Source organism: Phragmites australis, chromosome 3, assembly GCF_958298935.1.
Source record: "Phragmites australis chromosome 3, lpPhrAust1.1, whole genome shotgun sequence".
NCBI lineage: Eukaryota > Viridiplantae > Streptophyta > Magnoliopsida > Poales > Poaceae > Phragmites > Phragmites australis.
The window spans coordinates 47,483,373-47,622,639 of NC_084923.1; the positions used below are offsets into that span (position 1 = coordinate 47,483,373).

General features: G+C 43.3%; 15 protein-coding genes, 1 long non-coding RNA gene and 1 pseudogene across 23 annotated transcripts; 8 read left to right on the top strand and 9 right to left on the bottom strand.

Moving 5' to 3' along the window:
* The first annotated feature begins 4,498 nt into the window (after positions 1-4,498).
* On the top strand, positions 4,499-11,085 carry LOC133913546 (splicing factor Cactin-like). The gene is made up of 13 exons (XM_062356722.1): positions 4,499-4,844; positions 4,952-5,043; positions 6,516-6,612; positions 6,881-6,952; positions 7,074-7,136; positions 7,231-7,371; positions 7,654-7,749; positions 8,233-8,517; positions 8,757-8,895; positions 8,977-9,119; positions 9,605-9,778; positions 10,277-10,543; positions 10,622-11,085. Exons 1-13 carry the CDS (start codon positions 4,527-4,529, stop codon positions 10,739-10,741), a joined length of 2,007 nt encoding a protein of 668 aa, XP_062212706.1. The 5' UTR covers positions 4,499-4,526; the 3' UTR covers positions 10,742-11,085.
* Positions 11,086-24,788: 13,703 nt separating this feature from the next.
* Positions 24,789-25,925, top strand: LOC133910802 (uncharacterized). The gene has a single exon (XM_062353065.1). It carries the CDS (start codon positions 25,011-25,013, stop codon positions 25,923-25,925), a length of 915 nt encoding a protein of 304 aa, XP_062209049.1. The 5' UTR covers positions 24,789-25,010.
* Positions 25,926-26,526: 601 nt separating this feature from the next.
* On the bottom strand, positions 26,527-35,344 carry LOC133913547 (protein argonaute MEL1). Of its 2 annotated transcripts, none has more exons than XM_062356723.1 (22): positions 35,230-35,344; positions 32,168-32,373; positions 31,929-32,078; positions 31,696-31,829; positions 31,488-31,597; positions 31,297-31,403; positions 30,791-30,929; positions 30,596-30,712; positions 30,326-30,433; positions 30,146-30,217; positions 29,791-29,910; positions 29,537-29,705; positions 29,331-29,452; positions 29,106-29,249; positions 28,831-28,976; positions 28,690-28,752; positions 28,546-28,609; positions 28,326-28,461; positions 28,165-28,238; positions 27,980-28,074; positions 27,848-27,879; positions 26,527-27,301 (listed from the first exon to the last, which is right to left on the bottom strand). In XM_062356723.1, exons 1-22 carry the CDS (start codon positions 35,287-35,289, stop codon positions 27,117-27,119), a joined length of 2,553 nt encoding a protein of 850 aa, XP_062212707.1. In that variant the 5' UTR covers positions 35,290-35,344; the 3' UTR covers positions 26,527-27,116. The 2 variants fall into 2 exon arrangements, with proteins under 2 accessions (XP_062212707.1, XP_062212708.1); XM_062356724.1 differs by lacking the exon at positions 35,230-35,344 and adding an exon at positions 32,954-33,428 and having other exon boundaries at positions 26,533-27,301.
* On the bottom strand, positions 35,289-35,952 carry LOC133910804 (protein argonaute MEL1-like). The gene is made up of 2 exons (XM_062353066.1): positions 35,375-35,952; positions 35,289-35,292 (listed from the first exon to the last, which is right to left on the bottom strand). Exons 1-2 carry the CDS (start codon positions 35,950-35,952, stop codon positions 35,289-35,291), a joined length of 582 nt encoding a protein of 193 aa, XP_062209050.1.
* A 5,515-nt stretch (positions 35,953-41,467) lies between these two features.
* LOC133913548 (uncharacterized) lies at positions 41,468-44,277 on the bottom strand. Of its 3 annotated transcripts, XR_009909053.1 has the most exons (3): positions 43,270-44,004; positions 41,852-42,266; positions 41,468-41,722 (listed from the first exon to the last, which is right to left on the bottom strand). XR_009909053.1 is itself a non-coding variant. In XM_062356726.1 (2 exons), exons 1-2 carry the CDS (start codon positions 43,755-43,757, stop codon positions 42,110-42,112), a joined length of 594 nt encoding a protein of 197 aa, XP_062212710.1. In that variant the 5' UTR covers positions 43,758-44,277; the 3' UTR covers positions 41,468-42,109. The 3 variants fall into 3 exon arrangements, 2 of the variants coding, with proteins under 2 accessions (XP_062212710.1, XP_062212709.1); XM_062356726.1 differs by having other exon boundaries at positions 41,468-42,266; positions 43,321-44,277; XM_062356725.1 differs by having other exon boundaries at positions 41,468-42,266.
* Positions 44,278-44,416: 139 nt separating this feature from the next.
* LOC133913549 (thioredoxin H2-2-like) lies at positions 44,417-46,473 on the bottom strand. The gene is made up of 3 exons (XM_062356727.1): positions 46,172-46,473; positions 45,946-46,068; positions 44,417-44,735 (listed from the first exon to the last, which is right to left on the bottom strand). The coding sequence occupies exons 1-3, from the start codon at positions 46,298-46,300 to the stop codon at positions 44,589-44,591; spliced, it is 399 nt and encodes a 132-aa protein (XP_062212711.1). The 5' UTR covers positions 46,301-46,473; the 3' UTR covers positions 44,417-44,588.
* Positions 46,474-48,937: 2,464 nt separating this feature from the next.
* Positions 48,938-54,830, bottom strand: LOC133913550 (uncharacterized). Its single transcript, XM_062356728.1, has 7 exons — positions 54,644-54,830; positions 51,781-53,772; positions 51,645-51,702; positions 50,992-51,140; positions 50,809-50,895; positions 49,803-49,931; positions 48,938-49,295 (listed from the first exon to the last, which is right to left on the bottom strand). The coding sequence occupies exons 1-7, from the start codon at positions 54,719-54,721 to the stop codon at positions 49,212-49,214; spliced, it is 2,577 nt and encodes an 858-aa protein (XP_062212712.1). The 5' UTR covers positions 54,722-54,830; the 3' UTR covers positions 48,938-49,211.
* An 11,370-nt stretch (positions 54,831-66,200) lies between these two features.
* Positions 66,201-74,209, top strand: LOC133913552 (vacuolar protein sorting-associated protein 35B-like). The gene is made up of 22 exons (XM_062356729.1): positions 66,201-66,485; positions 66,569-66,665; positions 66,755-66,881; positions 68,137-68,322; positions 69,112-69,199; positions 69,354-69,410; positions 69,489-69,578; positions 69,660-69,782; positions 70,036-70,110; positions 70,178-70,237; positions 70,435-70,551; positions 70,715-70,954; positions 71,041-71,106; positions 71,260-71,349; positions 71,454-71,543; positions 71,969-72,058; positions 72,321-72,389; positions 72,459-72,539; positions 72,734-72,841; positions 72,939-73,042; positions 73,388-73,501; positions 73,588-74,209. Exons 1-22 carry the CDS (start codon positions 66,363-66,365, stop codon positions 73,799-73,801), a joined length of 2,409 nt encoding a protein of 802 aa, XP_062212713.1. The 5' UTR covers positions 66,201-66,362; the 3' UTR covers positions 73,802-74,209.
* Positions 74,210-74,840: 631 nt separating this feature from the next.
* On the bottom strand, positions 74,841-79,130 carry LOC133913553 (FAD synthetase, chloroplastic-like). 3 transcript variants are annotated; one of them, XM_062356732.1, is made up of 5 exons: positions 78,714-79,130; positions 77,915-78,042; positions 76,228-76,363; positions 75,951-76,114; positions 74,841-75,848 (listed from the first exon to the last, which is right to left on the bottom strand). In XM_062356732.1, exons 1-5 carry the CDS (start codon positions 78,875-78,877, stop codon positions 75,352-75,354), a joined length of 1,089 nt encoding a protein of 362 aa, XP_062212716.1. In that variant the 5' UTR covers positions 78,878-79,130; the 3' UTR covers positions 74,841-75,351. The 3 variants fall into 3 exon arrangements, with proteins under 3 accessions (XP_062212716.1, XP_062212714.1, XP_062212715.1); XM_062356730.1 differs by having other exon boundaries at positions 75,939-76,114; positions 78,714-79,125; XM_062356731.1 differs by having other exon boundaries at positions 75,939-76,114; positions 77,915-78,030; positions 78,714-79,122.
* Positions 79,131-80,005: 875 nt separating this feature from the next.
* On the top strand, positions 80,006-89,492 carry LOC133910805 (uncharacterized; annotated as a pseudogene).
* Positions 89,493-92,829: 3,337 nt separating this feature from the next.
* LOC133913554 (uncharacterized) lies at positions 92,830-95,989 on the top strand. Its single transcript, XM_062356733.1, has 3 exons — positions 92,830-93,690; positions 94,338-94,626; positions 95,597-95,989. The coding sequence occupies exons 1-3, from the start codon at positions 93,055-93,057 to the stop codon at positions 95,629-95,631; spliced, it is 960 nt and encodes a 319-aa protein (XP_062212717.1). The 5' UTR covers positions 92,830-93,054; the 3' UTR covers positions 95,632-95,989.
* Positions 95,990-101,753: 5,764 nt separating this feature from the next.
* Positions 101,754-103,792, top strand: LOC133913556 (LEAF RUST 10 DISEASE-RESISTANCE LOCUS RECEPTOR-LIKE PROTEIN KINASE-like 1.5). The gene has a single exon (XM_062356736.1). It carries the CDS (start codon positions 101,851-101,853, stop codon positions 103,180-103,182), a length of 1,332 nt encoding a protein of 443 aa, XP_062212720.1. The 5' UTR covers positions 101,754-101,850; the 3' UTR covers positions 103,183-103,792.
* Positions 103,793-103,973: 181 nt separating this feature from the next.
* On the top strand, positions 103,974-107,359 carry LOC133913555 (pentatricopeptide repeat-containing protein At3g29230-like). 2 transcript variants are annotated; one of them, XM_062356735.1, is made up of 3 exons: positions 103,974-105,817; positions 105,967-106,350; positions 107,123-107,359. In XM_062356735.1, the coding sequence occupies exons 1-2, from the start codon at positions 104,321-104,323 to the stop codon at positions 106,000-106,002; spliced, it is 1,533 nt and encodes a 510-aa protein (XP_062212719.1). In that variant the 5' UTR covers positions 103,974-104,320; the 3' UTR covers positions 106,003-106,350; positions 107,123-107,359. The 2 variants fall into 2 exon arrangements, with proteins under 2 accessions (XP_062212719.1, XP_062212718.1); XM_062356734.1 differs by having other exon boundaries at positions 103,974-106,350.
* A 1,020-nt stretch (positions 107,360-108,379) lies between these two features.
* On the top strand, positions 108,380-109,290 carry LOC133913557 (leucine-rich repeat extensin-like protein 5). Its single transcript, XM_062356737.1, has 3 exons — positions 108,380-108,793; positions 108,880-108,976; positions 109,112-109,290. Exons 1-3 carry the CDS (start codon positions 108,415-108,417, stop codon positions 109,182-109,184), a joined length of 549 nt encoding a protein of 182 aa, XP_062212721.1. The 5' UTR covers positions 108,380-108,414; the 3' UTR covers positions 109,185-109,290.
* Positions 109,291-113,342: 4,052 nt separating this feature from the next.
* Positions 113,343-115,046, bottom strand: LOC133913558 (uncharacterized). Its single transcript, XR_009909056.1, has 3 exons — positions 114,992-115,046; positions 114,122-114,811; positions 113,343-114,008 (listed from the first exon to the last, which is right to left on the bottom strand). It is a non-coding gene; the product is annotated as an uncharacterized LOC133913558 (long non-coding RNA).
* A 1,481-nt stretch (positions 115,047-116,527) lies between these two features.
* On the bottom strand, positions 116,528-118,782 carry LOC133910806 (uncharacterized). The gene is made up of 3 exons (XM_062353067.1): positions 117,992-118,782; positions 117,037-117,132; positions 116,528-116,799 (listed from the first exon to the last, which is right to left on the bottom strand). The coding sequence occupies exons 1-3, from the start codon at positions 118,780-118,782 to the stop codon at positions 116,703-116,705; spliced, it is 984 nt and encodes a 327-aa protein (XP_062209051.1). The 3' UTR covers positions 116,528-116,702.
* A 12,256-nt stretch (positions 118,783-131,038) lies between these two features.
* On the bottom strand, positions 131,039-137,619 carry LOC133913559 (uncharacterized). Of its 2 annotated transcripts, none has more exons than XM_062356738.1 (6): positions 137,176-137,619; positions 135,627-135,697; positions 134,138-134,919; positions 133,001-133,121; positions 131,465-131,979; positions 131,039-131,376 (listed from the first exon to the last, which is right to left on the bottom strand). In XM_062356738.1, exons 1-6 carry the CDS (start codon positions 137,483-137,485, stop codon positions 131,259-131,261), a joined length of 1,917 nt encoding a protein of 638 aa, XP_062212722.1. In that variant the 5' UTR covers positions 137,486-137,619; the 3' UTR covers positions 131,039-131,258. The 2 variants fall into 2 exon arrangements, with proteins under 2 accessions (XP_062212722.1, XP_062212723.1); XM_062356739.1 differs by lacking the exon at positions 137,176-137,619 and adding an exon at positions 135,991-136,039.
* Positions 137,620-139,267: the final 1,648 nt, after the last annotated feature.

The following is a 139,267-nucleotide window of genomic DNA, read 5'->3' on the forward strand; positions in this document are numbered from 1 at the left end:
CTCAATTCATCCTTTCGGTCTACGCGCTTCCAGTAACAAGGTCTAGGGTATATCCTCCAGGGTCGATCGTCTATGTCTGGGTCGACCGTTTCGTTTTCTATTAGAGTTTTCTTTTTATTAATTATTTGTCAATCAATATTCTAATGGCTCCCGTGGTTCGCGAGAAGGATAAAGGACTAATCTTTTGTTCCATCTGGCACGAGATGAAAAAGAGAGAGCTTCATCTGCTATTGAGAGTAAAAGGATTAAACCCTTTATAAGACCTCTCTTTTCAGAGTTATCGTCCCAATAAAAAAAATATTTTTGTAATAGGTCATGTTCCCGGTAAGAAATATAGTGCACGCTCTTCATATACCCATATGGTTGGGTATTAATTTTCAGTGAGGAGGACGAACCCTTTGTGATTGTCCACGTATTCGACAGATCCTGAAAGCTATACTTGATCCTCTTACCCTCTGGCTCCCCAATTGATTGACCCGCAATAATACCTACAGCTTTCCCCAATTCGATGCTTCATAATTGGAAAAACGGGCACCGTGGAAGTACATGCCACTCAACCAAAGAAAGGAGCTCTACCAACTGAGCTATATCCCCCCCGAGCCAAGTGGAGTATGCATGAAAGATATTGGCTAGTAATTGTGAAGCCCCAATTCTTAACTGTCGATGGCTATTCACAGCTACTACCTTAACACCAAAGAAGAGTTTGACCCAAAACCACTCCACAGAACCGCCGTTAACCATTGGTCGTTGAGGAGGCGTATTCTCAAATAAAAGCACGTCTTTCTTATTAACTGATGGCTCAAGATAAGTTGGAGACATACTTGAGATAGAGAATTTATGTATTTTGCTATTTTGTTTATTAGTTTTTCAAACCCCAACCAAAGTTGATTCGAAGATAGTTTCTACCTCTACCTATCTATTATCATTTCAACGATCAACTTCCCCCATAATGATATCTATACTACCTAATATTGTCATGATATCAGCCAATTTCATTTTTTTAACTAGCTGAGGAAGAATTTGCAAATTAATAAAACCAGGTGGCGGTGGTTTACCCTGTGGCGGATGTCAGCGGTTCGAGTCCGCTTATCTCCAGCCCGTGAACTTAGCGGATACTATGCTTTATCCTTGGAAGCTCAGGCGGAAGCCCGTTTACTTATGTTTTCTCATATGAATCTCCTGTCTCCTGCTATTGGAGATCCTATTTACGTGCCAACCCAAGACATGCTTATAATCGTAATGGAACTCTGTGCAAAGTTTTCCCCTGTGAGTCCATATAAATGGACTATTCTATTTGTATAGATATGGTAGAGGGCTATATCCAACCCTTTTTTTTATACGGAGCAATGCCGCGTGGAGGTGGAAGGCCTACGGGTCGTCAACTTCTTTTCTCGGAGAAGGTTCTTTTCTAGTTGTAGCGAAATAACCCTATTAGGTCATGATTATAATTTTTATGATTAATGACAATATAGTCAATGAGACTAACATATTTGTCAAGAATATATGTTACTAGGTCTTATGGATGTAATACATGAAGAAGCCACCGCAGCCGGGACAAAGTTAGACTGAATTGGAGAAGTCACATGAAGATTTGCCTCATCAGATGATCCGATGCTCTAGGTGTTGAATTCACCGAAGCATATTTGACAAATGGTGAGAGAGGCCTGAAGACCTCACCGGAAGGTCCGGTGATTAGCAAGTGTGCTCATCGGAGCAATTCTTCCAGAGAAGGGTGTTGTGCCGAACAATAAAGGTTGTTAGCCTCACCGGATAGTCTCGTGATCAAAGGATGGTAACACTGGAGTGTTTTTCCCATAAGGTAGAATGGAACACTCCATCGGATAGTCCGGTGATCGGAGGAGGATACACACCGGAGCATTTTGTCTAGAGAAGATTGCAGTTATTGAAGTTGAAGATCAATGCACCAAATGGTCCGGTGATACATGTGTTACACACACCGGACAATGAACAGTGTAAAGGAACAGAAGGAGTTCAATACATCAGAAGGTCCGATGTATGTATTGTACACACCGGAGGCTTAACACCGAACTAATTTACACAGAGAGGGTGCCAAGTGTTAAAGAACGAAGTTCATAACACCGGATGGTCTGGTGATGGATAATGTGTACACTGGAGTATTATTTTCAGAGAGGGTTGCATTGGTTCGGTTGGCTGAAGTTAACTCACTGGATAGTCCAGTGATGAAGTGATGTGCCCCGGATGTTTACACCGGAGTAATTTACACAAAGAAGAAGAAAATGCTCGGATTGCTCAGGATAACTCACCGGATAGTCCAGTGATGGAGAAGAAGTATACACTGGAGTATCTGGTGTTCACAAAGGCTTGAGTAAGAATTCCAATGGCTGATTTGCGAGAGTGTACTCACCGGATGATCCGATGTTAGTACTTTTGTTCTCACCAGATCATCCGGTGTTAATAACTTTTTTGAGTCGTTGGGTTAACGACTAGTGCGTATGTTTGAGGCTATAAAAACCCCTTTACTCAGTCATTTGAGGTTGTTGGAGTCCTGAGAAGTTCATGTACACTTGAGAAGATATTTAAGCCATCAAAGTGCTTAAAGTGATCATCCAAGGCGATTAAGCATACCATTAGATAGTGATTAGTGCTTATAGGTCTAGAGAGTGCGTTGCTAGGTGATTGTTGCTGTCTAAAGAGTGGATCAATGAGTGATCCAAGCTTATATCTCTTAGTATGCCAGCACCTTGGAGTCTTGGTGACTCTTCGGCAAATTGGTTGATCCTTCGACTTGATGTGGAGCTAAGGCAAGACACGTGTACGGGGACATGAAGACCCTTGCTTTGGTGGCTCAAGCTCTAAAGTGATCACGGCGGTAAGATACTGGAAGAGAGGCTTACGGTGAGGTCTTAGCTTGGTGGTTTGGTGGCTCATCCGGGTTGAGACCTTATCTTTGTGACTTGGTGGCTCAATAGCCATGACTGGGTTCCATGGGGAACATATCCTTGGTGGAGCTCCAATGTGGACTAGCAGTAACATTTGTGTCATCGATACCACGAAAAAAATTATTGTGCCGAGTTTGATCTATCTACCTTATTTATGTTTCTATATTTACTTACTTATAATTTACCTTATTAGATAGGTTGCAAGCGTTTTGATTGTTAGAGTAGACACACTAGATAAATCTATAACACATTTGGATAGAAATTGATATAGATTTATCTTGTATTATTTTTTGAGCCGAATAAATTCTAAGTGTCCTAATTCACCCCTCTTAGAATATCACCGATCCTCACACCAGTGGCCACCTTTGAGCAAGGGGCACAATCGTCAAAACACATGGCCTTTTAGGTGGAGAAAAACAGAAATAGAGAAAAAGGAGAGGATAGTGGCATAACATGAACTCATTGCTCCCTTTGAGTGACATTTCATGGAGACCACCCTTAGGGGTGACTCATTGCTCCCTTAGAGGACAGGAACCACTCAAAACTCATAAGGAATGCCATCCTTATGAGTGGCATGTCCTGAATTTTCCCTTTTCCTTTTCCAGGAGGTCCATCAACAATGGCGACAGCGATGTGTGAACCATGACACAGAGTAGGCTTCAACGCTTGGCTACTGCTATTACGAGAAGTAGGCTATGGCCCTTTGTTGTGCCCTTGGTGGAATACTGATCACGAGGAGTTCAGGATAGGCTCTCTCCCTTATGTTCTTCATAGTCTTCAGAGTTTTCGGTCGTCTCTTCTGCATTTTAATGCGACTTGGGCAGGCTCGACCAACCTTTTTCCTGTGTAATTCCTTATTCATATCGAAGTCCAATGTTCCAAACGGAACCAACATTTCATCACGGCTGAAATTAGATGTTACAAGAACCGTGGATCAGAGAAAAAATATACACAAAATTTGGTTGATGTTTCCAGCTATTTTGGGTCCCAAATTTCGCTGTCAACAAGCTGTATGCAAAAGTGATACTGAAATTGGGACAAGAAAAGATCCGGCTGCCGGGAGGTCACATTCTTAACCTGCAATTACTCCACAAGATGGACACCGTTGGGGGCGCTAATGGTGATGGCACCTTCCAATCAGCCGTTGCATCCAAGGACACTTTTCCTCTTTTCACAAGCTCATACCATGTGGCACGCACCTGCGCTTGCGACCCCTAGTACAAGCCTAGAATTCCCTTCTCTCATCGTGAGCATGATCATCTTCTCCGACGACGGTGACTAGGGTCGAGGGTTGATCAGGCGCTGTTAGTGTGTAAGCCTCTCTTCCAGTATTATTTGATATATGTGTCTATTTTTTTTACCAAATTAAATATCTTAAATTCGAGTTGAATTCTAATACCCGTGTCCGTATCTAAGGCAAACAAAGACCGGAGTGGTGAGTTGGGCCGGTTGTGAAGAGTGGAGCCCATAAGAGTCCAATTTGGGCCTGAGGTGCCTTGCAAAACTATTGGGCCTTCCGTCTGGACTCCGTATGGCCCAGCCCAACAAACATGAACACCTTGCCCTCATCAACGAATCTGCGCCGGCTTCCCTCCCATCGCCGACATGCCGAAGCGCGAGCGCGACAGCAAGGGCCGGCGCCGCTCCTCGTCGTCGTCGCGGCGGCAGCGCAGTCCGTCCCCGTCCGACTCGGACGCCGCCTCCGAATCCAGCGGCTCGCCCCGCCGGAGCCGCCACCGCCGCAGGAGCCGCCGCCGGAGGGACACCCCGTCCTCGTCCAGCGACGCTAGCGGGAGCGGGAGCGGAGATTCCGGGTCGGACTCTGAAGGGCGCCGACGCAAGGGAAGGAGCGGAAGCCGGAGGCGCCGGGACGTCACCGAGGAGCAGATCGTGGAGTACATGGCGAAGAAGGCGCAGAAGAAGGTATTGAGATTGAGCGGTGGAGGTGGGGGTTTCTGTTTAGTTGGGCTGGAATTAGGGTTGCGGTTAGGGATTTGGTTGCTGACTGTTCGGTGCTGGTTATCGTGTAGGCCGAGAAGGTGGCGAAGAAGCTGAAGACGAATGCGGTTTCGGGGTACTCCAACGATTCGAACCCCTTTGGCGATCCCAACCTGACAGAGAAGTATGCAAATTCGTTTTCCTTTTCTGCGAAATTAAGCAATGCATTAGTGATACTGATTATCTAGGGAAGAGATTTGGGCTCAAATTTGGCAAGAGTGTCGCTGGTGAAGGAAAAAGACGCCAAAATTTGTCAACAACTTTCAGAGGAGAGGGGGAATCCAGAGAAAGAAGGGCAACGGAGGGTTTTGCTTGTGGATCGTTCTTCCTTCAGATATGCTAGAATTGAGAAAATGGTGCGCTATGGTGTATTGAGGGGTTTTAAGCTTGTGGAACGTTCTTCCTTCAGATTTGCTAGAGTTGAGAAAATGGTGTGCCATGGTGTATTGAGATGGTTTTAGCTTGTGAAACGTTCTTTCATCTGATATGCTAGAATTGAGAAAATGGTGCTCTATGGTGTATTGACTTAACTAGCTCAACTATTGGCACCTATAACAACATGGGAAACATCTTGTAGCCAAATAAAAACTACCTCAACTATTGGCACCTATAAGGCTCTAACAACATAACAAACATCTTGTAGCAACTATTGGCAAGCGCTAGAGAACGCTGCTGGTTAAAATCTGCTGTGCAATCAGATTTTCCAAATGCCTGGGCTTCTAGGACGATGATTAGGGCATATATCGGGGTGGTTTACTTGTACATCAATACTGTATAAGCACTTTTTTTCTCGAACACGCAGGAGAGCTGCGTATTTTTGTATTTAAGAAGAAGAAGGGTAAAAAACCCTGGGTACACCGATAGTATAAGCACTTGCATGTGTGATAAATTTGTAATGGTATTTACCAGGAGGAAAGTTGATTTAGGTTGCCTAATGCAGCTAATAGCTCAAGGAAAATAATTGCCTTACTGGTTAAGTAGGCTATTATGTGGAGCAATTCATGAAGAGTTGAACATCAATTTAGGCTGTAGTAAAATATATAAAAAAGTGCAGCTTAGTGATGCACCAGTTAGTATATGTTATCATTATTGCCGCCATGAAAACTTTTCTTTTACTGCTAATTTGACCAAATTTATGTTATGAGAATTTCCCGACAATCCGACGTGACCATGGGGATTCTTTTTGTTCACATGGCTTTAATGTGGTTGCTTAAAGACATTTACGATAATTTTAGACACAGCTTTTGATTAATGGCATTGTTCATTCAAGCTTACGTTGTTATTGTCGGCTTGTGTGCAGTTGTGTGTTAAGACCTTACTGTTCTATGATATATATGTTTTGCTTTATAATTTGGCATACTACTGCACTTAACTTTTACATTGTTTCCGGTAGTAAGTCTACACTCAGGTTAAGATTTCTCATGTTCATCAGTATTGCCATGTGATATGAAATGTTGGGGGCTTCATTAGAGACCTAGACTAGATTATTTGCTACACTATTTGTTGCATTACCACTATGAGATTCCTTGAAGAGTTGCTTTCATCTGTGACAAAACAATACTGAAGAAGGATGCCCTCTATCTTGTTTCTTTACAGTTTTGTGTGGCGAAAGAAGATAGAGCGTGATGTATCTCAAGGACAAAAGGTGGACATTTCTGTCAAAGCTGAAAAGAAGAAACAGCTAGAAAGAATGGTATTATAAACTATGAATTTCGCTACTAATAATATATCTGTTTCCATAGAAACTTTAAAGCATGTCATAGTTGTAACTCCTGAACTTGGAGATGTACCTTTGTAGAATTAACAGGGTTCATATATCCCTTTCTTTTTAGACAAGCTTTGTCACGTACTTGTGCACTTACACCCAGCAAAATTATTGTTTATTTTTTTTTCCAAAAGAAAGTTGAAGATTATGTTTTTCTGGAAGTGCCTAATCCTCATACTCGCTCTGTCAAATATAGGCTGAAATAGAGAAGGTTAAGAAAAGAAGGGAAGAAAGAGCAATTGAAAAGGCGCAGCATGAAGAGGAAATGGTTTGTATTTGATGATAATAAACCGCTTTCACAGTTTCACTATAATTTCACAGGTTTATCATATCTTTGTTTCAAGTAGTTTTTGCATGTGAAAATAAATACATGTATTTGCATTTTGAAGGCGTTGCTAGCTAGAGAAAGAGCACGTGCCGAGTTTCAAGACTGGGAGAAGAAAGAGGAAGAGGTTACTATGTTAAAACCTGACAAATAACATGCAATTCTTGTTAGAGTTAATATGTATTAATTATTTATCTAACAGTTCTCATTTTGGAATGCAGTTTCATTTTGATCAAAGCAAAGTCAGGTCTGAAATCAGGTTGCGGGAGGGGCGTACAAAACCTATTGATGTTCTTCTGAAGAATCTTAATTTCTCAGATGAATTCGATGTTGAGTTAAATGAGCCCTATCTGGTGTTCAAGGTAAGCAACACTTCTTTATCCCTTTTAGATTGCAATTTTCATTATGTAGTTATATATTTGTACCCACAAAGATTCATGCTAATTCCAGCGTCTACCTTAAGAATTACTAACTGTTCTCAATTGAAATAGAGAAAGAGGGCTACACTGTGCAATTCTCCGAACGGGTTTATAACTAGCCATTCCATCTGTTCTCGCTGCCACCGTACAACTAGCTACATTTGAAAGAGATTGTTTCTTTTTACTTAACACTTCCTGAATGATAAATATTTTGCAAAATATCAGGGATTAACAGTGAAAGAAATGGAAGAGCTACGTGATGACATTAAGATGCATCTTGATCTGGACAGGGAAAGCCAAACTAATGTGAAGTACTGGGAGGTACATGTCTTTTTCTTTCACCGTTTTGCTTTTCCTGAATATTTGTGGCATTAAGAAGCACCACTATATTACCTTTTTCCTGAATAATTGTGAACTAGATAGATGTTTAAGATATATAGTTTTGATGTTTAATAAGCTAAATACCGATATGGACCAGTGTAGTCCTAAATAGGGATTGGTAGGATACAAAATAGAATTTTGCATTTTCCTATCATAGATTCTATTTGGCAAGGGGGAAAATGGTATAGTATGTCAGGATAAAATCTCTAGCTTGTTATATACGATTTGTCCTTAGTTCCTTACAGAAGCTGTGTCAAATTTGAGGTTTAGTGCTTAATATGACAGGAAGAACTTGTAATGTCCATGTTAACCTAATGTCCACGTTGATGCTAGCCTAGAATGCTAACCTGTTGAGGTTTAGTGCTTAGCCTAGAATGCTACTTACCTGTTAACCTAATGTCCACGTTGATTTGGATCCATCAGGCACTCATGGTGGTATGCGACTGGGAGCTAGGTGAGGCTCGGAAAAGAGATGCCTTAGATCGGGCTAGGGTGCGTGGTGAGGAACCACCTTCTGAGGTTCTTGCAGAAGAGAGAGGTTTGCATGCAAGTATTGAAGGGGATGTAAAAAGTCTCCTGGATGGTAAGACTTCCACAGAGCTAGAAGATATGCAAAGTCAAATTGAGTCCCAAATGCGCTCTGGAACAGCGAAAGTTGTTGAATACTGGGAGGCCATTCTGAAACGGCTTCATATTTACAAAGCAAAGGTATGCCAATTTGCCAAAAGGTTTTGCAAATGCCATCCCATTCATCCCAATGTACATTCTCTCATTTGTAGACGCTCTACTTTGCCACCACTGGTTGGTTACCTATGGTGCAGCTGCATGATCTGAACTTCTTTAAAGACTTAAAATCTGGAGTCCAGTTCAAACTGGGAGCATGCGTGTGGAGCTGCTCTATTAAATTTCTGAATTATGATGTTGCAATTTATACTTTTGCACTGTAGGCTTGCCTGAGGGAAATCCATGCTTCTATCCTAAGGAAGCATCTACATCGTTTGGAGCATCCTGGCGCTGCTGAACAGGATGTGGAATCCGAGAAAGAAGTTGACAATAAAGTGGAGAATAATATGCACTCTGATGAAGGTTTATCTTCATTTCTGATCATTCTATCAACCCTTTTTTTTATATAACTTCAGCAATTTCTGATATGTGTTATATATGTAGATGATAAACAATATTCGCCTGAACCGATCCCTGAGCAAACAGATAATCATTTGGAAGAAGAAGATGGATCCTTTTCTCCACAGCTAATGCATGGCAATGAAGATGAAGATGCAATTGATCCTGAAGAGGACAAGGCTGAGCTGGTAGAGTCCAGTTTCCTGCTGTCTTTTGCTTTTCTAATAATATAAATAGAAATGTGATCAAAACAGTAATAGATATTTTCTGCGCTACAATTAGCTTAGTAGTTTAATTGTCAGATACAGATTGATAGCAATTGGACTCCAAATTATGCAACAAAAAAAAGCTATGAACCACAGTGAGATTTCTCTTAGGACGATCTTTCAAATTTCTGCAGGCCTTCGTGCATGTTTAGTGTTTACCCTGAAAGGCGCATTTATTTCATTTAGATCTTACTTTTGATGGCAATGCTCTTAAGTCCTAAGGCATTATTCCTTGTGTGAGGTGATTTTCATTTGAGGGCTCCTATGCGAGCAAAGTGGGATTTTTTTTTTCTTGTTAATTTTGTGTTATGTCACTTTGGTTCATTGGTTCATTTTATGAGTTGATTAGACATTTGGAATGAGGTTGGCAACTCAGACATGTACTTCGTGCTTTGAATTATCTCCAGGACCGAAAACGTGAAGCTGTAGTTATGGAGCATCAAAGGAAAGCTCAGGAAGCCATTAAAGCAAAGGCAAGAGTACCTGATGAGATGGAGACGAAAGCCGTAAAAACGATGGGAGCTATGGAGGAAGGTGATGCAGTTTTTGGTGCGGGTGCTGAAGTGAACCTCGATTCACAGGTTTGTGTCATTTGCCTTCTGGGTGTACTATGGATTCCATTGCATTACTAGGGTCGTAAACATGACATAAGCTGTGTACTCGCATGGTCCAATATTCTGTTTTTGTACTGGATTCACCTGTGGCCAGGGTTCTCGGAATCCAGCTGGGACCGCATACCTGTGACCATTTTTTAGCGCTGCTCCAGAAATCTCTGGAACCACCCAACTTCTGAGCTTATGGTTGTACTGTTGTATTCTGAACCGTACAGAACATTGAGCTTTATCAATATTCTCAAATAATCTGACCAATAATCATCCATTGAACTGCAAATTCATTTGATTCGTAACTGAGTATATTTGGCACTTAAATATAGGACTAATGCTATATTTGAGTTTGATACTGTGGGTGGTAACCAGCTTTACACACTAGAAGCTTAATTTAGCAACTTTGGTGAATTGACCTACTACAAGTGAACATTCACTCAGCTGATGGCATATGCTTGTTGAATATACTCGCAGGTGTACTGGTGGCATGACAAGTATCGACCAAGAAAGCCCAAGTACTTCAATCGGGTGCATACTGGATATGAATGGAACAAATACAACCAGACTCATTATGATCATGACAATCCACCACCTAAAATTGTCCAAGGCTACAAGTTCAATATATTTTACCCTGATCTTGTGGATAAATCAAAGGCACCAACATACAGTATAGAGAAAGACGGAAGTAGTGGTGAGACTTGCCATATCAGATTTCACGCCGGCCCTCCATATGAGGACATTGTAAGCCTTGTGCCTCCTAATGTTCCTTTTTTGGTAGCTTTTTCATGGGCAGCTTATTCACTCTGTTTTCCTCCACAGGCTTTCCGTATTGTCAACAAGGAGTGGGAATACTCACACAAGAAGGGGTTCAAGTGTACATTTGAGCGTGGGATTCTCCATCTCTATTTTAACTTCAAGCGTCACCGCTACAGGCGTTGAAATACCTCAGAGGAAAGAATTGGATCAACTGGACTTCCCTGCATGGTGGTTCTGCAGTCATTGCTTACGAGCCTATGCAAACAGGCTCGCACGGATATCAAACCTCTGTCTGTCTTAAATTTAGATCCTATGCCAAGTGAGAACACACTTTCCTTGTAGTGATTCTTTTTCCCGTTGGAGAGGTTGTACAATACTACAGCATAGCAAGCTGGTAGTTTTCTATCAATTTTTTTCATGCTTGCTAGTTGCCACATTCAGTAGAATGGAGATCTTTATTAGATTGCAAAAACAATAGCAATCGCGGATCTGTACAGGTTTGCTACCGCTATACATCCTGACAACTATATCCATCCTGACTGTAGCATAACACTGAAGAAGCTTGCGTTTTAGCAATAACAGTTAAAAGACTAAAGTTGCTATCAGCAGACATCCATTTAGTTCTGAGAACTCATCTGGTAGTCAAGGTCCAAGACACGAACTAATTGATGAAGTTGGTGGCTTTTACAAGGACATGACGAACCAATGCCCAGAACAAAGTAGATCAAAATCGATGCCGTCCGCTGCTGCCAGGGGTTGAGCCACCGTCTGAGCTTTCTCCTTCCACATACTAGCGTGCACGGAATGCAGCAAGGTGGGACTGGAAAGAAAAGAGCACCACATTAAGTGATGATTGGTTAACCAATTATTTAGCATCTGGAACATAAAATGAAGACAAGGAAATGATGCATGGTGCAAGAAAATAGTTGTCCATATGATAGTTCCAGGGCAGACAGTACCATGAAACATAACAAAGAAATGATAGTCACGAATCCAGCAGATAAAAATGATTGCGTAGGGCTGAAGACAATATGTTTATTTGTTCAATTCATTGAACATTCAGACCACACAGAGCAGAGGCGCCTAAGAATGTGTTGTGTGTGTGTGTGAATCAAATAATTGAGGTGGATTCCAATAAATGAAGGACAATCTTGAAACGAGATGCTACCAAGTTTGTGTTGTCCACTACACTTCACAGTTATTAAATCATATCAAAGAACTTGCTACTGTGTCATGTTCCATGTTCACAGATAAAGATGTTTATATAAATAAATCAAGCCTCAAGGTAAATTAAGACAGGAAACAGAGGAAACAAGGTAAAATAAAAGGAAACTCACCCACTGACACTGCACGGGTGCAACGAGCATAGCTGCATTTCACCAATTGACGTTGTTCAGAGGTAAACCAAGAGTCATAAACGACTATCACGTGTGCGCGCGCATGTGAGGGAGAGCTGAACTTACGTGTAGCAAAGATTGTTGGTCAGTGACCGGAGTGCATCAGCTGTAAAATGATTCTCGTCGTAAAGCACATGGTAATGGGTGGGCCTGCTAGTCCCCTGAAAGAAACATATTCAAAAGCACTCAATAACAGAAAAAAAATGTTCTGGAAAAAGAACTGCACATAGGTAACACCATGTGGTTACTACTCCCTCTGTCTCTAAGGAATGAGAGGGCACATTCTCTAATCTGCCCTGGTCTTGGTGCTGTTAGTCTAGTCCTGGAGTAACTACCGATAGTGTGAGAAAGGACATGTTGGCATTGATCATGTCAGGCACATCTCGGAATATGAAACATAGAGACCATCTGTCATTCTATGGGTACAATAATGCATCTCTGGCCAGATTCTAGAATGTGACTACTACTCACTGCTTCTGTGTTAGAAATCTATGTTCGCGGCAGGAAAGGGAACCGTTATCCGATTATATCATGTGGTGCCTGGACCAGTAGAGTTTTGGAGTTAAAACTTGACTCTTTCTTAATCATACTCTTTTGAAAACCTGCATTCATGTTATCCTTAGATAATTCCTGACAATACAGTGGTACCACTGTACAACCTCCTTGACTCATTCTGAGTATGTGCTTTCTCTTAGAGATAATTGCATGTGTACCACTGAATGTTATCAAAATTCTCAATTTGTCACTGAACAAATCATGACCCTTTCCATGCCATCAGTTCTCTGAGAAGGACATAGGGAGCATATCTAAAGACTTAGTCGAACCTTGGTTTTCTACTTAATGGTACTTCCTGAAGTTATCTTAAGTAATGGGTTTTATCATGTATAGATCCACTGTCTTCTCCTATGCTACTCTGGTGTGTTCATGCTTTAGTAAATTCACTTACCAAGATATAGACCATAGACTGATATGCTACCTCAGAAGTAGAATGTCAGATTGCCACATAGGCCTTTTTTGAGAAGAAGAATATGACAATATCAATAATCGGTAAGAGATTAGGTTAACCAGTACCTGATATTCAATAAGGTTTTTTTTCGAGCAATATCCAGTGGCCTTGGATACCAAAGCATTGTTTTTCTCACTTGTCAAATGTGTTGTGGAGTGTTTCCTAAAATTCATTTACCCAGAGATTGGATGGACGAAATAGCTAGAAACATGTTAAAGATGATGGGCATGATCTTGTTGAAACATTGTAAATCAATCGTCTCTGTAACTCAAATCCCATATACTTGAAGCTAGTGTACAAATCTAACCAAGTATACACCATATAGAGTACAAAGAAGGGTTAATTGTCGAGTTTGTTAAGCAATCTAGATTGAGTTGGCTATATCGATCCTCTCTGTGGTCCGATCATAAATTCTTACTTTGGACAAATGCATGACTAACAAAATATATTCGAGGCCAAACCAAGTAATTCATGCATCACAATTTGCATACCTATTCCAAGCACTACTTTGAAACCAAAGTGAAATTTCGGAATGGTGTGCACACATCGGTTATCTAGACCGTTAGTATATTTTATGCACCAATCTTAAGCAAACTAAAGAAAAGTGTTGAAATGTCGGTGCAACCATATTCCGGTGGGATACGATAGTTTTACGGTTTTATCAGCCACACTTTTCCGATTTTTTATATAATGTGTAAATATTCTGGTTTTCTATACATTTATTCTGGTGGGATGACCACACTTTTCAGTTTTTTAATGTTCCGGTTTTAATGTATTTTTCCGATGAGATGGCCACACTTTTCAGTTATTTTGTATGATGTGTAAATATTTTAGTTTTATATACATTTGCATGGCCTTTTTTAAAAGTTTTACAGTTTTTGCGAATCTCAAAGCATACAAACGGTATAGATAACCGATGTGTACATTACGAGGAGCGTAGTTGCATTTTCCTTTTGAAACTATCACTATACGTACACCAGGCAATAATGCAGAGGAGACAGGCACATGTCGCGTGCGTGCTGGTACATGGCGTTTGCAGAGCTAGCGGTGGTGAGGTTACATCTCTCCTTCTACCTACCTAATGCCTCTCACGCGCTCCTGATCGCTTCTCGCCGCCTGTCGATCGCTTCTCGTCAGTCCATGGTCCCGGAGAGGCTCGTGAAAGCATGCTTCTGCTGCGAGTAATTAAAGCCAAAACAGGGGAAGATTCTGCAGGAGGCGCCTGTCTCGCTGAGTTGCCGTTTGAGTGCTACGGCCAGAGACAGAGAGCATCCATGACCCATGCGTGCATGACTCCATGGGCATGCGTGCATGTTGGTCGCATACTCACTCACGCGCGCGCCGGCCGGAGCCGTCTAGCTCGTGTGTTCTTGGCCACGACCGGGTCTCTCTCGTGTGAGCGTATGGGTCCACTTGACATAGATAGAACTGCACCCCAGAGACAGAGATACGTATTTCTTGAGCAGGAATTTGACTCTTAACATTACTAGCTACGGAGCAAGAAGAAATTTGCTGAACTCGCATATGAGACTGGCTGGATCTATAAATAAAGCGTACGTTAATCAGGTTTAGAAAAAAGCGCCTGTAAGATATCCTAGCTATGGTGTAAGCGGAAGTACGTACAGCCATGCATCCGTTTTAGACAAATCAACCGATCCAAGGGCTGTGGTGAGACCAAACTTCGATCAGCCGCTCCACTCCTTGGGCAAAAGTTGGGCATGCACAAACGGTGCAGCGCGGCTCGTTTTGAACCAACCACCCTGTGTTCTCAGTTGCTCACACAGACTGATCGAATCGACGAGATCGCGAGGGCAACAAGGTCCCATGGGCGGCCAACCGTGCAGGCACGCGGCAGCGGGGTGCAGTGGCAGGCAGCAGCTGGTCGATCGGGGTGTCCGGCCGGTCAGGCGAGCGTCGTGCCAAGGGCGAACAGACGAGAAACCTCTTTCTGCCGGGGCGCTAGCGTGGTCCGTGGCCAGGGCACCTTGCCGTTTCCGTGAAAGCCTCGCGGGGTTGGTGGTGGAGAAAAGCACAGGCGCGCGCCGCCGTGCACCGAGATGGGTCGACTGGCGCGGCAGGGAGGAGGGCGTACGCCTACCACGTCGCTGCAAGGCACAGGCACACAGCCCAGCGCGCGCCTTCGAGTCGCGAACGGCGAGAGCGGATGCGATGCGACATGCGTACGACGTCCGCGCGAGGTCGACTCTCGCTGGTGCATGCACTCCTAGTCGTAGCTAGCTGGGGGCAAGTTTTGGAAGCGATCTGACATCGAACTCTAGTGGTAAAAGGCAGCAAGGTAACAGTAAAAATACCCCTTTCGTTGTAGGCAAGTTCACGGTTGAATTAACAGGATTAGATCATATTTACTGCAAAACGGTAATGTAAAACGTAACTAGCAAGAGACAGCGCATTAGACGCCTAGCAATGTGTGCGTGCATCCTGCATCGCTTGGCTTCTCCGCTGGCCGGTGCGTGGGCCCGGCCTGGGCAGTGACCATGACGCGACAAAAGGCTTGACGCCCAAGAAAGCAAATTACCGCAGCCAGGGCGAGCACCCGGCCAGAGGCCATCTCCAGCAGATTTGTTTTCCGGTGATACAGTGCCACACAAAACACTCTGCCGCTCGAATTTGCCTAACCGGAAAAGCTCTCGTATTGTATCGAGCGTTACAGTGTTGGATAGAGAAGCTAGTACTCTAAATTTACTGTTACACTATAACATCTACAATACTGTATATAGAGAATAATTATGAATTTAGAAAGAGGAGAAAAATACTAAAAGTTAGAAAATAGGTAACTGTTAGAGATAAAAATAAAAAATATTATAATAGTATTATAGAAGATAAATTTTATATTATAGAAGATAAATTTTTAAAGTATCGACGCGCGTGGTGCAAACGCGTGCAAATTAAGACCCATGAAGCCTGAGCCACCTGGTCAGGGACGACAGGTGCAACCCATGTGTGGTGTGCTGTTGTGGGTGCCTCACGCTGAACGCTCTGCCCTCCGTTTGGGCCCCACTTGGCGTTGTACTCTCAGTTCTGCAGCTCTGCTGCTCTTTTTACCCCTGTGGGTCATGCCCGAGCGCACCCTGTCCTCTACCTGGTTCGACTCGACCATGTCCTTCGTTTAAAGTTGGTTTAAATCTGCAGATGAGTCTGGAGCAAAGAAACAACATAGGTGTAAGAAATGTGGTGAATATGGACATCATGAAGCAAGCTGCATTCCAAAGAAAAGGTGATTTCTAAGCCTTACAAACACATATCCTTATATCCTTACCATATTACACATTAATCTTCATTTGCTTTTAGGAAAAGAACTTACAAGAAAAAGGCACCTTTTCAAGCAAGAACGGTTCCTATAGAGGCCATTAGTACTGGAGCAATGATAAGGAGGATGCTTGCTCTTACACAGGCAAGGCAAAACAACTCTGTAGAAGGTACTTCTGGTGTAAGAAGGTTGTTGGTGTTGTCCCAGCAAACATCAGCTCCTCCGGCCACAAGGAAGTCTCAAAGGAAGAAAAATGATGTGTTGCTTTGAGCTATGTGTGTATTGTGATGTTTAGACTTTATGTAATGTGATGCACTCTTGAGACATCTTAAGTAATTTTGGCTGCTACATTGCATCCTGTAGGATACAATTTAAAGTCCGCTCTTTTATTTACTTATGTATTGTCGTACCTTAAAAAAAATTATGTAATGTGATGCTTTGAATTAACTATATATGTGGTCAATCATGTGACATGGTTAAATGGTTGTTTCATGCATGAGATGGTTGTTGGTGGGGTTAGCGGTTCCGTTGCAGGCTGGAGCATATCTGGCTCAGATAGGGGTAAAATGGTCTATTCTAGTGGTGAAAAATAGGGAAAAGAAGGAAAATTCAGGAAACCTGTAAAAGGGGGAGAAAATGGTATTTGGTGGACATGACAATAGATATAATGGTATTTTTTGAATTGCAATGAATAGAATGGTATTATATAAACCATCACTCTTTAGAGTAGTATTTCTTGAAATTTCCTGGGTTTTTGGGTGGTAGTGCTTTGTGAAGCGCGGGGATTGAGAAAAAGGGAGGTAATTATAGTTTAGAACATCTCCAAGAACCTCTCTATTCAACTTCATATAGCTAAATTTAAAAAATTATAGACCAAAATTATTCTCCAACAGACCCCTATCCTACTCCTAATCTTTACCAATCATCTATCCCACCCCTTCCGCTATGTACTTTTGAGGAGGCAGAGTCACTCCCTATCTCGTCCCGCGCTCAGCCTCCCTCCCACACCCGTCTTTCCGCCCTCGCCCTCCTGCCAGCCCTGCCATCCCGCGCTCGGCCGCCCACCATCCAGCGCTGCCCTCGTTGTTCGCCGCCATCGTGCGAAGTGGGACTGGTCCATCTGCTCGGATCTGGCGAGTCGAAGGCGGTGGCCGAACTCGCGTGGTCCGCGGACCTGTGCTGCGACGAGGACAAGTCAGCGCCCCCGCTCGACCTCTTCAAGTGCACGTTCCGGGCCCTAGAGGGCGCGTCGTCCAGCGAGATCCACCGCCCCCGACGCGAGGAGGCGCTGGATTGGCTCGGTTCCGGTGCCGGAGTTCTTCTACTGCCCCGTCTCCAAGAAGAACATGGAGCAACCAATAGTCATCTCCTCTGGAAAGACAATTGATCTTTCAACACTAAAGAAATGGTGGAAGGAGAACGAAAGCATGTCTCGTAACCGGTGAGATTTTGCTTTGTTGGGTGGTAGGGTCTATTAGTCGATGATATATAAGAGGAGATATAGGAAATGACGTATTGGGAGTCTGTTGGAGATGAGGATGATTTAGAGAGAAAATATTGTTAGAAGGCTCCATATATGAGGATTTAGGAGGTGAGTTTTAGAGTCTCTTGTAGATGCACTTAGATATTTTCTGTGGTGTGGGTCACAGAAAAATTGGAAATTAAATTGAACAGAAAATGGTCGCTTGGCTTTGGGTTTGATTGGAATTTTTGGAACCTTACAACTGTTTTCTTTTTTAATTTTGACGGGGCCAGTTAGATTTTGAACCTTGAGTACGCCTTTTACATATAAAAAAGCGCACCCCGCTGTTCACTTAATGTGTACAACAAAAATTGCACACGCTCAGACTCCGTTTAGAATGCAGGAATCAGTTCAATTTCCGCAAAAATAGAGGGGAAAAACTCCAATATAAACGGGCCCATAATATTGAGTAAATTTCACAAATCTATAACTATTTGCATCAAAGTATCATAAAACTACAACTTTTGAGTCATATTTTATAAAACTGCAACTATTTGTGCCCTGAGTAACGCAAAATTACAACTTTTCGCTTTGGGCCCACCTTTTAGCCACACGAGTTGAAAATATTGTAGTTTTGCGAACATGTGTAGCTGACGGGTGAACCCGAAGCGAAAAGTTATAGTTTTGTGTTACTCAGATTATAAATAGTTACAATTTTATAAAATATGATTCAAAATTATAGTTTTACGATACTTTAATATAAATAGTTGTAGATTTATAAAATTTACTCCCTAATATTCCAACCAAGCATCCCTCTCTCTAAAAAAAGAAGAAGACAGAAACCGAGTCGAGCTACCGCTCGGTTGCGACAAAGGAAACGGCAGATCACTTCTTCTCTGCTTTGGGCCCTGGTGGCCCCCGCCAATCAGGGACGCAGCTTCATGGTGTGGAAGAACTCCATGACATGTCACCTCATCGATTTTGACGAGCAGCCCAATCGTTGCTCATGCAGCCACATTGCTTGTCCTCTCTGGACGAGTGGATGGCTTGGGAGAGCTACAACAGGTACAGTATTTTGCATTCCCCTGCCATCTTTCCTGTTGTCGTCCAACCATTGCAAATTGCTCGTGCTTTGTTCTTCTTGCTCTGTGTACGTTTTGTTGACATTATGACGCAGTACTTACAGATTAGCAAAAGGACCTTCAACGCTCATTTCTACAAAGCACTGAAATCACTGAATGAACAGCTGCAAAGACTATATAACTTGAGACTTTTATCTACACAGACAAGAAGGAAAAAAAAAAGAAACAAAGGAGTGTCTTTTACAACTGCTCTTCCCACACAAGTGATCTCTTGGAACTGATATACTAAATGCATCAGAAACAAATGATGAGGGAGTCATTACATTATTTGGCATCCACCGACTTCTTGAGGGACCGAAGGACACTCCACATGACTTCTGGTACAAAGAACAGAACTACTCCTGCGATAATGGCATATTTCAGACTAAGATTCATGAACAAGTTTACCGCAGTTCTGCTAGGACGACTCCCACAAAATTCATCGATAAACCTGACCAGAACGGCATGCCTAAGAACCTGTCCATGCTCGCAGGTGCGAAGCTAAGTTATGGGGGATGGATGCACATGCACCTCCTTTTATTTAAAAATAATATTAATATTAGTTTGAATAAACAGTAAATTACTGTAGCTTCGATGAACAATAAAGAATCATACATACTTCTCTCCGACGCTGGCTTCGCCCCTGCATGCTCGTGTGCCTGGAAACGGAACGGAATCAAACAGCATCAAACCAAGCCACTGGAATTCCTCAACAGGAGCAGCCTTCCATCGCGCCCGCTCAAAGTCACGAGAATTTTTAGCCAGAGGGTGATGAATGGCGCAGGCACCAAGTTCATGGAGAAAAGCATAACAGAAGCCAACTTCTGTGTGTAACAGCCCAAATTTGAAACCTTTGAAAATTTATTTTATACAAAGGAAATCAAATAATTACAATATATAAGAATATATAAATATAAAAAATGTTCCTAATTGATTGCCAAATTGATTGTTTCTATGCTTGTTTGATTTGTGATAATATATATAATAATCCAAGAAATAAATAAATGAGAAATAGAAAAGATAAAAAAAAGAAATAAAATCCCAAAGTCTAATAGGCAGAAACCCATCTCCCTCTTCCTTTCTTTCTCTCTTTCAGCCAGCCTTCCTTTTCCCCTTCGGCCAGCTTGGCCCAGCCGCCCTCCCTTCCTCTCTCTGTGGTCAGCACACGTGAGAGGAATTGCAAAGAGTGAAACGTTGCAGGACACCAGTGCAAGCTATTCTCCCCCTATAATTATCCTTAATACTGATTTCCATGACAATATCACAGGTGCTTCATTGGATCATCTTGAAGCTGTGAGTGAGTTTCCTTATCTCTAATTTTTCTGTGAGTTTCAATAATTTTTCTGTGAGTTTCAATGAACTCATGAAGTTCAGGCGTATCTTCATGGGAAGGGTCCACCTGTTCTCCTAATTGATCATAATTGAACTTTTGCGGTCATTCCTCCCGCTCATCTTCAATGATCATGTTATGCATAATTACACATGCTCTCATAATTTGTCTGAGCGTGTCTTGATCCTAAAATCGCGCTGGTTCTCGAACAATGGCAAAACGAGATTGTAGAACCCCAAATGCTCGCTCCACGTCTTTCCTAACTGATTCTTGAGCTTTGACGAAATATTTCTTCTTATTGCCTAGTTGAGATGATATTGTCTTTACAAATATGACCCATGTAGGATATATGCTATATGCAAGGTAATATTCTATTGTATAATTGTGACCATTGATGATATAATTCACTTTTGAAGCATGACCTTTAGCTAGCTTCGCAAAGAGTGGAGAGCGTTGAAGAACATTGATATCATTGTGAGACCCAAGTAAACCAAAAAAAAACATGTCAAATTCAGAGATCTTGTGAAACAATAGCTTCTAGTATTATTGTAGGCTAGTGAATATGTCCGTTGTACATACCTTTCCATGTAGCCAGATAATTCTTCCACTTCCGATGCATACAATCAATGGATAATGCTCGTCCCCAAAAACTTCAATAATAGATTTGATAAGCCTTGTCAGACTATCTATAGAGATACTATCGGAGAGTGAACTCCTATCGCAAGAATCCTGAAAGACCCCTTTTTAGAGATTCGGCAGGGAGGATGATTCTGAATATGTTTGCTGGAGAAATAAATGGGTGTAAATGCGATAGCAGGTGGGGTGGAATGATCGAATGCAGGATGCAGTAAATGCACTGGAGGGATTTTAGACAGGTTCGGGCCGCACTGAGCGTAATACCCTACTCATATGTGGATGCTATAAATGCCCTGAGAATGTCTCTCAGGAATGTGCTGGTTACAAGAATATCTGTCTATCCTAGAGCTTCGTGCTCCTCGTTTTTAGGCTTCTATGCTTGTACGAAGATGTTCTTCGTTCTCTGAGCAAAATGCCTGAGAGTTCGAGCGTCCTCTGCTCTAGGTTCTTCTGTTAGCTTCAACTTGTCTCTCTCTGTCTGGGATTGCTCCGACCTCTCCTTCGTCCGTGCCTGCCGACTGCCTTAAATACCCGTCGACGGTAGCGTGTCTCGAAAGGGAGGGCACGAGTTTCAAGGCATCATAAATGGGAAAGGCAGTCATCATGGCCTCTGCGCGAAGTGACGGGGGTTGAAAACGCGCCCTACGCCCGATCTTCAGTCGTCATGATGGCGCTGGCAACGGGCGTGGTGGGGAGGGCCCACCGGGCAGCCGGAGAATGGCCCGGCATGCCCGCCCGGTCTTATCCACCTGCCACAGCAGGGCGGCATACGGAGCGCCTCGGGCCTCGCGACGTTGGCCGGATGACGCGGGATGGGACCCGTGCATTAAATGTCCCCACGCCTTTTTGCCAGAATATGGCAGAGACTGACACCGAGTGTGGCGGGAGCAGTTGGAGGTGACAAGCCACGCGCGCTCTTAAATGCGGCATCGGACCTTTTACTAGCTGACACCTCATCGTTGGACCCCGGTGGGGGCCATTGACGAAGGAATTCTTGGGCCATCGGGGAATTGGGTGCTCGGGGATCACTGTTCACCTCCCCGAGCACTCTCTCTCGGAATCGACTGTTCGGGTCCTCGGGGTACTCGGTTGCTCGGGGGCCGCTGCTCGCAGCCCCGAGCACATCCTTCCCGGTACCACCTTCCTTGGGTCCTCGGGGTACTCGGTTGCTCAGGGGCCGCTGCTCGCAGCCCCGAGCATATCCTTCCTGGTACTACTTTCCTTGGGTCCTCGGGGTACTCGGGTGCTCGGGGGCCACTACTCGTGACCCCGAGCACTCTCTTCCCGGTCACTTGGCTTTCGCAAATCATCGGGGAACCGGGGTACCCAGGGGCCACTAATCGTGGCCCCCGAGCACCCTCTCTCGGGACTTAGTCTTTTTTATCTCGCGGAGATGATCCCCTTGGGAGGGCGTCACGTGGTGGATTGCTGGCCTGGCCTCGGGATTCAGGGACCCCTGGTTCCTGTTTCACCGACAGATACTTTCTCCAATACGAATATAATCATCTGTAGTATCCGCTGCTACTTCATAAGTTAGCATACGGAATGATACGGTAACTGTCGGCGTATCAGGAACCGGGGGTCCTTGAAACTCGAGGCCGAGCGCCACATGGTGCCATCCGCGGGATCTCTCCTGCAAGATGAGAAAAGATTAAGTCCTGGGAGAAGACGCTCGGGGCAACAGTCAGTGGTCCCCGAGCACCCCAGTTTTCCGATGATCCACGGAATCCAAGTACCGGGAAGAAAGTGCTCGGGGAGGTGTACGGTCACCCCCGAGCACCCTAGTACCCCGACGACCAGAAGAGATAAGTTCCTGGAGAGAGTGCTCGGGGCTGCGTGCGGCAGCCCCCGAGCACTCGGATCCCCGAGGGTCTGTACAAGAGTGTTCGGGAGAGAGTGCTCGGGGCTGCGTGCGGCAGCCCCCGAGCACTCGGTTCCCCGAAGTTCCGTACAAGAGTGCTCGGGAGAGAGCGCTCGGGGAGGTGAACAGTGCCCCCGAGCACTCGGTCCCCCGCATTCTCGAGAGAGAGTGCTCGGGGAGGTGAACAGTACCCCCGAGCACTTGGTACCCCGACGACCCCCGAGGGGCCCGCCGATGAGGTGTCCACCAGTCAAAGGCCTGAGGCCGTATTTAATGAGTGTGCGTGGCCTGACACCCCCAACTGCTCCCGCCGCGCTCAGCGTCAGTTCGTGCCACGTTCTGACAGAGAGGCGTGGGGTTATTAATTGCCCGGGTCCCGTCCTGTGCTATCCGGCTTACTCGGGATAACGTCGTAAGGACCAAGGCGTTTCGTCTGCCGCGCTGCTGTGGCAGGGGAATAAGACAGGGCGGGCACGCCGGTTGCTCTGTGGCTGCCCGATGGGCCCTCTCCACGGCGCCCGTTACCAGGGCATTTATGGTGACGGATGACCGGGCGTGTGACGTATTTTCCACCCCCGGTCACTTCGTTCAGAGGAAATGATGACACCCTTTCCATTTATGGCGACTCGGAACTCGGGCCCCCTCCTTCCGTTCGGGGCATATCGCGGCCGGCGAATACTTAAGGCAGCCGGCGGCCCAGAAACAAGGGGGCGGAAAAAGAATAGAGAAAGGGAGCTAGATAGAGAAAAAGACGGACGAAGAACACAGCACAAGAGAAACACGGCTGAGAAATGAGTAGCACGAGACGGGCCAAAGAACCAGGAGCCCCAGTCTCTTAGATAGATCAAGATTCTTGTAACCAGCAACATCCTTGAGGGACTTCCTCGGGACAGTTATAGAATCCATACAGGAGTAGGGTATTGCGTCCCCGTGCGGCCCGAACCTGTCTAAATTCCGATGCATTTACTTCTTCTTGCACTAGGTCACCACACCACCACCGGCCGTTACATTCATTCCCATTTATTTCTCCGACGAGCTTATTCAGGATCATCCCCCCGCTGAATCTCTAAAAAGGGGTCTCTCGGGATCCCTGCGACTAGAGTTAATCCTCCAACAGTAACCTTTGCAAACAACTTAACCTAAGTTTACCGGCTGCATTTCTTTTCTGCACAAAATAATCATTATGTTCTTCTACAGCACACATTATGCGTACAAACAGAGAACACCCCATTCTAAACCTACGCGGGTATGGTAAGATTGAGGCATACATATAACGATCTACAACAAATACTAATGAAATGTGTTGATTACAAATCTACGCCTGAACAAAGTAGGACCGTACATAGGATCATCCGAGAAGTAGTCTTGATAAAGTCTCAAATATCCTGCTTTTTTTTCTGATGAACTACTTGATGCCAAGGACAAATCCACCATGGTGCTTTTCATTGTCCAGCTGATATTTATTTTGTGCTACGTGTGTTGCAACAATAATGAATTCATTGTCATCATCCGATGACAAGGAATTCAAAACCTCTTGCATGAGGAAGCTGCGACGACTCATCGCAAAACAGATCAATTCCTCCTTCCTGCGAAGTGGATCAACTTTGTTACAAATACACAAAAATCATTAAAAACTTCAAGTGCATCTACTAAACATCAACCACAGAGAAACCAAGTTCGTATGGCTACACATGTACAACAAAAAGATGCTTACCAGTGGATCTCTGGCACACGCAGTTGTCACAAACGACGGCGCACGCAGGGCCGTCCGACGCCGCGGGACCGGCCACGGGACGAATGCCCGTCCGACGCCATGCACGCAGGAGCGGCGACCGTGCCCGTCCGACGCCACGCACGGAGGAGTGGCCACGCGTCGCAATTGGCTCCGACGCCCGTGCAGGAGACGCACGCCAACGCGTCGCGAGTGCCTCCTCCGACGCCCGCGCAGGAGCGTCGCCCGTGCAGGAGTCGCGTACGAGGGGCGGTTGGTAGTTGCCTACGTGATCAATTTTAGAATATAATAAATTGGAAATCTGCTAATCTGCTGGAGGAAGAAAGATTTTAGGAAGGTAAATTTTTTGGATGCCTCCCTATACGAGAATATAAGGAACTAAATTTAGGGTTTCTCATCTATATATTCTCACCTCACCGGCTCCGTGCCGATCTGTTGGAGCCCCTGCCCCCCTCCTCCTCCTCCGCACCAGCACCGCGCGTCAGCCATGGATGAGGCCCGATCTTCGTCTGCCTTCATGGTGCTGCAGGGCCGCCTGGTTGTCCACAAACTCGCCGTCACGCCGGGGAAGGGGTGGGCAAGCGTCACGCCGGGGAAAGAGTGGGCAAGCGTCAAGTGCGTTAGCAAGAAGGCCTATGGATGCGGGAAGCACGACCAGAAGGTTGTGGAAGGCCTCGCGATGTACGTGCGGCGCCTCGTCGACTACCCGGATCTCACCTCTTCCCTGTCCATCGGCCTGAGCGACGAGGCGGTTCGAAGCATCGAAGCGGAGCTCGGCGTCACCAGCGGCAAGCTGGAGGTCCAGGGTCCATACAGATCGCGAGCCGGCAACTCCTCGTCCTCCTCGTGATCTTCCGCTGCCGACTGCATAGCGAGCGCGCCTACTACCTCGTCTACGACTCCATCGACGCGTCGCTCTACATGATCCCGTACATACCGGATGACCTCGAGGCCATTTACACGCTGACGCCCGTCCCCGTGCACACCGACGACGGCGGGGATCACAAGCTGACCCTCATGGCGCGTAAGTTCTGGCCCGAACCCGTCGACCGGGATCGTCTCTGCGTGTGCACTCCGGCGACGAGGGCAAATCCTGCGTCTGACAGTACCGGCCCGTGGCAGATAAAGGTGCTGCGGCGCTTCCCGGAGCTTTCTGAGGCCTTCTCGGCGGACGTGATGTTCTCGTTGGATGGCAAGGTCTTCTGGGCTGATCTCTCGCAAGGCCTCGCGTTCAGCGACCTGCGCAACGGGGGCTCCGTCGTGGATGTCGACTTCATCAAATTGCCCGATAGGGTGTGTGGGCGGACGGAGCCGACCACGATGAGTCGGACCATGGGCTGCGTTGGGGGCTCCATCAAGTTCGTCTGCATCGACCGCCGCCGGGCCCGTCCTGGCAATGAGATGGTGAAGGTGTGGACTCTGGACCTGGGTCACCGGCTGTGGAAGGAAGAAAAGGGGTTGTCTTGCCCTTGGAAAGAGTTCTTGGAGCAGGTCGGCTTCATGAATGCTGAGTTGAGGAACGTGGAGCCCCAGTACGGCAGTACCCCATCCTGATGCCGGACGGTGCCCTCTGCCTCCTGCTGCGTAACATGCGCCAGAGGAGGAGGCCTCTCGTGGAGGCTGATTACATCTGCAGCTTTGACATGTGCAGCAAGAGCCCCCAGTGATTCGGACTTGTTCGCAACTATGATACCACTGAGCCTGTTATCTTGCCTTGCAATTTCTTCGCCAAGTGCTACCCTCCTCCTCCACGCGAGAGGAAGCTGCCAACACGCAAGAGGAAGCTGCCAAGCATCTCGGGCAGTGGCGGATCCAGCCGGACAAAGTAGCTAGGACGAACTTTAAAATAAGATTAAAGAAAAGTAACTTAATTAAGACAATAATTAAGCGAAACGAACAAATTCCTAATAATTAAGCGAAGCTAACAAAATACTTAATACATTTGTATTCTATACGAGTAGTTGCAGGAGCAGGAGTGACCGAGTGGGGATTACTGTTTTATTTTCTGCATCACGTCTATCACCAACGCCACTCTCTCGTACTTCGGGTATCCAAAAAGTTACCCAAATAGGGACAACGCAAAGGAATGCATATCTCTCATACAAATAAGCGCACCTGACCGAAACAGCACGGAGCTTCAGCGCAGCAATCAAACTGCTTTGAAGCTGTGTGTTGCACCAACAAGAGATCTGACAAAGAACCAAATGAAAAAGTTCAACAAGTACGTTCCAAATCAAAGCGATCAGTGAAGAAGACCCAAAGATTCCCAAAAAAAAAATAATGAAAGGAGCGTAAAATGCCAAATGTGGACCAAGCAGTTGCACAAGGACATGACCACCCAATGCCCAGAACCAAATAGATCAATATTGATGCAGTCAAAATGAAGCCTAAACATTCATGGGATTTCTCCAGAAAAACATGTCAAGCAGAACAAAGCAACAAGACAGACATACAACAAAAGAGGAAATAGCAAACTACCACGAACATAACCTTAAACTGTACCTGCATTGGTTCCATTCAAACAGAGTTTCAAGACCTTAAAGACCAAAAAGCTCAGTCATAACCTGGCTACTACGAATAACGGAAGAAACTATGAGCAAACAGCTCCAAATTCGAGACAAGACAATATCAAAAAACTACCAGAACCATCAACCAGCTCTCACCAACATCTCATTACCCCTACCAAAAAAGAGAACACCTCATCGTCCAGCAAAAAGAAAGCTTGTATGCCAAACATGGAGCAGCTCAGCAGTAGAACATAACGTCCTTGACATTGTCCTTGATCTTTGGAAGTTGGCGCACCTCCACAGGCCCCTCGCGGGCTACCGCCTGCCCGCTGCTGCCAGGGGTTGAGCCACCGTCTGAGCTTTCTCCTTCCACATAGTAGCGTGCACGGAATGCAGCAAGGTGAGCATAGTAGGCTGGTGGGACTGGAAAGAAAAGAGCACCACATTAGTGATGACTGGTTAACCAATTATTTAGCATCTAGAACATAAAAAACAATAAAATGATGCCTGGTTCAAAAAAAATATTTAACATCTAGAACAAAAAATGAAAACAAGGAAATGATGGATGGTGCAAGAAAATAGTTGTCCATATGATAGTTCCAGGGCAGACAGTACCAATGAAACATAACAAAGAAATGATAATAATGAATCTAGCAGATAAAGATGATTGTATAGGGCTGAAGAAAATATGCTTATTTGTTCAATTCATTGAACATTCAGACCACACAAAACAGAGATGTGTAAGAATATATTCTATGTATGTTCATCAAAAATTGAAGTGGATTGCAAAAAATGAAGGCCAATCTTGAAACGAGATGCTACCAAGGTTTACAGTAAAATCATATCAAAGAACTTGCGATTGTGTCATGTTCCACGTTCATAGATAAAGATGTTTATAAAATGAATCAAGCTTCAAGGCAAATTAAGACAGGAAACAAAGGAAACAAGGTACAAGAAAAGGAAACTCACCCACTGACACTGCACGGGTGCAACGAGCATAGCTGCATTTCACCAATTAACGTTGATCAGAGGTAAACCAAGAGTCAGAGGACTGTCATGTGTGTGCACGTGTGTGTGAGTGAGAGGGAGAGCTGAACTTACGTGTAGCAAAGATTGTTGGTCAGTGACTGGAGTGCATCAGCTGTGAAATGATTCTCATCGTAAAGGACATGGTAATGGGTGGGCCTGCTCGTTCCCTGAAAAAAAAAAACATATGCAAATGCACTCAATAACAGAAAAAATTGTTCTAGAAAAAGAACTGCACATAGGTAACAGCATTTAGTTACCTGGATGCCAGCATGACTACACAGGTAGAAATCAAACTCAGTAGGATGGCAAATTTTTTGATCAACCACAGTTCCTACATCACCAACAAAGCAAAAAAATACACCCAATCAGCAAATGATTCCAGAAGCCACAGAAACGGTGTGCCACCAAAAACACTAACCAGGAAGAATGTTTCCACTTTTGTCAGTCATATCACGTCTTCCATGAACCTCAGTAAAAAGCCTTGTATGATGCCTTTTCTGGACAACAACAAACGTGACTGGAGGTAGATATCCCTCCTCCAAAGAGGCACAAGCCTGGAAACATAAAGGGCAAAACCATCAAAATGGGAAAGGAGAAGCAAACCAGATTTAGACAAGCAAATCATGATGTGGGAATACCTTTCTGATGGCATCCATTTCATGAAGCAGAACGTGGCTGAATTGACCCTCACTTACACCATCCCTATACAGGACTGATCAGTAAAATGGTTTTATTCAACAGGAAAAGGAGATGAAGAGAACAAGAGAATCTAGCACACATACCTATAGAATATTATCCTCTCAGGCCTTCGGTTTGTCTTCCTACGGAAAGCAATCAGTAGCTCCCTGTAAACAAGAGCATGTCAATTCCCCAGTTAAACCATGTGAAAACTGACAGTCATCTCAGATAAAACACAAACTTACCTGATCATGCCACTATTTACATTATGTCCCTTCTGTGGATCTTTACTGACAGTAAAGAGATCTTCTATTATCTCTTGTCGGTGTGGTTGAGCAGAAACAAGACCTCTGTACTTGGTGATTTCTGGCCAATCCATTGATGCCACCACCTACATGAATTCAATGAAAAGAATGCAACTAAATGATGAGCAGGAATATCCACGATGAACACATCTGTAAGAGGACATCATACGATTGAATCATGATATAGAAATTGACAGTTATTAGAAGAAACTAACAGCAGCAATGGATGATGCAGAGTCCTCTCCCGGTGGGGGGTGTGTGACATCAGCACCAAAGATGATTGTTGGGACTTCTGACACAAATGGTATACCATTGCGTACAAAGGCTTGCTCAAGAACAGTGTTGCGCCCTCCAACCTGCTTAAGGCAAAGAATTGTTACTTTCCTGTAAGAAAGAACCAAAAATTAAACATAGAATGTAAAATTTTATAATATAGAGACCTTGACATTGATTTTGAGTGCAACATTTTCCAGATACTGCTTGTTTGGCCTGCTAGCATGCTTTGGCAAGCAACATTGAGATATGATTCCAATGTCTGTCTCACAAATTCTTTTAATCTTCCCTGCAAAAGTAGGCACATCATGTATATAACAAAAATCCCAAGAAATTTCAAAGTTCTGTATGACCCAACCAGCAGAATGCATACCGTAAGAACCACTAACGTCAGGCAGAATTACAATTAGAAGCTGTAGTTGGTTTCCCATTCCCTGTTTGGCAAGCATTTGTGCTGCCCTCCTGTGTACATCCCTCAAAGCATTCTCTATATGGTTAGGAGCAGCTGACTTGACTTCAACAAATGGAATTGGATTGACAGCCTACAGGTTGATAACAAGTCAACTGTAACATATATCAAACTATCTGGAAGGCCCTAATAACACATGAATATTGTGCAGAACTTACCATTCCAGTGGCATTGCACATATGGATAAGATCCATACAGAATCTCTGTACCTCCTCAGGGCGCATACGTGAAAAATTCAAACAAGTCCAGTTATCCACAGTTCCTCCATTAATCATTTTCTGGAAAAAAAAATGTACAAAAAATACACAGTAGTAAGAAAGATTTCTTCCATCTAAAGCCTACTCTAAAAAGCTGGTATTGATAGCATCAACATCAAACAAAATGACACATACTCTAAAAGGCTTGACAAGCAGTGGACAAAAACTCTTGACAAGTTTGCCATGAATTTACCACCACAAAGGCAATGCTCAATTAACTTCAAACATAAATTTGTAACTAGAAACATGGCATCACCTTATTAATCATGTTCCATTGTCCAACACTTGGCGCACAAATTTTCTCCCTACCAGAGTCATGGTATTTCAACTGAAATATAACAAAAAAAAGTAATTATTCAGCTAAAAACAAAAACTGAGTGACTCAATGAACCCTCAACGTTTAGCAAAATAAACAAAAAGCATTAATCAAAGTTACCAAGGGTGGAGGCAGCACACGGGCTGGAACAGACACTAGATCGCTGCTGACCTCGATGCCAAACTCCTGAGCAAACCTATCCTCTGCATAGTTGTTGTGCAGAACCATCTATGTGGTGCAAAAGAAATATTGTTATGAGAAATGATATCCAACAGAGAAAATTATGATTTATAATTTTCCAACAGAGAAATTTATGATTTATAATTTGCATGAGCAACAGATAATCATTCTAACAGATCACACAGAAATAAAAGGCATGAAGCGTCGTACATCACGGATGCTCTGCTCCCTCTCCTGTGGACGTTTACAAGTTGCTCTAAGTATGTTTGTCACTTGTCTGTCATTAAGCTTCTTAGAGTATCTTTGCCCTTCTACAATCTTGCAAACCTACAACCGGTTTTATATGAAATACTGAACATAAAATGAATAATTGACATACAACTAAACGAATCATGGATGTGGTACCTCCATAGGAAGAAATACAGGACGAGAATCACTGCCAGCCTGAAGACAGGGCCAAGAAGCATACTGTAATCTGTAGTTGTATTTGTCCCAAAAGTACTGCACAACAGTCTTCTTCGTTCCCTTTTCATCAACAGGAAATCTAAAAAGACAAACAGGTATGATGACACAATGTTGTAATGGGTCAGAACATGTGAATTGTATATAATGTTTAATTTGCACATTACTGAAGGACTAGCAAGGTTTTCTGCATGCAATTCAGAATTGATAGATTTATGCTAAAGAACACATATCAAAGATGTAGGCACACACATCTCAACATAGTATTTCCTACTCCCAACACTCTCTTATTGCCTAGGCACAGACATCCACATAAATACAGCATGCCCAAAATCCTCAAGGCACGCCTTTCAAGTGTTCTTCAAGATAATCTGATAATGAGTTATAAACAACATAAAGCCTGTAGACAAAAGAGAAAAGGTGAGCAGTGTTCGATGAAAGATACGTACACCAGATGGCTCATAGGGATTGGAGTAATCCCTGTTATCTTGTATCTTCTGATTTGGTCCTCTTGGTGGCTTGTTTCAATGCGAACTCCCCTTAATGCTTTCTTTATCTGGACACAACGAAGATTCAAAGAGATTAGTCAACTATAAGCGGCAAATAGCATATCAGACAGTACAAAGAGTGGAAATAGAACCTTCACACGGTCCCTGTCTGACAAAGGCCGTGACTTATCACGTATGCCCAGGAACTCCTCCAAAAATTTTATCACTGTCACAGACTTAAAAAAGGATGTTGCAGATATATCTGAAGAAAGTAACAACAAAATAATGTTATTCAAAACATATCAAATATAAGCATGAGTACGCTTAGAAATTGACAACAAAAACTGAAGGAAGTGGTACCTATATTCAGCGAAAGCCCCATTTGTGTTGGGCGCAGGCTCTGGTAGTAACCTCTCCAACACTCAAGCCCCTCACCAATGTCTCCTCTGTGACCAAAAGTAGTAGAGAAAAAGGATCTGGACACTGTAACATAGCTGCAGTGAAAAAGATATTACCAATAAATTGTCAGAACCCTGGATAGAAGGTTGTTCAAGCAAAATTCAAGACAAGAACAAGGAGTTTAGATGTTGTACTTCCAAGATGGCGACTCCCTGAGGACAACATCAAGTACTTGTATGGTCTCTTGAGGCATATCCCTCTGTCTTCCACGCAGAAACTGCTGAAGGTGGTACAAGTCTGTTCTCCCAGCAATTCGAATTGTGATCTTGTACTCTCTCTCAGCCCTATAAATTGAGAAGGAACAAGTAAATGCAATTGATAAACAAGATTCTTGTAATAAAGAAAAGTGGCCCTGAATAGAAACTAGGCAAACCTTTCTTTATCCTTCTTTTCCAGATCAACCAGTGTAACCACAAATTCCTGTGATTCAAAAGGAAGTGAACCTGCAGTATAAAGACTCTTCCTTCCATCGTAGGCAGGCAGTTTGCCGCCCAGAGATGTCTTCCCATGCAACTTGATGAGCTCATTAAGAACTTCCCTATTTGTTGCTCTTGACTTTGACTCTGGATTAATAGCAACCTAAAGGCAAGTAATCACAATGCGAAGTTAAATAACCTTTTTATTGAGATCAACCGGACCATAGTTTCACAGCTCAACATCATTACAAGTGAGCATCGGTAATCCAGTATCCTAGATTCATCAAACAACACAGCATAAGTAATTCCTTGTCCTAAACTGAGAAAACAATACGGAGAAAGTCAGGGTGCTGGTATCCACGCATAGGAGACCTTGGATGCAATCGGGTGCAGATTGTTTCACATTCATCCAATCAGAGACCCATGGATAAACAAAGCGAAGATAAATAACATTTTATTGAGATCAACTAAATCATAGATACACAGATCAGCATCATTATACAACTAAACGTTAGCGATCCAGTACTCAAGATTCAGTGAACAATAAATCACCAACTAAATCCTCATCCTAGATTCAGCAAACAACGCAGCATAAGTAATTCCTTATCCTAGAGTGAGGAAAAAATACAGAGATGGTCAGGGTGCTGGTATCAATGCAAAGGAAACTTCGGATTCAATTGGGTGCAAATTGTTTCACATACATCCTATCAGAGACCAATGGATAAGCAAATTAAGTGACTTACAGCAAATGTATGAAGAAAATATTCTCGTTCTGGGTGGAATCATAGGATAGCTGAACCACAGTGGGGGCAGAAGAGCATTTAGGGGTGGATTCTATCGCGTGGGTTGCCTGGTGCAGTGGTGCCTGGGAAGTGTGCTTGGTTGGCTATGCAGCCATGGAGATCAAGCAGCGTGGATTGTTGGTGAGCAGGGGCCCCAACCCGGCAGCCGCAGTCACCGTAGACAGGCGGGATTGAGAGCGACATCCACGGCGGGAACGGGGTTAGCGGCGGCCACGAAGGAAACAGGGCGGCGGCGGCGGACAGGAGCCATACCGGGGACGAGAATGGGTTCAGCTGCGTCCGGGAGCGAAGGCGGCGCTGTCTGGGAGCAAGGGCAGCGGCAGACGAATGGCCTGGGGAGGAAGCAGGGAGAGTTGGGGGAGTGTTGGTTGGATGCCGGCGGAGGAAGCAGGGAGAGTTGGGGGAGTGCTGGTTGGGTACCCCTTACGCATGCAAAGGTTCTTTAGGTACTTTTTTTCGCCACATAATGCCCTACATTCCAAGAATCTAGGAAGAAAGACAGGTCGTTTATACACATTTTTTTTAGATAAATGTTCACGCACATATGTGACCGCAATAGTAAATTAACAATCTAAGAAACTAATCCGCATTGTTTAAGTCAGAGAGCCTTAAATCAAATATTCCAAGAAACCTTCAAGTGTGGAAATATGAAATCAATCATGCAACTAGACGAAACGGTTCACCATAAGCTCTCGAATCATCTCTAAAAACCACTGCGTATGTTCCAAAAACAAATACGTCAAATAACACACTAATATTAGTATGTTACTACTTCAATAAGAAAGATCACGCCAATCATACTGTTCGTGACAAGAGCAACATAGATTAATGGGAAAGCTGATAATACTAAAAAAAATCCAACAAATACCAAAAAGAGCATAACAGAAAGAACCTATATCTCGTACAGCGGAGCGCACCCAAGAAGCACAGGGCCGCTGCGCAACCATCAAACGGTTTGTAACTTGTACATTCTACAAACAGAACATGAGATCTGACAAAGTACCAAGAGCAAAAGTTGACCTAGGGTACGCTTGAAAATCAAAGTGACCGCTGTAAAGAAGAGCAAAGATTAAAAGGAAAACGAAAGAAACTCAAGATACCAAATAGTCATCAAACAGCAGAAAGCTACACCAAAAGCTTCTACTTGAATGACAGCCAAAGAAAGAACGCACACACCACAGGGATGCAACCGGCCGAAGCTGCAGAATGCGAATAACAAAGCATCTCTGCGCTATTGTTTTACCAGTTTCGTGCTCGTGGCTTGCCGTCTTTCTCACAAGAAGCAGTATATGTAGAAAAAATATTGCACTCTATGCAATTTTCTTGTACCAAAAAACGAATAAAAAAATAAGAAAGGCCATCTTCTTGTCCCGAAACGACCATGGCATTCACAAAGATATCCATAGCAGAAGAACATGCAAAAAGTCGAAGAACTTTGCAAAAAACGATAAACTTCTGCAGCTCCACTTCATCAAGGAAACGTTCAAAATAAGAGCATCTGTTACAGAGAAAAGCATCAATCGTCGCTGGGCGATGAACACAACGATAGCGCGCTGTGCACGCATCACAACAACAAACACCAAAACGAACCATCTGCATGCAACTGGAGGAAACCTTTCGTTTCGCTTCAATGGTGTGGGTGCTGCGACCAACCTCACACAGGCTAGTGAGATGGTCAAATAGAGCACTCTCGCATCACCGACCCTGCTGCATGTACCAAGTCCAAAACTCTAGCCAAAGAAGGGGAAACGCGGAAAGGGAACTATGGTGCACAACGGCGCAAGAGAAAGTCCCGTATGAACGTGCGCTCCGACCAAACATCCACGAGAAGGATGAGATCGGAAGCGCCGTTCATGTACTGCTGCAACGTTCCCTCTCAAATCCGGCCATGCACGTACGAAAAAAGCAAAAGAATAGCAAGCAGCACACAGCCGCATCTAAGAAATCAGTACAACAACAACAAAAGAGCAAACCACCACCACATATGCGCCGATCACGAACCCACAGACAGGATGAGATGGAAACATTTCCTCAATAAACGAAGTAGAACGCAGATGAACATGAAAAAAACTCAAACGCATCCCAAAAAACTGTGTACAGCACAGGTAATAGCAAAAACTTATATCTCACACAAGACCACCAGATCTACGCAGGCAGTATAGGAGCATGCAGAAGCAGATACAAGAAGAGCAGGGTGTGGAGGAGGACGAGCTCACATCGTAGTGGAACAGGTTGTTGTCGGCGACGTCCACGAGGAAGTGGTTCGCGCGGATCATCACCTTCTTCCCGATGGTTCCAACGCCCGGCCGAGCAGGATGCGCAAGCCCCTTCTTCGAGACCGGCGCCAGATCCACCTCCAACTCGGCCTCCGCAGCAGCAGCAGAAGCCGTCCCCTCCTGCGAGGCCGCCACTTTCGCGGCCGCGGCTGCCGCGGGCGGCGCCAGCGCGGTCTCGGACACGAACAGCTTCTTCTCAACCTCCTTGGCCAGGGCAGCCGATGACGGCGCCGAGGAGTCACGGGCCTGAGCGGACTCCCGAGAGGGGCCCTGCCCCAGCTGGTGTGGAGCCGGAGCCGATGACGGAGCCGGCCTCCGCGAGGGCGGAGGCGCCCGGATGGTGACTGTCACAGGCGCGGGCGGAGGCGCGAAGACGACCTGAGGCGTTGCTGGCGCCCGGTAGACGACCGCCGGTGGGTACGCGACCTGGTGCGGCAGCGCCATGGGCACGCGGTAGCCCATCGGCGCGGCCTGGTACTGCTGCGGCACCGGACGCGGCGTGGACGCCGGCGGCGGCCACACGAAGCCACTGGGCCGGCTTCCTCCGCCTCCGCGGTACGGGGCGGCGCCTCCGGCTCCCCCGGGCCCTCGCCCTTGGCCGTACGGAGGGCGCGGATCGCCACGGTCGCCGCGGCCTCCCCGGCCACCGCCTCGGTAGGCCATGGGAGAAGGGTGGAAGCAGAGGCTGTGGTGGTGGTGGTTCGCAGAGGATTAGAACGAGAAGGGAGGGAGGTGGAAGGGAATGGCGGGTTGGTGGGGTGAGGTGGCCTTTATATAGGCGGAGGAGGCGTGGTGGTGGCGAGAGAAAACCCTAGCGCCATGCGGTGGGCAGAACACGAGCATGGAAGCGGAGGGATGGCGTCTCTCAACTCTGACGGTAACGTTACCGTTAGATGCATGTCCGTACGAGTGAGTGGGTGCTTAATCCCGTTTTGAAGGATCTGTCTTGATGATCAAGTAATCTCAACACTGAAGAGGTGATTTGAGGTTGTTTAGGTCTTAATCCTTTTGGTGCCGTTTGGATTTGGGGAAATGGTGGCAGGGAATGGGATATGTGGAGTGGGATAGATTTAATCTTATGTTTGGATATGGGGTTTGGGAAACAGTGAGGGTTGGGAAAAGAAAATGATATCTTCGTTTCTCGTCAATTCATTCCCAGTGGAAGGGGTGGGTTATGATGGAATAGGATGAGAAATTATACAAATATACCCTCAGCAATGTATCCCAAACACACACTCATTACGTACCAAACAATTAAATGGGAAAAAGAATCTCATAATCATAACACATACCCACCCCTACACAGCCCACTTCATATCCCTTTCCCATTAACTTTTGTTTCCTTTTTTTAAGGAAACAATAAGATGATCCCCTACTGATAACTTTTGTTTCTTTTTTATGGAGCCAGTCGACTTGAACCTTGAGGATACACCTTTTACATGGGTTAAAATGTATGATCCGGCTCTTCACCAGGGCCGTCGATTAGCAAGTGCAGGGTGGGTGACCCACCTTTCAAGGATCCTATGTGGCCATCAATCCTATCCTATCTTATGGAGTTAAATTTTGTAATTTTAGGTTATTAATTAGGTCAACAACCCGTTAACTTGGTTATTCTACGAACAATTATGTCTCATGGATTTTCATACAAAGATTAGCCAGAACTATACTACTAGTATTAAGCATGTTTAACCTTTAGGTACAGCTGGATTTTCATCACCTGTTCAAATTAGACAATATGATATAGCATATAGAATATAAATAGATTCTTCGCAAATCACAACTCACCTAGATTTGTTTTCTCTAGTTGCAACATTGTGCATCAGAATACGACTCCAGCCACCAATGTTCGAATCCTAGTGCCCATGAATTACACACATGAGTGTTTTACATAGTATTATTTGTAGACATGAGTGTGTGAGTGTGTGGTGGGTGCGCTTTATCCTCATAGCCGTAGAAAAAGAAAAGATGCGATATCCTACAAATATCATTCCAACGTGTTTGATAAGTGGTAATTAGTGCTTGTCAAGTAGAGGTTTAGATATTATTATATTTTTATGAATTTCTCAAATATTTATTTTTATTTATAAATATTGATCACATATAACATTAATTCTGTTTTCAATGGTACACATATAATTGTATTCGAGAAAATGTGTAATTTTAATTTTGCACAAGGCATCTATATATTGCGGTACGACCTATGAACAACAAAAATTGCACGCACTCAGTATTCCAAACTAAACATCTCTCCCAAAAAAGGAACGGGAAAGAAAAATAAGTTATTGCTTGATCGTTGGGGAAAAGAAAAATAAGAATCTCTCCCAAAAAAAAAAGAAAAGAAAGAAAGAAAAATAAGCTACTGCTTGGTCGAGGGAATCAGCAGATCATCTCTTCCTTTTCTGCTTTTCAGGCCCCCGCCGATCAGGACTGGAAGCAGGCGCTGCACGGCGTGGAAGAACTCTGTGAGACTGTCGCCTCGTCGATTTTGACGAGCGATCCAATCCTTGGTCACATATAGCCATCCTGCTTGTCCTCTGGATGAGTGCATGGTTTGGGAGAACCGCAACAGCCGATTTGTAAATTGCATGTACAATCTCCTTCCTGCTCCGTGTACATTTTGATGTTGATAAAATGTATTTTCAGGTTGGTGCAATTTAATCCTAGAGCACTAGATATTTCTTATTCAAAATTACGATTTCATTCCAAGATTATGACCCACTACTCACAGTCACAGCTTCCCAAAAGGACCTTCCAAGCCTCATCTATGGACAAGTACTTAACTTCAGTGTAATTTTCAGCAGAGATCCAACGGGAAAAGAATAGAAGCCTGATTGAAAATGTTGTAGCACTCCTACAGTTACTCCATCATATCCTAGCCATGGTGCAACAGGAAGTACAGCCGTGCGTTTTGCCGTTTTAGACAAATCAACCGATCCAAGGGCTGTGGTGAAGCCAAACTTCGATCAGCACCCACTTTGCTTCGCCGTTCCACTCCTTCGGCAAAAGCTGGGCATGCGGATACGGTGCAGCGCGGCTCTTTTGAACCAACCACCCTGTGCTCTCTGTTGCTCACAGCTGATCGAACCGACGAGATCGCGCGGGCAACAAGGCCACATGGGCGGCCGGCCGTACGTGCAGGCGCGCGGCAGCGGGGTGCAGTGGCAGGCAGCAGCTGGTCGGGGCGTCCGGCCGGTCAGGCGCGCGTCGTGCCAAGGGCGAGCAGACGAGAAGCCACTTTCTGCCGGGGCAGCTTGCCGTTTCCGTGGAAGCCTCGCGGGGTTGGTGGAGAAAAGCGCAGCGCGGAACATGCACGGCGCGGGCGGGCGGGCGGGCGGGCGTGCTCGCTGCGGCGCCCGTGCACCGGGACGGGCCGACCGGCACGGCAGGGAGCAGCAGCGGCAGCGAGGGCGTACGCCTGCCACGTCGCTGCAAGGCACGGGCACACAGCCCAGCGCGCGCCTTCGAGCCGCGAACGGCGAGAGCGGATGCGATGCGTACGACGTCCTTGCGAGGTTGCTGCCGCTTGCTGGAACTCTCGTCGCTGGTGCATGCACTTCTCCTATAAGTGGCATAGTCCTAGTCCTTGCTGGCTGGTTAGGCTGCAGCTTTAGCTGGGGGAAAGTTTTGGAATCAATCTGACATCGAGCTCCAGTGGTAAAAGGCAGCAAGCTAAATTAACTGGATTAGGTCGTATTTACTGCAAATCGGTAATGTAAAACGTATTTGAGACTGAGAGACAGCGCATTAGACGCCTAGCAAAGTAGCAATGTGTCCGTGCATCGCTTGGCTTCTCCGCCAGCCCGTGCAGTGATCACGCCGCGACAGAGGCTTGAAGCCGAAGAAAGAAAATTACCGCAGCCGCGGCGAGCAGAGCGCCAGGCCTGAGCAAGGTGACCAGGGCGCGGCGCAAAAGCGTGCAAAAACCCATGGAAGCCTGAGCCAATTGATGAAGGATGACAGGTGCAAGCCATGTGTGGTGTATTTTTGCCGCCGCAAAGATTGCCCCACTCTCAAATGTCATTCTAATGGCTGGTTTCACCAATTTATCATCTGAAGCCTACTTTTTAGCTCCCGTGTGCCATTTCTCTTCTATTTAGCAGCTAGGTGGCACTTTCTGACATTGAGGGCTATGCGAAAGGACTTCTTTGCCCCTGGCCATGCTCCCCTTCCTTCCTCCGCCACCGTGCTCAGAAGGCGTGCAATCGCTCGGGGTTCTCCGAGTGCTCCTCCCCATCTGGCGTCGCGTGCACGCACATCTGCTCATCGTACAGTAGCCCCACCAACAAGAGCGATAGGTCACCGCGGTGGCATCCGTGGTCGACACAAAGGATGATGGTTGGATGGAGCTGCTTCACGACACGGAGAGTTGCCGGTGTCGACGAGAAGGTTCCGAAGCTAATCGGGAGGTGGAAGGCAACTACCTCGCTGGGCGCAACGAAAAAGCCCATGGGCAGGGATTGGTCGATGGGGTTGAACACAACAGCGTTGAACTCGAATGCTATGTCGAGCTCGGCAGCGAAGCGCGTCAAGCTCTCATGGGTGAGGTGGAGCTCGAGGGGGTGCGTTGACTATCTCGCTTCACGTGAGATCCTAAAAAAAAAGAACATAAATTTTTTCTAAGAATAAGGAAAGAGTATAAATAAAAAATGTGCGATATGTTGTGAATAGCTTCGTGTAAGAAAGTCTAATTTTCTTATTAGTGAGACCAACACCATCACCTTTATGCGTCGAAGGAAGTGGCGCAGCAGCTCGGCGCCACTGGTGCGTGAGCTCTTGCATGAGCGGCGGGCAGTGGCCGCCAAAGCCGACGTCGAAGTCAACCACATGGACGTGACATGCACCGTCGAGCGCATCAAGGAGCGCTTGCGTGGGCGTGAAGCTGGCAAACAGGACGGTCGGGGATGCATCTGCCGGGGCCTTGTGCGTTGTGAGCTTCAATGCGACGATGAGATGGAGCCGGGCGGGAGGGTGTGAGGAGGAGGCGCAGGAGCGCGCCCCGAAGGTGAGCAACGGCACGGAGAAGAGGAGGGTGCCCCGACGGTGGCGGCGAGGGGAGCTAGTGATTGAGCCACGCTAATTGTCCAATGCACGCTAGTGTAGCACAGTGGCGGAGGCAGGAAGGGAAGCGTGGCCAGGGCAAAGAAGTCATTTCACATCATTTTCCGCGTCGAACAGTGCCACCTGGCTGCTGAGTGGAACATAAATGGCACATGAGAGATAAAAAAGTGAGTCCCAATTGGCAAATTGGTGAAGCCAGCGATTACAATGTTATTTAAGAGTACGACAATATTTATGGTGGTAAAAAGTTAATTGCCCCTTTTGTTTTGGGTGCCTCACGCAAACCACACCAACTTCCCTAGGTTGGGGTCCACTTGGCATTTCGCTCTAGAGCTCTGCTGCTCTCTGGTTTGCAGTTGGGATAGCCGCAGGATGTTGTTTCGATGCAATCCAAAGAAGCTAAGGTTTTTGGGTGGTAGTGCTTTGTGAAGCGTTGGGATTTGGAAAAATAAGAGGTGAATAGAGTTTGGATATTTTCTGTAGTGTGGGTCACCGAAAATTTGTAATTTAAATTTCAACAGCAAATGGTCGCTTGGCTTTGTTTTTTTTCTCGAACCTTACAACTGTTTCCTTTTTTAAATTTTGACCAGGCCAGTTCGATTTTGAACCTTGAGTGTACACATTTTACATGGGTAAAAATGTGCGCACCAGACTCGTTCACTCGACATGTACAACAAAAAGTGCACACGCTCAATATTCCAAACCAAGCATGTCTCACACAAAAAAAGAAGACAAAGAAACAGGTAAGAAAATTGAGCTATTGCTCGGTCGTCCGTTGGGAAACGACAGATCATCTCTTGTTCTCTGCTTTGGGCCCTGGTGGCCCACGCCGATCAGACCTGGGATGCAGCTTCACGATGTGGAACAAATCCATGACTCATGAGGCTGTCACCTCATCGATTTTGACGAGCAGTCCAATCCTTGGTCACGCAGCCATACTGCTTGACCTCTCGATGAGTGGATGGTTTGGGAGAGCAGACAGCTACAGTAATTTGCATTCCACTGCCAATACATTATGACGTTGATGAAATATATTTTCAGGTGGTTGAAACCCAATGCTAGAGCACTAAATATTTATTATGCAGAGATAAGATTCCATTCCAAGATTATGATCCAGTACTTGCAGCTTCGCAGGACCTTTCAAGCCTCATTTATGCACAAGCGCTTAACTTCAATGTAATTTTCAGCAGAGATCCAACAGGAAACAAAAAGAAGCCTGACTGAAAATGTTGTAGCACTCCTACAATTACTCCACTATAGTATAATCTGCTGTTTTATAAACTGAATTACTGAAGGAGTCATGTGAAACATCAGGACTAAGTACTGAAATCACTGGATGAACAACTGCGAAGACTATATAAGATGAGAGTTTATTCTGCATAAACAAGCAAAAAAAGAAGAAGAAAAGAGGTGAGTATTTTACAACTGCACTTCCCACACAAGAGTCAACTCTTGAAAGTGAAATTCTGAAGGCATTAGAAACAATTTGATGGAGAGTCATTACATCGTTTGGCATTCACTGATTTCTTGAGAGATCGAAGGACACTCCACATGATTGTTGATATAAAGAACATAACTACTCCAGTGATTAATTGCATCCTTCAGACCAAGAGGAGGTTCATGAGCAAGTTTACCAGCAGCCCTGCTAGGACGACTCCCACAAAATTTGCTGAGAAACCTGACCAAAACGACATGCTGACAGACGCAATGATCGCTCCTGTCCTTGCTCCTGTGCCTGGAAACGGAACGGCAACAAACAACATCAAACCAAGCCATTGGAATTCCTCAACAGGAGCAGCCTTCCGTCACGCCCGCTCAAAGAGGAGGTCCATAAGTCTGTTGCAGAGGCACTTCTTCGGGACAGAAAAGTCGCAAGTTTTTTCAGGTAGAGGATGATGAATGGCGCAGGCACCATGTTCCTGGAGAAAGACACAACAGAACTCAAGTTATGTATATCTATCGCAAACAATTTTCCGAAGAGAGTACAAAATGTGTTTTGTACTACTGTGAGTTGTGACAACAATTTCGGACGTGTCACTAAAAATTGAGTATAAGCATCACTGCAAAATCAACAGTTATCACTTACAAGCATGTAACAACTAGTCAGTCAAATGCTGAATAAGCTACAGACTAATTAGCTTTTACTAACTGGTCACTACCTTGTTTTCAGTCCCTAGCTCTCTCATCTTGTGTTTTCTTTAAATTATTTAAATTCTCTCACAGGTAGCGCAAATAAAAATCAGTAAACAGGTGCCATCGTCTTTCTTTAAAATTATTTAAATTTTCTTTTCGGTAATGCAAATTTAAATCAGTAAACAAGTGTCATCATCTTCAGATCTCAGCAACTTATTCACGGATAGACAATTACTTACAGCCCAGAGTGTATCCTAGGCATACACAAGATAATAGGTAAGGTGTTCTGGATCTGGCATCTGGTTAACTAGAACATTCAGTTAAAACACCGAATAAAATGAGACAGCATATATTGTCTTCACATAATTTGTATGTTCCGGTAGTTACCGTTATGCAATATATCCTACATAGTCAACCCATTTTATCACTAATTTGACTATGCATAGTTCGATGGCCAGCTGGGGTAAATTAAACTAGTACCCTGATTTATCACATAGTCGTATTTGGATTTATTAAACTACCTAATAGAACATACCATGTGAATTTTATTGTGTTAGCTTAAGGATAAGCCAGACGCCGATAGTTTTATTCTAGACATTGCTTTCAGAACAAATAGCATATATGCAGCAGTATGTATTGGTATTACGCACAATTCGGCGTGTAATTCTGCCCCTGTATGACTGTATCACTGGGGCACCAGCAATTCATCAAACACCTAGTGGGCAAATACTAGCATTCATTCACCAACCGAAACAGTAGCACCAGGGGTGAGAGGAGAGCGAGACAAACCCAAGAACGGATAGGACGGTAAGGCGGACGGGGTGGAGCCGCATCCAGTACCCGAGCGGGATCGCCCCCCGCAGCTCGATCACCGGCAGCGGCGCCAGAGCGAACACGACGGCGTCGTCGGGCCACCCGAGCCTCCGCAGCGACGCCGCCACCCGCAGCCCGAACCCGGACGCACTGATCGAGCCCTCCGCCGCCGCCCGGGCCGCACCGCAGCCGAGCACGGCGGCGCAGGAGCAGGCGCAGCAGCCCAGCGCGAATAGCACCGCCACCCGCTTCAGGACATCCCAATCGGGCGCCTCCCGCTCCGTGAACCCCACCTTGACGCCACCTAATAAGTAATACCGGCGCCGCACACCGGGTCCTCGTAACGGCAGCGCCCGCACAAAATTGCGGGGATGGGAGAGGTCAGGAGAGGAAAAGCGGGCGCCCTCAGGCGCAGGACGGGAGGCGGATTCGGTCGTGGATGTGCCGCAAGAAAAGGCCTCCATCTCCGTGGTGTCAGTGGGCGCGAGGACGCAGCAGCGACTAGAAGCGAGGCCGCCATGGCCATTGGGACGCCCTTGTGGATTGGATTGAGCTTGGAGCTTTGGATCGGTTGATTCCGGTGGTGGTTACGAGGTAATGAGGCGTCGGAGGAGGAGAGACCGAGGCTGCTCGCGCCATGGAGGGACTGGACTATGCGCGTGAGCGGAAACGGGGGACTCTAGCTTGTTACACTGGGAAGTGGGGTAGCGCGACATGGGAGCCACCTGTCAGTGGGCTTTTGGAGTGTGGGTCTGTGGTGATGAGGTAGCTTGAAAACACGCGAAACTCACTCGAAATCGAGTCAAACTCGCACGGAACGTTCGAAACTCACTTCAAACAGAGTGAAACCCGCCATGATATGCGAATCTGTCCCCGAAACTTGGTGAAACTTAGCCAAGATACTTGATAGACTCGCCTAAAACATGCGAGATCCACCCGAGAAGCTGAAACACATCAAATAAACTTGTTCCAAACTCACCAAAAATATGAAACCTGATGTTTTGCCAAGCAGAAACTACAAGCACAACATCATCACTCCAGCTTTGTTTGAATTCTGAAACCCATTCATCAATTCATACAAATCATAGGTACCGAGTAAATACAACAAGCAGACACATTCGCATTTCAAGTTCCAGAAGCTTTATTAGCCCAGGCACATTTATCCCCATTTCACAACAGTTTTGCAGCATTTCGAAACAGAATGACATTCCAACCTGGGAGCAGCATAGGAGCCCCTCTACCATTTGAGAGAAACGAGGAAATGGTACTAAGATGGGATTGCATGTATTATTAAGTTAGGATGAGGAAGAAGATGAGATGAACATGCGGATCTTCCTCTCGAGCTCGTCTTTCTTAGCCCCAACCACACGGCTCACATCCTTCCCATCTTTGACTAGCACGAATGTTGGCATCGCCTCTACCTTCCATGTCCTTGCGACCTCCTGAGAAATTCAAACGCGTCACCAATTAGAAACATTATGTCATTATGTGCTGAATGAGTAAATTGCCGTGGCAGCCTTGCGAAGGAATTTTTAAAGTTGCCTCCAGCTATATGAATCAATCTTCGTTTTTTGCTCCCGAGTGTGGAGCTGTGCAATGTTCAAATTTTGTCTTAGACACATGATCAGAATATATAAAATTTCCCTGAATACTGTTTTCATTTACTATAATTCGAGTAAAATTTTCATCAACAAAGAAACCAAGGAGTAATATATTTTTTAGTATCTCCTTGCAACTTGATAAATCAGATGGATATAATTCATCCATCCAAGTACAGTGCCATGAGACCATCATTCTAACAGTGATTTATTTAGCACCTTAGCATCAACACTCACACATAAACATAATCCGTCACATTCAGGTGGAAGAAAACACTACTTATTTAAGCTAAGAATATGATGAAAACGTGAACTATTTGAGGCTGAACTTGACCAGATTACCAGTAGTAGTTTTGGTCCTATTCAAGTCCCTATAAATCATGAATATGATCTACTAGTTAGAGAATAATATCAGATTCAGACGGCCTGTATTTTTCTTTCAGGCTCACAAGGACAAAAAGATGTGCACCATGTGTTCTAATTCTATAAAGATCAGGCCTTCATGAGTTCTCTTTTCTTGATTTGGACCATTTGGTGCTACTGGAGTGAACTCTTAAAATGGCACCAATAAAAACTACTAGTTTTAGTACATAAAGGGTGAGTAAACAGTAAACCTTGAATCTAATTCTAGTGCTCGAGCAGCTAGCTTCCTTAATTACTACCCTCAATAATCAAACTCGCTGCAATTTAACATAGTCATTCTCACTTAACACAAGCGCATCTAGACTCCCTGATTAGTAGAACTGAGCTCGATTTTCACACAGCTGTATTGGAACATCTGGAGAATTGGGGACAACTTAGACCGAATTCACTCCAGTCTCCACACTGTTATACGATACTCCAGGATCATATCAGACTAATCAGAATCTTTTCCCCTAGCCCAAAATAGGCGCCAATTCAATGTTCTGAACTAAATTAGGCGAGCTCGTGTTGGTTCCTCGTATGCTGATCTGCCACACAGGTCGTGAAAAGCCACACAACCGCAACGAGATACCCCCCCCCCCACACACACACACACACCAAAAAAAGTTGCACCGGGTTGCAGGCAGATTACCGAGAGCTCGTCGACGTCGATCTTGACGAAGATGGCGTCGGTGAAGCGGGAGGCCATCTCCTTGAAGGCCGGTTCCATGAAGCGGCACGGCCCGCACCACGACGCCGAGAAGTCGATCACCAACTTCAGCACAGCAAGTAAAGAAAAAATCAGATCCAGGCAGGGTTTACCGGCAGAAAGAAAGAAAGAAAGAGGAACGGAGGCGGGCGGGAGGGCGCGCGCTGACCAGCTTGGCGGCGCTCTTGTGGGCCTCCCACTGCTCGTCCCAGGTGGCCTTGGAGTGGGCGGCGACGACGGCGGAGTCGGGGTCGTCGGCGGGAGCGGGCGGCAAGAAGCTCGAGAGGAAGGAACCCATCTTGCTTCGCTCGCTCTGCCTGTTTGTTTCTGTGCTGGTGTGTTAGTTGGTGCTTCCTCCTGTCGCGCGTGGTTGTCGCGGGTCGCTCGTCATGAGGCGAAGAAATAGGCGCCGCGCCGGCGCGACGGTGGAGCAGCAAGAGGAATGGGATCCCCACTTCACCAACGGACGAAGTGAGGTGAGGTGACTATAAATTGATATGAATTATTGGATTTAAGATAGACGGATCGAATCTGATGTCACAGCACTGCTACAGTTTTCTGGTGCTATTTATCGCTCATATTTTACTGTTTATTCGTGACTTCAGCACTTCAGAAAATTTCGATTCGATTATTAAATAATGAGATTTTCTTCTCACGCTTGGTTGGGTGAATTGAAACAAATCATTCTAATCAGAGTGATACAAATTTCACTAATATTCTATTCAGATGTTGATGGTCTCGTGCATAAAAATTAGCTGAACGAACCATGTATAAATTCTATCAACTCCACTAATTACTTATGATTAGTAATTATTAATGGTTATTAAGGATTTTTAGTTTAACATTAGTTGCAATTAGATGTTATTAACTATAAGTAATTATTATTGTGAGTATTTAGTGATAATTATTGACAACTTAAGTAATAATTAGCTGGTATTAGTAATGATTAGTACTAATTAGCATAGTTTATTGATAATAATAAATATAAAAATTATTATTCCTATAATATAATTAAATTATATATGGATATACATAATTTTTAAGCAACCAAACATATTCTCGTACCATTCCATATATGTAACAAACAACTTACTTGTACCATTTTATCCGGAACATCCTATCCAAAACGATAACTTAGTTCAAACAATCAGATGCTACCTTAGGGTTTTTTTTGTTTTTTTGTTTTTTTTACTCGCATCGCGTCGGTTTCCGGGTTTTGAGAAGGCGAGCCCGGATCAATGTCTCACTGCTCCTTTCGTTTCAGTAACGTGACTTGTAAGACCTATGCGTCAAATTTGGTAATCGAGTACTCCAGTATTGAATGGACTTGTCAAATCGAGAAACTAGTGCTGACGTTTAACATTCTTTTGCTTGACCATAAGCTCATAGTCGCGAGTAATTATTTCTAAATGTACTAGTGGTTGAAGTAAAGTTTTGAAGGCCAAACAGAGGATGTAACTGCCCACGTGACATTTGGGTCTCCTATTATACGATCAACGGTTCAAAAACTAAGACGATGCATTGTTTAGCTGCCATGATTTGTGACTTGTGATCCTATTACACCCGATGACATGCTCCGATTACCAATCGCAGGAGCTAGTGGTTCAGCAGGATTTGCACCCTCCACGATTGTGTAGCAGGCAGCAGCAGCATAGCACCATGCCACGGAGATAACACATGCCACGTGGCAGTGGGCCACGGATATGTATACATATATGTAGATACGTATGTAATTTTTTTGAGAAATTTTAGAAAAATATCGAAATAAATATTAGTTATATTAATGAATCAAGTTCTTATGACGCTCCAAGCTAGCAATCGGCAAGATGAGACCCCCTCATTGCTATATCATTCTTGGTGGAATCGAACCACGCCCAGATGAAGAATTAACAATGAAAGGGTTTCTCAGGGAACGACTCCTGTTGCATCAAAGGGTTCAATGGATCATTTTAAATGATTAAAAAAGGTCAACTCTGGCCAGTTGAACCTTGCTAAAAGGTCTCATATCTTTTTAATATCGCTAGAACTTGATTTTACTTGTCATTTTTAATGGTTGGGTGCTAACCCGCATTTTGACTATTTTCTTTGTAGAGAAGTTGACCTTCTGGTGTGACCTATGCCTCAAGTTTTGGATAGGTTACGTATGTTTCTACCTTACAAGCAAAAACCCAAGGTTTTCCTCTAAATTCGAGCTAGAAAGACACTTGGGTTTTCGGATTTGACCTTGATTTTTCAATTTGCCAATCTAGTAATTTTTAGAAAAAATCTAAAATGCAAAGAAAATATATGAACTAAAAAAATATGAAACAAGTTTTTTTACGTTAGTATTACTTTCATTTACATGTTAAAACTATGTGTATGCATAAAAGTAGTATTATTTTCTCTATAATTAATTGAATATGTTTAATATTAATAATTTTATAAATAAATATTATAATATACAAAATTTGTAAACCTATTTTTTTTTCTTCTTTGTCGTGCTCTATATAGCGGTCTTCTTTGTCGTGCTCTATATAGCGAGATAAAAACGGACACGGTGTAAATGTACCAATCAGACTAGTCAGTTATTGTAGAGAGCATCCTCAAACGTTCCTCCCGATATGAATTTTCTGGTCAAGCTTTTTCGGTTGCATCATGCAATGCGAGTGCCGTTCTTTCCACCAACACTCAATCGAAATGCGCATATACGCATATGCTGCGCCGAAACTGTGTCGGCAAATGGCTGTGAAGTTCCTTTTTAGGTAAGTACCACCACCATGAAATCCTTTCCAACATCTGCCAATGTGTAAACCCACCGTCAAGGATTGATTAGGCATAAAGTATGGTGATAACGTTGCAAGAATCCAATGGTTTGTTGCACAAGTGCATTTTTCCGGTTGTAGCCTATAAACTGCCTTCTTTTTTTTTTTTTTTTTTTTTGCACTTACTACGATGGTTGGCTCTTGGCACTCACCATAATGTAGGGTGCCAACTTTCATATGAAAATATGACTGGGACTCTCGGAGTGTCAGTACAGACTGAGCAATGGTGTACTGGACATGAAGGATCTATCATGCTCATTGAACGGCACAGAATGACACAACACACGTGACACTACATCTATATACAGACTACAGACACAGGCGTTCTGGCTCACTCAACATTTACTTCCACTATCGTTGTTAATGAGCTGCTCACTCGCAGCGTGCTGACTCAAAACCAAGATGAAACTAGCGTTCTGGCTTCAGGTCACGAGCAAGGTACTGCCTCACAGCATCCTGATTTACGTGAAAAATAAACCGCATTTCCTTTATCTGCAAGAAATATCGGCAGCTAAATAAGTCCAGCGTGAGGATACTTAGTGATATATATAATATCATTAACATCTCAGTGAAACAAATAACATGGGAAAAGGAATCCCCCCCCCAGGGGGGGGGGGGAAGAACAGCAAACTACCATTGCAGTTAACTTATCGAAAAGTAATTGTTAGATATATGCTTACAAATCACCACCGTATTTATGCATATTATTTTAAATGCTACAAAAAGGCCAAAATAACAGAACAACAAGCAGTAAAACGGCAGTTAAGTCGTATAAGTAGAACCATAAACTATATAGTAGCCAATAGTAATAGCTTTTGAATATTGATTAAACTCAAAGACTATAGAAGTGAAACACTCTGTGGTTGCATCAGAAGATGATATGAGTATGACAAGATCACTGGAATAGTTACACAAAGAAACATTGATTGACCACCAAGTTACAAATTAGTTTTCAAAGTGAAGGTTTCGATCAGAAATTAAAAAAGGAAATATCAGTACCTCGATTAATGAGTCAGAGCTTAAGTTGATGCGTTTGCAGCTTGGAATCTCCTTGCTATTAATAAATATTGGACATTTTCCAATGTTCTTGATATGGAAACACCCAGTTTCATCCATCTTGATAACCGCCTGATTGTCAGAACAAAACATGGATTGAATATAAAATACAAAGAGTGGTACCAAAGTAAAAAAGGAACTGACTTAGCAAAACATGGCAAATATTATCTTTAGGGCAGTGCACAAGCCTGATATCTAAATGTGCATACAAAAGGGGAACAAGTATATGATGTGGTCAGTAGGATGCAACAACTGGGTATCACAATGTGAACAGAGAGCACTGCCATTAATTGCTTTTAAAAATGATTTCTTTAAGCAGAATGACAAGATCAGAAGTATTGCAAAAGCTATGCTGCAAGTAACAATATAAGCATCAAATGCCACGATTTCAGCAGTTCCAGAACAAACTTGTGGTCAACTTAAACAGCTGCAAATGTTTTTTACACTAGTCATAGCATTTGAAACAACAGAGTGTTAAGGCCGGAAATTTCCCAACTGAAAACACAAACACATGATAAAGAACAGTGCCAGCCTTTTCAGCCCCAAGTATTGCCAACTGGATAAAGTTGACTGCTTGACTAATTCAAGCAAACCTCACAGCCTTCACGCTAAAATGGGTTTGGAGAGCAGCAATGCGACACATGTTGTACTTTTATCAATGCCAACAAGATAACATAGACCTACTGCGGCTGCCAGTCAGACTAAGACCCACCGGAGGTACTAAAAAAGTCTTTTGCCTCAAACACCCCACACCAGGGCAATGTAAATGACGTGTGCAAGTGAAAAACAAGATATAATAAATTTAACCTCGCATTCGACAGGGCATATATGTTTATTATCTTTTGTTTTTAAATCAAGTAGTCAAGTCCACAATTATTGGGCATTAGCCATTTCCTAAGAAAATGTAACTGACATTTCTTAACGCAGAATGGAATATTCAAGCAAGTACCTGTCGGCGCGATATTTTATTTGCCCTCCCCTCTTTTCCCAAATCAATGTCAACTTTTACATCTTCTGTTTCTCTTCCAAGAGTAACCTACATGAGCAAGGAAAAAAATCAGACTCTTGAATTGTCCCCCCTCTCATTATATCCCATAGACCGAATTAGTTGAAAAACATTGTTTTGATTTACCTCAGGATCCTTTATGTAGGATTTCAAGTGCAATCCATAGATAACTGCAAAGGCACCACGAGACATGATAGCTCTGTTCATATAAGACCGAGCACCCTGCTCCAGCCTTATCAATGACTTCCTGCTTTCCGGTTGCTGAAAGCTGGTAACTGATCGTGCAAAACAAAAACAAAAAGATAAGAATACATTTTTTTTCCTTGTTCATAGTAGGCACATGCAGAACTGTGGCTTGAATAGTACAAGGTAAAAAAATACAAGTTTTTATGATGTACCACCTCAATGTTGTTTGCATCAAAATTGATATTAAGAGGAAAATGGTCACATTTATGTAGTATACTGAGTCCAGACAAAACTACACCCACGCTTACACCATTATAAGAACAATTCTTCTTGTTCCACAATATGAATATATACCCTTTAAACCTCTCAGCCAACCAATGCCTATACCCTTATAATGGTCAATCTCGTCTTTAATGACTCCAGCCTATAAACATAAGCAATTAAGCACAACACTTCCTTCGGACAACTCTGTCGTCACAGTACCACTGATGCTAAACTTTTTTAAAAAAAAATGCATCTCTATGCAATATTTGAATGTTTTGGTATATCATATCTTGGACAGCATTAGCATTTTGTAACGCATGGACATTTACCTTCAGGATGCATCAAATCAGAGTCTTGATCCCACGGGATTAGATCCTGATCAAGAATCTGCAGTGAACACAGTAAGTGACTAGTCAGAAGCATCATAGTGAAGAGGTTACAGTAGCTGAGATAAAAGATCTATACCAAAGCTTCTATATCATAATAGTTTGGAACGTCATTTTCATTGTCAGAGCATTCTTTTGCTTGAGCTGGTATTGGCACAATTGCAACAGGTTCTTGAATACCCAAATCTGATAGAACATTGGACGGCATACAGTTCTGCAGAGCAGACTCCTCACCTAATTCCGGTCCATTATCATGTGAGTTGTATTGCATCTGATCAGGAACTTGAACTGAATTTTGCAAAGTCAATCCATGAGAGTTATCAAAACTTTCATGTTGTCCTAAACTACAAGTTGATCCTTCACCAAATCCAGCAGCACTAAAAGAGGGCAAAGCTAGCATGCATGTGTTTGCATCATCCTTGTCCATATTACCAGTCAAAAGGATTCCAGCTGTTGAAGGACCTTCTGACAGCTTAGCTTCGAGGACACCACCTTTATTAAGTGCCACTGAACCTTCTTTTTGTTCTGAATTGGATGGGCCAAGCTTCATTGTTTGTGATGAAGGTTGGATATTTGCCATATCTTCCCCCTTTATTAGGGCCAAGTCACTTGCTTCGGAATGTTCAGCATTTGATGGAGGGCTGGTTCCAGGGGAGACCGAACAGATAGTGTTCTCGGATTTCTGGCCGAAGGTAGAAGCAGAACAGTGAAGAGGATACTCACCAGGTGTAACATCATCATTGCAAGGTATTTCAGGATCTTCTGTGTTCAATATGCACTCAACATACCGACCAGGACAAGGCACTTCTAATGATGTAGGAACCAAGATAATACCAGAAACATCTACTACGTTATTTTTCACATGGCCAGGATCTATTTGATGACAAGACATATTGGCCTCGTTGGGGTGTGTCAGATTTTGCATGGTTGATCTCACCCCAGGTACAGCTTTGGAGGCAGGATCATCCAAATCCTCCTGATTTGCCTCACTTGGAGAATTCAAAAAGTTTTCACCATTCAGGATATCAAATTCTTCACTGTTACCGAAAAATGGAAAATCTATGAAATCACCTTCCGGTATTGCTGCGTGTTCTAAATCAGATGTGCAAATCCGACCATCTAAATTTGCTTGAAATGTGAGAGGGTGTCTGTTTTGTGACTTTATTTTCTTATCATCAGCAAGAGCGAGTCTGTCTCTTTCCTGAACTGCGCTCCAGATTGCCCCACCAGGTGTTTGAGAACCCTCAGGTTGACCAATCACGTGGAGAGGGATAGGTTCTTGCACACTTCCATTGAAATGGTCATGTTCAACTCCAATTTGATTAGGGATCACCAACGTCTTTGATTCTGCCACTCCATTACCACATTGATTGCTGTCCAATTGCTGAAACTGCATAGAATCCTGAAAATCTGTGATATCCTTAAGAATAACATTGTTCCCTTCATTACTCCCACGATTCTTTGCTGCGTAGGCATGATGTTCATATATTTGACCTACATCTGAGTAACCATACGGGACGTTATTGGTGGCGTCCCCATCTCTTACCATGCTCTCAGTGTGCTTTGCATGGAAAGAATGCCCATTGATTTCAGGATATACATGTCCACTGTTGTAGCTTGCACCCAATTGCCCATAGCGGCTCACTGAACTCAGCCCTGGTTCAATATTGTTAATGACATGATGGCCTTGCGAAAGTTTAGGTAGGCCTTCACATACACACTCGCTACCAGCTGCTATACATGAACAAGGGGCAATAAGAAATCCAAGGTCAACAGTGTTACATGGATCATTGCAGACTCTCTTTCTCATCGCATAATATAGATTCTTTACACTGTCTATTTTCCGTTTCTGAAACGAAAAATCCTTTGCTTTTGAGTTGAAAAGTTTATGTGCCTTGGCCGGATTGGAAGTGGAAAGTTCATTCTCATACTCAGCCATCCGAGAAGAAGCTTGTGTTGAGATCTCTGGGTCATATAACAATGAATTCCAACGATACTGTATTTCTTGAAGAGTGTATTTACGGGAAAAGCATACAGCTCCTTTCGCTAAGGACTCCAATGAGGCACCAGTCTGCAAGTATCACAAGGACCGGTTAGTACTCAGCACGAAATAGAGAACTAGCAATAAAGTCAGATAGATTCGAACATTGGAGCAGCTTTCCACACTTTGTGGGTTGGTACACAGTGTTGGTTTCAAGCCCACTTATTAGGATTACAAGGTCAATATGCTGACCTATGAGATAAAATGACAAAAACTGCCTCGGATAAGAGAAAACTATAAGGCAAATATGTGGAAGTTCATGGTATCATTGTGTATCGCCGTGACAGCTTGAAATTGTACAACCAACATGAGAAGTTGCTATATGACAATCACATGATAAAATAATGTGTAAATCAGGGAAAAGCGACCGTTTCAATCAGATTAGGCTGTTGATTCACTCCTACTTAGTGCAGAGCACCTAAATAAAAGATTCAATCCACTGTAATTAGTCTAGAAAACCATGTGCCATGACCACCCTAACCACGCCACCCCATTGCTAAATTTCTGAGAAAACAAAACTTTCGCCATTTTCAAGATTTTGATTCCCCAGCGTACCAGCAGAGTTACCAGAATCACAATTCCTCTTAACTGAGGGGGGGGGGGGGGGGGGGTCAGGACCCTGGGGGGAAATCAAAATTGCTAAAGCTACCAGGAGAACTCATCCCAATCAGATTGTAGGTCGGTAATTTTCCAAATCAAGAGGATTTAATTTATTTTTATTTTTATTTTTTGTATGAAGATGATCAATTCTGACTATCCGCTAAAAAAACTTGTGTTTCATCGTGCTTCAGCAGCACAAACACGAGAACAACAAATTGGCGCTTCAGTTAACGCATCGAGACGAATAGATGGACTCTTCCAATTGCGATTGGGGATACAGGGGGTAGGGGCGGCGGGTTACCTCGACGGCGTTCTTGAGGAGGATGTCGTCCTCGACTAGCCAGTTCACTGAGGACGTCGACGCAGAGAGGGCGCCCATGCCGACACCACCGCCGCCGCTTCGAGGAGGGGCGGGAGCTAGGAAGCGTGTGTGGTTTAGGGTTTAGAGGAGAAAGGAGACAGGGGAAGAGGACGAAGGGTTCGGTAGGCAGTAGGCTTCGGTGGCGGAGCTCCGACAAAGGCCAGCAGGGGACCCGCTATGGGTACCGGGGTCCGGGCAGGGTAGAAGGACCAGCCCGGAACTCGTCCTGGCGACCTGGCTTACTCCGGTTCATGGTCTGCCCGTTGAACGGTCCGACATGAGATCCTATAGAATGATAAAATCATTTTTGCTATGCAAATTTTTAATAAAGGAAGCTTTATTTTAAAATAAAATAATTTTATGATCTCTGCACCAAATGGTACACATAACCATTACAAAATGATATAAAAGAAAAGATTGAAACTCAATATGCACGAAACAAACAAGAATCCAATGTCCAACCACAAATAGGAGGCGAAGAATATAGGCAACTAAACTGCCCACAAGCATCCATAGCTAAAATCTTCCGTCGTCCGATATGATCATAATCCCTTTGTAAAGCCACACCCGACCAGCCGCCACCACCGAATATAGATAGACGACTGCATAACATCTGTGCCAACCATAACCACACGAAGGCCCCTCCGCAAAGTCAACTGTCAACACCAAATGGTGACCCCAACGCACACACAAGTTGGGGCTCGACGACACGATGACCCAATCGGCCAACCCATGAGCAATAGTTGAGCATCTTCACTCCAAAAGAGCCTCGTTGATCCGAAGGCTACAAGGGACACCGCTAGACCACATATGGAACTTACGGGCATGAGGTAAAAGAGGACCTTTGCAATGTCGTACGAAGGTGGGGCACCTACCATGCACGGGTGCAACGCTTTTGCTGCACGACTTTCGCGTTAGTCCACATGCTCATGCCGCTAGGACCACGGTAGGCCATAAGGTCGACGAAGCCACGTCGGGGTGTGCGGAGGTGAACTCCGTCCCGTGCACTGGGCGCGATGCTTTCACTGCACGGGCACCAGCTTACAAGATATGAATGCCTTCACCAAACATGGATGGCCATGAAAAGAGGTAGAGCCGCAACAGATAAGGGAGTGCCTCGGGGGGGGGGGGTCTGGACAAGGTGTGGCGGTCATCGTCGGCCAGCCCCGGCAAAGTTGACACTTAGGGTGCCTTGTGCATCACAAAAGGGTTGAATCTCTATGTGTCCATGCCAGCTACGTGCCCCCCCATGTGCAGCCGTGGCCAGATCGCGCCACTGCCACGCCTTCTGTCGAGGGCCTCTCCACGTGGGCGGGACCAGAACTGGCAACCGCGCGACCAAATCCAAGCAACCACACCAAAGAGGAGGTCGGCCACGCTGGTGGAGAACGGGCCAAGTCATCGGCAAGACCACATGGCTGCACCTGTGCCTAGATCTGCTAGGGAGACAACCCTGGATGCCGCTGTTAGGATCCCTGACCTCAGGTTCCCCTGTGTCTCATGTATCAGTCCCTAGATCAAGTAAATGATACGCACAAAATTCAACATAATGGTATCAAATACATATTTCGAATAAAAATGATTACCTAAAGGGGGCAAAAGAGGGTCTTGTGGATAAGGATTCACAACATACGAGCCAAGTATAAGAGCCTACAACGGAGCAAAGCGAAACAAACAGTGCAACCCAATGCCACAAGCAACTCGGGTGCGAACACGAACCTAGACTTTGTCACGTCCCAAATCCATAATCGTGTGATTAAGCTTAATCATGCATCATTAGCGCCATAATTAGTTTTGTTGTAAATTATGTTGGCACACTTGAGCACTTTGTTCCGAGTCATTTGAATGAGAGAAAGAAATTCGAGAGAGAAAATAATGTAATTCGCAGTTGAAACGAACTTTCTCTCTAACATGTGGGACCCACCACCCGACCCCACACCTCACTCACTCAAAGAGACAGCAGCCCCACCTGCTCTCTCCCTCCCTCACTCTCCCACCTGCTCCCACCCGTGCTAAATCGACCACAAGAGCAGTTGATTTGCTCTCTCCCTCTCTGAAAGTGCATCTAGGCCCCCTAAGTGGGTTTTGGCTTATTGATGACAAAACGATTAAAGAACTAACATGCTTTGCGAGTATTGAACAGGTATAAGCATTAGTTGTGAAGGTAAATGACGTTTGACGCCCGCCGAAACAATTGAAGAATCAACGAAGGGCACAAGATAGGGCTTACATTCATTTTACTTTTGAAATTGAGTCTAGGATAGATTTTTTCTTAGATGGATGAATTTAATTGCTTGAATGTGTCTCAATGCTCAAGAGATCCTTTAGAACCACCCAGTTGAGAGACACATTCACTCATGGACACGAAACTCTTTCTGAAAAACTTCAGAGTCCGGAGTCTCCGGTGTTCACCGGATACTCCGGTACTCAGCGTTCAGCCGGAGTCTCCGAGAGAGCCTCCGGAAGAGAGTCTTGGTTACGGTTTAATCTTTTTAAGAAAAAGACCGGAGTCTCCGGTGTTCACCGGATACTCCGGTAAAATGTTTAGTGTACAGTCGGAGTCTCCGAGGTAGACTCCGGCAGAGGCTCTCGGTTAGCATTTAATCTTTTTGGTAAAAAGAAATAAAGACCGGAGTCTCCGGTGTTCACCGGATACTCCGGTACCTGGAGATGCCGGAGGATCCGGCTAGTCTCCGGACTTAGTCTGTTTTGGAAAATCTGTCAGGACCGGAGACTCCGGTGTTCACCGGAGACTCCGGTAATTAAACAGAATTGTAACGGCTAGTTCTGACACGTTCGTGACCGTTCTGACGCCGTTTTTGGAATTAGGACCGGAGACTCCGGTGTACACCGGATACTCCGGTAAGCTCTGACAAAAACAGTAACGGCTAGTCTGTGAGAGAGGGCTATAAATACCTTCTCTCTCCATAGCATTTAGAGCTTGCTGTGGCTGGTTTTCTTGAGACCTCTTGAGCACTTTAAGAGCATTCAAAGCTCCTCCAATCATCTCTAGAGCAAAATTTGCACAAATTTGAGAGTGTGTGTTTGGAGAGGGTTAAAGCCACTTGGGCATTGATTTCTTCATCGAGCATCTACTGCGATCATCTCTTTTGAAGCTTTGGGCTTCTAGAAGAAAAGGAGTCGCCCGAAGAGCACCCAAAACTTGTGGTGTGCCTCGGAAAGTTTGTAAGCAACTTCATATTGAGTAAGAATTTCTAGCTTGATCTTTGTGGTCGCTAGAAGAGGATAGGGTTGGAGAAGACCCAGCTCTTTGTGAGCTCCTCAACGGAGACGTAGGCACTTCTTTGTGAGGTGACCGAACTCCGGGATATATTCTCGTGTTCTTATTTGCGAAACTTACTTTATCGTGTGCATTTGGTAATTTGTCATTTAAATTGCTATAGTGTCAATCCTGCTAGTTTTAAGTGTTATTCTAGCTTTGTAATATCTACTTGACCTAGTGCAACTCTTAGAATCTAGCTGTGGTCTTTAGTTCAAATTTATTCTGAAAATTCCTGTCAGGCCGGAGACTCTGGACTAGACCGGATACTCCGGACCATACCGGAGTATCCGGCAGTTTAATCCGCTGTTTTTAGTTTTAATTTTCAGAAAAGCCTATTCACCCCCCCCCCCTCTAGGCACTTTCACTCTCTCAAGCACTCTCTCCTTCTCCCTCAAAATCCCACCTCAAGAGAAGGAATCGAGGTACGCTTGTGGTGTCTACGCAATCACTAGTTCATAAGCTATCCATCCCTCCAATTTATTTTTGTTTTTCCGAAGGATTCGAGCCGGTTTTGATGTCTTTTGGTGTTCATGGTTGAAGCACAAGAAGCATTGGTGTTGTTTCTCTTCCCGAGCTTTCTTCGTTCAACCGAAGGTCCCCAAGCTCGGTAAAGCATCTTGGGTGAGTTCCCTAGACATCTATGGCAAGAATCTATATTTTGGTTGGACAGATTTTGAATTTGGAGTTAAGGTTGTGAAATTCATGAGTTCTTGAGGTTTTGGACTAAATTAAAGGATTTGGGGAGATTTGAGTTAAGAATCGTGTTGCTAAGTTGATGAGTGAATTCTAGACTCAAACTATCTCAAACATGTCTCCCTTTGGATGGGAGAAGCTCGCAAATCAAATTGGTCTTTTCCCCCCGTGAAGAACAGTTGTTCTGGAAAGTCCAGAGACTCCGCAAAAATTCGCGGATACTCCGCAAAAATCCGCAGTCCGGATCCCTTTTGATTCTACAGCTCTTATCCTCAAGTTGAAAGATGATTTTAATATCTGGACACTAAAGTTTCTTGAGATATGGAATTTCAAACTTGCAAGTTCAAAATCTCTCCTATTGAAAGTAAAGTTTGTTTTGGAACACTAATTTCTAACTTGAAAGATCATATCCGTAAGTTTAAGTTTGAAGGGTTGAAATCTTCCGTCATAAAGTCGGAACTCCCAGGTGTAAGCTCTAGTTTTTTATAAACTAGGATCGAGAACTCCAAGACGGAAGTTTTTTAGATCTTTCAGGTCAAAGTTTAAAATAGAGAGCACCATCGAGCAAGGTTAAGGTTACTGACCGGAGTTCGGTTACCGAGCTCCGGCGGTAACCGAATTATCACGATAACCGCGGTTACCGGTGAAAAATTCAAAAAAATTCGGAGAAAATTCATTTGGCAAAATTTGAAATTTAGCAAAAAATTCGAGTTTTTGCCCGATCGATAACCGGTCAGTTTGGACCGGTTACCGAGCGGTTTCCTCGGTAAATTGAGCGGTTTGGTCGATAACCGAGGGATTGAAAACCGACCGAATTGATGCGATAACCGAATGATTTTAAGCGATTACCGAGATGTATGGACGCATTATCAATAATTAAGTAGAAAAATCATAATAAACAAAAAATTGACCACTAAATCATGGAAAAAATAGTATCGAACCATGGTATGTTTTTTAATATCATATAAAATTTTGGCATGACCTTTGCTATATTTTGGAAGTTTCGAAGGCAACGAATAGATAGTAATAGCAATTCAAGTACGAACATATAATTATTGCTTCGAATATATGCGTATATTACATATGTAGCACCTGAAATTAATAAATATATATTGAATTATCCATAGTAAAGCTAAAAACGCCATTACATCTAATCCTTGAGTACTTACCATGGTATCCATGCAACGTGCAACCTACGAGATGGAAAAAATTAGTGTAACAACATGGTATGAAAATAAAGTAGTTGCAAAAGGTAAATTTGCATCACCTTTAGAACCACCAGCTTGGGGGCCGATTACATTCGGACATATTGTACTCATCGGTGGACATTAGCATTAGCCGTCGTGTCAATAGCAACTATGCCTTAAACTCAGCCCATGTTTGCCCTGTCCATGCAAAAATGGTTGACCATTGTCCTTGCAAAATGGGATAAAACTCAGGGTCTTGCCACTCATAGACCCACTGAATAGGAGGCTCTGACTGAGCATCGGGGACAGAATAGTGGTACGGATACGATCCACAACTACTCTCCATGTCATAGCTGCTGGAATAGCTCGCACTATCTTGTGGTCCATCGTGGCCACCATGTATTATATGCCTTGGTGAGGATGGAGCATCATGGTCCTGATCCTGCGTGGTATACGAAAACTGACTCTCACCAGTGAATTGCACAGGAGGAACGATAGATGATTGGCATGGAGGATCATCACCGCCCTGACCATCATCATCACCGTTGTCAGTCTTTGAGCTGCTGTCATTCGATTCTTGGTAAGTTGAACTGTTTGGGTCACTATCCGTGCTCTCATCGCTTTGCACTTGTCTTTTGCCCTTGCCCTTAGTCCTCTTGCTCTTCTTTGTATGCGTCATTTGCTTCTTCATCTTTCCCGTGTGTGTGTCACCAACCACTGTAGCAACCCATTGTTGCAAGTCAGGTGTGTTCGCTATGTCTGTCACCAGGTGAGTAGGCAAGGGTACGTCACTATCTGTGTCCTCCTCATCAAGCTCAGGGGCTGCATTTGATCTCCTGGTCTCCATCCAGTCCCGGAGCGGATTGTTATCCTCATTCAATGTGAGCTCCATAAACCGCTGAAATGGATCATCATCAACAGTCGACCTGATACCTGCATCCAAGTTGTTTTGTATTCTCAGGTTGTAGTTGACATATACCAACTTATGGAGCTTCTTGTAGCTTAGTCGGTTGCGAATTTTGGTGTGGATGAAAGCAAATGTACTCCAGTTCCTCTGACACCCACTAGATGACACGCACTGTGACACTAGGCGTCTGGCAAACATTGATAGTGTAGGTGTAGACGAACCAAACATAAATATGCAACAATTGAAATACTATATTAGCAACTTAGGAAAATAATGTACCTTGTTCAAATATTTTGCATCTTGATTGTAGCCGGTCGCATCTACAGACTTGTGAAAAAATATACGATCATTGCAATATAAGAGGAAATTAATAATACTCATGTGCGTTGGTCCCGTCCACGAATCGCACATTATGGTAACACCATACTCTGTCCATTCTAGCTTGCACTTGTCAAATATTTTCTTTAAAGCATTTTTGTTCTCGTCCAGATACTTACCATCTATATCCCGGCATGTTGGAGATGGTTCACCCTCACCTGTTACGGAACAAATGATCAGACGTCAAAAAGAAAGAAGTATGACAATAATAAATTCATTACAAACTTAATCACTCACCCCATTTCTGTGTTTCTTTAACTGCAGCGATAAAGAATGCATCGTCCGCCATTCTGTCAGGAATGCCTGAAGTGTGAAAAAATTTGGACCATGCCACACCAATAGCTTCATTCGCTTTCTTTCCCTTAGCACTCTATGACCCGGTGTCAATCCTCGGTTGCACAGGGGCTTTTGCTAAAGCAACATTGTAATCTCGGACACTTTGTGGTGGCTCCCTTGTTGACGATGCTCTCCTAAGCATCCTCTTTAACACAGAGCCCCCTCTGTCAGTACCACTACCACCTCCATGCTCGTAGGACTCGCCTGCCCTCTCCTGAACTCTTCCTCGTCCCTCGATTGAGCCATGACACGCTGCACATGTTCCTCTTCCGTGTCCTCATTGTCGCTTGTCAAATCTACTTGAACTCTAGCTGATTCTTGCCTTTGAACCCTCTCGTCTGCCTTTCCCTTCCTCTTATCTCTTGCCCTATCCAGCTCACGTCTGAAATAATAACGTACATCTGGAGGCACCCTATCACAATATACAACATTTGATCCGCGCCCTGCCAAATGTTCTTTCAACCTTATGGCACCACCGCCTCTCTTTTTCTTATTGCAATAATTACACCTAAAACCCGGGGCCAAATTATCCCCATGCTGCTGAATGTACATAAAAGTGCCTAGAGGGGGGTGAATAGGTTTTTCTGAAAATTAAAACTAATCAGCGGATTAAACAGATGCCGGATACTCCGGTGAAGGTCGGATACTCCGGTCTGTCCGGAGTATCCGGTCTAGCCCGGAGTCTCCGGTCTATACAAGATCTCGAGAACAACTAAGAATTAACGAGAACAGCTAGAGACTAAAAGGTGATACTAAATCTACTTAATAGCACAAAGCTTAAACAACAATAGACACTAGCAAGATGATCACTAAGACTAATTGTATGGAAAAATCTCAAACCTACACAATTAAATAAATTGCACAAATGAAGACACATGGGATTATCCCGGAGTTCGGCCACCTCACAAAGAAGTACCTACGTCTCCGTTGAGTAGCTCACAAAGAGCCGGGTCTTCTCCAACCCTATCCTCTTATAGCGAACACAAAGATCAAGCTAGAATTTTCTTACACAAGTTGATGTCGATTACAAACTTCCCGTGGCACTCTACAAAGATTGAGTGCTCTACGGACGACGCCTTGCCGTCTAGGAGCACAAGGCTCCAAGAGAAATGATTACAGCGAATGCTTGATGATGAATTCAATGCTCAAGTGTCTCAACTTCACTTCAAACACAATCTCACTAAATTTGCGCAAAACTAAGCACTATAGATGTTTGGAGGGCTTTTAAATGCTCTTGGAAGGTTTTGTGAGTGTGGAGCTCAGCAGCAACAGCAAGCCATTAATGCTTAGAGGTGCGGAAGTATATGTAACCCGTTCTAAAAAATTAGCTGTTACTGTTCTGACACACCTACCCCAGAGTATCCGGTGAACACCGAAGTCTCTGGCATAAAATCCAAAACGGCGTCAGAACGGTCACAGAACTGTGTCAGAACTAGCCGTTACGGTTTTGTTAAGTTGCCGGAGTCTTCGGCCCTGACAGGGCTACCACACAGACAAGGTCCGGAGACTTGCCGGACTCTCCGGCTTCTCCAGGTACCGGAGTATCCGGTGAACACCGGAGACTCCGGTCTTTTTTAATAAAAGAATAAATACTAACCGTGCCACCCTTGTCGGAGTCTCCCTTGGAGACTCCGGTAAAAACATTTTTCCTACCGGAGTATCCGGTGAACACCAGAGACTCCGGCCTTTTTCCAACAAAAATAAATGCTCAACCGAGCGACCTCTGGCGGAGTCTCTCTCGGAGACTCCGGCCTAAAAACTCACCGATACCGGAGTGTCCGGTGAACACCGTATACTCCGGACAAATAGAAATTTGGAACCGAGCCTCTTCTGGCGGAGTCTATCTCAGAGACTCCGGTCTAAATACTGAGGACCGGAGTATCCGGTGAACACCGGAGACTTCGGGCCCAGTAAACTTCTGTCTATCTTCCCGGTATCCGTGGGTGAGTGTGTCTCTCAACTTATTGGTTCTAAAGGTTATCTTGAGCATTAAGACACCATAACAGCAAACAAATGCAACCCTCTTAATAGTACGGTTACCCTAGACTCAATTTCAAAGATAGAAAAATTTTAATCCTATTGAGTACTACTCATTGCTTCTCTTTTCTTTTCGAGGGGCGTCAACCGTCATAAGTCTTCTCAATTGAGACTAAGACCTGTTCATGACTTAGATAAACATATTAGATCCTTAATCGTTTTGTCATCAATAAGCCAAAACCCACTTAGGGGGGCCTAGATGCACTTTCAGCTGTCACACCACATCTTTATCTGTCATTGCTTAGTTTGCAATTTCTCTGTAGGAAGAAGAAATCTCGATGGTTAGCCTACTAATACATATGTCCACACGTGTTCAAATCGCTACTCAACTCAATTGAAAATTTTTTATCAATGCTTACCCAACTAATAAACTTATTTGAACGAATATTAGCACCGTATACACCTAAATGGCCGATTATCTAGCACGAATATTACCATCATTCGCATGTACATGGACAATTCAATGTAATAAGGTCTATAACCCAGCGAATCAACCAAACTTATCACCGAACAGTGCATTTTACACACAAAAAAACTACTACATAGTCCACAACTGAACTCATAATGCAATGCATCGTCGAAATACCACGAAATCTATCACTACCGACCGTATTACAACGATTACCGACCGTTATGCACACAACATCGAGCTACAAGCAGCGGTTACCGAAGAGATAGCGACGGTTACCGAGCACGCGACGTAGTCTGGCGACGAGCTGGGGCCGCCGGTCGGTTACCGCAGTAATGCGGTCGATAACCGAGCTCCCGACCGCGATAACCGAAGAAAAAGCACTCGATTTGCGCCGGACCTCACCGGATTTGCTTGGGAAGTCACCGGCGCCGCGTGTGGAGCTGCTGGAGTTGCTGTCGGTGGACCCCGCAGGGACTCCATGATGAGGTGTGGGTCGGTGGGAGGCCCAATGCTGCATTTAATGGGGAGCGTGGACGGTCACATCCAACCACTCTCCCCCACGCCTGCCGTACTGAATATGCCAGTCCCTGCCGCCGCCTGGCAGGAAGGCGTGGGCATAATTAATACGACGGGTCCTATCGCATATCCCCTCGCAGGGCCCATAAAGAAAGATGGCTTGAAGATATCTTCGATGGGCTTGAGGCTTATCGCTTATTGCCCTGTTGCATCAGACCGTGTCAGACCTACTTTGACCAGACTGGCATGAGAGAGTACTCAGAGACTGGCCGGTGAGCGCCCCTGCGCCTGCTAAAGCTTGGGACGTGAAGACCGATGGGACCGTTCGAGGGATGTATTTTCAACCCTCTGTAACATCAACTGTAGACCCTTGATGATCGTTTTCCATTTATTGTTTACGGGAACTTGTACCTTCGTTTTGGGCACTCCCTGTAGGACCTCTCCCCGGTAGATAAAAGGGGGAGCACTTTGTAGAAAAGAAGACCTCGTAACACAGAGGAAAACGAGAGAGTTAGAGATCGAGAAAGGCATAGTGACATCCGAAGAGCATTGATAACATACAAAACACACAGGAGTAGGGTATTACGTCTCCGTGTGGCTTGAACCTGTCTAAATCCTTGGTGCACTCATTGCTACTAGCCGACGATGATCCATTCCACCTAAGTCCCATACGCATTAACCCCACGTACAAGGTAGTTCCAGGACCAGTCCCCGGCCGAATCTCAAAGGGGGTCCCTCAAGATCCCTGCTTACGGTGTTTATCCACCGACAATTGCAGTGGGGAAAGTGTGCAGCGCACAGCTAGCTCCAATCCGACGCCACCTTATCTACTAGCCGTGGGCTGCAAACGGGCCGGAAGCGACTATTCATTCGGCCCAGAACACAGACGAGCCCATTACAAATATATCCGAAGTTTGCCCGTCAATTTGGATATCTAAATGATATTTGTTTCAAATTTGGTTTTCACAAATACTATTGAAATTATCTCTAGTTTTTTATCAGATTGTTTTTGGATTTTTGGATTTTTTTTTCAAAATCGGTTTGAATTTTTTGAATTCAAATTCGGTAACCGCTCAACTTTTGAAACCGAGCTGCACCGAGAAGGTAGGTAACCGCGATTTTTCGTCGGTTACCGTCGCATTTTTGAACCGTGCCATTGAGCACCAACACATCAGCAATAGGTAACGAGAGTGCACAACCTCAATGATGATAATGGGAAAGTAGATAGGGACATAACCTTAGAGAGCAATCCTATCCTTTTCTCTTTTTTTATGCTATTCTGTCACCTTTATTTAGATATGGCTCTTATGACTAATGTACATCAGAGAAAAGTTAAGAATTAATATGTCGTCTTATGTTATATGGTTTATACTCTATTTGTTTTTTATTCTAATTATATAGATCCTAATCCAAAAACAAAAGCAACCTGTTAAAATCTTAAAATTGATTCTTATAATTTATAATCCATATTATACTACGAATCCAACAATCTACCATCTAATAAAAAAATAGCTTTTATATATTTTTATAATCTGAAACTAAGACAAATACGCTCTTAGTTTTCTTTTGAATTAAACACTAGAAGATCCATTAGAAGTCGCTTCAACTGCCTACATGGCTACCTTTGATTTTAGCTAAGCAAACTGGGTCAGATCCCGAGCAGGACTGTCAGTCATCCCTCACCACACCGGCGCGTCAACTCATCTGATGCCGATCGCACCATAAAACCAAATGGGAAATAGAAATAAATAAAACAAATAGAAATACGCGCGACGACGAACAGAACACAACACCCGAACCGATTCCGATCCAAGCCAAGCCAACCCCTCGGGGACAGCCCACGCGAGATCCAACCTGAGCCCCGACGCCGCGGGCGAGGCAGACCAGATCCACCTCCTCAGGCGGCGCGGATGGCGGCGGCATCGGCGGCGGTGAGGATGCTCCCCAACGGCGGCGCCGACGAGGAGGAGCGGTGGCTCGCCGAGGGCATCGCCGGCGTCCAGCAGAACGCCTTCTACATGCACCGCGCCCTCGTAAGCGCCCGCGGAACCCTAACCCCACCTCCTCCCAACCGCCGCTTCCTCGGTCTGGCCCCAACCGTGCAATTCGCGTGCAGGATTCGAACAATCTCAAGGACGCGCTCAAGTACTCGGCGCAGATGCTCTCCGAGCTGCGCACCTCGCGGCTCTCACCGCACAAGTACTACGAGCTCTGTGAGTATTGGATTCTGAGCTACTGGGCGTGTCAAATTCTGGGAGTGGGATCGGTTGGGGTTTGATGCAATTCACTTGCTGGGCTGCAGATATGAGGGCGTTTGATGAGCTGCGGAAGCTGGAGATGTTCTTCAGGGAGGAGACCCGGCGCGGCAGTTGCTCAGTCGTCGATCTGTACGAACTCGTGCAGCATGCTGGCAACGTCTTGCCGAGACTGTGAGGCTCCTGCCCCCATTTTGCATATACGCAGTTCTCATGCTATGTAAATACATGCAAATACTGTACTAGCGAGGAAAAGAAGCACATGTCCCTATTTACAACTATATGAGATAGTCTGCTAAGATTGATAGCGCAACTTGTGAGTGCCTCTTTGCTGTGCCTAACATACTAGTTTGAATAAAGTGCATATGTCGCTGAGGCAACATGAAAGAAGTAGACTTAGTGCTTATATATCTAGTACCCACTCTTGAACTCAGTACATAATCATCATGTCAGTTTGTCAGTAGTGATTTCTCTTTCTGCTGTAGTGGTTACATGCCCAAGTGCCAAAATGTGTTTTTCCATGGGGACATCTTGCACTATCTTAGGATAGTTCCCAGGAGTGCCTGTTAATAAAAACTTTATCCTGCAAGGCTCACAGCCAACCTCCCTGACTTCTGTAGAATATCATCATTCAGAATTTAGCTGTGAGTGGGCCACTAAAATCTTAATTCTTTTATTTATTTGTAACCCAAATGAGGAAACATTGATTTCCTTTTTCCCACTTCAGTTCCTAAGTTGATAGAGAATGTGTAAGGATGTCACAACAAGATCTCCTCAATTGTACTTCAGTTTGTACTGGGATTAACTCGTATGCATATCAATCGAGCTGGATCTTCTGCTCTTTTTATCGTTCAATGAGGGTCCAGATAAATCATGATGTGTTTACGTTCAGTAGTATCCTAGTTGATTGGATTTTGGCATTGGCTTAGGTTTAAACTGAAACAAGACTGCAAAACTTGGAAATTCTTTCACACTGGCATCGAAGCCTTTAACAGTACTTGATTCATGGAGAACACTTTCCAAATTTCATTGGAATTAAATACATTGAATTTTGATCCATTGTAAACAAACTTAGGTTTTTTAGCCTCATTGAGCCCTTATCTGTAGATTTTGGCACTGCTATTGATTAATTCATATTATTATTAGTATTATTTTTAACTTGCAGCGTTGCATAAGCAGTATGTTATGATAGAGTTCTACATAGACCATGATTGCAAGCATTATTCCGGTTTACCTGTTCGCTATTTCATGTAATCAACTTGTATAAAATCACCATATCTGAATATCAGACCAGCTGCTAATCATGTTTGCTAGCATACTTGTGTTATGATTTTTAACATTTATGGAACTTATGAGAAACTATGTTTTTCTGTGAGATTACCTATGATTTATGAAAAGCTACATCTGATTTGGTGTTGTTACATGCCAGCTATCTCCTGTGCACAGTAGGATCTGTGTACATTAAATCAAAAGAGGCTCCTGCTAAAGATGTTCTTAAAGATCTCGTTGAAATGTGCCGAGGCATTCAACATCCTCTCCGCGGGCTTTTCCTAAGAAGTTACCTTTCTCAAATAAGCCGAGACAAACTGCCTGATATTGGTTCTGAGTATGAAGGGTACTGTACTTCATGCCATGTTATTTTTAAATCCAGTAACTTTTGATTTAAGTTTCAGTAGTATCTTAATGGTGATATTTCCCTCAGTCATACTAGTTCTAGGACATCATGAATTAGCTTATTCTATGACGACAATGTAAAGTGTGTGCTATGTTTTCATTTTTGTTCTTTTTGAAAATGATCGCAACATGGAAGCTACTGAAAATAATTAGAACATTTTGACTTGACACAAAAAAAACAATTTAGCGGCTATAGATTTAACATTAAATATGAACAAGGTGATGTTTCATTTGGTTATGTAAATATTATATTGCTTAATTACTTTTGCATTATTAATTTTGACAAATCATATAATACATTGACTTTACATGATGCATTGGCACTAGTGTTTACTAGTTCCCGTTTCCCCTTCATTGTGTACTGTTCACACTTCTTACAATTTTGTACTTATTTCAGTGCTGCAACTTCCTGTGCACTAATTGGTATCACTTTGTCATCAACCCAACTCTGACATGAATAAATCAGAGTTTTTCAACCATATTTAAGTGCATTTCTATATTGCAATTCGAAACTGTCTCCAGTGGGCAGTGCTAGTGGCCCTACTTGACTATGGATCAGTACAATGTGGAAACTCTGTGTAGTTAGTTCTATTTAGTATAGCTGGGAGTTGGGACATGCAGAACATAACAAGTTGTCCCGATAGTGTATACCACTTCAAATTGATACAGTTCTTCTATTATGTAATGGCCTCTTGATATCCCATCATGTTTTGCAATTTTAATCATGCAGGGATGCTGAAAGCATTAATGATGCAGTTGAATTTGTTCTTCAGAATTTCATTGAAATGAACAAACTCTGGGTCCGGATGCAGCATCAGGTTTGTTGCATAACCTAAGGCGGAACCTGCCTTCATTTGTTTCCTTTTTATCATGCATTTTATCATATCATATGAATGACACAAGTGACTAAAGCCATTCATCTGGTTAGACCATCCTAGCTTAAAGAAAAAAAATGATTTTTCTGGTCTGCAGGGGCCTGTCCGGGAGAAGGAAAAGCGAGGGAAGGAAAGAAATGAACTGCGTGATCTGGTAACTCAATGACATCTACATATTCTACTCAACCATACTGAGTCATTTCAATGACATTTTTTTTATATTTTCTTCTAGGTAGGCAAAAACCTTCATGTTCTAAGCCAGATTGAGGGTGTTGACCTTGATATGTACAAAGAAACTGTTCTTCCAAGAATATTAGAACAGGTTTGCAGTAAGATGTATTGATGAAATGATGATGATACCTTCTTGATTGTAGTGGAAACTGAACTAGTAATATCTTGGCAGGTGGTTAATTGTAAGGATGACCTTGCACAATTCTACCTGATGGACTGCGTAATCCAAGTCTTTCCAGATGAATACCATTTACAGACATTGGAAACATTATTGAGTGCATTTCCCCAGCTACAGGTTTGCAACTTTATTTTCTTAGCTTGATCCATGCTGTATTTGCCAGTGTGAATTCCCCATTGTAATGTGTCATACTGACACCTTTAGTTGATTCTGTCAGCCAAGGACTTGAGTTGTGCGTTACCTTTGTGATTGATTGATTTACTTTGCTTGATTGATCGAATACTGTGAAGCTAGATTCATTTAGGGATTTTTTATGTATTTCTATTTATTTTCACCAAGAACTGAAGTCATTTCTAAATTTATTCTGCAGTCAAATGTTGATATCAAAACAGTGCTATCTCAACTTATGGACAGGTTGTCAAACTATGCTGCCTTGAGTCCTGAAGTAAGCATTCCCTGGATCACTTGATCAAGGCAAATTTTGTATATGTTGACATTAATGTGTTGTGCAGGTATTGCCAGAGTTCTTGCAAGTTGAAGCTTTTGCGAAGTTCAGCAATGCTATTGGAAAGGTAAAACTCTAGCTGCTGGTTATTAGTGATTGGTCATATAATATGCATTTGATCTAAGGTTTAAAATTCCACTATTAATGACATACTGCGCAATATAACTGCACCCTTCATTTCTCTATTCAGTGTCCAAATTATAAGCCGTTTTTGGCCGTGCCTCTGGGAAAACCGAAACAGCTAACTTTTGTTCTTTTTGGCAGGTCATAGAAGCCCAACCTGACATGCCGGTTGTGGGAGCAGTAACTTTATATGTATCACTTCTGACATTTACTCTCCGTGTACATCCAGATCGGCTTGATTATGTCGACCAAGTGCTGGTAAGTCTTCTTACTTATATATAACTCTACGCCATTTTTTTAGACGAACTCTACGAAGCCATTTTAGTTGTACTATAATTGATATTATGCCGATGACGTAAATTCATCGATCATCTCATGTATATTGAACCTTCCAGCTCATGCTATATTTATTATTGGACAGGGTGCATGTGTCAAGAAACTTTCAGGCAAGGCAAAACTTGAAGATAGCAGGGCAACAAAGCAAATTGTTGCACTTCTTAGTGCTCCCCTGGAAAAATATAGCAATATTGTTACTGCATTAGAACTTTCAAACTATCCTCGGGTTATGGATTATCTAGATAATGCTACAACCAAAGTGATGGCTGTGGTAATAATACAAAGCATAATGAAGAACACAACTTGCATATCTACTTCTGATAAGGTAATATTTCATATTACGATGCTGCTCTGCCAATTACTAAGCAACTCATCGTGTGGCATGTGGCTCTGTTTTGTTGTTTCTTACAGATTGAGGCACTATTCGACTTAATTAAGGGGCTCACAAAAGATATGGATGGGGCTCAAGATGATGAGGTTAGACCATGTGCTTAGTTGTAAAAGTTTATTTTGACCGGTCTGTTATATTCTTTCCGCTGCTCGGTGAAGCTAGATCAGCACGAAACATTTCGGTCTCATTTTCTCATCAAGTTTGCTCAAACTTTAACTATATTATTTTTATTGTTTTAGCTTGATGAAGAGGACTTTAAGGAGGAACAGAATTCCGTAGCACGTCTTATTCACATGCTGCACAATGATGATCATGAGGAGATGCTGAAGGTACATTTGATTGGCACCTGGCAGCACTTATCAATATCAGCATTCGTGTGTTCAACACTACTGGTCTGAAAGTGCTAATTGCAATATGCTTCTTGTCCTTTCAGATCTTATGTACAGTTCAGAAGCATATACTTATGGGAGGTCCCAAGCGTCTAACTTTCACTGTGCCTTCATTAGTATTCTCCGCTCTTAAGGTTTGTTCTACAACTCTTTAAGCATGGTATGATGTAATGAGTTTCCAAATTTCCAAATATCTTGATGCTCAAAGTTCATGCTCCTAAAAAACGTGAAATGTACATAGAAGGTTGTTTTCTAGTGGGCAATTGATTTCTTTTCAGATTTTTACTCTCTATAAGACTATGGCTCCTTTTCTACTTGTGCTTTTGGATTGCCTTTCGCCCTTTCCTCAAGATTTATGTTAGTGAACAGATGCATGGTTGTATTCATGATCCTCCTGAATTGAAGAAACATATATTTTGATCCTGGCAAACAACTAATGGACCACATACTTTGTTGGACAATGGACTATGCAATTAGGAAGGCAATTTATTGCATTTTTGCTTTACTGATTATTATCAGTTGAAGGATCTAATATGCAGATAACTTGTTTTATCTGCAGTTGGTCAGACGATTACAAGGCCAAGATGGAGATGTCATTGGGGAGGATGTTCCTGCAACTCCGAAGAAAATATTCCAGATCTTGCATCAGGTTTTTTCATAGATTTATTTTGCATGCGTGTAACTTTGAGTTCCAATCTCAAAATAGACACGAACACCACAGAATATTTCTTTTATTGCATTTAGTGTTGTTATTTTTTCTACTTTCCATGACCAAATAGGAAGAGCACATGATTATCTGCATTAATTAACTCAAAGTTGTTGCCAAATTATTGTTGATACATATTGCAAAAGATTTCATGCTATCTCTATATTCTTGCGCACTCATCATTGTTGTCACCATTTTTTTTCAGACTATTGAAGCTCTTTTGTGTGTTCCTTCCCCAGAATTAGCTCTGAGACTATATCTGCAGTGTGCAGAGGTATGGTTGTAACAATTGATTGTTTGTTTTTACATTTTTCCTATTTTATGATTGTGATTCTTAATTCAGGCTGCCAATGATTGTGATTTGGAACCGGTTGCTTATGAGTTTTTTACTCAAGCATTCATATTATATGAAGAAGAAATTGCGGTATGACCCCCCCCCCCCTCCTCCTTCCCTCTTTGTGCAACAGTGTATGTGACCCATGTGCTTCCAATACTTGAGTTGTTTGATGCAACCCTGGGTTCTATTGTAAATTTCATGTGATATGCCTTTTTAGGGCATTTGATTGCCTTTGTATTTTGTTATATTTTCCCTTTATAATGTTTATGTGCCACAAGCAGGATTCAAAGGCTCAAATCACTGCAATTCACCTAATAATTGGAACCCTTCAGCGGATGAATATATTTGGGGTGGAAAATAGAGATACACTCACTCATAAGACAACAGGGGTAATGATTTCTTGCTTCATGCCGCCTTCTCAAACCCTGTTATTGCATGGAATCAGTTTACTTCTCAGGTAAATAACAATGCTACTGTTTTGTGCAGTATTCAGCAAAGCTTCTAAAGAAGCCCGACCAATGCCGAGCAGTCTATGCATGTTCTCATCTTTTCTGGACTGATGACCAAGATGGAATAATGGATGGTGAAAGGTCTCAATTGATCTACTTGGTGTAAACCTGCCGTTTTATTGGTTCTCATGGTCATGTTGTCCATCTTTGGTTTTTAGCCATGCAAATAAATTGTTAACACATTACTTGCTAATGCTACTGAGATAAGTGTCTATCATAATGCATGGGCTCATGTCCAGTCAAACTAATTGCATGATGTCATGGGCTCCTGCCTCATGGCCATCCAAACTAATTTAATGTTATCTTTGGATTTCTATCTACTTATGGTAACTAAAGGTTTTATACTGACAATAACTTTAGAACTGCTGTTGAATCTTATCTGAGATATTAAGAGGTTACTGACTTCCTGATTGAACTTTGTTCTAGGGTCCTCCTTTGTTTAAAGCGTGCCTTGAGAATTGCAAATGCCGCTCAGCAGATGGCTAACGCAGCCAGGGGAAGCAGTGGTTCTGTTACTCTATTTATCGAAATTTTGAACAAGTAAAGTCGAGAACTGGATTTTGATATGTTTTCTGGTGCGTAAGTGATTTGTGCCATTGTAAGCCTCATGCTTTCACTATTTTCAGGTACTTATACTTCTTTGAGAAAGGAATTCCACAGATCACAAATACTGTGATCCAAGATTTGATTGAATTGATTAGGACTGAGAAGCAAAGTGACAATACTGTAGCTGATGCATCTACAGAGGCCTTCTTTGCCAGCACATTACGGTACATTGAATTTCAGAAGCAGAAGGGTGGAAGCATAAGCGAAAAATATGAGCAAATAAAGACAACCTGATTGTTCATGACTCGGAACAAGTTCAGCACTGTGACAGGTTTGATTTCGTTGAGAGAATTGAGCCGTTTTTGGCAGTGTTCAGTGAAATATAGCCTGTCGGTTTCGGCTGCCTGTGACCAAAACATGTTTATATGGGCTGTTATTTGCAAGTCTCACGGCCATAGCAGGTCTGCTTTCCCGTTGGCAACATTTTGGGGTTTAGTCAGGTGACAATAAGCTTTATCCTCTGGGGAGCACAGGTCTGTACAGGATAACTTGTGTACCGGTTCTACCTGAGTGTCATTGTTGTATATTTCCCCGATTTTCGCAGAGCACATGAATTTTAGGTTTCTGTAACACTCTGAGTGCATATCTTTATTTCTGTGACTGGACATTAATCATTGGTTCATAGTGATTAGACTTTTTTTTCTGGCTGGACATTAATGATTGGTTCATAGTTGTTAGTGATGAAGGTGTTGGAACTTAACAATGTCGGCTGCTGTACGTTAACATACTATTACCCTTACCCATTACTGGGGCGTGTGTGCCCGGCATCGTTGCGCACAAGTTCTCGCGGAAAACAATCTTGACATAGGCAGTAGCCTTTTGATCGTTTCATCCTTTAGAGGATGGGTGACATCCTGCTTGAACTAGTTGACATGGACTAAATGATACACTTTTGCAGCTAGCAGACGTTAAACGGCAAAATCAAAACAAAACTAATTCAGTTACAATTTCATTTTTATGGTAGACCCAGATTAATGTTGTAGCAGCTACCAGTATCTTCACATAGGCACCAAGAAAAAAAATCTCTCTTGGACTTCCAGGCGCCCAACAAGTAATTCAAATAAGGGAGAATTTGAAAAATACCATTGCAGGTCATCTAAGTTGGAAAGTACCATCGATGTATCTATGGCATGTGGTCTTAGAGTCCACATGTCATACTTACAGCCAATGGTATTTTCCAATGTAGACATCTCTGCAGTAGTATACACATAATTTTTCCTTCAAATAATTATTAGCAACTGCCAGAAGAACAGAGATAATGTTTCAAAGGAGGAATCTGGAAGGATATCAAATGTTTTGTCAGAATCAAGTTCTCATTATAATAGCTGAACATTCAAGTAACAACAGATGCTACAACGTTGACAAATGACCAACTATGCTCCCTATCAACGTATAAACTAAAAACTACAGTGTATAAGCTACAAATGTGAAGTTGCAAGACAAGCCCCTTCCCTGCATTAGTTTCAATAGATACAGCTTGTCCGAAGCCGGCCACTTATTTATTGCCAATCCAGGTCAAAAAAATGCCACTTTGCTCCCTAGTCCTTGTATGTATGGTAACCTTGAACGAATCACGAATTTCCTGTAAGAAAGCATTCTCATGAAACTACAAGATGCTCTTGGGCTCAATCATGATGAGGCATACTGCATACTTGAATACATAGTCCTGAAATTTTCCTTGAAGTATTTCCCCCTACAAAGTCCTCTCCTTTTGGCAACAATCTCCGAAAGATGGCAAATGCAAAAAATGGACTCCCGCCAATAGAGAACAAAGTTTACATACATTATCCAAACTCAATGCTTAATTGCCCAACTTCTTGAATAGGATTTGGTGACAAACTGTTCTCATCTTTCATCTCAACAACTGTTGTGTCAGAGTTAATGATCACCCTACATGGTCCAAGATACCCTCCATTAACAATGTCACAATTTTCGTACAAACCTTCAGCTGGTGGCATGTTCAAAGTGCACGAGCTAGGGAATATGATCTTTTTCCCTTCATGAAGGCAGTCTTCGTTAACTGTTAGCACAAGGCGATGTTTCCTCCCTAGCAAATCAGAGACGTATTCCATGTCACCCATAGCCAAAGCATGGCGAACACGACTGGATGAAACCTGTCCTTTATCACTTGAATTTATGGTGGCTGCTACTCCATTATGAGATCTTTTTGCTGTGTCCATGACAGACCGTACTATGAACGCACTTAAGCCAAATTCCTCACATAGCTTCACTAACTCAGCTGCATCACCAGATGCTTTGTAGCCAAATCTGTAGTTTTCACCTGTCATTGTACAAAAACAAATATGTTATGAAAGGGGCATGATAGAGCAGCACAATACTAAACCTGCGAGAGAAAATAACATGTCTGTACCTGCTACCACACCTTTTATTCTAAGATCCTTTGATAACCTCTCAACAAATTGCCGTGGAGTCAGGTACCTGACCTTTGAAAACTCAACTTGATATTCAAGAGGCGCCACATTCCTACAGTATGGAGCCCAAGAGGAAAGGACTCGCTTCCGATCACATTGAGCAACTATAGGAGGCCTGTACAACAGGAAACAGCCATGGTTTACCACATGTAAGGCCTTCCTTTATTTGGGATTAAAGATTCCCAAGAATAAGTCTCTCGAGGGAAGTTAAGTTTCATGTAGACTCACCTATATGTCCAGCCAAGTACTTCAGCCATTCCCACAAAAGAAAGAAGAAAAGGAGTTCCTGCTTTAGAAGCATGCATTGCCAACTCCCGATGGCCAATGTGAAGGGCATCAAACTTTCCCAGGGCAACTATGCCACCTAAAATGTGGATGGAGTATTTGGTGAAACTTATGCATGAAGACAGAAAGGAATTAGCAATATCACTGGTTAGTAAAAGTGTTCAACAGAAGCTCATAACTAGAAAGCAAAACATGTGATCTAGCAAGGTAACAGCAGTGAGAGGACAGGGACACATTAGGAATATTGAACTTTAAACAGCAGCAAGTGCATCGATGGAAAGCAGTAAACAGGTATTACAAGTTTCATTATAGAAACCTGGAACTTTGAACAAGTGAGTTGTCTTTTCCTTTGCTTATCTGATCTATTATGCGACTACACTATACTAACAATTTCTACAGTTGTGCTTCAACATGGACAGCTTGCCATGCTGAGATGAAGAGATCTGTCCGAAAAGTAGAAAAAGATATTGCAAGAAAAAAATATTTTCCAAACAGTTTAGAACCAAGGGAGTGTAAAAAATGTCGATTTGATACTTCTGCGCAGCACTGTGGCCTAGAATCTGCGTAATCCATTAAACCAGGTGGTTAAATCTAAAACTGGCAGTCACCAATATTCAAGTGGAAGGCCAATAAAGCACCATATACTGCTGCATAGACCATGGCTAATAAAAACTTCCCCAATTGTTCAGTGCTTCGGTGCTCTTCCTGGGAATGTTTCCAAAAATCTTAAAGCAGTGTATGTTACTTATTTTTAAAGGTAAATCTGTAAGTTATGTTCTAATTCTATGGGCTGGGAACTTTATAACTTGATGCAGCTGCAAGTATATGTTTGATGGGCTGGAAACAGAATAACTGACCAGAATAAACCTTGGCTGGCTCAAGCGCAAACTCATGTCGTTAGAATTGGAACCAACACCTGCTAAGGCCTCATTTGTTCCTTCCGTTCAGGCTGAAGCAGAGATGCTCCTTTATTGTATCATCCTTCCATTAATAAGTTTTGTACTCAGACAGCTACACCGCAGCAATAAACACCGCTAGAAGCCCACACAACCTCGAAGTACCCAACTCCAAACTCAGACATGCTTGGGTCAGCATCACAAAGCTCCCCACAACATGGCGCACTATGCAACGATTCGCCTTATGGACATGGCACCACACAAAAGAGGCCGAGTGAACTGAGGGCACTTCACATGATACCCATGGGCTTTTGAAGGATACAATCAGATAAAGAGATGCTGGTGGTTCACAAAACAATCATGGAAATGAGGGATGGATCATGGATGACCGAGTGAGGGGTTGTGCAGTCATGAAGATGGCTACAGGATAAGGTTGTGTTTAGGATGGCCCACGATCTTTTAAGATGTTTCCAAAACTCTAAATTAGCCTTTATATAAAGTGGGGGGTTGACATGGTTTAATCCTGGTCTCGTTTAGAATTTAAGTATGCGCATAATTTTTCTTGGCAAAAGCATAGAATGTTATTGTCTTTAGTTATGGATGGACAGAGCTGCCAGGCAAAAAGTTTGGCATGCCATAACCACTGTTTGAAGGCACATGATTTTGGTTTTATTTGCAAAATCAAGTAGCAATTTGTCATTTTGAATGGTACAAATTGTACGCATAGAACTTACCGAGCACACAATCTTGATCTTCTCCGCAATCTATTAGGAGCTTATCGTTGACTAAATCATTGTTCAGACTGACCCCGGGATGCCCAGATGAACTGAAGGTCTTCATGTCTAGAAGCCTAAAATTTTGACTGAAGTAAGTATAAGTGTGTAATCAAAACCCTCAAGCTAATAAAGATTAAAACTAAAAATGGTTAATGTTAAATAGCAAAGTCCAGTGCATGCACTGATGTACATAGAAAACAAATCTTATTTAAATGAACGTGACTTTACCAAAACTTCGCAAATGCGTAAATGCTTACTGCATCATTAGACTGCAATCTTCCATGACAGAACTATACTGTACATTTAACAAGCTAACGTGAACGCCATACATAAATTCCCAAAGTCTAGTTGTTGTAGCCCATCGACTACTAGAAACTCGAAGCACAGAGATTCATTGTATTAGAAACACTTTAATACAGCTCATCATGAACCCCAGCAAGCCGGTAAGCTGTGGTAGCAAAACCTAAAGAACTGTCCGGTCACTCCAAACCGAACCCAGCCATAGAGAAGCTAACCCCTTCAATTTCGTCGGCATCCAGAACCCGCAGGCTCAAAGATCCCAAGTTTCTCATCCTGTTCCATACAGACAGAAATGCTGCTGGGCTCTAACCCGATTGCAAATATGGACTTTCCCCGATGCTCAATGGAAGAATCGTTTCGTCGAACAGCTAGCGAGCGCGGGGCAACCGTGCGCTACCTGACTATCTCACACTGATACCAACACAAAGGAAAGGGAGAACAGGAGGCAGCTCCTTACCTGAAGCGCCGCGCGGGCGGCAAGAGGGAGAGAGGAGCCCCGGGCGGGCCGCGGCGGGAGCGGAGGAGAGGCCGCCACTGGGGCGCCCGGGACGGCGAGGGAGAAGGGGAGCGGAGGGCGCAGCCGAGCACCGCGGCGGCGGCGGCGGCGGCGCCCCTCTCCATCCCACCACGCGCGGGCGCGCGGTCCCCCTGATTCTTTTGCGGGGAGGTTGGCTGGCCACGTCGTCTTCTCCGCTTGCCGGCTGGCTGGCTGCCTGCCTGCCTCTCCGGCCGCCGCCCGTTAGATGAGGTGCGATTCGCACATTCCGTCTCGCCGTCTCGGGTCGGAACGGGGGTGTGCGAGGCGCGAGCTGGTTCCAACGCACAGGCACAGGCCACGGACTCACGGCCCACGGCGTTTTTGGCCACGGAAAGGAGTTCGGAGTTCGTCGGAGGGAGACTGCCACCTCAAATTAGCCGATCTGCCGAAGCTGTGGCGTTTCAGCTAACTAAAGCAATTGCACATGTGTTTCGTGTAATTAATTGAGAATACAGTAATATATGAAAGATAAATATTAGTATTAGAGATCGAATATATTTTTAAAATATATGAAAAATAAATATTGGATGTATGGATATGGAAAACAATTAATACAAGATTAAATGTATTTTTAAAATGAGAAACATAGAGAATCTTTACACGGTGATCGTTTGATCAACTCGGGTGAATAACGTAGATCGTTCATTTCTGATACAACTCATGTATTTTATAAATATATAATATAAATATAGATAGGTTCTCCTGCGTAAATGATTTAAAAAGTGCATTGTGTTCCTCCTAGTCTTGCTAAAGTATGGTGTTAATTTTGATCACTTTAATCTTAGGTAATTTAGGGAAAAAAATGTGACAATCATCAGCAGCATTGGTGTACGACCACACATATCATATATCATTGTATTACTTGTTAGAGTATTTTTTTTCTAATAATATTCACGATACGATGGTAAAGTTCGAGAGCCTATAATAGACTTCAAACATTGTAAGATTTGATTCTACATAGAAAGAGAACATAGGGTGACGCCCTCAAACTTAGATATTCTGTTGTGGTGTTCTCCACATAGACTTCGAGGTCGGAGAGGCAATGTGAACTTGCCACCTCCTCGCTGTTGCATTGATGGGAAGAGTTCTTCTAAGCATCGTTTAAGCAATAGAGAGGGATGAAAATGGTTGCGTAAATGGAGTATTGGACTTAAGGGTTGGTACCAATAGAAGAGGGTAAGGTAGGTGAAACCATAAAAAGGAGGAACGACATGGAGGACAGAATGTCTAAGCACCACAGCAGTTGGAGGGTTTGAGGGACGACATAGAGAGACGACATGGAGAGACTTTCTGTCCTCTAGCTGTACTCTTTGCAAGTGTCCTCAAACTTAAACCATAAAAGGAGACACAATAGCTGTATTTTTTTCTCTCGAACCGACAGGAGAGCTGCCCGTCATTATATTAAGAAATAACAAAATAAATGATCCAAAAACAAACAACACTACACAAAAAGGAGAGAGAAAAAAAGGAAAACACACCCAACACATACAACAAGAAGCTAAGGTAAGCCACCAGGTCAAGAAATCGAATGAAAAAGCACCACCATCAGACTTCGACCTACAAGTCCCGGGGGGCGGACTGCACCCGTGGAAGGAACAAGCAGCCATACCGGAGACTTTGGAATCCACCAGGAGCACAGAAATACCAGAAGACATAGCTGCCCATCTCCACCATGCCGAAATACTCCTCACCTTGTTGCAATGGAGCAAAAAACCTGTAGGCCGACTTTGCTGGAAGCCTGGAACCACACCTCAAGCCAACAATGCAGACAAATTTCTCGCACCAGCCATAACCCAGAGCGCTGCAAGTGTGAAATCAGCTTGGGATTCTGTTGTATGCTTGCATCGTAAGGAGGTCAACGGAGCGGTTGTCTGGGCTCGTCAACTTGGTGGGGAGGTGACCTATTAGCTATCTTTTCCCATTATATTTATCTGCATATTCTGCTATTACTTCATTACCTAGTTTGATGATTTGATCGCCTTATTCCTGCTATCTAGTTTGGTTGTCTTATTCCTGCTCTGCAGCTTAAGAAATATGTTAACGCCTCTCTTCTGTTACCTGCATTAATTTACCAGTACATTCACTTCGGTATTTAGTTCTATTTCAACGGCATTTGTAAAATCTTCTATAAATACTAAGATGTGAAATAGCGACATATTTAAAAATGTCTAAGTGTGGTACAATGGGTTTCAATATCAAATTCTTGTCTAAATAAATTTCTGCTGCTATGCCAGATGGAATATCTTCAACACGGCATACATTACAGATCTCCTGAATCCAGTTTCAAATAAACTAGTTAGCTACAATTTCGCATTAGTAAATCTTATAATAATTTAAGTAGTCATTTATTTTTCTCAGTAGGATACATAGGTTCTAGAGTTATGATTTAGTCATTGTTTTATGTTGCTCAGTAGACTATAAGAGGTTCTATAATTGCCTGGGATGAGTTAACTCTATTTTTTATAATTGACTGAAGGACAAGTTTGCTTTCTTTCGCTTCAAATTTGGAAGATCCTCTCAGAATCATATTGTTTTGTGAATGGTGTGATATATGCAGCATATGATAGAACATTGATTCCATCATCCCATGTCTGATTGTAACTGACTACAGTGGCTACTAGTGTAACCATGCTGGTAGGACTTGGCATGAGATTCACATAAAATTATAATTCTCGATATTTTTTATTAAGAGAGATTGTCTCGGCTTATATTGAAAGCCAATAACCAGGACAACAGCGTCAACCGAAAGAAAGTGCGAAGGAAGAAAAATACAAGGTTGGGGAAACCAGCGAACTATCCAAAAGACATCAAACCCAAGTATACAGGGCGGACATCTACAAAGCTCGGAATGAATTCTAGCTCAAATTTCACAGACATCAGACAAAGGGCCATCCGCTGGGGTAAAGCTCCGTAGCCACTCCCGGACCTGGGTTGATGCCTTGTCTGCTGTGGCCCTGTCATCGTCGGTGAGGAGGATATTCCATTTCTGCATGAAGGATACGGCTAGAGTCAGCACTTCAGCAAGCTTGTGGGGAAACTTCTTTTCGATCGCCATCGTGTTACGCATCCTCCAAATGGCCCAAGCTATCCCTGCAAACAAAAATAGACCCAGCTTTTGAGAGACTTTAAACTGTTTTGGAAGCCCACTCACCCATAAGTAGGCTACCGAGACCGGGAACCCATTCCAGCCGAAAATGCCTCTCAGAGCACTCCAAACAAATTGTGCCAACACACAACCGAAGAAAATGTGATTGACATCTTCCTGATTATTGCATAGGCAGCATTTTGAACTTCCTTTCCACCCCCTTTTATTGAGGGAGGTGGACACAAGAAGTTTGTTGTGTAGTATTTATCACAAGAAAAACTTAATTCTCAGAGGAAGTTTACAGGCCCAGAAGGTCATTGCCCCCTTGCAAAACTTAATTCTTGATATTTTCTTCCGTTTTCTTTTCCTTTTTGCTTTTAGATTGGGAAGATCGTCCCAGAATCACATTGTTTTGTGAATGGGGTGAGATATGCAGCATATAATATTGATTCCATGTATGCTTGTAACTGTAGTACAGTGGTTACTAGTGTAATGGCGTAACCATGCTAGCAGGAGCTGGCATGATATCACATAACCTCTAATTCTTAACTTCTTTTTGTTTCCTTTTTCTTTTGCACACAAGATAGAAGGTTGGCTATCTGTAGAACCACTATCATTGTGTTCTATTCAACCATTTGCATCATATCTGTTCCATATTTGCTTTCAAGTGCTTGAAACTTGTTTCTTTCTATTTTAGGGTTCAAAGATCAGGAAATGGTGAGTGATTGTCAGGAACCTGCCATTCAAGGTGCTTGAATAAATGATCACTTCCTCTAATCTTTTCTCGCCATATGGCACATAAAATAAAAGCTACATGTGCATATTTGATTATTGCAGATTACAGAAAAGGAGATAATGGATATATTTAGGTCGGCAGGGTTTGTCTGGGACGTGTCTATTCCGCATAAGTCCGATGAGGGGTATGTTTTCCATTAAATCTTTTATTCCTTCAGTGGATTAAGCAATTTTGCAAGTATGATAACTAAGTTACATCTAGTCGTTTGCAGGATATCAAAAGGCTTTGCTTTTGTATCTTTCACATGCAAACAGGATGCAGAAAATGTATGGTCAGTGCCTTATGTCGGAGTACAAAAATCCATTTAAAGTCCTAATGCGCCGCGATTCTTTTTCTGAACCAGGCTATATAAAAAATGTCAACGGAAAAGTTGTTGCGAAGAGAACTGTAGCTGTTGATTGGGCTATTTCAAAGAAAGTATACACTGTTGCTGCAAAATCCGATGCTAAGGATAATGGTAAATACAAACTTTTCTTACCAGTTATCTTCACCCTTCGTTAATTCCTTAAGTCATCCGCTTATCAATTACATAAAGTCAAGAGTTGTCCCGAAGCTAATGCAAGATTTATATTTACCTGAATGATATAGTAAATATCATCTAAATTATTCACTTTTGATATTTGACGAGCTATCATGTTGTATCTTTGACATGGTTTCGGGAATAGGGTTATATTCCTTTGTTTAACAAAAAATTAGGCTGGTTCCTTGTTTTGTAACCAAATATTTTGTTTAGTACACTGTCATCACAAATCCTACAAGAGCTTCTTGTTTTTCAGAGTGTACTATTTGGGAGATGCAATCTCATGAGCTGTGTTGTATTTTCAGAGATGGCGAATGTATCTGACAATGGCAGTGATGATGATTCCTCTGAAGATAACCTTGTTGGAGAAGATGAGAGCTTTGAACTTGATCAGGAGACTTCTAATCATCCATCTGAGGATGATTTCAAATCCGAAGTAGATAATTCTAGAAAAATTCTTGAAAATTTGATGAAGTCATCGGAGAAGTCCGAACCATCTGGCGTTGAGGGTTCAGATGTTGCTTCAGACACTGAAGCAGAAAATGACACATCAGAAAAGAAGAAACCCGATTTACCTGCATCTGGCAAGTTGGCTAAGTCCAAACGTGTAGCAGATGACGAAATTACTGTTCCTCCTTCTGAACCCAAGAAAAAAAGATTCTGACTTGGATAGGACTATATTCATTAGCAATCTTCCTTTTGATTTAAGTAATGAGGAGGTAACAGCGCGCTTCTCAGTTTGGGAAGGTTGAATCTTTCTTCCCGGTTCTTCATAAACTCACAAAGTATGTTTCACCATCGGGGTAGAAACACTTATTTGTGCATTTTTTCCCAAGTTGTATCGACCAGTGAACATTTACTTGGCACACTTGTTGATGCTAACAGTTTTTGCACTGTCTATGCAGGAGACCTAGAGGGACTAGTTTTCTGAAATTTTCTACACCAGAGGCAGCTGATGCAGCAGTTTCTGCTGCCAATGCTGCTCCTGGGTTAGGAATTTTTATAAAAAACCGGGAACTCAATGTTATGAAAGCGATGGACAAGGATTCGGCTCACAAGAAGGCACTTGAGAAGGCAAAGAACGAGGTTGAGGATCGACGGAAACTATACTTGGCTAAGGCAAGTTCTTCAGTACTTTTTGGCATGTGAACTGTAGTAAATCTCTTCCATTATTCAGTTCATGAAAGTTGAGTCTTAAAGCAGGAGGGTGAAATACTTGCTGGAACACCAGCTGCCGAAGGTGTATCAGATGCTGACATGAACAAACGTAATTGGTAAGAGTTGATTTTTATCTTTTGTCTTATTTCATCTGTTCATATTCTAGCTACTTTCAATATTTGCACTGTGTTGATTTTTTCTGTTGATAATATTGTTCCTTACCTTTTGTTTCCATTTTACTTCACGAACAAAAGACACTGTGATTTGATCCAAGTTGCCAGAATTGGTTCCTAGTCCATCTGCTAATATGCTCTCATCACTTCCTGTTAATGATTTTTCATGGACGGATGCTTTGTTCAAGCTTGAAAGACAACTGCACTTCATTCTTCATTTCTTACATATATTAAAACTGATATATTAGTGACCATAACCCCAACTTGCTTTGGACTGAAAGCTTTGCTGTTGTGTATATTTACGACAATAGCTTTTGACATTATTTAGGTTATAAATGATATGGCAGTAGATGGGATCCGAAGGAAAAAGGGAAGAGCAAGGGTAAACAGGCTCACCCTCTTCGGAGGCTCTCAACTTTAGGGTTTAATTCTTGCTTGTCCATAGATGAAATTGGCCTGGCATTAAATAGTCGGCTACTTAACACACTTTAGGAAATCAATCTACTAATATTAACTAACCAATCTGCTTATCTCCGAATCTAACAAACTAAGGAACAATATTTGAACTTAACAAACTAAATCCCTATCTCTGATTTCTTGCCTCCCTTCTTGCGCCTATATGTTTTACCGATGAAGGCGTCCACAACACTTCCGCCCTCCTGGCAAAACAGCTCGTCCTCGAGCTGGAACACTGGATGGTCGGTGGTGAAAGCATCCAAGCGATCCCAAGTAGCATCGACGGCGCTGTGACCCACCCACCGGACAAGGAGCTCTCAATTACCACGATTGAGATGAGCACGCACAACAGCCTCCAGTGTAGGGACAGCACGACCGCGAACTATGACAGGTAGAGGAACAATGGAGACCGGAGGATCTCCTTCATGCTTCTTGAGGAACACCACATGGAAGACGTTGTGAATGCGAGCCTTGGGCGGAAGATGCAAGCGGTAAGCCACTGCACCAATGCGCTCCTCGACCTGGAAAGGCCCGAAGTACCGAGGAGCCAACTTTGACTATGCCTTATCTGTAATTCCTGCTGCAGCGCGCTGATGGAGACGAAGCCAGGCCCAGTCACCCACCACGAATTCCAGAGCACGGTGATGACAGTCATGGCTCTGTTTCATGTGATCTTGTGCTTGAAGAAGGCGCTCACGGATGCCAGCGAGGAATGTGTCGCGGTCATGGAATTGTTTGTCCAAAGCCACCACACGCGCCGCCCCGGGCCAATAGGGAAGCAGAGGTGGCAGGTCACGTCCGTACACCACCTGGAAGGGTGTGGTCTTCAGGGCCGTTTGATAGGACGAGTTGTAGCAAAACTCGGCCCAGGGCAGCCAGCGCAGCCAACTCCGAGGCCGGTCACCGGAAGGCAGCGGAGGTAGACACCGAGAACTCTGTTCGTTGCTTTCGACTGAATGTCTGTCTACGGGTGGAAGGTGGAGCTAAGGCGCAACTAAACACCGGACAAGCGGGAGAGCTCCGTCCATAATTTGCTAGTGAAGACCAGATCCCTATCTCCGAGCATAACATAAATTATATCAATGATCAGATTTGTTTTCTGATATACTTGCAACTGTAGCTCGTGGCATCATTTGGGTTATATATTACATCGATGATCAGACACTATCTTGTTTATTTGTCTGGTTTTAGGTTAGCTAGAAGGAATGTAGAGATGCTTCAGTCTCCAAAGTTCCATGTATCCAGAACAAGGCTTATCATCTACTGTTTGCCCAAGACTATGACCATTAATGATGTAAAGAAGCTTTGCAGATAAGCAGTCATTTCCTGCTACCAAACAAAACCCTGTCATCCGGAAGGTTTAATGGAGTTTTCTATTCAATTTTTTCTCTTTCTTTTTTCTATGTGTATGTTTTAATGCGTGTGCCTATGCATTTGTCTTGAACAGGTGAATATACTGAAGAATGAAAAGAAAGGCAAGGCTGTTGTACAGAAGCATTCCTGCAGTGTAGCCTTTGTTGATTTTGAAGAACATGAGCACGCTCTTGTTGCTCTAAGGGTTCTAAACAACAACCCTGGTACTTTCCACTCTTGAATAGTTTTTTTTAGGGGAATACAATAAGTGAAACCTTCACTATGGTAATTAATTAAGGTGTAAAAAGAGAGACAGCTGTACAGGAAAAGTTAGAGAGTTTAAGACTGAACAAAAAGGTGCTAACTAGGAAAGCTATAAGAGAGCAAAGAGCAATAAAAGAAAGAACTGAGCCATGAGGAAACATTGAGGCTGACGTTAGAGCTCATTCTATGTAGGTGCAAGTTTACAGTATCTGCAAAATTTGCTTTTCACTGTTGAAAACTTGGTCTTGTTTTCCGAAATATAAGAGCATTTCTTTGCTTCCAGATTTCCCAGGTCGAGATTATGAAGATTTCCATGAAGAACTGATTTTGGAAGTCATCTTTTGCCTTCTGTAACATTGGGAAGAAGCTAATAGAGTGACCCCACGCTATACCAAGTGAATCCCAACATCTGACACTGAATCGGCATTCAAAGAGCAGGTGATAGGTGGTTTTTTTGACATTGTGGTTGCACATGACACAGTTGTAATTGTCTCACTTTATCTTGTAGTTCTTCCTTTTGAGTAGGTTTCTAGTGTTGAGTCTATCCATAAAGAGGAGCCACATGTGAACCTTGAGCTTCTTGCAACATTTAGATTTCCATATCCATAGGAATGTTGTCGGTGGTGTGATTGATTTGCAGGGAATAATAGCATAGAATTTGCTTGAAGAATACATAGTTCCCCAACAATATTGCCATTTGTCTTTGTCTGTTTGCTCGTTGAATTTCTTGAAGTTTGTTTTGCAAAATGTGTAGTTCTGTGTAAGCTTGTTGAGTTAGAGGTATGTGAAAATATATTTTTGGAGAATTATCAGAAATGAATTGTGCCAATGAAATATTTTCATTTTTTGCAAAGGAGAATAGTCTAGGAAGTTTGTCCTTGAGATAACTTCCATTCCAAACATCATTCCATAACAAAATAGTGGAACCATACCCTACAATGGGTGAAGCAACGCCTCTAAAATAATCACAAAAGCTCATGATATCCTTCAACAAAAGGATCCCTTATCTTGTGTTGCATGGGGGATTTGGCCATTTGCATAGTGAGTATTCCAGATAATGTTTACCATGGTATGTCCATCTTGTTGTAGAACTTGCGAAGATGTTTTAGAAGGAGCGCTTCATTTTGTATGCGTAGATTAATCACCCCGAGCCCACCTTTATGTTTTGGAATGCAAGCTTTCTTCCATACAACAAGAGACTTCCCTCTTGCATTGTCATCTGAACCCCTCCATAGGCAATGTTTTCTTGCTCTGCTAATACTTTCAATCATTGTGGCTGGTACCTTCAAAGTGCACATGATGTAGGTAGGTAAAGATGAGATAGCAAAGTTGACAAGAGTAAGTCTGCCAGCGCTGGTTAGCATAGAGGATATTGCCGTTATTCTTCTTTCAACTTTCTTCATGACGGGGGCATGATCCTCAACTCTTGGCTTTGTTGTGCCGAGAGGCAGACCGAGATATGTGAATGACAAGGAACCTACTTGACATCTAAAGACTCCAGCTAGTTGTTGTGCTTTGTCACTTGTAACATTGATCGGCACTACACAGGATTTTGAATAGTTCACTTTTAAACCTGTGGATTGTGTGAAACTCTGAAGAAGACCTTTTAGGCAAAATTAATTCTCTTTGACAGGCTTTGACGATTAAAATTGTGTCATCCGCATACTGGACTATAGGGAAATCACTAGTGTGAGTATGTTCCAGAGCGGAAGTGAGCAAACGGCAGTCATATTGTGTCGATTGCTCTATCCCCTCCCTTGCTACCTTTTGATGTGTCCTGCAGTGAATTGATTTTGCCAATTGCTTTTGCAACGGCTCTTTATTAAGTGCTATATTGGGTGTTCACCATATTCAGTCCAAAATCGCATGTTGATACTTATCATCTTATGGAAAACTGTCTCATCACTGTCTGTCTTATAATACTGCTGTTATATGGCAATGCTTACCAACCTTTACTCTTGTACAGTCATGATCTGTTTGATATACTTTATTGTTTTATGTTGACCATAATAGTTTTATGCAATAATGCTGGGTTATATCATTTCCATTTTGTTTTGTTAAGAACATTGAAGATAAACTGTTAGTGCATTAAATCTTTTTTTCCAAACAATGAGACCCATCTCCTTACATGTTGGTGTGGAGCAGGCTTGGTCCCTGTTATCATTTATCAACATTTTCATTCTTTGCAGAAACTTTTGGAGCCGAGCGTCGTCCAATTGTGGAGTTCGCACTTGAGGATGTTGAAAAGGTGAGGCTCCAGAAGATTTGGAACGAACGCGGTCAGAAGTCAGAAGAAGCTGCAGGAGATCAACAGAGACCTTTGGAAAATCAATCTGCAGGTGATGGTCTTCATCGAGATAACAGAAAGACATTTAGAAAAGGAAACAAGCGGAAATCACATGATAGACCATCTAAACCATCCGGTTCTAGTGAAGGCCCTGCCAAGGATCTTTTAGTTGCTGGAAATCAAAGCACCATGGATGGTAAAAGCAAGGCTAAAAGATCTGAAAAAAGAGCACGGAAGTCAAATGAGAGGACCATTTTGTCGAACCAACATCAAACAGATGAAACTCCAAAGGCTTCTCGGAATGTAAGATCTATTGGATTCTTTCTTGATTATACTCTATAAATGCGCCAATTTTATCGCAGCTAAGTAATGTAAAAAAAATTCTGTTTCATTTGATGCAGCAAGCTGTGCCGAGTGAGCATGTTCAGGCAGCTGCTCCAAAGAAAAGGAAAAACAGAAAGGATGGTCAGTTGGAGCATCTGAGAGGAAAGGCTACAAAAAGGACGAAGAAAGAAGCTGCAGGGGAAGGCTGTGTGGATGAATCACTAGTGGAGCAGTATCGTTCCAAGTTTTTTGCAACACGGTGTGAGCAAAGCCAAGGGATAGTTGAGTGGGATTGTATTGGGAGAGCAACATGGTGAGTTGGATCAGGGTGTCAAAGGCTAACGTTTTCCTAGAGCGTAGTCTCCACGAAACTCTTCCGCCCTTTTGGGTGGTTGGGTTTGCCAAAATTTTGATAGTATGTTAGGAAAGATGACAGGGACTGATATTTATCGAGCAATCTATTTACAGTTGTATGAGTCAGCTTTCTGGTGCCAACTCCGGCAATTCATATTGAATGCTTGGGTGCTCTGTTTCTAACTCCTGCCGTTCTTGCTGAAAATGCTTGAAGGCTGTGGATGTGCTTCTTTTGTATGGTAATGCACTGGGAAATGGAACTTTGCAGGAAATGAGGTGTGTTGCTGGTACCTGATTGCTTGTGAAGTAGTAGCATTGACTCGTATTGAGAGAGATGCTTCCTGATAGCGTGATACAGACGTGACGTGGTTTTCTTGATGGGCATTCTTTTCGGTTCAATGTGCTGCTCTCAGCTGTATGTTTCTTGTGGGCATGGTGTTTGCCACATTGGATGATTCTGTAAAAAGGAAGTTTTTTCTGGTCTTTGCCTGGCCTAACCATCTTATTCTTACCTACGAGGTTTCCAAGTTCGTAGCATTGCTTCTACGTGGAATCAATCCAGGTTAGCCGTAGGGATAGAAAAGGCAATCTAATAATTATGGTAGATGTTGGATACAGATAAAGTTTTCAAATCCCGCGTCCGCCTAGTCCAATTTGTTTGAATTCTGGTCGTCTTTTTCACCGTGGACCACTTTCACCCTGGTGTTTGGTAGATTGCTCGATGTGTTGTACAATAGCCATGGAAGAAATTCACCACGCCTAGTTATTTAGTAATACTAAGCATCCGACAAGTTACCACACCAAGCATAGCATATCTCTTTCAAGACAGGTTATCTGGAATACTTGTATAATCAGAGAATTTTCGACAGTATTGGTGGGTATGGAAGATACAAGAAATAGAAAACGGAGTATATAGTTGTTGTTCTTCTCTTAATTATCTGAATACTATTCTTATTTCGACAGCTTTCTTTCGCACTCGCTTCATCAGGACCATTAATTGCAGCCTCTAGATAGCTAAACTACTCTTCGAAACTTCATTACGTAGCATAGCGTGCGCGCAACCGCCAGATTTAAATCAGAAAGAAAATGACATCTCGGAGCCCATGTTCAAACTCATCTAGTCTGGTACACGGTCTATCCTACGTGGATTGCTACCTAGGAGAAGGTGACGTGCTCGGAGTCACTAGCTCCTGTGTCAGAACTCCAAACTTTTTTGAGTAGTATTGTACTGTCAAATAAGCAAGCTGACACTCGTATTAACAAGGATCAATGAGGTAGCATTGATCAATCGTCGACGTATGCAATCAGTTCGGTCACACCAACGACTCCTATGAGCTCTAAAAACAAGTGCTAGTAGTATCAAATATTTTCTCTGATTATAAATACTTATTATTTTTAATTTTTTACGATTTTATATGTAACTTTAATTATTATTCTCTATCAGAATATAGTTATAATATCTAATAAAATATAATATTATAAAATATTTTTCAAAATAAATTTATATGTGTGATTTTTATATTTTTAAATTAAATATTTTATAGCTATTGACAGTTAAAATTTTAAAAAATTAACTAAATTTTAATTAAAATGAAAAATATTTATGATGGGATATAAATGTTAGTTGCACGACACCACCTCTCGCGCGGAAGCAGATGCCAGGTGCGTCCATTTTCGAGTCACAGGCACAGCACCTTCTCGTGATTGAGTGCACGCTGAATTCGATGAAGATCTGGAAGAGGATGGGGGCCATGACACGTTGCGGTCGGCCGGTCGGCGGTCAGTCACAAGGATCTCACAGGTTGCAGGCAAGCCAAACTTGCCAGGCGCCGGATCAGAAACCCGCTCGAGTCCCTCCCCGTGAATCCGTGGTACCATCACTCTCCGTTCCGTACTCCACGACGAGCCAACAGGGCCGGTCCTGACATATGGTGAGCTAGAGATGGAATAGAAATAAGAGGCTCGTGATTTAAAAGACTATTATTTATAAGTTATGGAATAAGTTCGTATATTTACAAATATCGTTGATCGTTGGTTTTATATTGATAAATGAGCCGAGCATATATTTATTTTGTGATATTACTATGGATATTTTTTTATTTAAATAGATGTAATGATATTTTTTTTTCATTTTACTTCTTAATTCTTACTCTGGTTGCTCTCTCGCCAACATAGAACTGAAAACTCCTAAACATTTAAAGAGAAAAAATAAAAAAATAAAAAACTAATGAAAAACCATAGAAGAATGTTAATCCAGAAGTAAAGAGGTAGGTACTCTATCAATCTGGTTGACGAGTATTTAATTGGGCCTCAATTCATAGCCAACAACACTGGCCAAGAAACAAGTTTGCATGCTTCCTGTTGCTACTTGTCTACTGCGAGAGCCAGAGAATTCAGCTTTGAACTCAAGTAATTGAAGTACTAGTATTAGATCTCTGTAACTAGCACTATCCTAACAGCATATAAGATGGGACCCTCCGGGCCCTGGGCGGTCGCCCCGTTTGCCTTGCCCTGGGCTGGTCTGCGAGCCAACCGCATGAGGCACTCGGCACAAGGTCTACGGCAGGCTTGAACAGTGGTAACCAAGAAAGGGATAGAAGAAACAAGCCGAAACTGGCAAGAAACCGAGAAGAAATGGAAAAGGTTTAGCTGTTCATCTTGTCTTAACTATCTGAAGATTATTAACCTTCGTTGGCCAGCTTAGTTTCTTTCCTGGTTCATCCGAACCGTGGTGACCACTTGGCAGCTAAGTGCACGGCAGGTCGCCGAATTCTCCGTGTGACTGCTGAGTGCACGGCAGGACGCGCTGAACCCCACGAAGATCCGGACGGGACGTGGGGCCGTTGCAGTCGGCAGTCAGGCACTGGACATCATAGGCTTCAGGTCAAAACAAACTTGCCAGGCGCCGCGTCAGAAATTCTCACGAGCCCCTTCCCGTGATCCCATCCGGTCGTTCTCCGTACTTCGTTCACAAATAGTCGACGACGGCTGAGAACCAAGGGGTGATTAGTGAAGGTCAGTGATTAAACTCAAGCTTGTTTTTATGTGTCTTATAAATGTGAATTTTTTTATGTATTATGGCATCAATTTTTAAGTTCTGTAATACTTATGTTAAAAAAATAAGAGTTGACTACGACGGCCGCGTGAGGACTGTGTACAAGCGTCACGCTTAACTGTTCGTAACTGAAGAAACGCACCGAAACTGACAGGAAACCGAAACAAAAACGTGCCAAGCTTAAACAAAGTCGACGATTGGAACTTCTCGCCAGCTCCGCATCCGACCTGACGCCGCCCCAGCGAACGAGTCAAAACCTGCGTCCCTTCCCGCACCGGGGCTCCACAGGCAGACGCAGCGACACCAGCCGACACCTCCCCTCCGCGCGCTCCCCTTCGCCCCCACCCTCTTCGCCACCGGTCAGGCGGTCACCCCATCCTCCCCGCAGAACCCAACTCGAGAGATCCCCAAAGACACCAGCGCCGAGAGGAGGCGATGGAGCTGTTCGCGCGGGCGAAGGTGGTGCGGCTCAAGAGCCACCACGACAAGTTCCTCTACGCGGACGAGGACGAGCACCACGTCACGCAGGACCGGAACGGCGCCTCGCCCAACGCGCGGTGGACCGTCGAGATCGTGCCGCACTCGCCCGGGGTGCTGCGGCTGCGGAGCCGGTACGGGAGGTACCTCACGGCGTCCAACGAGCCGTTCCTCCTCGGCATGACGGGCCGGAAGGTGCTGCAGACGGCGCCCGCGCGGCCGGACTCGACGGTGGAGTGGGAGCCCGTGCGGGACGGGTTCCAGGCGCGCCTCAAGACGCGGCAGGGCCACTTCCTGCGCGCCAACGGGGGGCTCCCGCCCTGGCGGAACTCCGTCACGCACGACGTGCCGCACCGCACGGCGACCCAGGACTGGGTGCTCTGGGACGTCGAGATCGTGCAGGTGCTCACGCCGGGGCCCGAACGCGCGGACTCCGCCCCAGCATCGTCGATGCCGGCCTCGCCGCCTGCTCCGGTGCTCAGGCCGCCGCTGCACGGGGTACACCACCGGCCCTCCAACTCGTACGCCGCGGAGCCGACCCCGCCGCCGCCTGAGCCCGAGGCCCGGCCGGAGCGCAAGTTCTCCAAGCTCCAGGTTTGTGCATAGAATCGCTCGCTCGCTGGCTTGCGCTTGATTGAATCGGCCTGTGCGTGTACCCACCTAGGATTGGTTGCAATGCCGTCTTGACTAAGGCATTGACTTTGGCATGGTTTCGCTGTGCTTATCGAATCGTGGCTAATTAGGCTCTAGTAGCTCTGACTGTTGACAGACTGAAATGCATATGTGACTTGGAAACTTCAGAACTGTTTGATCTTGAAATGCTAATCATGGTGGGGGGAAATGGGCTTCTCACAAGACACTGTGACTGTTCCCTGATATCATTGTGTCTGTGGGTTTCATAATCCTAATCTTGGTCTAGTTTGTTGGACCACGTGCACGTTTGTTTTCCTCTGACAATGTTGTCATTCTGTGAAAGGTATATGATTTGTTTGTAATTGGGAATGCTTGTCGTCATAATTGTAGGATTGAATCAGCTCGTTTCCCTCGTAGGCAAAGGCAATAGTCTTGAATTCGTGAACCATAGACCAAAACGTTGCTCTGCACTGTTTGAATTTCCATTTTTTTTTCTTTCATTTTTTAGATCAGTCATCTCTGCTTGTTTGGATATTTTTGTCATGTTACTTCTAATTCTTTAGGATGGTTCAGAATAGAGTTGACATTGAACTCTCTTGTATTTCCAGTCATCCGATTCTTTCTCAGCCCCATTGCACAAGGTGGAGGGGCGTGCAATCCACTACCGCATTGCAGATGATATGGGCAACGTGGATGATGACAGAGAGGGAGACTTGTTTATATTTAATGGCAGCAACTTGAAGGAGCTAACCCACAAGTTACAGGAGGAGGCAGGCCTCGATGACATAATCATATGCACACGCAGCCCTATCAATGGGAAGCTCACTCCTCTCCACCTGCAGCTGCCACCAAATAATGCAGCGATGCATATTGTGCTCGTCCAGGAGTCCTCAAAAGGTGACTTTACCATTCCTTCTCTCTGTTTCTGTCGCAAATAGATCGCTTTCTTTAGCATTGAGAGTTAAATATAGTTCCATTTTTTTTCTTATGGAGCCTCACTTGGCTACTTATTTGCCTAATACTTTCATGATGCCAACCACCATTTTAATGGGCTGGGTACCAATAGTGGATGTACACGTAACTAAATTTACAATGCCATGGCATCTTTCTAGTGAAAACGTATGATAGCTTTTAATGAAGTTGTATGAAAGTTTCCTTTGATATATGTTATTCCTTCTTTTTTTTTCCTCCACTCGGTGAATTATCATTATAAGCAATTTACTATAAAAATTGTGGAGTCCTTCCATCTATCTATGATGTCCACATCCGACAGTATGCTTGCCATTAACCGTTTTTTCATGGACGTATCCTTGACGTTAACCTTATTTTCTCGAGAATAGAAGAGGGAGAAATAAACCAGTGCATGTATAATATTTTGCATATCATGGATTGCACGGCATTACTTTGCGTGACCACAATTATGCATGTTAGATGGGGTTGAGTCCTGCTGACGCTTTCGGTCCAATATACTGAAGATTGAAGATGGTGTTATTTACTTATTTGTCTTTTAAAATAAGATGTTATTGTTCTGTCAGTAACAAACAAAATACAGTTTCTAAAGACAGTGTAAGCTTTGCTGCTCATGATAAGCAACTATCTTGTGTCCTGCATGGTACATCATGAACTGAATCTTGGTTTAATCAAACAACCCCATTCATACAGACATCTAGCTAAAATATTGTAGATAGATATGTGATTTTACTGTTTGTATCCCATCGGTACCTATGACCATCTATTCATGTATTTTCTTGAATTTTCTTTGTTTGAGACTTAGTGTGTAGTTGCTTGTTGGAGTCCTCAACCAAATTGTGATCTTGGGTCTTGCTACGCCTCGTCCATTGACCTTCATTTTTGTTGTGAATTTCAGTGGTGAAAACATTTCCATGGCCATATGGTTCATAATTTTCGTGAAGACGGTGCCTTGAGTGGATTGTGCATATGTTCCGCATACACTGTCCGTTTACGCCAGCTCTGCAGTTGTATTGGGTGTCAGAAGCAAGTGCTGTTCTCTTGTGCTTCCAGGGATCTCATTCTTGTACATGTAACAAAGTGCTATAGTAGATTGATCGTGCGAAATCTGAAGAGATATTTATAGTTGAGATTTTGACCTTGAATCTTATATCCTTGATTTATTAATTCTCGAAGATAATTTCCTATTCCAGCAGACTCACCATCAGCAGGCTCATTCTTTCCCCAGTTGTATTCTGTCAGCATATATATTCTCGTATTAATATATTACGAACCATCTGACATTGACTTTTGGGGCGAGTAATACTAAATCCCTTTATGATTTAAATTATCTTGTATAAATATAAGTATAAATATAAATAGATAACAGATGTGTATGGATAAAGAAAGTTGCAACCGTGAAGACGCTCAAACACGTCACGGGTAGCGTTTCCGATCATGCTTTTGGGCATGCGGTGCCATCGGATGCATCCACTTGTGCAATTGAGCAGCTTTCTGACGATGCGCATGCAGACGGTTCTGCTTCAGTACTAGTACTTTGGGCATTGTCCCAGAATTTCTGAAGGGGTTCTGATACGAACTGCTAGTCTGTAAGACTGTAACCTTCTGAATTTCTACCCATTCTTGTGGGGGGTCCCTGTGTCCCGGCCTCCAAATGGAATCATCCTTGTTCCTACTGAAGATACGTCTTGCTCTTTTTGCTTTGCGACTGAGATGAACAACCGAATCCGTGTGGTCGTAAAGTGCGTGCCGCCTTCGCCGTCACAACCTTTTCTTTTTCTTTCCCTGGTGCGTCAAAAGAAGAGGATGACTGGATGGGAAGTGCAGTAAACGGCAGACACAGTTCTAAAGCACGTCGAGGTTTAACGGCTGCTGCAACGTTGAAGGTACGAATTCTTCTCAATCACTTTGGAATCGAACTATTCCCTGCAAACTTCGTACAAAATTCATTCTCTGGAACGGACTACCATCAAACGAACGCAAGCAACGTTGTCGTTAACTACATTGCCCTGTGCCGGACAAAGAGCCGGTCAATGCAACATGCCACCACGGCGCCACTCCTAGTCAAAGAAAGTCGTGGCACGGAACACCATAAATAGACAATTGATGAGCTGGCTGTCTCCGCCTCTCCTCTCCTCTATCTCTCCAACTCCTGCTACTGTTCATGGCTTGACCTGCGACGACCAGCTAATCGCCCACTAATCCGGCGCCGGGCGATGATTATTTATACCAGCAGCAGTTGCACCCCGTCCGTTGCATCTATTGGTTGGGAAGAAAAGTGAAATAAGATAGCATTTTTACTATTTTTAGGATATGATAATATTTTTTTTATTTAGATGGATGGATAGGATAAGCCGTTTTTTTATTTGGTTGGAGATAACGGATAGGGATGAAAATTATAACCTAATTATATCTTTTAATTTTAAATAATAATTATTAATAATACACTAATCAACATGCACTAACGCGTATTAATGTTACTCTTGTCATAGTCATTATTAATTAAAAATAAAATATACTAATTAATCCTAATCATATTCTAATTAGCTCATTAATTACCACTAATTAGTACATTAATCCTTACAAATTCTAATCTCATAGTAATATATACTAATAAGTAATACAAACATACTAATATCACTAATTATTTTACTAATGAGCATAATTAGCAAAGGTGTATGGTTTCATCCTATCGATTTGGAGAAATAGCTTCATCCAACATATTGAAAGAATATTTCTTAGGAGGGATGATCCCATCCCAAAATGGAGGTGGACTAGTCCTGTTATATTTAAATGATCTTTATTATCTACTTGAGTTAATTAAATGATTACTATGTAAAATAGGATCTCGTTCTTCCTTTTAAAATAATTTCAATCTTTCAACCTACAAATCAAGGAATTAATAGTAACTGTGCTATCTTTTTAGCAATTACACATGTGTGTTTTGAAAATCCGATATGCAAATATCTCTTTTGTTATGCTATATTATTTTACTTTTTCATATTATTATATCATAAATTGATTCTATTATTTCACACACATGTACAGTTTTTAGTCTTGTCTAAGTCATTCCCTAAAATCCCCTTTTTCTAGTCTGTGACCCCTCCCACGACCTGACAAATAGAAGGGGGAGACCCTTTCCTAAAATGAAAATTTTGGATTGCTAGCCATATGGATATTTCGGTTCCCTTCATGCTGGAATTGAACTGTTTCGTGTGGTTAAACCTCTCACGGTGCTAACTGAAAGTACATTTAGATCTTCTATGTGGGTTTTGGTTTATTGATGATAAACGATTAAGAGACTAATGAGTTTGCTGAGGTTATGAACAAGTTTTAAGTCATATTGGTTAAGATAAGAGATGTTGACGTCCCTCAAAAAGAAAAGATAAACGACGTATAGTTACTCAATATGTTTTATTTTATTTTATTTTGAATTTGAGTTAAGGATAGCCGTACTATCAAGAGAGATGCATGTTGATAGTCTTAAAGATGTCTCAGTACTCAAAATATCATTTTAGAACCAAAAGATGAGAGACACAGTTACTCACGGATACCGGGAAATAGTTTTTGTTGTCTGAGCCCAGAGTCTCCGGGTGAACCCGAATACTCCGGACTCTGTTCAATTGGCCGAAGTCTCCGAGTGAGATTCCGCCAGAGAGTCTCAGTTTGAGTCTAAGAAACTCAATCTGGAGTCTCCGGGTTAACCCGGATACTCTGGGGTTCTGTTTGTGGCCGAAGTCTCCGAGTGAGACTCTGCGAGAGAGTCTCGGGTAAGCCTTGTGTGCTTAACCCGGAGTCTCTGGGCCCAAATACTCCGGCGTTCTGTTCGTGGCCGGAGTCTTCGAATGAGACTTCACCAGAGAGTCTCGGGTAAGTCTTGTGTGCTTAACCCGAAGTCTCCGGGTTAGCCCGGATACTCCAGTGTTTTGTTCGTGACCAGAGTCTCCGAGTGAGACTCTTCTAGAGAGTCTCGGGTAGGCCTTAAGTGCTTAATCCGAAGTCTCTGGGTTGGCCCGAATACTCCAGGTTCTGATGTCTCCGGACCCTCCGGAGAGGCTCTGGACAATGTATTGGCTCCGGATAATGTATTTGCCTGGGTTATCGTGTGTTACCCAGAGTTTCTGGTTGAACCCGGATACTCCGGATAAGTTCAAAATACACGATAACGGCTAGTTTTTTGAAGTGAGCTATAAATACCCCTCACCCCCCTTCTTGGGGTGTTACTGAACCAACTCGTGGACAAGTACATTCAAAGCCATTTAATTGCCCTTCTAACTCCTCTAGAGCTTAAACTTGTGCAAGATTTGGAGATTAGGTTTTGAGAAGTGAGTTTGAGTGATAGAAAGAAAAAATTCACTTTTGAGCACTTGAGGTCATCAACGAGCTTTCGATTCGTATTCTTTTCTGTTGGAGCTGTGAGCTCCTAGATGGCAAGGCGTCACCCGGAGAGTACCCAAATTTGTGAAGTGCCCCAAAAAGTTTGTATTACTCTCGTTGATTTGAGTAAGAACCATCGCTTATCTTTGTAGTCGCTTGTGAGATGAAAGGGTTGGAAAAGATACGGCTCTTTGTGAGCTCCTCAATGGAGAATCACTTAGATTTACTCAATAGTTCTTTAGTTTCGTTTTCCTGTATAATCCGAACTATCTAGATAAGGCCGGAGTATCTGGGTTTTGTATAACCCGGAGTCTCCGGATTAACCCAGAGTATCCATATCCAGTAATCCGCTGTCAAATTTTTAAATTTCAGAAATCGTCTATTCATCCCTCTTTAGGCGACATCTCATACATTTCACTAACGATCAGTTGAGCATGGTCTTACTGAGTCGGTTTAGATTCGAGGTGCAACATCTCTTAATAAAATCTTAGAGAGACATCCTCCCCTCAGTGCTAATTTCTTATTTATTTTTTAACCGTTTTGTGTGGAATTGAGGCGCCTCAAACAGACATAGCTGAATTGGTTACATCCATTGAAACCTCATTAGCTTTGAAGAACAAAGAATTCCTTCAAAAGGGGCAAGGTTTAACTGGGAATCACCGATACTCAGGTGCTTTGGTAGTTGGAAAGGGAATGTAATATTGGGTGTGTGCTTTCAAGTCTTCTTAACTTCCGCAAATAGAGCTACATTTAATTTCAAATGTAAAGGGAGTGTAATATTGGGTCCATTTCATTTAATTTCAAATGAAGTTTGTAGTATCTAGGTCTCTAGTTAGGTGGTAAGTGTTTCGGTGATTAATGATAACTCTATCATTGCGATTAATGTGTATGTTTTTGAAGAGAATCAAAAACTTAGTTCACAATAATTATATATTCTTTCTTGTTCCTCATGAGATTATATTGGACGACTAAAGAACATTTAAGTCAAAGGATATTCTAATTCTAAGTGTCACAAGGTGATGAAAGATACTTAGAATAGATATATGTTCATTTCTAGTCTTTTGATCGTACTATAAATGGAGCTAAGTGTTGAACTTTGATCTAGTTGAGTCTAGACTTAGTTAGATACACACTTACAGAAATCTAACACTAGGTATCTCAAAGAAGCTCTTGGGTGAGAAGTCATGAAGTTAGTGCTCAACGTCGATTGAATTGGATAGGCCTTAAAGTTTTTGTTCTCACCGGATTGTCTGGTTCTAAAGGACTTGTACTCACTGGACCTTATTCATGTTCTGAGCAGAAGCTGAATGATCTCACCGGATTGTTTGATAATGGTAAATATGTGTACCGAAGTATTTAATATAAGAGACATTTTGTGAGGAAAATTAAAGTTAAGTACACCGGATTATTTGGTGTTCAGAGAAGATGAACATCGGAGCATTTTACAAGAAGTTATAATTTTTGGAGGAATTGGAATTCAAGAGACCGGATGGTCCGATGTTGAGATGTGTAACACACTAAAGCATTTTCAGACTTGGTGTCTCAGTGCATGGAAAATGAACTTATTGGATTGTCCGATGATGTGGTATGAAGAACATTAGAGCTTTTCAGACAACGACAACTGACATTCGGTAGACCAGTTTTTGAAAAAGGTTATTCACCAGATTATCCGGTGTGTACAATGGTGTGTGCATTAGACTATTCGTTGTTCACAGAAAGTGTGGGTGGTTGGACAACGGCTAGATTTGGACCTTTAGCCTATATACCCCCTCACTCGGTTTCACTCATCTTTCTTACAACCCAGAGGAGTTCATACATTGTGTGTGTTATCAAGAAGCAAGAGACAACACTAAGAGTTGATTTTCATATCTCTAATGGAAGGTTAAGGACTTTATTAGTATTTTAAGAGTAGCGAGTGTGCATCTAGCTGTTGTTTAGGTTTGATAGGGATCAACTGAACCAGTTAGCTTATTACTCTCGGTGGTTAGCAACACCTAGTCGGTCGTGGTGATTGTAGGTATTCCCGATGAGCTCTTAAAGTTCTTGTGGAAGTACTAGAAAGAGCTTGTACTTAGTTTGATATTCGCCAATCCGGAGATGTAGAAGTGACGATCACTAGTGAGCACTTGGGTCTTGGTGACTCAAGTGAGAGCGATATACTTGTGTGGATGTTCCAACGAGGATTAGGAGAGAGTGCCAACTCTTTAATATCTCGAAGAAAAATCGGTGTCCTTTTTTCCTACTTTCTTTCTATTCCGTAATTTACTTTTAGCATTTACTTTCATACACATTTTAATTTCGTAATTTACTCTTAAGTTATATATTTGTATGTTTGTTTTTTATATTTTAGCTTGCTTGTTCGAGTAATTATATTTTCTTTCTAGACTAAGGTTATTCTTATTTAAAAATCATTAGTTATTTTAAGATTTAATTAGAGTCCTATTCATCGCTATGGGGCCATTAGATACTTTCAGACGTCACGTCACATTTTGTTAGGAACGGAATAATCTCGCAAAAATTTTGAGAAAATCCATAAGAAACCATTTGTTTCTACCAGCAATCTAGGAATTCTTCAGTATTCCAAACAAGGGTGACCTAATCTAAATGCGGAGGATCCCCTGTGGCCCCCCGGCCATGTGATGGTGTGAAAACGAGAGTGTCGCACTGTAGTGTCGTGGTAAGTGGTAGCCGTGCGCGGCCGCGTCTTGGCACTTTCCTCAGGTCGCCTTTCTCTCGCGCATCTCGCTTCGTCCGGGCCTGGATCGCGGCGTCCAAATGCGACCCCATCTCCTTCTCCTCCTCCTCGCCGCCGCCGCCGCCCTCCCGCTTCCGGCCGCGTCCCGCCAAAACCACCATGTGACCGCTCCTCCATCGCCGCCGCCGCCGCCGCCCCACCTCCACGTCAAGAGTACCAGCAGCGCGCTCACTACCGCGCTCATCTCCGCCGCGTCGCTCCTAGCGCTGCTCCTGCTCTACCTCTGCGCTGCCATCGCCGTCCGCCGCTTCCGCGCGCGCGGCGCGATGGGGCGGCGGGACCCGTCGGGGATGACGGGCTCCTCCTCCTCCGCGGCTTCCCGCGCCGCAGCGTTTCTTCGTCGCCACGGCCTCCACCACCATCGCCCCGCCTTCACCTACGAGCAGCTCCGCGCCGCCACCGCTGGCTTCGACGCGGGCCGCAAGCTCGGCGACGGCGGGTTCGGGACGGTGTTTCTTGCGTACCTTCCGCCCAGCGGCCGCCCCGCCGCCGTCAAGCGCCTCCACGTCCCGCCCTCCCCGTCCCCATCGTTCCCCTCCGCCTCCGCCACCATCACCAAGTCCTTCTGCAACGAGGTCCTCATCCTTTCCGCGCTCCGCCACCCCCACCTCGTCCGCCTCAACGGCTTCTGCGCCGACCCCCGCGCGCTCCTCCTCGTCTACGACTTCGTCCCCAACGGCACCCTCTCCCACCATCTCCACCGCCGGGTCGGCGTCACCGCCACCACGCCTCCGCCGCTCCCCTGGCGGACCCGCCTCGCCATGGCGGCCCAGATCGCGTCGGCGCTCGAGTACCTCCACTTCGGCGTCAAGCCCGCCGTCGTGCACCGTGACGTCACCTCGTCGAACATCTTCGTCGAGGCCGACATGCGCGCCCGCCTCGGCGACTTCGGCCTCTCGCGCCTCCTCGCGCCGCCGGACGCGTGCTCCACGGCTGCCGCCCGCGAGCTCGTCTGCTGTACCGCGCCGCAGGGGACACCGGGCTACCTGGACCCTGACTATCACCGTTCCTTCCAGCTCACCGAGAAGAGCGATGTGTACAGCTTCGGCGTCGTTGTGCTGGAGCTCGTCACGGGGCTGAGGCCCGTGGACGTGGGCAGGGAGCGGCGGGACGTGACGCTGGCGGACTGGGTGGTGGCCAAGATCCAGGTCGGCGAACTCAGGGAGGTTGTGGACCCGCCGGTGCTCGGCGAGGGCCCCGGCGTGATGGCTAGCGTCGAGGCCGTGGCGGAGCTGGCGTTCCGGTGCGTGGCACCGGACAAGGATGACCGGCCCGACTCCCGGGAGGTGCTGGTCGAGCTCAGTAGAATCCAAACAATGCTCCCCGAGCTTCCCGGCCGCAAGGGTTCTTGATTCGGATTGCGCAGAATGGTGTCTGCATCAGAATTGAGCTAGCTCTGCTCAATCTCAGTGCTCAGAACCTGTGACTCAAATGCTGACCTCTTGACAAAAGAATCTGCATAACATCTTAAACATTTTGTAATATCCTGGTCGGTTTCTGGCCGTATGACCCAAATATTTCGGTGCGGTGATTTTAGTATTTTAAATACGTTCGAAACAGCTTAGTATTTGTGTTTCAAACTAATATTTTTGAGTTAAACTTTTTATACGAAACGATGAGGAAGATGTAAGTTGAGTGCTACTCGCACCCACATGGGGTCTGTTACACGTTTAATGCTTGTATTGGCATTTGTCAAAGACAAGTATCTCATGGTTGAAGGCGCAATTCATCTAGAACAAGATCACGAAGAACAGCGTCTATTTCTGCGACGAATGTCGCAATCCAAGGTACATTATCAGTGTTGTGCTCAGCTGTGGGAGGATATCGGCCTGTGCTGGTTCTGTGAGCAGAAATTGTATGAGCAAATTTGTCTGCCTTCTATGAACTGCAGCACTACTGTACTAGAGCTCACCAGAATGCGTGCAGTTTAGCCCTGCTGTAATGTACAAGTTCTACAAAATACTATAGTGACTTTGCCATTACAACAGTCCCAAAAAGTATTTCTCCTGATTCCAATTTCCTCGGGGTTCTTTTTGTGACCCGTTGCCCCGTGGGCCGCAGACCATCGATGTCGATGCGCGGCGTCGATGGCATTGCGTCGCGCCACGCACGGCCGCCCGCTCCCCGTTCGCTTGAGACCATCGAGTCGTGTGAATCCTCGTGTGACTTGTTGCTGCTGTGATCACCAGACTCGTGAGTCGTCGACCCAATCAGATCGGAGCCATCCGATGCGCCTGTCGTGCCCGCCGCCATGAACACAGCATGACAGTGTTGAGCCCGTGGGGCAGACAGTGTCACTGCCAGGTGGGCATCGAGCTGCACGGCTGCTCGGAGCACGCCAAGTGCTAGGCCCACTTGTCAGATGATTAGTATCCGTGGCCCAGCCGTAAGCGTCCGTGTGGGGAACCCTGTATTGATTGATGCAATTCAGCCATTGGATCTGAAGAATTCTTCTTCTGGGAGCGAGCACGGCAGCCGCTGGCGTCGCCCATGCACCCGTTCACGCTCTCCTCCACCGCGCTCCTCCGCCTCATCAAGTCGCTCTCGCCGGCGGTAGCCGGGTCCCACCTGTCGGCCTTAGCGATCCACTGCCTCCTCTTCAAAGAGGGGCTCCTCCACGCCGGGGCTCACCTCCCAACGGCGCTGCTCTCCGCGTACGCGGCGCTCGGCAGCCCGCGGCACGCGCGGGATCTGTTCGACGAAATGCCCGACCCAGGCCTAGTCACCCGTACCGCCATGGCGCGGGCGCACGCGGCGTCCGGGCAGGCGGCCCAGGCGCTCACCGTATTCAGGGACATGGTCGCGGACGGCGTCCTCCCGGACAACGTGGCCCTGGCGGTCGCGCTCGCGGCCTGCCACGGGGTGGGCTCTTCCTCCGTGGCCAGGAACCATGGGAAGATGGTTCATGCTCTCATTGTGACCAGCGGCATTGTGCCGGACGTGTTCGTGTCCACTGAACTGATCAGAGTCTACGGGGAGTGCGGCGAGGTGTCAGTTTCTAGAAGGGTGTTTGATCAGATGCCGGTGAGGAGTACCGTTTCTTGGAACGCCATGGTGCATCAGTATGTCAGGCATGGGAACGTCGATTCTGCGTATGAGCTTTTTCTTGCAATGCCAAGGAGGGATGTGGTGTCATGGAACACAATGATGGCCGGGTATTGCGTTGTTGGCCGGAGCAGGGAGGCGCTAGGATTGTTCCGTCAGATGGTGTCGCCATCGTCATGTCCTGTGCGTCCAAATGGACCTACAATGAGCACTGTCCTTGCTGCTTGCGCGGGTACAGGTTGTTTGGAGACTGGGATTTGGGTTCATGCGTACATTGACAGGAACCGCATGAATTATGACGGCTCATTGGATCGGTCCTTGATAGACATGTACTCAAAATGCGGAAACATTGAAAAGGCCCTCCAGGTGTTCGATAAGGCACCTGGAAAGAGGGACCTGTACTCATGGACAACGGTGATTTGTGGACTGGCAATGCATGGTAGGGCTGCCGATGCTCTACGAATGTTTAACATGATGCAAGATAATGGCATACACCCTGATGATGTTACTCTTGTTGGGGTCCTAAATGCTTGTGCACATGGCGGGCTGGTAGATGAGGGCCTTTGCTACTTCTACTCCATGGAGAAATACGCAATTGCACCCAAGATTGAACACTATGGGTGTATGATCGATCTTCTTGGTCGTGTCGGGCGAGTGCAAGAAGCATACAGCATGATAAGGACCATGCCAATGAAGCCTAATGCAGTAATCTGGGGTGCATTCTTGAGTGCATGCAAAGTTCACAGCAATGTGGAGCTTGGCGAGATTGCTGCAGCTGAAGTCAGCAGGTTGGAACCAGATGACCCCTGGGCGAGGGTGATGCTATCCAGCATGTATGCAAAAGTGCAGGATTGGAGTGGTCTCGCCAGGGAGAGGAGAGAGGTGAACAGCCTGCAGGTGAAGAAGACGCCTGGGTGCAGCTCAATCGAACTCGATGGCCAGGTGCATGAGTTCCTCGCTGGTGGTTTTCAGCATCCTCAGCATGATGAAATTTGCACTGTACTAGAGAACGTTGAAACACAAACACATGTGGGCTAAAAATATGTGGATGCCTCATCTGCTGAGGTTTTTGTTTTGCCAATGAATGTTAGCATGCAGGTGCAGGTTTCTTGGGCCTTCACAAGTAGGTCAACTGACCTCCAAAGCACGTTGCCACATTGTTATGTGAAGAACACGAGGAAAGATCGGTGTGCTTGGTCATATTGCAAGGAGTGTCGAAGATAGAGCCAAAGGCGATTCTGGATCAGCGCTTGGTGAAGAAGAACAATGCCGGTCAAGCTCAAATTCAGGTAGAGTGGTCCAATTTGCCTGAGGGAAGCCACTCAATCTGAGCTAGCAGATTCTCATTCGAGTAGATGACTATGACTGTTCAGCATGATCATGCTGGACATTGAATCAGCAATAGAAGCTCGCAGATGCATAGCACCGGCTCTGATTATGCTGCAGCTTCAGATGTCAGTGGACATGAGTTACATGTGAGGACATGCGCAACTTTACTATTTGTTCTGGCTACCGAGATTTTTAGTGTATTCAATTCATCCTATCTTGATTGTTTGTGTCCCTTTTATTCCATTTTCCACGTATGAATATTAGGTAATGGCATAGGAATTCTAAATGGACTATATTGGATATTTCTCAGATTTGTAAGCTATTTTGTATATCATAGGGTTAACCACTGATATGTATCCTACTTTATCAACATCTGAGAAGTTTTGAACCTTCTGATATACGCACATGCGTTTTTTTGTGATATAGATGCTTGGCACGATTACATGAAGAGTGGTCTTATGTTAGAGTGGTTCCTTCCAGCTAATTAATGAAAATACTACAGTTCAGGAGGGTCCTTTAGTCCTGCAGTACTATACTTTATAAGTATTATCTGCTGCTAAGTTTGAGTCCTTGATTGAATGGCACCAATTATATAGATTTGGCATTTGGCAAGGCTGTAAGAGTATTATGTCTTTCTTGTCGCATGGTGGATACTGGATTGTATAGGTTTAACTACTAACTAATGCCCAAAATATTCGATATCAAAGTTTTCCTTTCAGATCTCTTCTGCCAGCTCACTTGTTTATTGATTCACTGTTTTTCAGTTGTTTTACCATACGATATAATATATTGATTCTTGTGTTTCAGTTGTTTTGCCATATGTCATATGATACCATAATGCATATATTGATAGCTAGATAAAATGATGGTTCTTTTTAATCACATTATGACCTTTTCTTTCTTTCTTTTTGAGTGCAGGATGCTGGACCTTTGGGCTTTGGCGGATCCTGTTCAACTGTATTTATATACCAAAGTGAGGATTTTAATTGGGAAGCGCCTACTGAACTCATGCTAAACTGCCTTTATGAATTTGGCATGTATTTTACCGCTAAAATGCTCGAATACTTAGGAAAGCTCTCGTATCGGATATCAGTACTCATCTGATACGTATCAAACACCGATACTCCTCAGATACATGGCGGATAAGTATAAGTTATTTTTCTAAGTTTCAAATAAATAAATAAATAACACCTCATTCAATACGTAGAAACCCCCTTTCTAGTTCTCTCCCCTCCCCTACCCACCCTCGTGGAAAGCAGGCAGTAACAGATAGAGCAAACCCCACACCTTTGCCCACCTTCTGGTCCACAGGACTTGTGAGCAATGACTTCTTTCTCTTCTCCGCTCTTTATGATATTGAGGGCTCGTTTGGCAGGGCTCCATATTCTTTTAGAAACGTTTCAGTTTCAGATTCTCTCTGGAAACGTTTCTCTGGTGAATCACTCTCAATTTTCTGAAAACGTTTGGTAGGAATTCCGGATTCAGATTCTTGAAGAAAAATGACCTGAGCGATTCTCGAAACGAGTGAAACACCATTTTGGGTGATTCTCATCGTAGTGTTAAAAATAAGAAATGTTTCTGGTGATTCAAGGTGAAACGTTTCACGTTTTAGTGCATTTGGCAGGAATTCTAGAGAATCATCAGAGAATCTGAAACGTGATACACTTCTTTTTCTTCTTGTTTCAAATTTGATCTCTTATAAGCATTTTTTTATATTCTATTTTATTTTTATTTTTCATGATATATGTATATACACATAGGGTCGTATCAATGTTTTTGAAATGGTGTATCGGCATCGGGTATCTGGGCAACATAGTTCCTCCATATTTGAATGACAATGCATTTTCCTATTAAAACTCAATGAAATTTGGTATATTGTGATTGTTTACTCGTATAAAAATTATTTAATATTGATAAATAGGTCTGTCTATATGAGCGGATACAGAGCCCTGTATCCATCAGTCAGAACTATAAAGTGAAACTTCACTCCCGGGTCAAGATAATATCTTATATTTGCATTTAACAGGTTAGATAAAAACATTAAATATAGATAACTAAATATACTTCTTTTTAACATTATACATATACACCGAATCAAAAATCGAAAGTTTTATATAACCAAAGACAACCTAAAGCCGCCGCCATGCCGGCTGCCGGCTGGCCACCAGAGCAAGGAGAACGCGTATTGTCATCGCAGAAGGCAGGGATCCATGCGAAACCTCGCAGCCGAAGTAACCAACCATCCTGCAAGGCTGCATGCCTCCAAAAGTGGCGCCCTTCTGCTTAGACTCGACCTCTCTCGCGGGCTTTCCAGATCCCTTGCTCGGTCGACACGTTGTACGACCGATCCCACCACGCGCCACGTCCCTCCCTGCACCACCCGGCCTATAAGGCGCACCCGGCCGCGACCGCCAACGCCTACCTGCTCCATTACCCGCTGCCACCCGCCGTCTCCATCGTCGCGTCGTCACCTTTTGCTTCCAGCTGCTCGCTTTCTTTCAAGAACTGGCCTGCCCGGAAGAAGACCAGAGGAGGGCGCGCCGGGGAAGATGAGTGATCCCAAGTACGCCTACCCCTACCCTGCGCAAGGTATTAGCAGGCTTGTCTGAAAAACTCTGAAGATCGAAAAGCTAGCTGTGGTGCTGACAGATCCCTTTCTTGATTTGTTCTGTAAGGTTACTACCAGGGGCCGTACCAGGGGCCGCCGGTGATGGCGCCGCCGCAGTACGCCGCGCCGCCGCCGAGGAGGGAGCCAGGGTTCCTCGAGGGCTGGTATGGCTACTCTTCGTTCTTGTATTCTTGATTAGCTCACTGCGAAGCACAAATTTAGCGTCACTGAATCTCACTTTCGTGCCTGTTCTAATGTCCTCTCTCTCCCTCTCTCTCTTTCTTTTGGCTGGTTTGCAGTTTGGCTGCGCTCTGCTGCTGCTGCTTGATCGACGAGTGCTGCTGCGACCCGTCCATCATATTCGTCAGCTAGAGGATCCAGCTCGTGGTGTGTTGCGATTTTCTTTTCCGATTCGTGGTGTGTTGCGATTGCGAGTACAAAAAATATTGGAAATAATAGCACTTTAATATTTATTTAATTATTTTTTCCCGATTCGTGGTGTGTTGCGATTGCGAGTACAAAAAATATTGGAAATAATAGCATTTTAATATTTAATTAATTTAATTTTGATATAATATGAAAAAATAGATACATATAATTAATTATCGATTAGCCCGGATGAGTCCTGACAAGATCCAAATAAAATCAATTAGAATTCGATCAATTCTAATCAGCCTCATGTAGATACTAAGAAGGATTTTGATTAGCTCACTAAAAATGTATGGACTAAAGCACCCGAATAATATATTGACTAGTTCACTCGAATAATCGAGTAGGATTGATGACTAGCTCATAAAAAATATATGGACTAAAACATTCGAAAATGTATGGACTAAAACATTCGAGTAGTATATTGATTAGTTCACTCGATTAAACGTTTGAGTAGGATTACAATATACGTATCTGATAATGATATGAGATATATAAACCCTTATGATATCGATACAGTAGGTGATGATAAAGATGAAGTAGTCGAAGTTGATCTTAATATAGTAGACAGCGATGATGATGGCAACATAGACGAAGTAGCACACAATGAATAAAACTATAAAGTAAGCCGATTTGCGTAAACAACTAACCCGATTTTGATAGACTATTTACGCGTATGTCGTGCAACCGCACCCTCCGTCCCTGTTATAGCCACGACCCGGCCCGGTGAGCGAGCACATAGATATATTCTTCTAGTTCTCTTATCTACACATGCTAAATAAATAAAGGAGAAAATCCTTTAAAGTTAGTCTCTATCTATATCTCTTAGCAAGATAAGTTTAAAGAAACACACCTCCCATACATAGTTAAACCTTTAAAGTTCATTTAGAATTATACAAATATAATGATCAAAGTTCATATATTCTAATAGAAAGCACGCCTTCAATGTTGTTAAGCTCTAACTACGCTATCTGCCATTGTTCTTATTCCTGCCAGCTGCTAGGTGCTAGCTGCAGCTGGTTTCTACATATGTATCTCGATCGAGTGTGTAATCTCTTCTAATCTATCGTCCTCTCTCCGTGTGTGCGTGTGTGTAATTTGTCATGTTTATGGTTCTTACTGGATTACTTTGGCAGACCAGTACACATGTTTTCTTGCTTTGCTTTTGATTTCTTTGGTTCAATGCAAGGAATATTTTTAGTAATCGAGTGGATAGAAGAGAACCATGGACACAAAAGGTAAGCTGAAGCGCTGAAGCGGGTTCTTCGGGAGGAAAAAGTCTTTGATGCGGTTAACCGTTTAGTCACGACCAATGCCGGCGGAATACGACCAATCCATGGAATTCCAGGGGAAACGTTTTACGTGCGACGACACGTGCATTTGAACAAAACATATGAGCTGCCAAGTTCCGTAGGTCACAGACCCTTTCGCCAAGTCCTGGTCCAGCGATCGGCGAGGGATCGCGCCAAGCCCCAAATGATCGATCGTGACTAGACGATCCGGCTTGGTCTTCTCTTGCGTCCAGGAATTTCAATTTTATTTTATAATTTTTTTATTGATGAAAAAACCGAAATTCTTGATATTTTATTGAAATTTTGGTTATTTTTTATTCTTATTTTCCCCCTATATTTCCGTAAAACAAAAATTTAAAATTAGATATTTTGTTTCACTCTAAAATTTATAAAATTTTGACAAAATTTAATCCCTGCTTGCGTGTACCAAACAGCTTCAACTTTGGATGGAGCTCCAATTAACCATGCTATGTAGTATTCTTACTGCTGCCAGCTACAGCTGGTCTTAGGTATGAAAATGGATGGTATAAATCTTGTCCTATTCTGATTATTTTTTATATTTTTCAATATTTTTTGGATTTTCAGGACTTATATGAAAACGATTTCGCTATTTCCCCATCATATTTTTAGTATCATGTTTTTTCAATTAAGATCAATCTTCATAAATAACAATATAACTCACAAGCTAAGCCTAGCCGGCCATTCTAAATATCACTTTTATCTTAAACTTTACCCAAACCTAGTGGTTTGCCTAGTCTTAGTCAGCTGTTGACCTACCAATATTGTTTAAGGTCATGCGCATGAGCCACCTCTAACCCTATTTTGTGACTGTATATTGTGTCAAAGTACTCGAGTTATGATATATTGTATATTTTTCAGTTGAGATTTATATCATTACATGGTCTATCTGTGTATAATATAAATTATTTTTATTGATGTGAATTAATCATATATCGTGTTAATGTTTAAAGTTATGGTTCTATGGGTTTGTATTATGGGTTTGAATTATTGATTCTAGATAGATACTAATGTGTTTCCGTTTAGATTGGTTTGTTTTCGATATTCCGATAGTCCTGAGATCTACATATTTTCGGCTTTTTCGTTTTGATTACATTTTCGAGAGAAAAATATGAAAATGAAAACGGTTAAATGTTTTCTTGATGTTTCTCGTCTGTTTTATCCCTAGTTGGTCTCCATGTCGTCGACTTGATAAGGAGTGTATGATCTCTCATCTCCCTGCGTGTGTAATTTGCAATGCACGTTAGTCTTTTTTTTTTCCCGAGGAATGCATGTTACGGTTGTGACCGAATCGAATTGTTTTGCCAGTAGATCATGGTTCGCGTTACCGACCTAACCGACCTCCGGTGGTAACCGAAAAACCGCGGTAACCGCGATTACCGGTCAAAAATTCAAAAAAATTCGGAGAAAATTCATTCGGCAAATTTTATTTTTTTGCAAAAAAATCATATTTTTGCCCTCTCGGTAACCGAGCGGTTTGGATCGGTTACCGAGCGGTTTGGGTCGGTTACCGAGCGATTTTCTCGCATTTTTGATTCGGTCGGTTACCAAGCGGTTTGGCTCGGTAACCGCTCGGTTTTCTCGATTTATCGAGCGATTTTATCGAATTTCAGCGCAGTTCAACAAAAAACCTAAAAAAGGGTTTAATCTTGTAAAATCAATAACTAATTCATCCGAGCTTCAAATCAAGTGAAACAAATTTTGTTGGCTTCCTTGTAACATGATCTACATGATAAAAGTATTTATACTCATAAAAAAGTTCAAAATTTTCTGTGAGAAATTTTATTTGTTAAACCAAGGTAAATGCATAGTTTACTCTTTGCTAATCCAAAAATCATGAAACTAATTTTGTTAGTCTTCTTACATGATCCTATATCTTTTAAAAATATATGAACTCATGAATTAGTTATTGTAACATGCATGATTGTGTAAATGTGTTGCGACTAGATTAATTCATAACTGACCCATCACACCTTAAAAATTAGTGAAACCACTTTCATTAGCTTATTTATATTATGATTTAAGTAGAAAAAATAATAGTAGACATCAAAAAATTAATTACAGTGATTTTTCTTAACATATTCACTTTATGCTTGTGAACTTTGTAAAAATCATAGAGAATTTAATAAAACTCTAAATAAAGTGAAATCAATTTTAAAGGTTCTCTTAAAATACGTTTTATATAAGGAAAATATGTGTTTGCATGTTACACTTTTCCTTAACGTGAGTTAATAATTGAGCCGCACGCTTCAATTTTTTTCATTTTTTTCAAACTTTCTCCCTATATAATATGATGCAAACGACATTATTTTTGAAATTTTTTTTCACAGAAGTTCTTAGAATTGTGTCTAGTTTTTTTTTAAGATGTTTTTGAATTTTTTTTAAATTTTTTTATTTTTTCGAATTTTTTGAATTCAAATTTCGGTTACCGAGCGGTTTTTGAAATCGGACCGGACCAGGAAGGTCGGTAACCGCGATTTTTGAGCGGTTACCGACGGTTTTTTGAACCCTGCAGTAGATTCGCAGTTCAGTTCAGTACTGTAGTTGGGTGGTGGATAGAACACGAACAGAAAAAAGACTGATATGCCTAGCGCCTTTGCAAAAGTTCTAATAAAGCAGATGATTCGGCAAGAAAGCCTGGAATGGACGCCCCTAGCTTTTCAGTCGCAACCAATACAGCGGCGCGGCGGAATCACTTTAGGTTCACGGATTTGTGCATTCGAGAGAAAACTGAGTTGTCCAGGCAGGCGCGCAAGTCACAACAGTAGCTTTCACCAAGTCCTTGTCCCGCGACCAGACAGGGACTAGAAACATAGCACGCCGTTGGCGCGCGATATTGACCCGTAGCCAAATTCAAAGAGTGAGATGCAGCAGTTTGATGCATATGATAGGCACAATATCAAATTTGGTACAAAGGTAAAGTTACAATCAATTAGATTATCATGAGTGGGGTGATTTTTGGTAGGGAAATCTGATCGTAACTGTAAATGTTTTGTGCATGTTTTGTGCGTAAGCTTCAGTTGAGCAAAACAGCTTAATAGAAAGCATTGCTTAAAAATTGAATATTTAGATTAATAACTTAATGAGAAGCATTTAAATGTTTTTTTGAAAGAAGTAGTTGCAATGATCAATGCTTCATGTTAAGTGCAAAGCATGGGATGGCAGCAGCAGTGTGAAAATATTAATAAGATTACCAATTGTTATTTGGAGTTTTCTTTTTACCAAAGTATCTCACATGCCAAAGAGAGAGTAATGGGATGTATGGCTGATTTTCAGTTTACAAGCATATTTCACCAAATAACAATGGCCTTGATTAATCTGTCAGGAACCCAAATTTAGGCCAATAACTTATTAGCTGTTTATTGAGGATGTAGCCTTTCAGGTTTCTCTCTGGTTTAGAACAGAAACTTACCAGTTTAAAGGTCAGCAATTTATTCTCATCTTCCAACATCTTATTCTGCAGTCAACCAAGAAAACAATGGATGAGGGAAAGAAATCAAGAATGTGAAACAGCCATATGTTCAAACATAGTTTATAATACAAAATCACATAGTTAGATTAAGCTCATACGCTTCTCATGTGCCTTTCCCAATATTCCATCTGCCTCAACAAAACAGACCAATGCCATACCAAAACAACAGGATCTTTGATTGAACAGATTTGTTACCATTTTTTCGTTCAGGTTCGTCAGCCCATTATCAGGTGCGTAATCAATCATGACCAGGTCTTTGGGTTGCAGCGAGTTTAGATCATCACCTTTCAGGTGCATGTACCATCAAGACAGGAGATCGTATTCCCCATAAGTATCAACCTGAAATGAAGAGAGAAACTCCCCCAAAAGTGACATAGCATCGTATCTTTCGCATTGTAACATGATTTATATCCTGATCCTAGTGTACAACTTTGCTAATTAAGCTAGATGAAGTATAAGATTAGCAAATCGACCAATTGTAGCAAGTAAATATCTTGCTGGTACCTTGATTTTGCAATCTAACAAAAGGCACTGACTAATCCGAAGCAAAATAAAGTAGCAGCGCTTTCAAGTATCACATACTGACCTGTTAACTAAAAAGATGTATTTGATGTTAATTGTGAGGCCATTTTTTTAGGCTCCAGCAGATTGCATGTATATCCTAAATACAAAGAGCCTAGCAGTTTTTAATAGTCATTCAAAAAGACTCATGGCAATGGTGATGAGGGTGAACAATGCTGACGCTCCAAACTCTCTCTTCCTCAGCTTAGTGTCCCGATTGATTCTACCTATACAGAATTAAAACAAATATATCATTGCTGTCAGATGTAACTCACAATGAATCTAATCAATGAGATGCTATGCAGTCATTAGGATACGATATCCAATCCTCTAACGAAGCAGTGAAAAGGGTATGTGAATAACTAAAAATATTGAAAGAGGAACTGTCTTGTCCTTGGCATTCTCACCAGCTAAGATGACCTCAATCTTCATCCACATTCAGCTTATTTAGATTATCATGAGGTGATTTTTGATAAGGAAATCTGATCATAACTATAAATGTGTTGATAAAAAATATGTGGACCGAGAAATAGCGTATGTATAAGAATTAGAGCTTTATCAGGCATATATCTGGCCACCATATGTATCTGATATGACAAAATAATCAAGCAGCTATTTGAAAAGAAAAATTATGTAGCTAATCTTATTTAATTTTTTGTAAGAAGTAATTAGGTAACAAATGGGAAAAAGAAGACTAACATGCAAGAGCTCCTCGTTTGTAACCATGAGACAATGAACAAATGATGAACAATTAGCTCCTCGTTTGTAACCTCCTCCCAGGCTATCCATTCTTCTGTTTTAGGGAGATAAACCTTGGTGACTAAGCTACCCTACAGCAGAACTACATATTTACATTTGAGAGGCATGAAATTTTATTTATAAAGAAAAGGTTGCTTTCTGAAGGAAACTTCAGCAGTCATAAAAAATACTAATGCGTATCATGATAGCTCCACTTGTGTACATCTAAGAAATATTTGACCAGCACTTCAAAGAAGGCATCAAGGGTAAGTATTACAGTCTGAGATAGATATTTAAAGCAGAATATCCAGCATAAACCATTTAAGAAAGCAGGAATGCAAGAATATATTTGATGCTTGCATTTAGTCCAGTTTCCAAACCAATGAGACATGTGTAAATGAAACATGGAGGATTTGTGTAAATATTAAGACACTCCTTCAAGACATGAATCGAACTACAACCTCTAGAGTGTGATAATCTACCTGTACATGGTGCAACATCCAACATGTTGCTTGACTGCATGTTTTTGGCATAACTGAAAATGAAACCAACGACGAAGAATTGTAAAATCTGAAAATGAAGCAAAAATTCAGTCATTGTGTGTCTGTATTCATAAATCATCTCAAATCAAACTATAGTGGCACATATAGATGAAAACAGATATCTTGCCAGCAATAAATATTTTTTAGTCAGTTACAATCACGCAAACAACAGTAAACCAGTTTGGCACTTTATTATTGCTGATTTTGCTCCATTCGGAAGGAATGATAATTAGAAGCAAGAAATCATTCCCTAGGTAGTGATGAATATAGGCAAAAAAAAAAAGGAACTCGGGAAACATATGCATTGAACACTGATCACATACAGAATGCATACTTGACTTCATGTCAACACATGTCGTATCGGTTGAAGAGGTTGCCAATATCTGAGTCCATAGTGGATGCCGTTAGTCCATATTCCCATGATCATCAGTGTCCACTGATGACCAAGGTTCTCCTGAAATTAGGATAAATTTGTTCAAAGCTTATATACCTTTTCACTAACTTAAACTAATGCATCAATCATGTCAGAGCAACAATTTTATTAATTAATAATCACATATGAAATAATACCATGAAAATGGAAGACTACATATTCCCCAACTCAATCACAAGTACAAAAATCTACAAAGAGCCATCACGCATCAAACAAGGTTGACAGGATGATTCAAGAAAGCAAATATATTAGACATAGCTTACATCTATACATTCGACACTGGTACATAGTTGTTAGCAATTTAGAAGCTCCAGAAATTCGAGCCCAGCGGTCAGAGAGCAGAAACAAAATTTTGCAAGCTTCCCTGAACCACCGTGCATGCTAATCCATTACTCATGTTAACTCTCAGGCATACATCACTGCGTGGATGACACGATCCCATAGCTTGCTCAGGCCATCCTGACAACAGCGAGAATCTTCAACTTTGCACATATCAAAGTTGCTGCAAGAAAGGGCTCACTCTTCAAATCTCAAACAAGCAGCTCTGCTATCCTATGCACACCAAAAAAAAAAGAGAGTATTAGTGTGGACTGCCATTTTGGCATCCAACATATATAGTGCTCACTAATATGCTCCATCTCCTGCCATTTTTCAGGTCAAAGAATGCCTGCCCCATATAAACTTAGACTCCAGAATTTCAGACTAAACAAACAAAAGTAAGTAATGCTAAGAAACCAACCTGGGCAACTGTATCCTCAAACTCAGTTGGCTCCACACCCTTGTCCTTCTGGATCTTCCTCCTCGTCGTAAACATCCTCTGTAGCATAAGCTGACCCTAAAGTTAAACCAAAGTTAACCTCTGAACCAAAAAAGCTTAAAATGCATTAAGCAGACTGTTCAACTAAGTCAAGGGATCTCATCATGTTAGCAATTATTAAATTGTTGTCTAGTCAAAATACACTCCATGTCTTACGAAAATATTATCATGCACAAGCTATTGGTTGATGAATCCAACATCCAAAGAGCAGAAAACACATCTTTTTTGCAGCCTACTATGTACCATTACATATGATGCGAAAGGGAGGAGAAAATGAAGCTAATGAGCCGCAACCAGTGTTATCCCTAAAAATCTACATGTGATCAAATGAATAACTAAAAAAAACAGTAAACAAGGTTACAACAAAGGTATGTAACATGTATTAACAAAAAAAGGACATCAAAATGAAGAAAAATTGATGTCAAAAAATGAAATGAACCGCCGTGAAGCTGTACATTTTGTGTAATGGAGCATGCAGCAGCTGATTCATACATGCCAAATCTGTTAGCCATTTTCTCCCACTGGCAAACACGGGCATCTGGAGATCAGTCCAAGTCATTGAAATGAAAGTAATGATGCATCTCATAGTCAACAACCAAATTCCTGGAAAACTTATGAATTCTTGACACGCTGCGATTACACCGGAGTTCTAGGGCTAAAACAACATGTGCAGGAAACCGCCTACTACGCACCAACACAGACCTGATATGTGACACACCTTGTACGATACAATGGGGAGACACTACGCAAGAAGATCGAGACGGTAACATCAGGGCGCTGAAGAGAGAGGATCCGGATGCGTACGTCAGTAGCTTCGCACGAGACGGTGGCTAGGGGAGAGGGCGAGCGTGTAGGTGCGGCGCGGAATGATGCGTACCTTGTCGATCTTCTCGAAGGAGTCAGCACGGCACCGGGTCCAGCCATCGATGGCCTCATCGGCAACGGCGCAGAGCTAGGAGGGCCAGCCGGTTCGTGAAGCTGCCGCCGTCGGGGCCAGGGCCGGGGCACGATGAGCGGGAGCGCCTCTCCCGCTTCTCTGCAGGGGTCACCGGATGCTCTGCCTTCCCAGCGGTGACCGCAGCCTCCTACGGCGGCGCCGCCGAAGTAGGGGCTGGCTCGGGCGGGAGCGGGGGCTACGGGCTGTTGGGGCTGAGCGTCGTGGGGCGGCTGTGGACGCAGCCCATGGGGATTGGTCACAAGCAGCAGCGGCGGCGCATGGGTAAGGGGAGTGAAGTGGATGGCGCCAGTGAGGAGGAGGGGACCGAGGCCGGGGTTGGTTGTGCTGTGCTGGGAAGGTGGGTTCCACTTTGATGCTGACAAGTCGATCTCTCTCTGAGCTAGCCACCCCACGGGGTCACTGAAGCAGGAACAGGCCACGCGGTACCCGATTCGGCGGCGGCCGACCTGCGGGGGTCTCCGGGATGGGGGCAGGGGATGCGATGGTGGGGAGGTGATCGGCGGGGTGGTCTTGGCCTGGGACGCTGGGGTGAGGTGCTGGTCTTGGGCGGCATCGTGATGGGAGCTGGGGTGGCCGGGGTGGTGGTCGGGCGGACCGATCCGCGGGATCGAGAGAGTTCGAGGAGGACGATGCGGTACGCGGTTGAGGGACGATCCTGGCCAGTTGTTTTGCATCCGACGAATGATAGAAAAAACGCTGACGTGGACCATCCCAGACACGAGGAAAGCGACCACGTTTAGACTAGTAAAGATGGGCAGAGACATCCATCGTCTTCAGCCTTGAGGGCTAACTCGCCCCGGATCATCTGGAACCGGAGTAAACCGTGCGCGTTTGACTGGTGGATGTCACGTCCGGGTTGAAGATTAAACCGAATGGATCAAAGTATACTTATACTCCCGAGAGTTATATATATACTCTTAGAGTATATATTCTCTATTATGATATACCATATATATTAATTGATGAACTTCTTTATCATTATAAGTATACTTATATACTCATTCTAAGGTGCTTCAATGTAAACTACATAAAAAATAGTAAAAAAGTTCATCAATTTTATTAGATTTTGATAATATATTTATATTTGTACATAAAATATAATATACTGCTAAAAAATGTCAGACCACCTTAAAAAACCTATACATGTGTACATATACATCCAAGTGGTATGACATCATAAGTAAAATAACATAATAACATCATTAACTTAAACGTACATTCGTTCTAACAAAAAGGGTTCAGCGTTGCAGCGGAACTTCGTCTTCAACTGGGCAACTCTACAAGCAATCGGTGAAGAACACACCCTAGAAAGCACCATCATTTACGGAGTCCTCAAATTCTTCCTTGACTTTGCAACATTAATTGGATATAGCAAGTGTGAGTACATAGAATACTCAGCAAATATGAACAAGTATGACATAGGGCTAATAACAAGAATGGCTTAATTCATGGGGTTTATTTGTATAAATACTATTTTAGTAGTAAAATGGTTATAAAAGCAACCTATTTACTGTATAAAAGATCTTTTAAAACTTGAGCCAACGTTCCAACCACCTTGCTCCTCAACCGAGATTTCAACCACCTCTAAACAAAATTGATCTTGAATCACAGTTCCCACTACTGTGATCCACCAGATCCAATCCAAAACCAACCCGACAATCCACCCGACTACATATGAGGAGTCCATACCGCTCATGATCATGAGTACGGTTGATATATCAGTTTTCACTCCATAGAGGTCGTACACTTTACCCACAAGACGTGTCTTCCTATTTTACCGAGTATCTGTTGACCGGTAGATGACTTTACACACTTCCGAGGTGTGCGCTAGGAATCCACTGCAAAGCGTTTCCATCACCTCTCTCAGCACGTGTCGACCCGCTGAGGTTCCACCATCGTGGGAGTACGCACTCTACTCTAGAAGCCCCCTCTTATGCCTTGCGGTTCTAGAAAGTACACCATTCCATTCTTGTACCACCAAATATTCTTCACCATGCTGAGAGGATAGCGAATTACTCAGATAGGTCCATCCCATATTAGGCTTGTGGTTGTATTGTTTTCATAGGTGGTCGCTTCACGAACCGATCCTTAATATGGTTTAGACAAGACCGCTATCAACCAATATAGAGAGATAACCAATATCCGACAAAAACAACATTCTTGCACGGAACACATCCACAGGCTAACAATCATGCAAAACTTGCCCAGACTCTACTTTCTAAGTCTAAACATTTTTACCAAAGTTATCATCATGATTCACATTTTTAATCCAAAAGCATCATTTGCCTATACTACCCATAAATAAGCAACACTAAGCATAATATACCCAAAATATGACAACCATACTATGACTACAAGAAATATTAGGGAAAACTAGTAAACTCTAATCATGGGATATCACAATTGACTAGTGTCAGGACCCTGTCCTCAGGTTACCCTGTGCCTCATGTATCAATCTCTGGATCAAGTAGTTGATATGCAAAGAATTTAATAAAATAAAGTAAAATAATTACCTGAACGACGCGAAAGATGGTCTGGTGGACAAAGATCCATAGCAGAACAGCCAAGCAGAAGAGCCTACAACACAGCGGAGTGAAACAAACAATGCAACCCAATGCCACAGGCAACTCGGGTGTGGACGCTGCCTTATACTTCTTCTCTTTAACTTCATCTGGATTGAGGTTCATCTTCATCTCAACAATCTAAAAGCAGTAAGATTGAGTGCAGAAGGTACTCAATAAATCCTATACTACTTTAAGGGGTTGATAGATGTATAAAAGATATTTCAAGGATAATGCTCTATGGTATAGTTTTAAGCGTAAAACAAGTTTTATGCAGGTATTCAGTTATATTCTCTACTGTTAATCTTTGGAAACAAAGATAAGATAACTTGATAAAAAAAAAAGCTTTTGAGACAGTTTAAAAAAAGTAACCTAGTAACAAAGCTTTTGAAACAATTTAAAACAAGATAACCTAGTAACAAAGCTATTGAAATAGTTTAAAATCTAGAAAATAGTAACAAGTTATATCTGAGGGTTTTTCGATCCTCGGAGGGGCTACACCATGCTCCGTGGTCACTTTTATCACATCTGGTGTACCTCTAGTACCACATAGATCCTGACAGATTGAGCCAATAACCTCATCACATGGACATCTAGTCCACACACTCACTCATTACGACACACGCACCAAGAGTCTAGTCATTAGGGTTACTGCTTTCGCATGTCCATGACCGTGGACATGGCTACTCGAATAGGTTTACACTCTGCAGAGGTTGTACACTGTACCCATGCGATATATCCAGCCTCCAACCGTTGCAAACGGAGGAGTGAATCATACCGAGACACTTCAATCACCTTTCTTGTCGGGCTTTTCTATGAGATTTACCCCCAAGCACCAGAGTCCATGTATTGAAGGCCAGTCTCTTTTTTAAGCCTAGGCCGGTACTAGCAATCTTCAAACAGAGGGACAGATGGCCACTTGACTGCTCGCTGCTCTCAACTTTCTAGTATGATGCCCAACTCAATCCGGTGAAGGAGAAGTCAAGTCATGTCCATTCAGGATGCATGGTTGCTTGGGGTGGCCAAGCATGATGTCGCAATGACTCGGTCCTTAAACGGCCATGGCATGTATCTTTTAGCAATGAATACTACAGAGGTGACTCAAGCCCCCTAGGACCATCCTCATCTAGAGTACTACTCCATCTGCCCTCGCCAAACAGTTTTCATCCATTTTTACACATCCCCACCATATCCCACATGACATTAAGGATTTTACAACCATCACGAAATTCATAATCATCAAGGATTCATGGTATATGAGTTATTATTGATAACAGTAAATCTTATCTCTGAGGAGAGGTGTTTTAAAAGTGACGTCTCTGATGAGACATATTCAATCCTAAGCATGCTAGATATCAAGATGTCATATATCATTAATATAGATAACAACAAGTAATCCTAGAGTAATATGCACTTTGGATGATAACATTTATGACATGACAAGTATTTAATAGGATTAACTACTACAAGCAGTTTGTAAAAGTGGAATACATAGCGCATACGATATAAGTCTAGTTTTAGTTGATCATGTAGATTAGTTAAAAATATAGGTTCAATATGATCGAGGATATAATACTTGCCTTCCCAAATGTCAATTTATGATTGGTCTTGTCATTCGAGTCTTCCGAGTTCTTCATCATCAGGCCTTGCCTTCAGATCCTTCCTTGTGTTCTTGCTTAAAACCTTGACTTCGAGCCTACGCAGATTAACGACGAAAGCGCAAAATGACTAAACAACGGAACACTAGAACAAACAAGAGAAACACCAAAACTAAAGAAGAAGAACAGTGAAAACAACGAAGCTAATCTAGTGGAAAGACGATTGACAACTCTTAGTTAAGCAAAACTGTCGTAAGGAGCCTAGCGGAAACATCTAGCGAAACTAGGTCAAGTTGTTAACCTAGTTGTTTTATTAACTTATGAGAAGTCTTCAACAAGCCATTAATAACTAAGTGAGTATTTATTAGCCCCAATTGTTAGAAGGCAATAGTTAGGGTTTCTACATGTAGGTGAGTGCACGTGTACAAATATAAACGTATATGTGCTACTTACATCTATATATATGTGATCATATAGACATATATATATATATATACGTAAGTATAACTCTAGGTGATTATATGTGCTTAAGTGTAGAGAATAATATTCTAATCTATAACACTAAACTAAGTTTATCTAGTAATTAATCTTAATTATCTATTGTTGCTTAACTATCTCGCTAATTAGTTATAAACTATTTCTATGGTAAAAACATGCATATAATTAATTAATTAGGTTAAACTATTCTTAAAACTAATTAATTAATTATTAAAAAGGTATTCAATTAATTAATTACTAATGTTAAATTATTCTATTATATTATAATGACATGTATCTATGGATTTATCAGATACACTGGTTAATCTTATTACTTTAATTAAACTAAGATTAATCTATAACCTATAGCATGAAATGACCATCTATGTCTAAACATTAAATTAAAGAAAAACCTTTAGTTTAATCTAACAATTATTATATTTTGCAACAGGATTAACCCTACACTTGAACTAGTTTAACATATGCAACTATACTACGATTATAACCTAAACATGGTTATCAATTTATCTAACTCGACTTTATTTATCAAAAGGCGAGACCTAACTCTAGGTTAAATGCTGCGACAAGAAATTAATACCAGACGAGAAAATTAAACGAACTCCAAAAATTATAAGATTCGATCGGGCGATAGATTATGATTTTAGAGGAATATCGACAAAAGAATTGTCAAAATCGGAGTTGAAATGGAGGAGTTATGACCATCAGAAGTTTTGTCGAAAAGATAATTCCGACAATAGAAAAGGGTACTATTTTGTGGATGTAAGACCCGCGTTGCCGGGATCTCCTGTGCCTCCTGTATCAGTCCCTGGATTACGTAGGTGATACGCACAGTACAACAGTTGTAGTATCACAGTCAAACTTCGTACAATACATTAACGTACAGTGTACTTTAAGTTACAAACCATATTGTCTCTTACAAATATGGCCTAGCGGCCTTCATGAAAAGCACAGCGGAAAAAGGACCCAAGCCACAAGCAGCGAGGGTGCGAACACGACACGTAGACTACTCTTCGTCTCCGGCTTCGCCCCCAGCAAAGTCGGCATTATCTTCTTCATCTGAATGACAACAAGAGTGAGTAGAAAAGGTACTCAGCAAGCCCTATACTACTTTCAAGGGTTTGATAGATGCATAATGAAGTATTTCAAGGATTAGGCTTTACGGAATAGTTTTAGCGTAAAGCAATTTATGCAGGTATTCAATTGTATCATCAATGATTATCTTTAAAACCATTTTAATAGTCCAAAACCAGTAACAAGCTTTATCTGGGGGTTTTCGGTCCTGGAAGGGGCTATACCTCACTCCGCAGTCCCTTTTATCACAACTGGTGTACCTCTAGTACCACACATCTTCTGGCGGATCGAGCCAGAACATTAACATACGGACATCTAGTCCACACACTCACTCATCAAGACACGCGCGCACTGAGTCTAGTCAACGCGATTGCTGCTTTCGCATGTCCATGATCGTGGACACGGCTATTCGAATAGTTTTACACTCTGCAGAGGTTGTACAACTTTACCCATGTGATATGCTCAGCCTCCCACTGTTGCATGCAGGGGAGCGAATCATACCGAGACCCTCCATAACACCTTTCCTGCCGGGCTTTTCCACGAGACACGCCCAAGTACCAGAGCTGCATGCTTCCGAAGGCCAGCATCCCTTTTTAAGCCTTGACCGGTACTAGAAACCCCCAAGCATGCGGGACAGGATAGTACTTGCCTGCTCGTTGCTCTCAGCCTCCTGGTATGATGTCCGACCCAGTCCAGTGAAAGGAAAGTCAAGTCCTGCTCATACAGGACGCATGGTTGTACGTAGTGGCTAGGCTAGACGGGCCGCAAGGACTCGGTCCTTAAGCGGCCGGGGTGGGCATCTCCCAGTACGAGTATTCCTACAATACCACATGCCCCCAAGAGCATCCCCTCCCACAGAGGACTACTCTACCTGCCCCCGCCAAAACAGTTTTCACCAGTTTTCACACATCTCCCACCATATCCCACACACTATCAAGGATCTCACACCTGTCACAGAATTCATATCCATCAAGGTTCATGGCATATGACTTTAATACTGGATAATGGTAATTTGTCACCTCCGAGGAGATGCAGTTTAAAAGCGACGCCTCTGAGGAGACGTATTCAATCCTAAGCATGCTAGATGTCAAGACGTTTTCCATCGTTAATATAGATAACAATAGGTAATCCTAGGGTGATATGTATTTTGGGTGAAGTTAGTTATGGCATGGCAAGTGTTGATAGGATTAACTATTACAACATTTGCAAAAGCGTAATACATAGCACATGCAGTAGTATTCCCAGTTTTAGTTGAACATGTAGATTATCGGAAAACATAGGTTCAATATGATCAAGGAAAATAGGACTTGCCTTCTCCGGAGTTCTCCTCTTGATTTTGGTCAAAGTCAGGATCCTCCTCAGCCCGAATAATCCCAGCACAGATCTCGCAAAACAAATGTCCTTGTTCTTGCTCTTGCTCCTCTGTAATTCACAACTACTATCAATACGGCTAAACTAAAGAAAAACCGATCAACACCCATTGAAAAGCCAAACTAGTCCTAACGAACACTACGAGGTGATCAATGAGTAGATCTTGATTTTCGATGAATTTCAGCGAAAGAATCGCCGAAATCGGAGCCAGAACGGAGAAGTTACGGTTCTGAGAATATTTAAATCTAAAAAATATGGAAATACACTATTCATGGGTGGGGCCCACTGAACAGTGAAAGGGGCCTGTATGAACAGTGACCAGGTGGGGCCCACTTGGGCTCCACCCAAGCCTGGATGGGCCGGGCTCGGTTCTACAGTAATGAGCCCGCACAGTGCGGCCTACAGAGTCATCGGGCCGGCGGCCTATGGCCTCTAGAACCTGGGCCGGCCCAGGGGGCATGGCCCATTTGCGGTACAGGCCGGCCTGGTCGATTGGTCGGCCGGTGGGCCAAGCGGGGGTGCGCGGTAGGGCAGCCCACGGCGCACGCGCGCAGCGTGCGGCGAAGTGGAGGGGATTTGGCGTCGGCGGCGAGGGCTACGACGGCGTGGCGCAGAGAAGCTCGCCGGCGACGAGTCTCCGCTAGGGTTTCGCCGCGAGAGCTAGACGCCGGGGCACTACGCGGCACGACGAACTCAACTAACAGCACGGCGACGACGGTGAGCGGCGGCGGCGGTGTCAGATCAGTGCCGGAGGGGGAAGCGGCGGCGCGGCAAAATTTGGCAGCACCTCCCCTGCATGGGGAGGCGTTCTTCCTGCAAGAAAATGGGGCTCTGGGTCCCGAAGACCTTGGCAGGATGGCCAGAGAACACACATACGACGCAGGCACGCGCCGGCGGCGATCAGACGCTGCGGCGGAGGAAAAATGGTCGGCGGCGCGCGACTAATAGCCTCTAAAGGGCTCGGAAACTCCCACTAACTAGCCTAGGGGGATCCTAGGGGGCAAGGGGCTCACCGGAACGGCAGGGACGAGACGACGGCCGGCGGCGAGTTGCGAAGAGCGGTGGCGACGCTTGCGGGCTCCTCTTCGCGGACGGCTTGCGTCGGCTTCTGACGAACGGGAGGCGGCACGGGAACGGCGTCCGACCTCCGATACTCCTTGACAGCCCGTCGGCGGTGTCGACTAATCGGCGAACGACGGTGGCGTAGATTGAGACGGAGGCGGCGGTGATTTGGGCGGCAGGGTGGGTGAGGTACGGTGGGGGGCGAGAAAAAGGGGAAAGAAAAGGGGAGCCGGAGGCTCATATTTATAGCCGGAGGGGAGCGGGGCAGCGGCAATGGCGCGAGCACGCAGCGCATTGTGCTGGCCCGGTGAGTACGGCGGCGAGCGGCGTGGAGGGCAGCGAGGCGCGTGGCGTGGCAGCTTCGCGCTGCTTCGGTATGGGCGCGGGCGCAGAAGTCTCCGCGGCAGGGCATGGGCGAGTGGCGCTGTGAGAGGGAGGGGGAGAGAAGAGAGAGAGCGGTAGCTCAGGGGAGTGAAGGACGGCGGTGAGCGGCGTCCTCACTGGCGGCGGAAGAAAGGAGAGAGGAGAGAGGAGGCGCTTGGTCGGGCGGCTGGATGACGCGTGTCGCGGCGAACGGCTGAGAGGAAAGCGTACACGGGCGCAGACGCCTTCGTGCGCGGGCGTGCCAGCGGCCGAGGCGTGCAGCGGGCTGGGCTGAAAGATGGCCCAGGCGTGGGGAGAGGAAGGGCGGGGCGGCCGGATGGGTTGGGAGACAGTATGGGCCGCGCCAAGGAAAAGAAGAGAGGCCGGTGTGGGCTAAGGGAGAAGAAAGGAAAAGAAACCGGCCCATGGGGAAAATTAGAGAAGTAAAGAGAGAAGAGAAAAAGAAAGAGAGAAACAAACATGAAGTTTGAAATAATTCAATTTGGCAAATTTTGAATTTGGAATCCTGACTTGGATTAAGATCAACTCCAATTAGATTGAAGTTGATCCATTTTGGATATCTGGTTTAAAGGGGATTTGAAGCTGATCAGAGTCTAAGAGTAGGTTTGAATTGAGAGACATTCAATTCAAACCTCCACACAAAGAATCATAAAATCCAATAATGCATGACAGTCAACCTAATGCAGTGATCATACTAGAATTTGCACTGGTAAACTTTGGAACAACTAGTCAACTCAATACCTCCAACATGTATGAAGGTGTATGCACTGGCATACATACACATCCCTGTACATGTACTAGCTTACTTAATATGAAGGCACACACGAGCGGCGCGGGGAGCAGAGAGGGGAAAACAGGGTGCTCACCGAAGGTGCCCGGAGCTCATGGTGACGGGAAGCGGCGCAGGCTTTTGGTGTGCTTGTAGGGACGCGAAGAGGAGCCGAGGGCAACGCGGTGCTGTTGTTGTGCTTGTGCTTGTGTGCTACTCGCGTGTATGTTTGAGTGTGTGCCTGTGAGGTTGTGTGCATGGCGTGAGGAGGTTCCTTCTGCAGGTGGATGAAGGGAGAGGAGAAATTGGTTTTGTTGTGTGGTGAAAAGGTCATAGCGGGTGTGAATGTGGTCGACGCGTGGTGGCGGCGTGATCCTTTTTTCCGCTCGGTGAGAAAGATTCGGATGCCGGTGTTGTGTATGCTTGTGTGTGCGTGCAGGGGCAATAGCATGCATGGCTGACAGGTGAGGGTGGTGAGCTGGGAGAGAGCTAGTGAGGACTTTTGGGGGCGAATGAATAGTAGCCAACAGAGAAAGATCAGGAAGAGGGAGTGGGAAGAAAGATCTGAGAGTAAGGGAGCGAGAGAGAGAGAGAGAGAGAGAGAGTGAAGGATATGAAAGCTGATTCAATTGCATGTAATTGAATTGAATGAATTAGTAAACTGGATTTGTAATTATTCAAATGAATGATTTGAATTTGAATTGGGTCGAGTAATTCAAATTAGATTTGAATTGAACATGTCTTGAATGATTCAAATTGCATTTGAGTACGAATTTGACGAAGATTTGATTGAATTAGAATTTGAGATATTTGGGATTAAATTCAAATAGGAGTATTTGAATTTAGATCTAAATTTGGATTTTGCATTAATCCAAATAAGAGGGTTTGAATTTAGGATTTGAAATTGATTCAAAGAATATTTGAAGTTGGATTGGAAGATCGATTTTCATGGATGTATTTGGATTACGAATTTGCTAAAAAGAACTTAAACAGATTCAAATCTGAGAGAGATTCAACTTTGAATCGCCACACAAAGAACCATAAGAACCATTAAACCAAAATGCATATGATCAATGTATTGCAACGATTAATTTAGAAATTAACCTAGTGATGTTTGGAGTAATTAACCAAAATAATATATTTGAATATATACATACGAGTATATATACATCAAATATATATTTCCTCGATTTTATATTAGTTTAATAATTAGAATTTTTTAAATTTGGAGTGAATTTTGCAATTTTCTAATAATGCTAAAACTCAGGGTGTTATTACCAGCATGCAAGTTGTAAAACAAAACTTTATAAAAATAGGCGTAAGATGTTTAAAAACACTTGTCTTCTCCGAAGTGCTGCTCAAAGTCACCGAAGTCTTGATCTTGGATGTTGTCGAACGCTTTCGAGACAAACTCCTCTACACGCGAACAAACAAGTAACACTAGGAATAAGCACTAAAAAACATAATAAACACAAGCTAGATCACAAATTTAGGATGATTTTGGGCGTAAAAACCGTACAAATCGGAGAAACGACACGAAAACTATAGCTAAACTAATTTTTAAACCGCTAAAAAAGAACGAAAACTATTTTTCTAGAATTAAATCTAATTTTAAAAGTCCTAAAACATTTATTTAAAGTTTTATGGAATTATTTTATAGCATAAAACTGAATAAAACAATTTATAGAATTTATTTACATTTTTCTAGAAATAAAAATAATTTTATATGCAAAAAAAACCTATTAAAAGCATTTATTTTATCAAAGAAACCATTTTTAAACATTATCAGAATTAATCTGTATTTTCTAAAACTATTTTCCAAATTAAAAACATTTTTAATAACATTTTTAATAATTTTTACACTAGAAAAACATTAAATAACATTTATAGAAATAAAAAATAGAGCTAAAAACATATTAAAACATTTATCTAAATTATTTTCTATTTTCTGGAATTTTTTTAGACAAAAACCTATTGTTGGACTAAACAAATTATCGTGAATTATTCTTCTAAAGAAAATTCAAATTACTGCGCAACGATGATATCATTAGGCTAACCAGGCTCCTAACACGACGAAACACATTGACCAGACTCGCCACATAGGATGAAAATGCCTACATGGCTTGTTGATATGGCAAGGTGATTGAGCGAAAGGATAATTAAATCTAGGCCCTTGATTTCTAATCGGATGGCTTTGATCGACTATGAGCGAAGGGGGTACGTTACCTTTAATCCTAGTCGATTGCTTGTGATCCGAGGACGGGGAGATGGCTACCTCAACTCCGACGGGCGCAACGACGACGAGGAGGCTCGGGACGACGGAGGACGGCCAGGGAAGAGCGGAGACGGCGCTGCAATGCTTAGGAGTCGACGATGAACGGCGGAGTGCAACCAGATGAAGGCGATGGACTTGTTTGTCAGGGTTACATGCGTCGAGGGAGACCAAGATGGCTTGGTGGTGTCGAGCTTCAACGGCGAAGGTCCAGCGGCCTCTGGAACTCGAATGAGGTGGCAGAACTTGACAATTGTTGGTCGAGGACGTCGGGATGCGGTCGACGAACACGAGCGAAGGCTCGAACGACGTCGAGGAGGGCTGGAGTGGCACATCGACGATGATGGGATGCAGCAGAGCTACGACGGTGTCGTGAAGTCATTCTGGTGGTGCAAACTCGACGAGATTGAAGGGCTTGAGCGCGGTGTAGCGAAAGGAGCCTTAGTCTGAGATTTGATTTGGGTTTTATAGATGCGAAGAGCGGAATTGAGTTGGCCGACGGGTCTTTAATGCGACGATGAGAAATTAGACATCAGTTTCCTTATTTCCGTCCTCTTTCCTTCACCAATTGATCACGGTGTGATATTACTCTTCAATGCGGCGTCGGTTGCCATACATGGGTGCCTGTTTGCCTTTAATCGAGCGCGAAAACGGGGATTTGAATCGGGCGCTGGGTGTACACAGGAAAGGAAAGAGAAGATTCGGGGAAAGGGGAAGGATATGACAAGCAGGACCCACATGGCAGTGACAGAGGGTGAGAGAAAGAGAGAATTCAAAGAGGGAGAGGCAAAAACCGGCGTGACAGTGAATGGCGGGAGAATCTCTCTGGAACGTTCAATATCAATGGGCTGACGCGCGTGAACAAGAAACTCTTTGTTCCGGGAGAGCTAGTCAGTGACGTTCCATGGAGGTTGTATCTTTGCGATGACAGAACCTTTGCTCAGCTTGGCAGCAACTTTTGCTATCATTTTGTGCTTCAATTGAGTAGCTTGTGGTTACAAGTTTGTGGATAATGCGTTGTAGGCAATACAGGGTTATAGACACGAGTTACAAACCTTTCTACATGTAAAGTTGAAAAGATCGGTGGACTAAGAGATTATTTTGCTATAAAGATAGCGGAATATCTTTGCTTGTGTGCACTATGTTAAATTTTAATAAAGCAAGCTTATTGAAAATAAAGTTAGAAGATACATAAAGTAGTTTCTCCCTTGAAAGAAAAATTACCAATATTTTGTGCTCTAGAATCATAATGTTGAAAACATCTGTTAAGATTCCAAAAGATATATAATGTAAACTGGAGTACTATACATCGATATGCTGAGTTTTTACGACAACTGGATGACTAATCTAACAGTAGGAAAATGTATGACGATGTGGAACTATAGTAGTTTGTGTTTTGCATTGACTTTTATAAGAGCAATAAACCAACAAAATACCTTACATCTACAATACACGGCCTGCCTTGCTGCTATATGCAATTACACAGGCCAAACCGAGGAGGTTCGTGGGACAAAAAGGAAAGCAACAACAGATTACAAATGTTATCCTTTACACTGCAGCTACATACAGGCCATGCATGTACCCTACTTATAAGAGAGAGCTACTTTGGAGAAGAGAGTTTGTTAGGGTCATTATCGTGCTTCAGCGAAGAGTCTCCAGTCACTAATTCATGGAAGGCTTCTACTTTCACAGGCGGCATTCTCATGCCATATGCACTCCTGCAATGGAAATAATGGGTTAAACAAGATAGCAGCAAAGAATGGTCAAACGGACAGCTCAAATCGTGAATCGTTGGTTGGCACTTACATTGATGGGACTTGTTTCAACTGCTGTTCTAGTTGAGCATTCTGATTTGCTGGCATGGTCATATGCTGAAGTTGCTGCTGCTGAAGTTGTTGTTGCTGATTAAGCTGCTGCTGCTGCTGATGTTGAAGTTGCTGCTGCTGATTAAGCTGCTGCTGCTGCTGATTAAGTTGTTGTTGCTGCTGCTGCTGCTGGAGGTGTTGCTGCTGAAGTTGTTGCTGTTGCTGCTGCTGCTGGAGTTGCTGCTGCTGGAGTTGTTGCTGCTGCTGCTGCAACAGTTGCTGGTGCCTTAGATGCAATTGATGTCTACTAAGAGATCCATACAGGCCATCAATTTGAGAATCCATGTTGTTCTCAGTCTTCACATTCACCATAGGCTGGTTCTTGTCTGCCATCATAAGAGGACCACGGGGGCTGGTCATTTGGTTGCGCCTCAACCACTGTTGCTGCTGCAGAAGCTGCTGCTGTTGTGGTGTCAAGTTCTGGAGTGTCATTTGTGGAGGAAACTGCCTTGGAAGCTGTCAATTGCCCGGATGTATACAATGTTAGTATCGATTGAAGCAGCATAAAACAACAATATTATGCTCTCAAAGATAAATATTTCAGCAACTGATAGCAGTCCCAAGTATGCATAGCTATATATAGGGAATAATTATACCATGCCTGATAACAGAAATTTCATGAACCATTTGATTGAAACAGCTTAGGTAGTTGAAGAACAAAGGATTCCAAAGAACAAATATACTAGAAAAGTTTCTCATCCTGGTGTTGACTGACAAACTGCTGCTGTTAAATGGATCCTCAAGGCTAGGCTGATTCAATAAAACTTGCTGGTTTAGCAGGTATATACTAGGGAGTAAATGTTACTACAAATTCATTCTCTGTTAAAAGTTCAAAAGAATGGGGATTAACAGAGAATGGGCAGTTCTCATTCTGAGTTATCAACGTTCTTCTGCACCCATTCTAGAAAAGTCACGTATGGTACTTGCATTCATCATAAGGGATCTATTTCAGAGTGTCCTTTCAAAATCTGAAAGACATCTGAACAGGAACCGACCAAATCGGACAGATTTAAGCTAAGCCACCACCTGATGAATTCCTTAATAAAACTAACAATAATGTCAGCCAGGAGCATTTCTTGTCACTGGTAACCTACCAAAAGCTAGCTACAGTAGCATTATACAACTATTGGGGTCCAAAACAAACCGAGAACGTAAATCGAATTCCCCTGACAACCAGTTTAGATAACGGCGATATCTCGACCCTGCAGTCAAAATTGAGCACCAAGCAATATCTACTCCCAACAATTGAGTTGAGTGGCAGGCAGCCTAGATCACCATATGGCTTGTTTAGTTGGCTAAACTGCTAAATCCACTCATCCTTGCATGGTTATGGGTAGACGCAGGATAAGCGATTCTTCGATTCTAATAAAACTATTGTTCTCAGGAAGAAATTACATATGCAATGGAAAATTGGTGTACAGAGAATAAACCAAGCTGCACAACAATAAAGTATGGTGAACTAGCAGTAAGTGACAACCTGCTGGGCATGAAGAAGGGAATTTTGATTTTGTGACTGAAGAACTTGTGCATCGTGATGAATTGGGTGGTTGACCACTCTACTCCCCATCTTTGTAATCTCCATCAAGGGTCCAATGTTACTACATGTTACATAAAAAAAAAAAAATCGCAATCAGGACCTCAGCAGCTATAATCTAAATAATTTATGGATCTACCATAATACTGATAAATATAGAATGAACCTTTATCAAGATGTCAACAGATGTTATGACAGTTTATTTTAGCCATTTCAAATGAAGGAAGATGTTTGGGCAAGGTAGTAATGTAGTATGCCACGAGCCCCAACCATGCTCCAGCAAATTGGCAGTGAAGAGTAATAAGCAAGCAAGTAAAACTAGGAAAAACACAACAAGCAGCCAAGCATACAAATCTAAAACCTTCACAGATACCACTGTAAGCTGCAAAGTGTAGAATGTGTGGCAGCATGAGTCTCTGCTCTGAAGCTAAGTGAAAAGATGTAAAGATATGATGGAATATCTAGCCATTGGGCCCGTAAAGTCAGTGTGTGTAGGAGTGTCTAAATAGTAGTGGGACCCTGTCAAACAGTGATGAACAGAAAACAATGGCTCACTATTCCTGCCATCTTTGCCCATTCCTCCTATGGTCCCTTTTGCTTACCTCATCTCCAAGTTCGATCTGATTCAAAGTGGTTGGTGCCTGGGTGGAACATAACACTGATAACAGTACAGACACATGACAAGCTTGCATGGGGAAGGATGTAATTAATGACTGCAGGGATATAGCTTCAGCGTGGAAGTGCATTTGATTTCTCCAATTCAGCTTCTAGTAATACATACATGTTTACAATGAGTTACATAAAGAAAAGTTCCCTTGATAACCGGAAGAGGAAGACAGTTAGTGCCCTTTGCAGTGCCAGTATCAAAATTTCCCTATTTACAATGGACCAGTAAATCTATCAAAATGGTTGTAACAGCAGACATCAGTTTATGAATCAAGGTATAAACTCTCCTACATGGACTATTCAAGCCAGTTGTACAATACACTCTCCAAGTCCTGAGCAGAAACACCGGAAAGAGCAAAAGGAATACACACAAAATAGACAGTAACACACTTATATATAATAGGATTAACGTACCTGTATCCAACAGTCTGTAAGAACATCTTGAGGAGTTCAATAGATGAAAATTGCTTCCTGTAGCTGTCAGTTAGAAGCTTCAAGTTGCGTCCTAGCTTACATATGTGCTTAATTATTATTTCTGAAAGAACATCAATAGACACTGCAGTTCCACTTTCAAAGCCTGAGTTCGCTAAGTAGCGAGCAACCAACTTCCGTGTCATAATCAATGCTTGCTCTTGACTTAAAGATTTCCCTTCTACTCTAGATCCATCTTTTCCTCTATATTTGTTTCCTGTCTTGTAATACTCAGGCATCATACCAAACCTTTCGAGCATTACAGTGTTGCGGCTAACAGGTGCTGGTAAATTATCAAGAACCCCATGAACTTCTATTTCGTTGGTCCTAGATATCCCATCTGTTCTCGGAATTGCACTTTCTGGAACACAGTCAGCTGGAAATCTAATTTCTGGAATGAAAGTTTCATCTGTTAAATCTCCAGCATTCTTTGAGTGCAGGGTAGGGCCATTTTCCAACATGGGGGCAGATATGCTGGAACCCTGACCATCCATAAATACGGTCCTCTTCCTTTTATGTACACTGCAAACCTTAAGATAGTCAGACATTCCCTCCGGTGTTCTCTTTGGTATTTCTTGGTCACCTGAGCGAAGCTTGCTATGCCATGTCCTGAATTTTTCAGCATATTGCTTGTACCACGTGTCAGGTAATTCGTCATATCGATTATGCCTTTGAGACAACATTGAACCGTCCCTGCTTGGACTAAACACAGTTCTAGAATGCATCTGCAGCACACGGGAAGTCTCAAAACATCAGAATATAGCAGATGAATTGATGCTATCTTTAGTTAGCATGTCAGGATTGCAACTATGCCACATACCAAACAGTATACAGAATGTGATGGACACTTAAGGACCACATTCAATGGTCAGGGCTTTGATTCGCTAAACTTATGGTGCATGGCATGAAATTATATTTGATACAATGGCAGCATACATTGATCAACCCAGCAGGCTGTAGCAAGACAAGTAGCCAACATTTCATTGTCCTATCAAAAACCTGGTTTTACATAAATAATATGTTAACAGATCATAACCTCACCAGTAGCTATATGGACGGGAACTTTTCAGGTAATGGGCAACTCAAGAATCTAATTAATAATCTCCCCAGTAGCTATATGTCCAGGAGTTTTTCAGGTAATGGGCAACTCTAGAATCTAGATAAGAATTAACAGCAATGATACCTCTACGAGAAAAACGGCTTCATATAACAACTAACATGTCGCAAAGATGCTTAACTAGAAAAATAATGCAAGGCGTTTGAAATCAAATAAAACTACAAAGTACAACATGAACTGCATGCTATACTGGGCGCGACTTGCACTGTTGCATAGATGCAGCACATCACTCAAGAAATCAGGCAGGAAAAGAGAATTCCATATACAACAACCAGTAATAACACAAGCAAGCACGGAAGGAAAGGTATAACGCACTTGATGTTGAGTGTGATCTTCCTGCTCATCTTCTAAAGAGAAATAAATATCATCTCCATGGAGCTGAAGATCTGGAAATAACAAATCAGAAAATGTCAATCAGCCATGGCGGATTAAAAGACAACAGTTACGGCTTTCTTATTTAAAATAATCACCTATTTCTAAAAATGACTCAATTTTTTACATGTTTACTGATTATTGCACATGCAAGTTTCCAGCTTCCTAAAAAATGACATCAATATTTGCTACTCGGTAGGAAAGGTTAGCATTGCATAGAGATGGTATTTTAAATAAGTGCAATATTTTATTTATTGGAAAGAACCTACTATAGGAAGTTGTTTATATTAAACAATTACTTACTTACCATGCAAATTGCATGCCAATTACTAATGAAGTGCAGTCTTATGCTTTTAGGAAAAAGTAACATGTTAATGGATCCTTAAAATCCCGCATGCTGTCCAATTGAATTCAACACCCAAGAAGTGTTACCTAGAATGGGTGCAAAAAAAAAAAATGAATCACAACATATGACACCAGACAATGCTTTATAGTCTTACGTGCAGGGTTACATTTGTGAGATGCCAGTAGAATGTTTCCCAGCATATATAAAATAATATGCACAATTAAATTGCGTTTAACCCAAGAAGAACTTGGACAAACACTAAAAATGAAAGGGTAAACTAAGGCAGCAGCTCCTGAGCAGCAGGAGGTAAATGTTCAGGAAGGAGGGGTAACCCCAACAGAGGAGAACAGGCCGTTCCACAAGGGAACAAGGGTGTCCCAGAAGCTTTGATTGGTTAAAGTTACCAAGTATTGAAATGATTACAGAGGCTTATGTCAGATAACTATATTGAAGCCTAATTATTGAACATCATCACACCTTTTGCTTGACAAGAATGTAGGGAAGGAGAGGAGAGCAAGAGAGCCAGCAGTTCATTTTGGAGGGGGAGAGGGCAAGAAGAGGACAGACTATGGAGATAATTGTTTCTTATGAGTTCATAGTTTCTTGTTAAACTTTGAATCATGAATTCCCTTAGTTCTAATCGATTTCCGAATTTAGAACGAATCATGTCTTGTCAAGCACTAGTATATCCTAAGCTTGGGATGGCAGATTTAATGACTTTAGTCTGCAACAGGGGAAGACTTTCGCAAGTGTCAACCTAACATTTAAAAGTAAATGCCGTAATTCTATGCCTGCTAATTCCCATAATAATTCACAGTAACATTTCAAGCCAAAGTAAACACGACAGTAATCCGACACTACGACGTCACCCTCAATTCGCCCCGCCATGGATCAGTAGTGGCCTCAGACCACTAACATTTTCACCCTCAAATTTTAATCGGTTGGAGAGGTAAGCTTACTCAGCCATCACTGAACGAATATCCTCAGCTATCCCCAGATTCCACGAAACCTAGAACACCACGCAGCTAATTCCTGCGTCAAATTACCCCCCAAATTCCTAGAGCCTCAGCGATTCCAGCAGCAGATCCCTAAATCCCAGCGACCGAATGGCGCCAGTAGCCGGCAGGGTGTGTGGAATGCACTCACAGTTGGCGTTGACGGAGTGGAGGCCGGTGGGGTCCGCGCCGCGGCCGAGGAGCGCGGCGGAGGCCTTGTCAAAGAGGAGCGCGCGGACGCGGAGCTGGAGGAGGAGGAGCGGGCGCGGGGGCGGCGAGGGGGAGGCGGCGGGGTAGAGGAAGGCGTCCCAGGTGGAGGGCGACGTGAGGTGCTGCGCGAGCGCGGCGTGCGCGGCGTCGTCGCCCAGCCACGCGCGCCACGCGCCGCACGCCTCCAGCCGCCGCGCGAGCTCGTACCCGCGCCCGTCGTCGCCCAGCAGCTGCGCCGCGGCCGCCGCCATCCGCGACGACGGACGGGTCGTCCCGCGTCAGCGTGCCGGGATCTCAGTGGCCAGCGTCGCGTGGGCTCGGCCTTCGGCCTCGAGTGCTCGGAAGCTTGACACCTGCCGAACGGCGAGGGAAGCGAAGACCCCCCCCCCCCCCACACCCACTGCAAAAGAGTGGAATAATCTGCGAAAAATTCAGCCCACCAGACCCAGAAAGACAGTCCAAAATGTGGGTCAAACTAAAGCCCGACCAATCCAATCCATAATAGCAGCTCCGCATGGATTTCTATGGTCTTTTTTTTTGCGAGGGATTTCCATGGTCTTACCAGAACATTGAAACCTCTACAGCTAGCAACTCTATACTTGTTTCACGTATGTAAATCAATTCATCAAACGTGATTTTATTAAACTGTGAGGAGGATAAAGATAGCAACTAATTTTATAAAAAGGCAAAAATAATTCTCGTATAGTACCTTAGTTTAGTAGTAGACGACGGTAGAGACGACGCACAGACAGTGACACATACTCTTTAGAAAGCTAGTGTTGTAGGCAAAGTGCGGAAGATAACGTTCATTCTGAAGAAACCTGACGATGAATGTATGGAAATCAAATATTAACGTCTATGTATGAAATATGAATAATATAAGATTAAATGTATTTTTAGAATGTATGAAAGACAATATTGTAAGTCTAAGTATAAAAGACAAATAATAGAAAATTAAATGTATTTTTATAAAGGGAAACAGAGTCTAACTTTGTATGGTGACTGTTTGATCAACTCAGATAAATGGTGGTGATCGATCGAATTTGTCACAACTTACATATTTTATAGGAGTATAATGCTAGATTTTTTTTTCTGGATTCCTACTGGAACTGAATTGTCTCATTTTTAATCCTTATACAATTCATGTTTTAAATAGGCCGTGTGTGTACTTCTCTTGAAGGAAATAATGGAATGTGCCTCGAAATGGTCTTCCAAACATTTTAAATACTAAGAATAAAATCAGAGCTTTGCAACGGGTCACAATTAAAGGAGAAACAACTTTTAAACATATCACTGTTTTTCAGAACATACAAAGAAAAATCATTATGGCGCGTACTCAGAAGTAGAGAATTTTACAAGCAGACCTGCCTGAAATTTTAATTTTAAGGCGAAATTTGTACTTTAAGCTTCAAAATGTGGACGAGCAAACGTCTCAATCATGTGACGCTCGGTCGCCTTTGTTCACTTGCAAGCCGAATAACACAATATCAATATCCACTGTTTAAGATCAACTCAAGGATCGGATCGGTTGTCCGTATAATGGTAATCTCGTCCGGTGAATGTGTATAAAACTCGACCGACCTAAAAAGAATTAGGTGATATTATATTAAAAAAGTAGGCATCTAAATTTGAGTTCGAGAGAACTCAAACTTAGATGGTAGTGGTGTACCTCCTACTAACTGAGTTATGCTCGATTCTTTCAATGAATGTTTATAATCAGATAGATAAGTATATTTAGTTACACGCATATGCTATTTTAATCCCGTCGGGTGGATGTAAATGTACGTTTACAATCTGGCTCAACGAATACAGGCTCCTGCATCTACTCATGTAGTCGGATCTACTTATCAGTGTTACAAAATTATCTCTCTATACGAGCAACAAATCACAATCTCAGTTCTTATATCCATTTATACAAATTTAAATTCGATCAATCAATTAAAACTTAACTCAACTTATATAGACCAATATAATCTTATTTTCAATAAATATAACTCTACTGCTCACTTTAACCTACGGTCCATACAAACAAC

Coding starts and splice junctions, on each gene's coding strand:
- LOC133913546 (XM_062356722.1), top strand. CDS start 4,527: ATGCCGAAGCGCGAGCGCGACAGCAAGGGCCGGCGCCGCTCCTCGTCG. Junction 4,845..4,951: donor CGAAGAAGGCGCAGAAGAAG/GTATTGAGATTG, acceptor GTTATCGTGTAG/GCCGAGAAGGTGGCGAAGAA. Junction 8,518..8,756: donor TTCATATTTACAAAGCAAAG/GTATGCCAATTT, acceptor TTTGCACTGTAG/GCTTGCCTGAGGGAAATCCA.
- LOC133910802 (XM_062353065.1), top strand. CDS start 25,011: ATGCGGGAAGCACGACCAGAAGGTTGTGGAAGGCCTCGCGATGTACGT.
- LOC133913547 (XM_062356723.1), bottom strand. CDS start 35,289: ATGATCCGCGCGAACCACTTCCTCGTGGACGTCGCCGACAACAACCTG. Junction 28,610..28,689: donor GAGAGGATAATATTCTATAG/GTATGTGTGCTA, acceptor AGTCCTGTATAG/GGATGGTGTAAGTGAGGGTC. Junction 27,302..27,847: donor CACCCGTGCAGTGTCAGTGG/GTGAGTTTCCTT, acceptor TTTTCTTTCCAG/TCCCACCAGCCTACTATGCT.
- LOC133910804 (XM_062353066.1), bottom strand. CDS start 35,952: ATGGCCTACCGAGGCGGTGGCCGGGGAGGCCGCGGCGACCGTGGCGAT.
- LOC133913548 (XM_062356725.1), bottom strand. CDS start 43,757: ATGGAGGCCTTTTCTTGCGGCACATCCACGACCGAATCCGCCTCCCGT. Junction 42,267..43,269: donor ACCGTCCTATCCGTTCTTGG/GTTTGTCTCGCT, acceptor GTCTTTCTCCAG/GAACATGGTGCCTGCGCCAT.
- LOC133913549 (XM_062356727.1), bottom strand. CDS start 46,300: ATGGGTTCCTTCCTCTCGAGCTTCTTGCCGCCCGCTCCCGCCGACGAC. Junction 46,069..46,171: donor ACAAGAGCGCCGCCAAGCTG/GTCAGCGCGCGC, acceptor GCTGTGCTGAAG/TTGGTGATCGACTTCTCGGC. Junction 44,736..45,945: donor TCGACGTCGACGAGCTCTCG/GTAATCTGCCTG, acceptor TGAATTTCTCAG/GAGGTCGCAAGGACATGGAA.
- LOC133913550 (XM_062356728.1), bottom strand. CDS start 54,721: ATGGGCGCCCTCTCTGCGTCGACGTCCTCAGTGAACTGGCTAGTCGAG. Junction 51,703..51,780: donor ATTATGATATAGAAGCTTTG/GTATAGATCTTT, acceptor TGTTCACTGCAG/ATTCTTGATCAGGATCTAAT. Junction 49,932..50,808: donor ATAAAATATCGCGCCGACAG/GTACTTGCTTGA, acceptor TCTGACAATCAG/GCGGTTATCAAGATGGATGA.
- LOC133913552 (XM_062356729.1), top strand. CDS start 66,363: ATGGCGGCGGCATCGGCGGCGGTGAGGATGCTCCCCAACGGCGGCGCC. Junction 70,111..70,177: donor ATGCTGCCTTGAGTCCTGAA/GTAAGCATTCCC, acceptor TGTGTTGTGCAG/GTATTGCCAGAGTTCTTGCA. Junction 70,238..70,434: donor TCAGCAATGCTATTGGAAAG/GTAAAACTCTAG, acceptor TCTTTTTGGCAG/GTCATAGAAGCCCAACCTGA.
- LOC133913553 (XM_062356730.1), bottom strand. CDS start 78,877: ATGGAGAGGGGCGCCGCCGCCGCCGCCGCCGCGGTGCTCGGCTGCGCC. Junction 78,043..78,713: donor CCGCCCGCGCGGCGCTTCAG/GTAAGGAGCTGC, acceptor TACTTACTTCAG/TCAAAATTTTAGGCTTCTAG. Junction 76,115..76,227: donor GTACTTGGCTGGACATATAG/GTGAGTCTACAT, acceptor CCTGTTGTACAG/GCCTCCTATAGTTGCTCAAT.
- LOC133913554 (XM_062356733.1), top strand. CDS start 93,055: ATGGAGCTGTTCGCGCGGGCGAAGGTGGTGCGGCTCAAGAGCCACCAC. Junction 93,691..94,337: donor GCAAGTTCTCCAAGCTCCAG/GTTTGTGCATAG, acceptor TTGTATTTCCAG/TCATCCGATTCTTTCTCAGC. Junction 94,627..95,596: donor CGTCCAGGAGTCCTCAAAAG/GTGACTTTACCA, acceptor TGTGAATTTCAG/TGGTGAAAACATTTCCATGG.
- LOC133913556 (XM_062356736.1), top strand. CDS start 101,851: ATGCGACCCCATCTCCTTCTCCTCCTCCTCGCCGCCGCCGCCGCCCTC.
- LOC133913555 (XM_062356734.1), top strand. CDS start 104,321: ATGCACCCGTTCACGCTCTCCTCCACCGCGCTCCTCCGCCTCATCAAG.
- LOC133913557 (XM_062356737.1), top strand. CDS start 108,415: ATGCGAAACCTCGCAGCCGAAGTAACCAACCATCCTGCAAGGCTGCAT. Junction 108,794..108,879: donor CTACCCCTACCCTGCGCAAG/GTATTAGCAGGC, acceptor TTGTTCTGTAAG/GTTACTACCAGGGGCCGTAC. Junction 108,977..109,111: donor CCAGGGTTCCTCGAGGGCTG/GTATGGCTACTC, acceptor GCTGGTTTGCAG/TTTGGCTGCGCTCTGCTGCT.
- LOC133910806 (XM_062353067.1), bottom strand. CDS start 118,782: ATGGTCCACGTCAGCGTTTTTTCTATCATTCGTCGGATGCAAAACAAC. Junction 117,133..117,991: donor CCTTCGAGAAGATCGACAAG/GTACGCATCATT, acceptor GTTTAACTTTAG/GGTCAGCTTATGCTACAGAG. Junction 116,800..117,036: donor TTGAGGATACAGTTGCCCAG/GTTGGTTTCTTA, acceptor CCTTTCTTGCAG/CAACTTTGATATGTGCAAAG.
- LOC133913559 (XM_062356738.1), bottom strand. CDS start 137,485: ATGGCGGCGGCCGCGGCGCAGCTGCTGGGCGACGACGGGCGCGGGTAC. Junction 135,698..137,175: donor CCACTCCGTCAACGCCAACT/GTGAGTGCATTC, acceptor TGTTATTTCCAG/ATCTTCAGCTCCATGGAGAT. Junction 133,122..134,137: donor TTACAGACTGTTGGATACAG/GTACGTTAATCC, acceptor TGTAACATGTAG/TAACATTGGACCCTTGATGG.